The sequence below is a fragment of the Malus sylvestris genome, chromosome 4 (genome assembly GCF_916048215.2).
Source record: "Malus sylvestris chromosome 4, drMalSylv7.2, whole genome shotgun sequence".
Lineage (NCBI taxonomy): Eukaryota > Viridiplantae > Streptophyta > Magnoliopsida > Rosales > Rosaceae > Malus > Malus sylvestris.
Genome location: NC_062263.1, coordinates 19,911,684 through 20,033,579, shown reverse-complemented (window position 1 = coordinate 20,033,579; position 121,896 = coordinate 19,911,684). Strand labels below are relative to the sequence as shown.

Here is a 121,896-nt window from a genome sequence, read left to right as displayed (position 1 = left end):
TGCTGCTGCATCATGGTGGATCAGTATCGCCGCCCCCACTCCTCATCCCTTTGCTCTCAAGCGGCTCAATTGTTTGGGGAATGGTTTGGATTTGATTGAGAGAGTGAATGGGAGATAAAGAGAGGTTAAGGTGCGAAGAGAAGGTTTAGGAGTCTTGGGGTTTCCCCTTTTTTTTTTGTAGGTTGAATTCTGGTGTGGTAATATTGGGTGACTCTATATCTATATAGATAGAAGGAGTTTGTCTGTACAGGGGATTAAGAACAGCACTTGGAGTCTAGAGAGAGATAGCTGATGAGTGTTTGAGATTTGGATCTTTTCTATTTCTGGGTTTTTTTTGTGATTTTGCAGATTCACGGTGGAGGTGAAAAAATGAAAGAGAACCGACATAGTTTTTTGTGTCGATTCCCACAGACGGCGCCAAATGTTGATGCATAAAACCGGAGGGGTCTTCGAACAACGTAAATCCGACCGTGAATCTGCAAGAAATGTAAATAACACAAGATGTATCGTGGTTCACCCCACTGTTTGGGCTACGTCCATACTGATATTGTATTTCTAAGAGGATTCTGAGGGAGAGAGTGTGAGGATCCTCATGGCCTAGGAATTAGCCTCTCTCAATGAGGAGAGTGATGAGTCCTTTTATAGAATAAGGGCTCCTCACTTATTACATATTTTCCCCTTCCTTTATTACATAATTACACTTAAGTCCCTCGAGTATTTATACGAGATCTAAATACGGATGCCCTAAGTATGGTATAAACAAGGTTAATATTTGAACATTGGACTTGGATGAAGAAAAGCCCAAGGATGCCAAATTAAAGGGGACTTGCCCGAAGCCCAGCATCAAGCCCAGGAGCAAAGTGAAGCCTTCTCAGCCAAATAAAAGCCATGTGCTTACTATTGAAGTGACAAGTGATGAAGACTAACCTACTACTAGCCAAAGAACACTTTCTAGTGGCATTCCAAGTAAAAAGTTAATGACTCACTACCCTTTAAATGCTTTCAGGCAAGAGCAAAGTCGGGCTAATTGGTCTATAAAAGGAAGAAGAGGCCCCAGAGACAAGAACACTCAACCAATCAAACAAACAAACATACAAACTTTGCTTTCAAGCTAGATTTGCATCTAAAAGCTGTAATCAGCCAGATCTCAAATCATTTTAGCAACAAGCTATCTCTTGTTTAGATCTCCTTAGAAAGCCTATCTTTCTCTAGTTTAAAAGCTCTGCTACCTCCCTCAGTGGCGTAGTATCAATCCCCTTGTTTAAACCTGTTTACCATCTGATATAATCATAATTGCATACATTTTCATGCCATTTTAGTTTAGATTTTTGTTATCCTTTTGAGTGAATTTAGTTTGTTTCACTTAGTTTTATGTTTTTCTTAGATTTGAAGTGTGAAGATGAAGAAAGAAGAAAAAAAGAGCATTTTTAGCGATTGAAATGAGTTTGGCGTGCTGGAAGCAGAGGCTGTTTGTGCGGATCAGCCAACTTTACGGATTAAAATGTACTTCCTCAGAATGAACCAGCTGTTTAGTCTTATACCATTGGAAATATATGAAAGCTAGCTTTCAGAGGAATTTTACGGTTCGTGATTCCGAGTTTCCTAGAAGACGTTATAGTGGTTTTTGTACCGGACGTCTGCCAGCAAGGTTTTACTCGGGATTTGCAAAGAGATTTCAGATTTACAAAGTTTAATTAAAGGAAACAAGCAGAGAAAAAAAGAGAGGAAGCTTTTAGAAAAGTTAAGGACTATTCTAAACGGTGCATAGTTAATATATTTAATAGTTTAGTGTGCCACATCATCAATAAACTAATCCAAGTCAGAAGAGAAATTCAAGAGTCCCATTCAAGTAAGTATTCCAGCATTTTTATTCAGGAATAAAGGAGGGTAGACCCGGGGACTTTAGGAGTGGACAGAGAGAGTTTTTGGGTTTTCGAAGGTGCAGAGAAGAGGTCGCAGCAAGTAGTGAAACAGAGTCGCCGATCATCTAGGCAATCCATCACCATCGTGTGGAAGTATTTTATATTTTTCAGAATTTTAATTATGTTTTCAGATTTTATGAGTAACTAAACTCTTTTTCTAGGGTTAGGATGATGCCCTAGCATGGATGTTTATGGTTTTTAATGTTATTCATTGGATTTCCAGTTTCTTTTAGATGAATGCTTAATCACTGTTTGAATTGTTACTGTTTGTTTGAGTTCTTTGATTGATCACCTTAGGACTTTGCATCTAGTAAGATTGGAAGATGAATTTGAGGCTAAACTAGCAATATAATTCAATTAGCTTCTTGTGGTTAAGTGTGGTAAATTACATTATTGCTTGACAAAGAATAATGGTTTGCTTGGTTCCCTTGTTTTCTAGAGCGTAAATAGTCCTACTTGTTAAATTTATGCCTTAACTAGGATAGACTGCATGTTAGGATATACTGCATGTTAGGATATGCGACATCTGCCTGAACTAGGAAAGAATCATTCACTTAAGGAAAACTATGGTCTAATGTGCCTGACAAGGACTTAGATACGGGAATTATCATCTAAAGAATCGAAAGATCCATTGAATGCATTGCAACCTAAACTAGATTGCTTGTGGTTGATTCCGAATCCCTAGATTTTCATCACTTGCCTTAAAACACAACGTGTTCTTTTCTTTAATCTCAGTTTTTACTTAAGGTTCTGTTTTTGTTCGTTTATAAAATCATTACAACAAATTCTTCACATCCTTAATTGATTTATTAATTAAGATCGAGTCTAGTTCGTTGTTTGGGGTTGTGTGCCATTAATATTATTAGATTTGGTTTGGTTGATCAAATTGGAGATTTAATCAGAATCCTCGTGGGAACGATACTTGGACTTGCAACACGCTATATTACAACTATCTTGTGCACTTGCAAGTTTACACCACCATCCATCCCTTTCCAGCATACAAAGTACAAACCTCTGTAAACTCAAGGAGAAGTGGCTGCAAGAGGTTTAACCTTGACAGACAAGGTGAAATCTTGCCCGACTTCCTTGTGTTTGTACCTACATTTGTAGATCTATTACTTAATGCATTCTCTAGTATGTATTTAAGTTATTTCCATCAGTTTTCCTACTTCGAGAACGTCATTTGTAGTTGGATCTGGTTAGTTTAATGGATATGTCAGCGTTAAAACCAACCAAGAACCAAGTAAATGGCTTAAAGCGTTTTGAACTACCTTCATACAAACATACAAGACTATGAACTAAAAGTCCTTCGTCACAAGGCAAGAAAAAGAACTTAATGTGGATTTAACCCATCAACGACATCCTTTGATAACAAGAAGTCCAAATAACTTGGGGTGCAAGTAATTGACTAAAACACACTTGTTCTATATCTGTTATACTGAGATAGCAGTGACACGCCTAGCACTTAGTTAGTTTTGATTGCAAGTCTTAAGGCCTACACCTAAGGCCCCATAAAGGCACATTTCAGAACTAACTCTATCATCTTGTTGCAACACATCGACAAGTAAGAGCCCGACTATACATCCAAAGTGCCAAACCCTTGGGGAGCTGTGCAGAGGTTTGAGGATCCTTCTCTGGAGAAATCTTCGCCACGAAGAGAGGGTATATATGACATTTTCCACCCTGCTTAATTTAGGTTAAAGGGCTTAGTTTTCATTACAACGAATAAATTGTACACATAAAGTTCATATCATATAGTTTGGGATCTTATCAAATGAAAAGAAGACATATATATAGGTATTGTCTCAGCATGAACATATATTATCCAAAGCATCTATCGGATGAATCCGATGTAACACCTTTCCATAATTATATACACGATCCAAACTATATGCACACGTGGCAATAATCAATCCTTTTCAATTACTTACCTTGGATTCTCTTGTGGATGCTAATGTCATCAATTTTCATGTTTAATTACGCTCGTACTAATTAGGGTTTGCGGGAAAGTTCTATTATTATTCAATTACTCAAGGAGGTGATGAATCTTATGTAGTTATTCTCATCAATAATTTCATGCTTCAAAGTGTAGAGTAATATTTATTTGGCTCTGAAACTTACGTTCAATCTTATTTTTTCTGCTGACATTCAAATTTCGTCATTTAATCCTCTTGAAACTTGATTTTTTCTCCACTTTGATGAGAGTCTGTTTATGCTGTCAAACGTATAAGGGTTTGTAAATTCCTCTGGTTGGCATTGTAGACCACTAAGAGCATCTCAAACTGAGGCTTTAATTCCACGGTGGAAGCTCTAACGTTAGTTTTTTTTACAGCATATGCTTCCCAACCAATTTGTCAAAACTGAGGTGGAATTTGAGCGTCAAATGCTTCATTTTAATTTTTAAATATTTTTCACCACTTCAAAAGCAACTTGTTTATTTTTCATTCGTCTAAGTCTCACCAAAAAGTAAATATAACATATTTTATATATGTAGGGGGTCCTACTTAAATAGAAAAAAATTAGAAACTGACATTTCCATTGGAGAACGAAGATTTAAAATTATTATTTTAATGACAATTAAGCCATCAATACAAATTAAATACATATTTTTTGACACTCTATTAAAAATGCTCTAAATTTGAGAAGTGCCATGTGGTTTTCTTTCGTCCTCCCTGCTCAAAAAGCTCAGACTCTTTCTCTCTCTGTCTCTCTGTCTCTCCCCCCCCCTTTTTATTGATCAATCTCTCCCCCTCTCTCGGAGCTCACTGAAAGCTCAAGATTCCAAAAACCAAAGGTTATTAAAGTCTCTGATGGCGACGTCATGCTCTCTTGTTGGGCACCCCAAAGTACTCTCTTAAGACACCAATTGGTCAAAAACAAGTTTTCTCTCCGTGGTGAGAGCCCTCCGTTGTGAGCTCTATTCTCTCCTCTGTGAGAGTGTTCTTGTCGTTGCTTTTTGGGGGTCAGGCTCTCATTCAATGCGCCTTTACAACCGGAAGGTCGGAGGCTTGAAGGTCTGCCAGCAGAGGTTGGTGGCAGTTCAACTAAGAGCAGTTATTGCTCTGATAGTCTGTTTCTCAACCATGAGTGCAGTGGTTCGCATAGTGCCGTCTAACCTCAAATCAGTCAAAATAGCGGGGTTAACGAGCTCTCTAGCAAGCATTCACTATCTGGGTTTCAAAGAAGGAAGTACCAATTTCTCTGTCCTCTTTACCTTTACCCACACCCACAATATGAGTTCTATTTCTGAGGATGATCGAGTTCAGGTGCATTCGGCGATGGAGGATCTGGTCGTACACCTAGAGGAATCTTTGGAATTAACTCCGATGGAGCAAGGTGTGAAACTGGTGGGAGCAGTGTTAAACGCGAAGCAACTCAATAAGTGGGGGGTCAGAAACATTCTGCGGGCAGCTTGGAAGGAAATGGGAGAGATGCAAGTCAAATGGGTGAAAGATAATCTGTATATCATTATAGTTCCTGATGAGAACTCGGCTAGGCAAATTCTATCTCAGGTTCCCTGGGCTGTGATGAAATTTTTTTTTTCAGTTAAAAGTTGGTCCCAGGACTTAGCTTTGGAGGAAATTCAATGGGATTTGGTCCCCTTTTGGGTCCAAATCAGGGGCGTTCCGTTATGTCTCAGTTCGTCTTCAAACATCACGAGGTTAGCTACGGCTATTGGGCAGGTGGAGGAAGTGGAAGATCCGTCTATGGCACGTGGATTTCTGCGAGCGAAAGTGCTTGTTGATACTACTATGCCTCTCATCACGGGATGTTGGTTGCCCAGGAAACAGAAATAGGACACCTGGATTGAATTTAGCTATGAAAGACTTCAGGATTTTTGCTACAGGTGTGGAAGAATTGGGCATATGAATACGGATTGCCCATTTGAGCAACATCGGGGTGGTGGAAATGGTTATGGGGATTGGTTAAAAGCTGCCCCGATTCGGGAAATTATTGAACGTCCGAGACCAGCTCAAACCAATCTTAGCGGACGGAGAACGGCAGGTATGAAGAGATTGATAGAGATTGGAGGTGGAGGGCAGCGCGTAGGAGGCAGGGCAACCCGTCGAGTGAAGCTAATATGGCAAGCACGGAGGGCCCCACACACATTGAAGCGGCTCGCATTCCCAGTGAAATGCAGACCTGGAGACAGATTGGAGGGTTTAACATCGTGGATCTCAATAAGGGGTCTTGTCCGTGGGCTCTAGCTGAACACCTGCACGTGATCAATGGTCAGTTGGGTTGGGCTTCTGGCTTATTGGGCCCTCAATCTAGTAGAACTCTGGACTTTCACATCCCGCTGGATTTGAGCCCATCAGTAAGACTTGTTCACCTGGATGAGGGTTCGTATGGCGTTACTGGGCGGCCCACGGCTGGCTCGAGTCTGACGGAGGACACGGAAGCCCAAGACAAGATTCATCTTAACTCAACAACGGGTATGGAGAACCCAATGATGCACGTTATTCAGACACCTTTACTGGTTTCTCCTACACAAAGGACAGTCCTCCCCCGTAAAGGTTCCAAACAGAAGAGAATGCTAGAATTACAACATGCAGACTTGGCTTTCTCTGTCACGAAAAAGATAAAGAAGGGAGATGGTGGTATTCCGCGACAGGATAAAACGCGATTTCGGAATCTTTGTGTCTAGGCCAGGTACTTGGAGGGGGAGCGGGACTCATTGGTGCAGAAAGCTTTTCTAGAGTTTCATTCTAACAGCCCAGCCCATGGAGTTTTTTCGGAGGAAAGTGGAGACATGGAGCAGAGGTTTAGTACGGAGCAACATCAGGATGGTTCATCTCGTGGCGGTGACGGCTGGCCCCTAACAGCCGCAAGGCAGCCATGAATTACCTTTTTTGGAACTGCCGTGGTCTAGGGTCGGACCCAGTAGTTCGGGCCCTTCGTGGGCTGATCAGGAAACATAGACCCTTTATGATCTTTTTATCTGAGACGAAAATGAAAGATCATAGGATTGATGGTATTCGTAGGTGTATGGGGTACTCTTTTGGCTTCCATGTTTCGCCTATTGGTCGGGCAGGGGGATTAAGTTTATGGTGGCATGAGTCGATGAATGTTAATATCCTATTTTCTTCTACTCACATTATTGATGTGTGTTTCTGCATGGAGGATTGTCGCTCCTGGGTGCGTTGTACTTTTGTTTATGGTACGCCGTACAGAAGAGAAAATATGGATTTCTGGAATTGGATGACTACCTACTTTGGTTCGACGGATATTCCCTGGCTTTGTGGTGGGGATTTCAATGAGTTTGTGTGGGACCATGAGAAATCTGGGAGAGCTCGTGTTCTTTACAATAGACCTGGATACTTGAACAATTTCTTGAATGCGGCTGATTTGATGGATCTGGGGTTCATTGGTCCGAAGTTCACGTGGCGTGGTATGCGGTATGGTAATCTTGTTGAGGAAAGGTTAGACAGGGTGGCTGTTAACTTTCTTTGGCAAAATCTTTGGCCCCATACTTCAGTCATTCATGAGACGGTGATTGGCTCGGACCATTGCCCAATCGTGGTTCAATCCCAGCCCTCTGCGAGTAAGGGTAAACGGCTGTTCCGTTTTGAGGCTTTCTGGGCTAAGGAAGAGGATTGTAAGGATTTGGTGACAAAGTGTTGGAGCTCTCCAGGTAAGGGGCGGTGGCTCGATACGTGGCATCAGAAACTCTCAGTCTGTAAATCTCATTTAATCACTTGGAGTCGAAACAAGTTTAAGAAGCACGGTTTGGAGATCGAGGAGTTGGTGCATCATCTGGATTTGCTTCAGCTTCATTGGGAGGATAATGTTGAGGAGATACAGGTCGTCTCTAATCGCGTTGATCAGTTGCGTGAACAGGAGGAGCTATATTGGTTGCAGAGGTCTAGAGTCAACTGGTTACGTGATGGTGATGCCAATACTGCTTTCTTCCATCGCACGACTCTTCAAAGGAGACGGGTTAATTCAATTGTTAAGTTGAAAGATGTGGATGACCATTGGGTGGATGATGGTAGGAGGGTCTTCACCTTAGTGGAGGATCACTTTCAATCCCTTTATACTTCTGTGGGTAGTAGGGATTGGGGTAATATACTTAACTGTTTGGAGCCTATGGTTTCGGAGTTAATGAATGCTGATCTTATTAAGCCTGTTTCTGAGGAGGAGATTAAGGCTGCTGTTCATCAAATGGGGGGTTTGAAGGCACCGGGACTGGACGGGTTTCAAGGTATTTTTTATCACTCATTCTGGGACATTATTGTTGCTGAGGTGAATGGTTTGGTGATGGATTTCATGCAGGGTGTGGGTAACACTCGGAGCATTAACTTTACGTACTTAGTTTTGATTCCTAAAGTCCCTACTTCTGAACTAGTGTCCCAATAGCGTCCTATCAGTCTTTGCAATTTCTCTTTTAAGATTCTTTCCAAGGTGTTGGCAAATCGTTTGCAACCTTTGCTGCCTCTGTTAATCTCGCCTATGCAGAACGCTTTTATTGCGGATAGGCAAATTCAGGAGAACCTTGGGCTTGCCCATGAATTGTTCCATTTCTTGAAGCTGAGGAAAACTAAGCAGAAGTTTGAGATGTGTGTTAAATTGGACATGCAAAAGGCGTATGACCGAGTTGAATGGGACTTCTTGGAAGCGGTTTTGTTAAAGCTCGGTTTTAGTCGAGACTGGACCAATTTGGTCATGAACTGTGTGCGTACGGTGAAGTTTGCAATCTTACTGAATGGTTAGCCTGGGAAATGGTTTTCTCCCTCTCGTGGAATCCGTCAAGGAGACCCTCTCTCTCCGTATTTGTTTCTTATGGTTAGTGATGTTCTTTCCCGTATGATTCAGAGGGGAGTGGATGATGGGCGGCTTAACGGTATCCACATGAATCCTCGTGGTCCTTGTATCTCGCACCTGTTTTTCACGGATGATACTTTAATCTGCCTTCAGGCGACTCAGAGAAATGGTGAAAATATTATGCATATCCTCAACCAGTATTGTTTGGCCTCGGGTCAGATGATGAATTTTCAAAAGTGTAGTGTGTACTTTGGTCGGAACACTCCAGCTCAGGTGAGGTCGCAGCTTGGCTCCTTATTAGGTATGCCGTCGGTGTCCGACCCGGGGGTGTACCTTGGGCTGCCTGCCATTTGGGGAAGATCTAAGCGTAGTAGCCTTGCTTTTGTGAAAAGGAGAGTGTTCGGAAAGATTCAGGGCTGGAAGCAATCTGCTCTCTCTTTTGCGGGGAAGGAAGTTTTACTGAAGGCTGTTGTTCAAGCTATTCCTACCTACCCTATGAATTTGTTTAAATTCCCGGTTGCTGTTTGCAAAGACCTAGACTCTATGTCTGCGGGCTTTCTATGGGGTGACTGTGGTGGGCATAGGAGGATTCATTGGGTGAATTGGGATACTCTGGGTCGGCCTAAATATGAAGGGGGTTTGGGATTTCGGAATTTCCAGGACTTCAATGATGCGTTGTTAGTCAAACAATGTTGGCGTTTGATTCTTAATCCTAATTCGTTATGGGCTCAGACGCTAAAGGCACGGTACTTCCCTCACTCTTCTTTCTTGGATGCGAAGTTAGGAAGTCGTGCCTCTTGGGCTTGGGCTCGTGGGTCGTGACATTCTGAAAAATGGAGCTCACTGGCAGATTCTGAATGGCAGGGATACTCGACTTTGGGTTGATAGATGGCTACCCTCTCTTCCTCTTGGGCACCCTATTCCCAGTTCTCCCACTTCTGTCACTCTGAATACCAAGGTCTCATCCCTTATCTGCCCGAGTACCAAGTCGTGGGACATTGAATTTTTACGTCCGTTCATTTCTGAGGTGGAAATCAAAACTATTTATGATATTCCTTTGGGGAATTGTTCTCGCCGGGACCGATTGATCTGGACGTCGAGTAGGTCGGGTAATTATACGGTTCGGTCGGGTTATCACTAGATCCATTCCTCACGGGAGTTGACGAGGGCTCCTGCTTCTGTCGTCACAAGTACTTTGGGGACCTCGTTTTGGAAAGCTATTTGGCATGCTAAAGCCCCGCCGAAAATTCGTCATTTTTTATGGCGAGCTGTTAGTGAGGCTTTGGCCACTGTGGGGGGTTTGTTTAAGCGCAGGTCTGCTTCATCTCCCATGTGTCCTATTTGTAAGACTCAGGAGGAATCAGTGCTTTATTTGCTGCTGAGGTGTCCCTGGGTTGAGCCAATTTGGTTTGGTGGTCCGCTTGGTTTTCGGAGGGTTGGTGAAGGTGTGTCTTCTTTTCATCACTGGCTCAGTGTTTTGATCAACTAGACTCCTAATCTTCAGGACCGATCGAGGCTTCTCTCTGTCATTTCTTTCTCTTGCTAGTACATTTGGAAGGCTAGATGTAATTTTGTCTTTAAGGCTTCGGCCTTAGCTTCCTCCCAGGTGCTGCATTCTATCTCTTTCTCACTGGGTTCTTTTTTGGAGGTGCAGGTTCCTTTGTCCCGATCCCGACCTTCCCCCATTCTGGATCCTCGTTGGTCCCCCCCATCTGCTCCCTTCATTAAAGTTAATGTTGATGCTAGCTGGTGTCAGATGGATGGTATGGCTAGGTTGGCTGCGGTGCTGAGGGATCATAATGGGCTTTTTGTTGCGGCCCGCAAGTGGTCTATTGGTGTTCCGTCCGTGGTGTTCGCTGAAGCTTTGGCGATGCTAAAGGGCTGTGAGTTGGCGGCTGAATTGGGCTTTCGGTGGATTGTTGCTGAATCGGACTCGCTTGAGGTAGTCTCATCTTTGAAGGGTGATATTGCTCAGGGCAGCTGGGAAGTGTTCCCCATCCTGGAATCTATTTTATGGTTGGGGAGTTCTTTTCAGGGCTGTCACTGGTCTTGGGTTCCAAGACTGGCCAATCAGTCGGCGGACCATCTAACGTCGAGGTCTAATTTGAAGATGTGCGGCATCACTTGGGTCAGGCGACCCCCATCTTCTTTGGTTCACATTCTTAACAAAGATGGTCTTCCTTGCCCTCCATAAGTGGTTTTTGGTTTGGGTGTGTGTTGGGATGACGTCTCACCTTTGTGGTAGCGTCCTTGTTCTGTTGTTCTCCCTCACATAGCCCTTTGTTTGTTTTGCTGTGCTTGCCCTTGTGTGGGCTCTCTGTTTTTCTGTTGGCTTTTGGCCTGTGCTCTTATAGTATCTCTTTCCAAAAAAAAAAAAAAAAAGAAAAAAAAAAGACACCAATTGGTCCAATTTTCTCTCAATTTGTTCTTGTTTTTTGATCTTTGTCCAAAATCCTAATCCCCAATTATATTTCCCCTCGGGAACTTACAAAATTCTCCTTATACGTTGTCACATTTGATAGAATGAACAGAATCTCATCAAAGTGGAGTAAATGTTAAGTTTCAAAGTGCAAAGTGACTAAATTTGAGTTCTAAAGAGGAAGAAGTAAAATTAAAGTTGAGTTCGAGGACATTGCAGAAAATAAGCCTATTTGTATAAAGTTTCTCCTTGTATGAGATACTTTGGATGCGGTCCCTAATCCTTAACATTCTTTGATTAAAACCTTAATGGTATTCAAAGTTTGATCAAAGTCCATTGACTTTGTACACCTCATTATATTACTATTAATATTTATATTTTTATAGTTTTGACATTAATTGTTTGATATTTTATGAGATTTATAATCCTATAAATAAAAAATCCCTAATTATAATACTATTAGAAACGGTTACAATAAAAGAATTCAAACATTTTGATTGAATAAATGGATAAAAACTATGTAAAAATAATAAATAATAAATGGCAAAAGGATGTATCCATAGTGTTAAAAAAATTGGTACATTTCACATATGTACATTAATAAAGAAGAATGGGTACATTATAAATAAATTAGGGTACATATAAAAGATAATTATGAGTACAAATGAATTTTTACAAAATATAGGCCCTAAAAGAAATTAATACATGGGTACAAAATAAAACTAAAAAGAAAATACTACAAATTTTAAAAAAATGTTGCAAATTAAAAGTGGGTACAAACTAAAAATATAAATATATGATACAAAGTTTAGGCATAAAACATAAATATACCATATGTAATTTTTCTATCATTGATTAAATATACAATGTCACGTGACGGTATACACATGGGTACAAACATAAATAAAACTTTTAAAAATATGGGCACAAAAAGAAATTAATATATGAGTACAAATTAAAAATGCAAAGAAAATTGGTACAAATTAAAAAAAGGTTGTTTTATTAGCACCCCACATATTATTGAATACACCACACATACTTAAAACACCTCATACTTACTTTTTAAACTTAAAAATATCTTAATACACCCCACTTACTAACCAAAACTACCCTCACACCCCACACATTTCATACACCCCCACCAAAATCTACAAGTCTTCATCTTGTCCAAAAAATAAATTTAAACCCCTTGCCTTTAGCACACAAACAGTGTGCATGGTTCTACTGCTTCAAGATTTTTGTCAATTTAGGGGAATTAGGCTTTAGATGTGAATTTGATTTTAAACTCAGAAATGGCTACTTTGCTGGCTTTTCTGAAATAAAAAATCATGAAAGGACTAGTTGATTGTGCTATTGCTGTGTCCATGCAGATTCTCTGTTCTGCAAAATTGCACCACAAACCATCCTAAAAAAATAAACAGCAAACATACCTGAAAATTTTTAACAAAAGAAAAAACCATTACTACACTATCTCAAAGAAGATATGAATATTTCAGAGTACTTCATCTCTTATGTTGTAGAATCTTTAACATTATATATATATAAACATAATCACAAGATATTGTGAGTGCAGGTGTATGTAAAATTATATATAATTTACGGGTGGTTAGGATTTTTTAAATGATTTGAGGCGTAGGAAGAAAATAATTGTTTTTCTTTACTTTCTAAGGTTTAAATAGTCATTTTATATAAATCATTTAACAATAAATATTAAGTGGGGTGTATTCAACAATTAGTGGGGTGTTAATAAAAAAAACCCTTAAAAAATATTTGCAAATTAAAAATAGGTACAAACTAAAAATAAAAATATATGATAAAAAGTTTAGCCATAAATATAAACATACTAATTGTAACATTTTTAACACTAAAGGAATATATTTAAAAATAAAAATATTTTATTATTCAAATAATTAATGATATTATTAATACCCAAGGACCCTAATCAAAAATTAAAAATAAATAGGATTTTAATCAATGGAGTAATAAAAATAAGGATGTAAACCTAATTTCTCCTTGTATAAATTTTACCATCAATCTTTATCAAAGGAAGGATGACAAAGCAAACATATGTTTCCTTTTTTTCTCTTGATACTCGAGAATCTTATTATTTCCTAATCTATGATATACTTTGGATCTAGCTACTAGCATGTAGTTCAATAATGTTGAGTTGTTTTGTTCCCAAAACAACACAAAACAAATCAAAAGAGATCCCTTGCATTCTTCTTTCTCCACATATATGTATATGTATATGTATATATGTGTCATTAGCTTTCTTATTTGTTTATGATAATCATTGCTTATAAGTTATATATGATTTCTTAATCAAACCTAACCTAATCAGCACCTTTATTGCAGACACCTTTATTGATAAGTTTTTGTCTTTGAAAAGGCATCAATGCATGCGTGGAAAAATCATTGAAATTCAGTATATAATCTGTGTACATAGATCTTACGTGTGCATGTATAGAATATGTAAGCCTTGTTTAATAATTTATAAATTATTATTTTTTAGGGAGTATTAACGAAACTTCCGGTACTGTTCATTTTTAATAAAAAAAAATATTTTTATCTTTTCTTAGTATTATTCACTACACCTTTATTTGTTATTTTTCATTCAAACTAAACTTTTTTTTAGACTTTTCTTTAATTTTCCTTATTTTTTTATCTATGTTAAATTTGATAGAGTACTACATTGGTAACTCAGTTTTAAGATTGTCTAACATGATACCAAATTTCTCGTTGAAAGTTGAGATTGCACTCTAAAACATAAAATTGCCAGCGAAGTAAAGTACTACAGTACTACTAGCTAACCAACTTAATATATTTGATGAAATGTGAACACACATGAGAGTTTGTCCCTTTTGATTGAACCACAAGGTATGAAAAGTGAGGGTCTATTAATTCAAGCAAAGAACACGATTCATACAACGTGAAATAGCCAGCAAAGATCCTCAATTTGTTCAAATGGCTTCGTGGCACCACACTCGATCAGCTTTTTGTTCTCTACCTTTTGGAAGATTTGATCATTTGGGCTTGCATGCCAATTAGAGCAAATCAGTACTAGTATTATTTCCTAAAGAACAATAATTGTATTTAATTTGTTGAGTAAATTGTAGTTATGGTCCCTTAATTTTAACTCAATTGGAGCAATGGTCCCTCAACTAAAAATTCATTACCATTGGTCCCTCAACTCATCAAAACGTGTAGCTATGGTCCCTCAACTAAAAATTCATTACCATTGGTCCCTCAACTTTAATTCAACTGGAGAAATGATCCCTTAACTTTAACCCAATTGTAGTAATGGTTCTTCCAACATAACTCGTTTTGACAAAAAATTTGACGCAATTGATGAAAATGACCATAATTACACACTTTAATGAGTTGATGAACCCTAATTATATAAATGGTTATTCCAACATAACTTATTTTGACAAAATTTTGACGAAATTTATGAAAATGACTATAGCTACACATTTTGATAAGTTGAGGGACCAATAGTAATGAATTTTTAGTTGAGGGACTATTGCTCTAATTTGATTAAAGTTGAGGAACCATTGCTACAATTTACTCTAATTTGTTCACATAGCTAAAACCCTATTGGAATGTTATCTAATAATTGTTTCATTTTTTTTTCAAGATTACCATTATCCATTTCATTTTCATTGACCCTTTTTTTGAACAAAAAGTGCATGCGAAACTAGAGTCGACATATTTTGTTCAAGAATCTGGTAAAGAATGATATATATTGTTCAAAATGGGACGCTTGGTTTCTTGGTACGCATGATTGACGACCACTCATGACATATTTTGGTGGAGATTTCACAGATAAATAATGTTCATTACATGTAAATAGTTATTTCTTTTAACGTATTGTTAGAATTTGATACAAACATTTCATTAACACTGGATAACAAAATTTATGCCTACAGATCAAAATCTAGCTAGCTGGTTTGTCTACAAGGAAAAATAATTCCTTACATGTTAGAACGCCGCAAGTATTTTTTTCTCCCCTAGTTTGGTGTAGATTGTTGAATATTTGGGGGCCCAAAATGCAAGGTACATGGATCCTCCTAGCCTAGTGACGAAGGAACGAGATGATGCATGCAATGTGAAACTAGCAACTTATTTATACTTGTGGACATGAAACTCTAAAACCCCGTATCTGATTGACCATCCCATGGGCCACTTGCAAAGAAGGGAACAAGAAAGTAACTTAACAAAGGATTTATGTGAAGCACAACAAACATTAAAGCTTATGCACCATGCATCTCATATGCATCGTGATTCTCATCTCCCTCTTTCTCTAAAGTGCCAAACAAAAGGGTTCCACTCACATGCAGGCTTAAAAGAGAGTTTGTACTCTTTTGTTCTATACAGAAGCACCATCTTGAGAGTGATCAGATGGAGTAATAATTAATGGTACCTCAATTCAAACGTTTTGAGGGTGAGATAATGACATACAGAATGGCTTTATCTTTATTGTAGACTTTCGGTCTCATAATATAATAGTATTACATCATTGGACTAAAATATCACAGTTATGAACTCATTTTATGCAAATTGCTCACCCACGATCAAACGGTAGGAAAATTTACTCTCTTTAATCCTCGGGCTCCCTTAATTTTTAAGGTCTTGTCAAGAAAAACATGGAGGGCCATGCATTTTATGAGTATTATGAATTATTACTACTGGTTTGATATTAGTCCCGTTCTGCATGGTCCAAAATTGATTGTGATCATTAATTATCAAAGTTTACAGGTGCCACGGGTCAGGTTCAATGTGGAGTCGTAAATGAACAAAATTCACGATCCTATGTACAAGAATCTCGTGATATTCGTTTAATCAAACTTGGAAAATAAATGATTTATCCACGTGAAGTGTTTGGATTTTGGGTTCACTTTGGTTGGTACCATGGAAAAATGAATCGGCAGAGATGCAGATTAGGTCATATGATCCATCATTTTCTTTTGGAGAAATTAGGTTCTCGTCCTTCTTTTTACTACTCCATTAATTAAAATCTTATTCCTTTTTAATTTTTGATCAAGGTCTTTGGGTATTAATAATGTCACAGCCCATCCCCGAACTTATTGTATTATATTCTCAATAATGTGAATTGACGGAATTACCCCTGAGGGATGGATCGAGTCATTGGAATTGGGCAAAATATTCGATTTATTTTTATTGCCCTAGTTTATTTTGGTCAAGTTTAGACCTAGATATTTTATGGTTGGTGTTGTAAAATGTTGTTTGATGATGTGTTAGTGTGAGGATCACACACACACCCAAAAGATCTCTCCCTCTCTCCCGTGCCTTCCCTCTCTCTTCTCCTTCTTGGATTTTGCAGAAAATCCGTACAAACGTACGGACAAACCTCAAACCAACCCTTTTATGCATAGATCGAGCTCGTGATTAGTACCATCACTTTCATCTCGTCATTACGAACTCAACCATACCATTTTTTGGACTTGGAAGCTTCGGAAAACCTATGAAAAACCTACCCTGAAATTGGCATTGTTCATGCAAGTTCAAACGAAGAGTTTTTAGAGGATTTTAAGTTCACAGGGAGCTTTAGAAGGTCTTCACGAAGCTCGGGGTAGCTCGCTGGGTAGTTTTGGACGTCGGGATTGTGAATTTCAAGTTTGGCCGGTTTCTCTCGAATTTCTCAGGCGAGATCCCGTGATCTTAAGGACTTTAAACAGGTAAGGAAATGTTCTACAAGTTAAGAGCTTCAATTTGGTACTGGTTTCATGAAATTGGGATGAAAAATGACTGAGATATCAAGGTTTAAACATTTTCCAGTTTTCCGACGACAACGGTGGTCGGCGAGGTTCACTAGAGAAGACAGAAGAATATTCCGTCAAAGTTGATAGAATATTCTTAACGGAGAGTAACGGCGTCAGGTAATTTGGACGGAATATTCCTAACGGCAGTTAGGGTTTCCGTTAGGGTTCCCTACGCGTGGCCGCGCGTATTGCCATGCACTTGCCGGCGTGTGGGTGGTCGGAAAATTATTTTAAAAATATGGGGATGTTCGTGGAGTTGTGTAGATCACAATGGTATATTCAACATCCAATTTGAGTAATGTATGAGAAGTTATTAGCTAGTTAGCTAGTATTGGTAATGTACTTTAAATTAACTTTTTTATAGTTGTTTCGCATATAAGGGAGACTTATCCTGAGGACGAATGCAGTCAAGGGCGACTCGGAGGTTACGACCCTTCGACATACCAGTGAGTGGGCTTTTGGTTTTCAGTATATATTTCTATACTTGATATTTTCCTAGAAAATGCGTTTAAATGAAAGTATGCTTTAAAATGCCATGCATATGAAATTATATTCTGTATATGAATTAGTATATGATGCATAATATATAATTGTGGTGTTGTAGACGCTCAGGTAAGCCAGGTGAGTTATGAATTGTGAATGGGATTAATGTTTGTGATTAATTGAGAAGCTTAGAGCTCATAAACCTGCATCCCGGGTGATTGTGAATTACTAGAGATATAGTACATGCCTGTTTATGATGTCACCTCCCACATCATATGCTCACATTAGATCCAATTTAGGTGCACAATCTTGTCGTACAGACCATCATAGGTGGTTCCGACTCGTAGGTGACTAACGATTTATCACCCAACTATCATGAGAGCGTAGTATTAAGTATAATTATATTACACACAGTCTTGTCGTACAGACCCTTTTAGTGGTTCCGACTTGTGTGCAGTGTAGCGCCGTATAGGTCATTGTAGTGACTCCGACTAGATTAACTAATGAGCTATGAATTCAGCCGTACTGACTTCTACAGAGGTTCCAACTAATATGTTAATTTCCATGAATGTATTCTCACCTGAGTTACTTATTCTGTTTATATCTTCGCATGACATACTTGTAATTATGAATACGTGAAGCATGAATTGACAATTATATATATAGACACACACACACACACACACACACACATATTTATGTTTATATTCTATTTCTGGGAAATTATACATGTTTTACAGCAAGGGGTTAGAACTTTTGAGAAATGAAATGATTTTGAAAACATTTGTTTTTGCCCACTCACATATTCTGTTTTGTGCCCCTCCAAGTTTTAGGTAGACTTGCTGTTGGTGGCTCACGAGGATTGAACGGAGGTTCTGACAAACTATCACAATGTACGACATCCCTGGGTATCGTTTAATTAGTACTTATTTTCTGGACTGAACTTAGGCTATTTATGCTCTGATTATGTATTCACACGTTCTAGCACTTATCTTAGCTAGTACCCTTATGAATTGGTTTTTAATTATTCGTATTCTCTATTATCTTTATTGCTTATGCACTGTGCACATGGCTACGTCACCCTCACGTGATGGCCAGCACACCCTGACTCGGGTCAGGGTGTGTCAAATAACATCATTAATGATTATTTATATTTATGACTAAATTTTTTATCATATATTTTTAGTTTCAGTTTTAATTTGTACCCATTTATTAATTTCTTTTTGTGCCCATATTTTTTAAAGTTTATTTGTATTTGTACCCATATATATATTGCTAAATGTACCCATGCTAATTATATGTACCCATTCATGTAAAACCTTTTAATCTTAAAATGTACTCATTCTTAAATATACTAATTTGTTATATGTAAAATGTACCTCCTTTATATATATATATAAAATCTATTCAATTTTTTTCTAATCCATTTTTAAACTTATATGGGTACATTCTTTTTTCTTTGATTTTAAAATGTATCAATGTCAAGTTTAATCGAAGAAATTTACTAATGTATTAAGCCTAATGTCCTTTTTTTTTTTTGTGATTTTGAAGAATGTACCCATGTTTTGATACAATAAAATTTTTGGTTAATTTGGATGAATGTACCCATGTTTATATACACACAAACACACAATAGTATATTTATATTTTAATATTTTAATGCCACAAATTATGGTTTTTTTATTTAAAATCTCATTTATATAAACAACTAAAATTTCTAATTTTTACTTTAAAAAATATAGTAACGTACATAGAAATAAATTATTACATTAATTTCAGGGACCTCTATCAAAAATTAAAAACCAACAAGGTTTCAATCAAAGAATATTCATAATTAAGGACCACATCCAATGTCTCCATTCTCTTTTTAACCAGTATAGGATATAATAAAAGATTTTGAATGTATGAGTAAATATTCTTAACCATTTGAGCTTAATTACTTGAATTAACCAATTGGGGTCAAAATGAATGAAACTAACATGGTCTGTAATATGTGAAATATACAACTAAGTTTAAAATACCAACTAACTATTAGTTTCGTGATGTACTTATTTCTGATGTCGAAAGAATTCACTCAGTTCAGATCCTCCTTTTGCTTAATAAAACAAAAACGATGTATTCGTAATCAAATGCCAAATTACACTTTTGTTGCCCTTCATTACGTGACCTCACTTTAATTACCCGTACCCACAACGACAAAAACCAACACTTGCTCTCCCTCTCTATATATTGCTTAATTTTCCATGATTTCATAGTACACAGCGACTTGCTATTGTATAACACCATGGCTCCGGTGAATATAACTTCAATCAAAACGGCATCAAGTGGATTATGGCAAGGTGATAATCCTCTAGACTTCGCCTTCCCACTCTTAATCGTCCAAACCACCTTAATCATCGTCGTCAGCCGCTTCCTCGCCTTCCTTCTCAAACCCCTCCACCAACCCAAAGTTATCGCCGAGATTGCTGTAAGTCCTACTCTCCTGCTTTATTCGAATGTGAGACATTTTTCAATTTGTAGTGATAAAAATATTTTTGCACGTGTCTTAGTTATTCATATATAGTTAATTCTTGATATATAGTTCTTTTTTCTCATTAGTCTATTTGTATAGGGTGGAATTTTGCTTGGGCCGTCAGCCTTCGGAAGAAACAAGTATTACCTACACAAAATATTTCCCTCATGGAGCACTCCAATACTCGAAACCGTGGCAAGCATTGGTCTTCTCTTTTTCTTGTTCCTCGTAGGCATTGAGCTCGATTTAAGCTCAGTCCGACGTCGTAGTGGAAGAAGCGCTTTTGGCATAGCCCTCGCTGGCATATCGCTGCCTTTCCTATGTGGCATCGGCGTCGCTGTCGTCCTCCGGAGAACGATCGACGGATCTGACAAGGCCGGCTTCAGTCAGTTCGTTGTGTTCATGGGAGTGTCACTTTCCATCACGGCCTTTCCTGTTCTCGCCCGCATTTTAGCAGAGCTCAAGCTTTTAACTACTAGGGTTGGCGAGATTGCAATGGCTGCTGCCGCTCTGAACGACGTCGCTGCATGGATCTTGCTCGCTCTCGCGGTGGCCTTGGCCAGTGACGGTGATGATGGCCATAAGAAGAGCCCTTTGGTATCAATCTGGGTCCTCCTATCAGGTTTGTATGGTCCAGAGTTCCGACAATATCCTCGATATTTTCTCATATTTTTTTTCCTTTTCACAATTTTCATTTTTATTTTTCATTTCTTTTAATTGAACAATTCGTGTAATTGTACTCCTGATCTACTCCACCAAATTAGATATTTTAGGTACTAGTTTACTTAGAGCATCTCCACTAGTGCTCAAAATTTTGTCAGTATGTCCTCATGGATAGTATTTAGAAGGCTTCCAACTAAGTAGTACATCACGTGTTTTAATAGATGTGGTGGGAAATTTTATATTTTAAGTTATTAACTTTTTAGCACACATATCCCACAATTTGTATAGTAACACATGATGTATCATCTTGTGTACCGGTCAAACTGAAAAATCTTTCCTATAATAGAGGAACTCTCCGGAGACCTTAAGAAAATCCCCATCCCCAAACTGGTAGGCTTGCTCGCAGAGCAATTGCTACTGCAGCATCAGGCGCGGGCCTCACACTGCACTTGTGGCTTTTTTTCCCAACAGTCTAGATATCCTCTTGATTTTTTTTCTTGTTTTATCAACGATCATCATACTCTAACGAAATTAACAATTTTTTTTTTAATCTTTTAGTTCCTAAATTTAAGGATTCTACTATAAGGATTTCTTATTGAAGACAATATTTGTTTAAGGACCATAATATTCTCTTGAAGCCCCTAAAAGAGTTCTCAAGAGTGGTGGTAGAGATCCTAAAATAGACATGGTCATGTGCATGAAACTATTTCACTCACGTATATGTAACTTTTATTAATTTATCTTTCTTAGAAGTGAAACATACTAATTCAGTCGTACGCTTATATTCTAACACATTAAATAGTATAATGGTGATAAATTTTTATAGTACACATAAAACTTATTTCTCAACTTAAACTAAATAATTTAATATGTAATACAAAATCTCCCTTTACATTGGGTTTCCCATAAGTAAATCTCACTTTTATTAGAGATAGTATACAATGCGATCACTTATCATTTCTTTAGTATGTATATTTGTTTAATATTCTGTATATTTAGACCTTGGTAACATTGGCATTTACTGCCTTGTGAATATCAGGTGTTGCATTTGTTGCTTTCATGATGGTGGTGATCCGACCGGCCATGAACTGGGTAGCCCGCCTGAGCTCTCCAGAGCAAGATGCAATAGACGAAGCCTATATATGCTTAACCCTAGCCGGAGTCATGGTATCCGGATTCATTACTGACCTAATTGGTATCCATTCTATATTTGGAGCCTTCGTCTTTGGTCTAACAATTCCCAAAGGAGGACAGTTTGCGGAAAGATTGATAGAGAGGATTGAGGACTTTGTGTCCGGCTTGTTGCTTCCACTTTACTTTGCATCAAGTGGGTTGAAGACCGATGTAGCGAAAATACACGGAGGAGGGGCGTGGGGGCTGTTGGTGCTAGTTATATCGATCGCTTGTGCCGGGAAGATATTGGGGACGTTTGCGGTGGCAATGCTATTTATGATTCCGGCTAGAGAATCGTTGACGCTCGGTGTGCTCATGAACACCAAAGGGTTGGTGGAGCTCATTGTTCTCAACATTGGCAAGGAGAAAAAGGTCAGCTAATTATTATTGGTTTAATTTTTACCACAATATTTCAAATAAATATTGACTATGGCAGTGAAATTTAGTAGCCTCACAAAAGTTCCTTTTTCTTGTCCTGTCACACCTAATTTACAAATTAATAATAATGGAAAATGAAAACAAACAAAAATGTGAAGATTGTACTAATTGCCAGAAAGAGAAATTAAACAGTGAATATTAGCAAAAGCTGACCTCTCTTGCTTTCAAATTAAAACAAAGAGGATGTGTCATAGTCATTTAGTGTACCTCCTATAATATGACACTTGAAAAACCATAATTGATTTTTTAAATATAAAAACATAAAAGAGAAATTGTATATTGACGACGATATTTTTCTTGTTGTATTGTGAGTTTTGAACTTTGGACTCAACATCATGAATAAACGAGTTCTATTAATGTCACTATTCATAGTTATCGTGTATGTAAGAACAAATATTCTTAGACCAACTCCAATGGTTGGAGTTAAAACTTAAACTTTTAGTCCATGAAATATAAGTTTTAACTCAGAAACATTTTTTCTCCTCCAATAATTTTAGCCCGAACTGATTAAAGAATGATTTTAGCTAATTTTTTGGTAACTTTTTAAAAAAATAAAATCTATATAGATTATTCTAATATATTTTTATGAATATTTTAACATAAAAGTATTTAAATTCTGTTAAATAATGAAAAATCACTAAACCTATCTCATTCTTACATATATGTACCACATGAAAGAACATGGAAAGTCACACAACCTTCCCCATTCTTAAACACAAATACTTATGTGGGTAGAAAGAAAAAAAAGGAAGAATTGTTTGAAGAAAGTGGATTTTGTGTAGATGTTTGAACAAATACATAAGTATTTATAGAGTTTTTGGGTGAATTTTGATTTAGATAAAATTTTAAATTGTTTTAGCTGTTGGATTTAATTTTGAGTTGTTAGATCTTCTTTATACTGTTAGATTTACTCATATTCAATCTCAACCGTTAGAGTTTACATATTCATAAATTTGATTTAAAAAATTGAATCTGGAGTGTTGGTTTAACCACGTGGGATGTCTGATAATAAAAAATAGTCGTTGGTCTTTTTGTAAGTGGCTGACAACGTCAGCAACTGGGTCCCAACCACTAATCTTGGCTCATTTTCTGGTTAACTTTGGCCCAAAAATAAGTTTTAACCCAAAACCTTTTGTTAGCCCAATGATTAGACAAACTTTGGACTGAGTTTAAAACTTAAACTTTGAGTTTTAACTAAACCATTGAAGTTGATCTCATAGATACTAGTATATGCCCACACACAAAATGTATGTGAAATTTTTTTATTTTTGTTTTCAAATTGAAGGAGAGAGGCAGAGAGGAATGGAGAGAGAGAGAGAGAGAGTGAAAGGGGTTTATTTTTTAATTTCTTTAAGTTTTTCAAATTAGAGGTGTTAAAAATCACATGTAGGTGAGGTGTAAACACAAAATATTAAAATTTTGTTTTATAAGATTACGTTATTGCCCTTAATAGTTTTTTATTTTTTTTGTTATAGAAGATTAAATAATTTTTTCACCTTCTTTTGATTGACAAAGAGAGTTTTATTAATATGTAATTTAGATTAATAAACTTATTTAATCGTATCAGATTAATTAGCGTGGTAATTAAGGTAAGGGTGGCATAGGGTAGGGGGCCATGCTAGGGAATCATTTGAAAACAACAACTCAGCTTTTATCCTCCTCTCTTTGCGATGCGATCACTCGTTTACGTTTCAATTATCTGTTAATTTATTAATTAGATCAGGATCAACAACAACAACAGCATATTCAAAGGTAATGCAAGTGTGAAAACTTTATATCATCATTTCATTTCTTTGTTTTCCTCTTTTTTGAAGATTTGGTAAAAGCGTTTGACCAATACATGAATCCTTTGGTGCATTATAACAATTTCTACCCCGCATGATGGCACGCTTCGATAGTAAAATGTCGTTGAAAAAGATGAGTGACACACACTCAGACTCACACTCACGCACACACTTTTTTAAAAAAAAATTAGTATCCAGTCCCTAATTTTTACTGTTAATTGACTAAGACCTTATTAGTTCTTAAATTTTGATTCAACTCCCTAGCATTAATGTGATAATGAATTTACATGTTTATTATATAATTTTTAATATAAAAATTAGTAATTAATTTAGGGTTTAATACTCACACCTCTATTAAACTTCTAATTAATTTTCAATTCAAACATTTCCACAATAATAAAAAATTAAATTAAATTAAGTTTGTACCTATTAGTTTTTTTTTATATATATAAAAAGATTCTCAATTTTTTAATCTTAAATGTACCAATTCATATAATTTTTCAAAATTTTTAATCTTAAATGTACCTATTCTCAAATATATCAATTTGTTACATGCAAAATGTACCATTTTTTTAATATAAAATCCATTTAAATTTTTTAATCCATGTTTAAACTTATATGGGTACATTCTTTTTCGTTGATTTGAGAATGTATCCATGTTTTGATACAATAACTTTTTTTGTTAATTTTGGTTAATGTACCCATACATATATGTATATACACACACACACAATATAATAGAGAGTATAATTTATAATTTATTATTTTTAATCCCATAAATTATGGGTTTTATTTAAAATCTCATTAATATAAACAATTACAAATTTCAATTTTTAATTTTTAGTTAAAAAAATATAGTAACTTACATTATTACATTAATGTCAGGGACCTCAATTAAAAACTAAAAACTAACAAGATTTCAATCAAAGAATATTGATAGCTAGGGACCGCATCCAAAGTGTCCTTTTTTTTTTAAAGGATCAGTTGATGGTTTCGTCACTACAATCTATTCTTGCGGGAGTTGGGAAGACTCATAGAAGCATTTCAGCCTCCTCCTAACTACCATCGCGCGATTTACCACCGTTAGAAATCAAACTCAGGTCGTTCTGTGTGAAATACGGATTAAAATTTGTGACCAACTATTGAGCCATCCTTTAATTATTACACTCACACTCACACATGCCTTTTTTTAAATTATTTTTTTTATCACAAATTTACAGTCACTAAAGAATTGATTTAAGGAAGAGGATTCTCTCCGGATTCACTTTGTGGGGATTATAGGCATCCCTACATCTTAACTGTTTATCATATATTATGCGGTCAATTTTCGTCAAGTACTATTTGTGTTTAAGTTTAAATTTAAAAAGTTAAATAATTTTTAACCACACGATACACGATAAATTATTAAAATGTGAAAATTCCTATAATCCTCCTGATTTGGGTCCTTGATTTTAAAGTCTCTTTTGGAGACATTACACAGTTTTAGAAATGATTAAAAACATGAATATTGGGTATAGTTTGTCCCGTCTGCCTTGGCTTTTATTGTCAATCCACGAAAACAAAGTTGGGTTTGTATAATCAATTATTGGGCAATAACTTTCTATTTGAGGATGTTTTATACAGACAAGCATTGTCTGCCCTACCATTTTTCGTGCTCTCCTGTTTTATGTGGTTATGGTTAAGTCACGTCAATATTTTATATTATTTTTTTATAGAGATAATAAGACAAAAATGAATGGTAATATAAAATGTTGACGTAACTTAACCGTGACCACACAAACAAAAGAACACGGAAAGTGGAAGGGTAGACAATCCTTGCCCGTTTTATATACTTTATAGTAATTGTATGTAGCAGAGCCTTGTCCTTTAAGTTGGTGCATGACCTTTCCAGAAAATGAAAGCATCATTCTTAAAGGTTAAGGTTATTCTGGGAAGATGGGGTGATTTTCTCGGTTCGGATCGGGCTGAAATAAATATTTTAATGCTAATTCAAAAAAGTTCGAAATCAAATGTTAGTTTTATTTTTGTTTTTTTGGGTTATTGGAATTTATTTGTAATTTTTGAAGTCGGTTTTGCCTCGGACGTAATTCGGGTTTACTATAATATTTTGAAATCTTCAAACTTTGTGTCCGCCACTTATTATTTATTATTTCTAAATTTTTGTGATATTTGTTGGCCGTTACGTATGAGCATGACACAATATCATATTAAACAAAAGAAGACAGGATGTATGATTATGAATCAAAACTGTTGGTTGCATAATATATAATGCAACAACGTATATATTACTTTTTACTTTTGCAGTTTACTCTTAATAAATTGCTTTTTGAAAAAAAAAAAATAACCTAGCAGCGCTTCCTCTCCTTCTCTCTTGCGAACAACAAAAAGTCCATTTCGCCGCCGACCCCTTTCTTAGTTTGGATTTCGTTGCAACCTTTCTTCTTCACAATTTCCTTTTCCCCTTCCTTTCTAGAATTTTTCTTATTTCATTTTCCTTTCTAGAATCTCAGGCCATGCCCTTCGTGGATGGCTTGTTTTCTCGACATGCTTCACCATTATCCAGTCGTTCTTTGTCAAAATTTAAGTGTTTTTCACCGTATTTTGTCTTTTGTAGACTAATCCCTATCCTACAATTGCCATTCTTTAACCCCCAACACCCATCATCTTCCATCTCCTTCATAAGTTCCCCTTCCTCACACACCATTCCTCCCACAACCTTTGCTCAAAACTACAAGCGTTAACCTGATTTGGACACCAGATCTAAATCCTCCCCTCACTACCCCTTGCCCGACTCACATGCTAAATATTGAGCCGAGCATGCTGTGGCTTAGCCCAAAGCGAGGGTGGTTTAAATGGCCCATTAGCCCCATCTCCTTCTAAGTTGCATGTGTTTTTGGTTCTTCTTGCTGGCGTGGGGTCTGTGAAGGTGCTTTGAATTTCGTGGTACTCTTTTGATGCGGCGTTTTTGGTGGTAAAATTAGGTTGGGGCATCTTGTAAGATCCTACATCGACCAACGGAGAGGGGAGAGTGATGTGCCTTATATGTACATGCCCACCTCTATGTAGCACGAGGCATTTTGGGGACTCATTAGCTTCGGATTCCATCGGAACTCCGAAGTTAAACGAGTTCAGACGAGAGCAATCTTAGGATGGATGACCCACTGAGAAGTTATTGTCTGAGTTCTAAAAAAAAAAACATGAGGACGTGGTCGGGGTCCGGACAATATCGTGCTACGACGGAGTCGATCTGGGATGTGACACATCTTTTTTGTTACGGATTGAAATTTTTTGTGTTGCAATGCCTTCATCGAATCCAACATGGAGTTCAATTTCTTAGAGCAACTACCTTTGTGGTTGCTGGCAAGGTGGTAGTGGCGGCAGCGGGGCATTAGTTGCATTCTGCCTTTGCAGGATAAGGATTTGGGGTCTCATTTTTGTTTTTTGTCTTTTTGTTGAATGAGTTTTTGGCTATCCCCAATTTTTATTCGGTTGTTTGTTCATTGTTGTAAAGCGTATTGGGCCTTCCCTCATCCAATGAAATATGGGAACTTTAATTAAAAACTCCCGGTACTGTTCACTTTAACGAAAAAACACATTTTTACACTAAAAAATCAATTATGGTACTATTCACTTTACCCTTTATTTTGTCCTTATTGTTAAAGCTCAAAGTTTTCAAGCCATTTTCATTAGTTTTCTTATGAAATATTTGTTGTATTTGAAATAAAAAATAAGGACTTTTTTAATTTTAATCCTTCAAGAAGATTGAAATTTAAAATAAACCTGGTGTTAGATTACATATTGATTATAATCCCTTGATGTGTCCTTAATTCAAAATAATTAATGTGCATTTTATTTAATGTCTCCTATTAAATATTTTAATATATTAATATACAAATTTTAATTTATTTTTTTGACCAAAAAAGAGTTTTTTAATTTATTAATTTTATTTAACATTCTTCAAACTTGAAAGACTCAATTAATGTACCTATATGTTAGTACTGAAATGTGTGTACATAAATGTATTATATTGAACTAATGTATTTAAATGTTAGTATCGAAATGTATGCATCGAAATGTATTATATTAAATTAATGTACCTAAATGTGTGTACCGAAATGTATTATAATGAATTTAATGTACCTAAAATGAAGAAGATAAAGTACATCAAAATATATTGTATAACAAAAATTAGTTTATCTAAATGTTTACAACAAAATATATTAAAATAAATGAAATGAAAATGAAAATTATAATGAAATAAAATTAATACATTAAAAATTAGGAAGAAAAAGAGAAATAATTCAAAATATAACTAATAAATGAGGTTATTAATGTATCAAGAAACTAAAATTAGATTTTGATCTTACTTATGATTTTAATCTAAAAGTCATCTTTACCAAGAATTAAAATGACATTTTCTATAAAAACTTTTGCAACCTTCTGTTAATGAATTATTTTAAATTTAATCTCAGGTGCTTAATGATGAGACATTTGCTATTCTAGTCCTCATGGCACTCTTCACCACCTTTATCACAAGTCCACTAGTGATGGCCATTTACAAGCCTGCACGTGGCGTCTCAGTTCGCACTCATCGCAAGCTCCGTGATCTGTCGACCACTGTATCCTTCAAGGACGAACTTCGAGTCCTGGCGTGTGTCCATGGGCCTGCCAATGTGCCCTCACTCATTAGCCTCATTGAGTCCATCCGAAGTGCCAAGAAAGCGCAACTCAAACTCTTCCTCATGCACCTTGTGGAGCTCACTGAGCGATCTTCTTCCATCATCATGGTCCAACGGGCTCGAAAGAACGGCTTTCCCTTCTTTAATAGATTCGGCCGAGGTGCCTGGAGCGACGGCGTTGTTTCCGCCTTCCAGGCCTATAGCCAACTGGGGCGAGTCTCGGTCCGACCCACAACTGCAATATCACCCATGTCCACAATGTACGAGGATGTTTGCCATACGGCGGAAGACCAGAGGGTGGCGATGATCATCTTGCCATTCCACAAACAATGGAGGCGTGACGGCGGTAATCATGAAGCGACGGAGATTGTGAGCCAGGCCTGGCGAGGGGTCAACCAGAGGGTGCTTCAAACTGCACCGTGCTCAGTTGCAGTGCTCGTGGATCGTGGATTTGCTAACACCGGAACCCAGCGGATTTGCATTGTGTTTTTCGGTGGGCCCGATGATCGGGAGGCCTTGGAGTTAGGCGGTAGGATGGCCGAACACCCGACAATTAAAGTGACGGTTGTGAAATTTGTTGAGAAAGAGGGTTTGGAGAGTAATGGTCTCATGTTAAAGCCTTCTCCCTCCGAGTCTACCGAGAATAGCTATAGTTTCTCCACAGCTAAAATGGACCGAAAGAAAGAAAAGGTACGCATATTGCATGATGTTACCTCTCGTCAGTTCAATACCCTTTCTACGACGTGACATGTGAGATGGTAGTCTGAGCTCTGAGGGGTATCAAACAGTTGCAGAGATCTATTTGATTATTCACAAATGCACCCTTGTCGCATGGGTGTGATACACTAAATGATTAGTCAAATCAACACAAGTCCGTACAATTTACAAAACGGGGATCACACAACACACAAGTATAGTATGTTTATTCTATTTAAGTATGTATTAATCATTTGTAAATTTTGCTAATCAGGAACTGGATGAGGAAGCAGTGGCTGAGTTCAGAAGCAAGTGGGATGGGAAAACAGAGTGCGTAGAGAAGGTGGCAGCCAATAATATTGTGGAGGGGGTTTTGGTGATAGGAAGTAGTGGAGATCATGATCTGTTAATTGTAGGCAAAGGAAGATTCCCGTCACGCATGGTAGCAGAACTGGCTGACCGCCATGCAGAGCATGCAGAGTTAGGCCCCATTGGAGACATATTGGCTTCATCAGACCATGGTGTGGTCTCATCAGTGCTTGTGATTCAACAACATGACGTAGCTCATTCCGTGGAGGCTCCAGTGTCGAAGGTTGTGCATGGTGATTACGAAAGGTTCGTCGCAGATGAGTCCTCCAGTACTGTGCTTGAGATGTCTAAGGAATCTGTGTGACCTAATTCACTAATTAACAAGTACAAATAAGTGGTTACAAGTTTCCTTTTCTTTGTTTTTTGGTCGAATAAGTTTCCTTTTGAACGAGAGTGGGTTTCCTGAGATTTGTAGCCAAGAGAACTATCTTACGAGGATTTCTTCATTCTCTGAAATTCATCTGCAGGGCCACATAGTTAAGAATTAGTGTATGAAAGTATACAAAGCTACTTTGATATTCTCTTCGAACATGAGCAGGGTTGGTCCATAGATTTTTAAAATCTCAATTAATTTAGTGCATATTTGATCAAGCTCTTAATTTTTTTACTAAAAGAAATACAAAAAGATATAAATAGTTCATAAAATTGAAAATACCGCAGCATACTATAAATAAAGCAACAGTAGTAATTATAGTTTATAAAATTGGCATTTTGGGCAAAAAATTAAGCAACAACAGTTATTATAGTTCATAAAATTGAAAATATAGCGGTATACCATAACTAAGCAAAAAAAAATTCAAATTCAAACATATTGAGTAATTTTGTAGGAAATTTTTATTTCATTATTTAGTAAAGTATATATCCTTTAAAATAATTAGGATGTTGTGACACGACTGTGAACACGAATTTTTCCTGAAACAAACGAGACAAGAACAACGTGCACAAAATAATATTTGTATTTGATGATTTTGGGTTACAATCTCTCTCTAATTTGATCCTCTGATTCGATCTCCGTAAGGTGTTGATTTGTGGATGTGCGATTAATCCAAAGGGGCCGTTGGGCTTAATCTAAGGATGAACGTTCTTCAAGTGCCGTGGGCTTGATCTTGAAAGTGGTTTTGAGCGGATCTTCAAGGAGCCGTTGGGGCTTGATCTTGAGGATGAGCGTTTCTTCAAGGGCCGTTGAGGCTTGATCTTGAATAACAATGATGAACAGATCTTCAAGGGGCTTTTGGGCTTGATCTTGAAGAACAGTGATGAACGGATCTTCAAGGGCTTTTGGGCTTTGATGTTGAAGGACGGTTGGATGTGTGGATTTGTCGACGTTGTTGATCCAAAGGATCGTCGGGGCTTGATCTTGAATTGGTGGAAGTTCTTCAAGGGGCCGTCGGGGCTTGATCTTGAAGGTGGATGATTGTTGATCCAAGGGTCGTCGGGGCTTGATCTTGGAAGAACGATGAACAAATAGCGAAGAAGGCTTTCTTGATTCTTCGAGAACCTGGATACTTGAGAGCTTCGGAGTTTCAGAGCTTCAGAGCTTCAAGGTGTAATATGAATTGGTCCCCTAAATGAATGAAATTGGCTTCTATTTATAGAATTTTCCAAGGCCTAATTTTGAATATAATATTCCAGATGAAATAAGTCGTTTCTGCCAGGTGTTGACACGTGTCCTGTTTGATGACTTTTCCGATGATTCTCAATTTTTTATTTAGACACACGCTACGTGTAAAATTTATGTAATACATGAGCGTTGAAACTTTGATTTATCGGTCAACATTTATTTACCGAAATTTCGATGTCTACAAATGCCCCCACTTCAAGGCACGTCGTATACATGTGCTTGTCATGTGTAGGAGATGTGTTTTGAAGTCCCTTATTGTAGATGTCGATCCAAGGGCCGTTGGGGCTTGATCTTGAATTGGGCTGGAAATTTCTTCAAGGGCCGTTGAGGCTTGTTCTTGAACTTTGTTTGAAATTTCTTCAAGGGCCATCGAGGCTTGATCTTGAAGGTTGAAATTGGACCACAAGGAGCTTCATGTGGTAGATGATATTTGGCTTTGGTAGTGGATGAATCGGCAAGTATTTGTTTTTTTGCGCTTGTTGACTTTCCACAGCTTTGATCTTGAACTGGGTTGGAGGATTTTCTGGATTCCTCCAATTTGTTGATTTTCCACAGCTTATTCTTAAACTGGATTTGATTCAAATATGGTGGAAGCTTGATCTTGAATCGGACTTGTGATTTCCTCAAAGGCCGTCGAGGCTTGATCTTGAATTTGGCTGGAAGCTTCTTCAAGGGCTGTTAAGGCTTGATTCTTGAAGGTTGACTCGAACGTATGGCAAGCAGGCACGAGGTGAAGGTGACGACTTGTTGCTTTGTTCAATCTTTCTAATTCACACCTGAGCAGTTTGGTCAACGGTATGATCTTCAAGATTGATGGGCTCTTCTTCCAGTTGGTGACTTGATCTTTAAGGATTTGATTCAAGGGTGGTGAATTGGCATGTGCAGCCCACAACGCCTAGCGAGTCGACCCAAGAATTTGAGGGTCAAAACGAGTCCTCCACCCAGAGTGATTGCAACCCTGATGATATGAGATACTCTTGCTTCCGAATAAGTAGCGGATGAATCGGCACGTGCTTTGTTGTGCTTGTCTCCACATGCTTCAATGTATCATTTGCCTTATCTATTCTTCTGGCATAATGTGGCATCTTCTCGAGTTCCTCAGCTCAGACTCCTTCTTCTCTCTAATTCTTCAACTCGGACTCCTTCTGCTGAGTTGATTGTGTATGCCGTATTTCCTTATTTGTTCTCCAGGAAGATGTGGCATCTTCTCGAGTTCCTCAGCTCAGACTCCTTCTGCTGAGTTGACTGTGCAGGCTGCATTCTTCTCTACTTGTTCCTTCTGCACGTTGTCTCCACATGCTGCAAGGTATCATTTTCACTTGCCTTATCTGTTCTCCAGGCAGATATGACAGCTTCTTTGGAAGTACAGCAGCAGTGGAAGACCAGTGCTCGAGAGCAGTGCTAGGTAAGCAATCAGGGAAGGGTTCCAAGCAGTCGGTTCCTTACCTGAGTTTGAGTGGAGGTTCCGGCATATTGCTTTCTTTATCCTGTCTTTGCAGGTAAGAACAAGGATAAAGGAAAGGACAGGGAGAACGCATGATATGAGATACTCTTGCTTTCTACCCTGGTGATATGAGATATTTTTGCTTTGGTGTCATTTGTTTACAGAGGTACCCCAAGGAATAAGGAACACTAAGTGACTCGAGAGGCTTTGTTGGGAAGGCATTCTCGGAGATGAAGAAAGGTTTTGTATGTCTGCCTTGCTATGGAAGGTGAAGGTGGACAGTTATAGGAAGTTCTTTAATACCTGTAGAGGTACTATTCTTTCACTCGTGTCGGCAACCAATGCGTGATTGATCAGTATGGCTTCACATGCTTTCTTCTTTATCAGAAATCTTCGACAAATTGTCCGTAATTTCCACCAAGCTGAGTGTGCATGTGACAGGTGTTGACGAGGCTGAAAAAGACTGGCGCCTCTTCGATATCTAGGATCGGCGCTTCGACAAATTAACCCTTATTTTCGCAAAGCTGAGTTTGCGTGTGACGGGTGCTGACGCGTCTGGAAAAGCAAGATGCCTCTCCGATTTCTGAGCTTGCCTCTTCGATTTTTGAATTAGCCTCTTCGAATTCTGAGCTCGCCTCTTCGATCTCTGAAATCTCATCGAGTGCTGATTTTTATAGAGACACGCAGTTCGTTTCAAAGCATACTTGAATTTTCACTTGTAGAAACTCCCTTCTTGCACTTATAAGATCTTGATTTGTCCGACCTCTTCTTTCTTCAACACCTTTGAAAATGTCTGGACCCTCCGACCGTCGTTTTGATTTGAACCTTGGTGAAGAGGCAGTCCCGCCTTCTCCAGACAACATATGGCGCCTATCCTTCATATCCCCTACTGGTCCTCTTACCATTGGAGATTCAGTGATGAAGAATGATATGACCACTGCGGTGGTGGCCCGGAACCTTGTCACTCCTAAAGATAACAGACTGCTTTCCAAACGGTCTGATGAGTTGGCTGTTAAGGATTCTCTGGCTCTCAGTGTGCAATATGCAGGTTCTGTGTCTAATATGGCCCAACGTCTATTTGCTCGAACCCGTCAAGTTGAATCATTGGCAGCTGAAGTGATGAATCTCAAACAGAAGATTAGAGGGCTTAAGCATGAGAATAAACAGTTACACAGGCTCGCGCATAACTATGCTACAAACATGAAGAGGAAGATTGACCAGATGCAGGAATCTGATGGTTAGATTTTACTGTTGGAAATGTGCCCTAAAGCCAATCATGTGATGATACTTTACGGACATTTCACATGTTAAACTAATCTAGTTTTACATATAAAGGGCAAAGATTATTGTTTGAGCCGTCTCATATAAATGTTATATGCTTAAACGATAAAGTCCAAGGAATTTGTGATTGAGAGAATGTAATCTAATGAAGTTAGATTCTTGAGACCATTCTTTCGTAGACACATCCTAAACGTTCCTGATCATAGGATTGCCAATTGGGCATTGACAGTCCGTCAAGATCGGTACGTACTATGTCTTCTCTCATAGGATTGCCAATTTCATGATATAATTGGATTATATCAATCCCTAATAATAGACAATGGATGCTAGGAAGTTTCTCATATGATGATAAACTTCAATAAGAAGGACGATTCTAGTGAGACTAGCAAGTTGCCCTTCTCAAAGGGAACGTGCCCCTTTGACTCCCAAAGAAATAATGCGTAAATTGAATCCTTTATGCATACGCAGAAAGGTGATTTATGTATTTCATATTGTATGAAAAACATTGATATGAGTTGTACCTAGAACGGTACAAGATGATATCAGTGCAAGCCCAGGATCAGAACCATGGCAACTGTCAAGTGAGTCCTTAAGTATTTAAGAAATACTAAAGGATAAATTCCTCAAAGATCGAGGAAGAATCAAAGTAACGTAATGGAAGCGTAAATGTATTAGATTATGAATCTAATCCATCATTGGATGTTTCTTCATTATGAATGAAGAGATAAACAGATATCTCTTTATTATGACTAAAGAGATATTTGGATGGAAACATTAAAGTAATGACTTTAGTGTGTTCCATTATGAATGCAAGATATATTGCCATATAGAAGTTTACAACAATGTTGTTTGGATGGGAAAGTTCATTTATGAACTCTCTATTCGGTTCCAACCAGAAAGTGTATGACACTAATGGGGCGATAGCTCAAGCCTGGGAATCAAGGTCTCATCAAGATCCGAACACAAATGAGAGACTGAACCACATGATTGAGAATCATGTATAATGGTGACGTCGTTATTCTCAAGGTTGCTTCTATGGATAACACATATAGATATCCACTGCCTAGGCCTACTATTCAGCCATTTATGAAATGACTACAGAAGAGATATCATCATTGATAATCAAGCTGATTGGCTCTAGTGCAAGTGGGAGATTGTTGGAAATGTGCCCTAAAGCCAATCATGTGATGATACTTTACGGACATTTCACATGTTAAACTAATCTAGTTTTACATATAAAGGGCAAAGATTATTGTTTGAGCCGTCTCATATAAATGTTATATGCTTAAACGATAAAGTCCAAGGAATTTGTGATTGAGAGAATGTAATCTAATGAAGTTAGATTCTTGAGACCATTCTTTCGTAGACACATCCTAAACGTTCCTGATCATAGGATTGCCAATTGGGCATTGACAGTCCGTCAAGATCGGTACGTACTATGTCTTCTCTCAGGGAGAGTGATTAGTCTCGAATCATTGGTGTGTGTGACATCAAGACAAGTACGGTAGGTGCTCAATAGAGAATGAGTTCACTGAACGCGATCAACGAAGAGTTCTCATATTCCATGTCACATAAGAACTCATGGTTGGGATAATGCAAAGTAGTCCTTTGACCTGAGGCATCATAGTTGTCTTGTGGTTAAGACCTTGATCTTTGATTATGTCAAAGTCATCCCACCAGGAGGGTGTCCACGGCATCGTTGGGGTCAAGCCGCTTAGCTATGGAGACAAGTGAATGCGCAACAAGGGATCTCTAACCTTCAAACCGTTTGAGGGAGAATACTCTCTGATATGATTTGAATCTCTGGCCAGAGTATGAATGAGATTAGGGAATGCGTTCCGAATCACATTCAAGGTAATCATATAAGCACAAGACACACATTGGATAGTAGACATGAGAAAATAAACTATCAAACCAAACAATGTGGTCAAGAGTATTAGATTAGAGAAGGACCGTATTGCATTTGTAATCTCGAACTGAATAGGTTCTCTAACCTCTTCTGATTAGCTTGGGTAACCATGATATGCTGCTAGGTGTCACTCATGGTTTGTGGAAGCCCTAAACGTGTATAATCACTAAAGGGAGAATTGAAAATAGTTTCAATTCACAATCGATGTAAAATGGTTTTAATCGCCCACTACCTCGCTAAAAGGAACCTAATGGATCGCACACCGTGAAAGGTGGAGATTGGAGATTAAACGGAAATGAGTAAGAATGATTAAATGGTTTAATCATTTATTTATGGCAAGGATTAATTAATATGTTAATTAATCAAACGAATAAGTTCGTTAAAGACTTCGGGATAGTTTTGGACCTTAAGGCCCAATGGGCTTCGAACGTCAAGCCCATTAACTTAAGTTGTATGACAATTTAATGAATAAAGATTCATTAAAGCCCAAAAGCCCAAATCCCTTAGTAAGGCCGGCCATGAAGATGAATTAGGGTTTTTGGTTGTTTAGGTCACTTAAAGAAGTGACTATATAAATGACTTTATAGCCAAATATTCATTAAGTGAATTAAGTGAAAAATGGGTTTATTTTTGGGGAAAATAGGTGAGAATTGTCTCTCCATTTTCTCTCTAAAGAGGCCAACACCTTGGAGGGTACATCTAGCAATCCTACTACTCCAAGGTCACTCATTTCTTCTACAATCGAACCTTGGTGTCGAGAATTAGAGGTTCTCAATTTTGGGAACTTGGAGAACCTATTCTTCCATCCAAATCCATGGATCTAAGAAGCAAGGAATGAAGGCCCTTATCTCTTTGGGTGATTAGCCTTTGCTTATGCAAAGAGGAATCTACAAAGGTATTAATTTCAACTCACTTATGTTTTGAGTTGATTATTGGTTCACCAATCTACTAGGCTTTGAATTTCATGGGTAAATGTTTTGTTTTTGAGTGCATGTAAGCATGATTCCGCCTTTAATTGTTAATTGCATGTTATATGATGTTGCTCAAATGAACATGTTTTACAAAATAATCCCTTCAAGTGGTATCAGAGCCTAGGTCTAGTAGTTGGTGAATCCTTTTGTGTTTTGTAGTTCATAAGTTTGTGATCTAAAAGTTGTAATTGTTACAAGCTTTATTCTTGCTTCTTTGAAAGTAAATTTTGTTGGAAAATTTGCTATCTCAAATGTTGTAGATGTTGTTCATATGAGCATGAATATTGGAGCTAAAATTTGGTGCCATGCTTTTGGGAAAATTCGGCCAAAATCAAAGGGTGAATTTTTGGGTTCTTGTTTGACTTGTTAAAAGTGTTTTAATGTGTTCTTTGGAACCCCTAAGTACCCTAGTTTGGTTAGATGTTATTTCCCTTAAGTAAGAATGGTTTTGGAATGTTTTTGGGTGGAAAAAGTTCATGGAAAAATTTGGGTTTTTCATGGATGTTCTTCATTGTTCTTGATGTTCTTGCCAAGAACAAAAAGGTTTGGTGTTTTGATTCAAAGTTTTGAATTATTTCATAAAGTATATGTGATATGTTTTTAAATGATTTATTATGTATTTAAAGTGTTAGATATTTGTATAAATGATGATTGAAATAATTGTGATTGAATTATTTCATAAACTTATCTTACATACACTTGCATGTTTTTGACAAAACTCACTAATCAACACACACACCAACCTTATCCCTCCCCAAAACCAGCCACTCCCTCAAAGGGAGTACTTTTGGGGCTTTTATGCAATTACATAAAGTTTTGATACTTTTGTGTATTTGCACTTTGGCCCAAAAGTTTACGTTTTTACGTTTAGGTCCAAAAACGCTAAAGGACAAATTGTTTTGTTCCTTTAATGATGTTTTTGCATTATTAAAAGTTTGGGTTCTAGTTGTATTTACATGAAGTTGTGACTTTTGTGTATTATACAAAGTGACCCCAAAAGTTTTTGTATTTGCAATATGGCCCAAAAGTTGAGGTTAATTGCAAGATGGCCCAAATAGGATGAGAACAAAATTGTTTTGTCTCTTTAAATGAGAATTGGATTTTCATTTTGTTTAGCTCCATTTAAATCAATTTTATGGATACAAAAACCAAATGAAAATGTTGCATTCAATTAATTAGTTAAAGTGTTAATTAATTAAAGGGTGATTATGAACCTAAGCCTAATATAATTGAGCTATGTGAAAGGCGTTTCAAATTTGTTTGAACCATGGGAATGTGTAGATTAGATTTTGGTTGTAATTTGATTTGATCAAATGTTGTAAAAGGGCTTAAGCTCTTCTTTACTTTAAAGTAATTTGTTATATGCAAATGTTGTAATGAGCATAAGCTCACCTTTACTTTGAAGTACTTCTTTCTTGCTTTATATGATATGCATGAAAATGAAGTAGTTGGGTCCAACGCCCATAAGACAACACGCCTTAATGTGATTAAACGCGTAACTAAAATCAATCTTCATTCCTAGACTGAGGTTCAACACAAGGCTCGTGTTGAATCTAAACAAAGGTTCATAATCATCCTTAGGCCCTAAGACAACTATGTAGTCCATCAAATGAATGCAAAGTTTATGTTAGTAGTATCATATACTCTTGCTTTAAAAATCGTTTTAAAAGCATAGTGGGAGTATTATGTACAACTAAAACAATGAGATGGACCAATAGTTGTTATAGGACCAAAATAGTTTTAATAGAGATTAAAATGTATGTTTATATGTGATGAGACCTAAAACCCTCAACCAAACCAATATTAAGTTGATAAGCGAGAGATGTTTAGAATATCTCTTCGTGGCCTTCCACCGTGGTGGGATCCAATCGTTTATGACTTGTACACCGGCTTCACCCTATCATGGGGGAGTACACAGTGCATGCTTATACTCAGGAGGAATCCATATACATATGATGAGGTGAGTGTAGGCAACGAGGATAGCTATATATCGTATCATCGTGAGGCTATTCTTGAACCCCTTCACACACTAAGCATGGTGGGAAGAACTTAACTAAGTGCAATGGAACCAATATCATATCATTGTGAGGTTACATTCTCTAGAGGCCAAATAAGATGGGTACTTGCATGAGTTGCAAATGAGTAAGCGTACTCTCTCATTATTATTGTTGCTAGCCATATATCGTATCATCGTGAGGTGGGCTTGGTAATAGTGAGCCTCCCATAACCTACTAGGAGTTTCATCCAAAACTCTCGAATTCCTATGAGGGATATGGAATTTGCCAAAAATAGTGGGTGGTGCTATTTTGATTTAAAGACCCGAATCAAATGGCTTAAAATCAATCAATTTATATTCGTTATGTATTTGTTTACCAATATATTTGCAAACGCTATCCAACACTTGACAAAACCGAATGTTTTAGTTTCCGGACTTAGGTACCACAATCCCAAAGAATGTCTTAAAAGGATTGCATATGTATCTAAGTAGTCTCATCCTCACAATCTTCCTATTGATAATGTATCATTAGAAGAATATGTTAGAAAAGGTCTATCATAAAGAGGACAACACTTTTAATGTCATAATTCTTCAATTACAATTTGTTGTATGAAGAAATAGGAGTTGCTTTGAACAACTCTTAGTCAATGCAAACACTTAGTGCTTGTTTCTTTGTTAAATGAACAAAGAACTTGAGAAGAAAGCACAAAGGCATGAACACTTAAATGTGCCATGATTCTTCATTTACAATTGTTGTATGAAGAAATGAGAGTTGCCTTGTACAACTCTTGAAGTTTTGTAATTATGTTTAGAACATAATGGTTGGTTGACAAAAATAGTCCATTAACATGGACTTATGATGATTTTGAATCATTAAGTGTTGAAGTGATAAACCACTTAACGAGACGGAAACTAGGCAAGGACTTCACCTTTGTTTCCCTATCCTAATCGTTCACTAAGTTTATTGTAAACTATGTAGTGAACAAAAACCACATGCTCTCCAAAATTGTTTGATGTGTATAACACAATTGAAAAAGGTTTCAAGAGAGATAGTGGGAGTTTAGGGACAATGACTAATGTAGTCAAAGGTGAAAGTCAAATAAAGAAGATAAATAACTCCAAGGGAACAAACTTTCTTTATGAAAGGATGGACATTGGAAGGGGTATTTGCAAGAAATGTCTTGCAAGTGTCAAGGACACACCTTTCGAAGGTGTTGTAAATTGTTCTTGAATAGTTCAAAACAGTTGGTTCTTCTACTTGAATGCGTGATTCCGTATTAGTGACTATTTTTTACAATCGTTGTAAAAGTGTGGCTAATAAGAAGTAGAAGATTAATGAGAGAAGAGAAAGTGCTTCACATTCGGAAACGTGAATCAAATGTAGATCTCTGCGAAAGCAGATGGTACTTACTTCCTCATATGAACTACCAAAGAAATTGGAAAAACATAGATTGTCTTTGTATTCCAATTTTAAGGAACTAAATTCCGTCACTATGTGAAATGGATAAATGTTTTGTTTGACAAAACAATGTTCTTTATTAATCAATGATTAGATTATGGTAATCTAATTAATTGTCTCTATAGTAGAGATAATATGGTAGTGTTAATTGTTTAGAAAATAATGATGCTTAAAACCCAAAAGGTTGCAAGGAAGTGACTAATCCCAACTAAGTTGTGATTCCTCTAAAAACATAAATTACGAGTTGGTCATAAATGGACGCTTTGGATCGTTAGATCCGGATCCAATACCTTCTTGTTAAAATTGTATGGAGGCGAAATGTTCGAATCTTTATTCTTTTGGAAAGAAGAAAGAATCACAAAGTTGTTGAGGTTAATTCACTTAAATGTTAGTGGCACTTGTCCACAAACATAATACTACTCATGTTGAATAACATTCACCGAAGATCACTCTCGGTTGGACTATAGTTTATTTTGAATAAACACAAGTCCGAATACTTTGCAAAATGTTTCAAAGAATTCAAGTAATGTAAGTTGATGAGTAAGACATCTAAAGTATTTACCTCCTTAGATTTGATCCAAGGAAAGGTAACACTTTAGATAAGTTTCCTTGAAAGATATCAAGGAAAATAGCATCATAAGATAATGTATTTCTCCATTAGGAGAAGAACGAACTTGAATAAGATTTAGTTCGTTAGATGTTATCTATTACCCATATATAGGATATATACTTCTAAAAACAATATGATTGTCAATGAGAAGATCTTCCAATATTTTCATGACTCCATAAGATGTAGTTGGAAAGAAAGACAAATCTTAAGCATGTTAAAGATTTGGGGTTGTGTGCTAACAAGCAATATTTGTTTGATAACAATCTTGTAGGATATCCTTAAAATAACTTTTGGATATCGCTTCTATAAACCAACTAACAAATGTTGTTTTGTTGGGTAGTTCATTGTAATTCTACAATGAGATTTGCCTAAGAGCAAATGAACGAGAGATAGAACTCGAAGAATGGGTTCTTTGAGAGACAAGAAAGTAATCAACAAATATAGCAACCTAGTTCCTATACCACAAGCTCCAAGGTAGTCGATAAGGATTTATAAACCGTCTCAGTTGAATGGTTTTGAACTTTATGACTATGTCATAGAGTTACACCTCTTACTTCGAAAGAAATAAGAATGAAAATCCTTATGACTACATTGAGTGCATATACGATATATACTCAAGAAAATGGTAAAGTACCATTTGACTCGAAATAATGAAACCTTCAAAGCTAATTGGTAGCTTAAGGTGACTACAATCAAAGAGAATGGTTGACTTTAAAGGAACCATTTTTGACGTAGTCTTAGTTTCAATTAATTCGAAGATTGCTAGCTACAACTAAAATGGTGATTCAATGTTTTGACATAATATGGGTTTCCGAAACCATTATTAAGATAGTCTTGATAATATATGTCCAAAACTATAAATCACAAGACATGTAAGTTGTAGAGATCCATCCATCATGGATCTTAGCAAATTAGTGGGAGCTATTTGCATTTTATGAGAAAAAGGATCAAATCGTTTGATTTCTCATAAAGATAAATTTCATGATATAATTGGATTATATCAATCCCTAATAATAGACAATGGATGCTAGGAAGTTTCTCATATGATGATAAACTTCAATAAGAAGGACGATTCTAGTGAGACTAGCAAGTTGCCCTTCTCAAAGGGAACGTGCCCCTTTGACTCCCAAAGAAATAATGCGTAAATTGAATCCTTTATGCATACGCAGAAAGGTGATTTATGTATTTCATATTGTATGAAAAACATTGATATGAGTTGTACCTAGAACGGTACAAGATGATATCAGTGCAAGCCCAGGATCAGAACCATGGCAACTGTCAAGTGAGTCCTTAAGTATTTAAGAAATACTAAAGGATAAATTCCTCAAAGATCGAGGAAGAATCAAAGTAACGTAATGGAAGCGTAAATGTATTAGATTATGAATCTAATCCATCATTGGATGTTTCTTCATTATGAATGAAGAGATAAACAGATATCTCTTTATTATGACTAAAGAGATATTTGGATGGAAACATTAAAGTAATGACTTTAGTGTGTTCCATTATGAATGCAAGATATATTGCCATATAGAAGTTTACAACAATGTTGTTTGGATGGGAAAGTTCATTTATGAACTCTCTATTCGGTTCCAACCAGAAAGTGTATGACACTAATGGGGCGATAGCTCAAGCCTGGGAATCAAGGTCTCATCAAGATCCGAACACAAATGAGAGACTGAACCACATGATTGAGAATCATGTATAATGGTGACGTCGTTATTCTCAAGGTTGCTTCTATGGATAACACATATAGATATCCACTGCCTAGGCCTACTATTCAGCCATTTATGAAATGACTACAGAAGAGATATCATCATTGATAATCAAGCTGATTGGCTCTAGTGCAAGTGGGAGATTGTTGGAAATGTGCCCTAAAGCCAATCATGTGATGATACTTTACGGACATTTCACATGTTAAACTAATCTAGTTTTACATATAAAGGGCAAAGATTATTGTTTGAGCCGTCTCATATAAATGTTATATGCTTAAACGATAAAGTCCAAGGAATTTGTGATTGAGAGAATGTAATCTAATGAAGTTAGATTCTTGAGACCATTCTTTCGTAGACACATCCTAAACGTTCCTGATCATAGGATTGCCAATTGGGCATTGACAGTCCGTCAAGATCGGTACGTACTATGTCTTCTCTCAGGGAGAGTGATTAGTCTCGAATCATTGGTGTGTGTGACATCAAGACAAGTACGGTAGGTGCTCAATAGAGAATGAGTTCACTGAACGCGATCAACGAAGAGTTCTCATATTCCATGTCACATAAGAACTCATGGTTGGGATAATGCAAAGTAGTCCTTTGACCTGAGGCATCATAGTTGTCTTGTGGTTAAGACCTTGATCTTTGATTATGTCAAAGTCATCCCACCAGGAGGGTGTCCACGGCATCGTTGGGGTCAAGCCGCTTAGCTATGGAGACAAGTGAATGCGCAACAAGGGATCTCTAACCTTCAAACCGTTTGAGGGAGAATACTCTCTGATATGATTTGAATCTCTGGCCAGAGTATGAATGAGATTAGGGAATGCGTTCCGAATCACATTCAAGGTAATCATATAAGCACAAGACACACATTGGATAGTAGACATGAGAAAATAAACTATCAAACCAAACAATGTGGTCAAGAGTATTAGATTAGAGAAGGACCGTATTGCATTTGTAATCTCGAACTGAATAGGTTCTCTAACCTCTTCTGATTAGCTTGGGTAACCATGATATGCTGCTAGGTGTCACTCATGGTTTGTGGAAGCCCTAAACGTGTATAATCACTAAAGGGAGAATTGAAAATAGTTTCAATTCACAATCGATGTAAAATGGTTTTAATCGCCCACTACCTCGCTAAAAGGAACCTAATGGATCGCACACCGTGAAAGGTGGAGATTGGAGATTAAACGGAAATGAGTAAGAATGATTAAATGGTTTAATCATTTATTTATGGCAAGGATTAATTAATATGTTAATTAATCAAACGAATAAGTTCGTTAAAGACTTCGGGATAGTTTTGGACCTTAAGGCCCAATGGGCTTCGAACGTCAAGCCCATTAACTTAAGTTGTATGACAATTTAATGAATAAAGATTCATTAAAGCCCAAAAGCCCAAATCCCTTAGTAAGGCCGGCCATGAAGATGAATTAGGGTTTTTGGTTGTTTAGGTCACTTAAAGAAGTGACTATATAAATGACTTTATAGCCAAATATTCATTAAGTGAATTAAGTGAAAAATGGGTTTATTTTTGGGGAAAATAGGTGAGAATTGTCTCTCCATTTTCTCTCTAAAGAGGCCAACACCTTGGAGGGTACATCTAGCAATCCTACTACTCCAAGGTCACTCATTTCTTCTACAATCGAACCTTGGTGTCGAGAATTAGAGGTTCTCAATTTTGGGAACTTGGAGAACCTATTCTTCCATCCAAATCCATGGATCTAAGAAGCAAGGAATGAAGGCCCTTATCTCTTTGGGTGATTAGCCTTTGCTTATGCAAAGAGGAATCTACAAAGGTATTAATTTCAACTCACTTATGTTTTGAGTTGATTATTGGTTCACCAATCTACTAGGCTTTGAATTTCATGGGTAAATGTTTTGTTTTTGAGTGCATGTAAGCATGATTCCGCCTTTAATTGTTAATTGCATGTTATATGATGTTGCTCAAATGAACATGTTTTACAAAATAATCCCTTCATTTACTTGATCATCAAAGGTTTGTGGGTTTGTTCCAACAGCATTTGCCTTCGTCTTCTAGGGCTGTATCGCATAATGAAGCCCCAAATGATCAACCTTCGGTGCCTCCTCCTCCTGGGGTTCTGCTTAGTACTGAGGCTCTGAATAATCACCCTCTGGTGCCTCTCCGATCTGGGGCTCCGCCGAGTACTGAGGCGCCATCTGATCAACCTTGAAGATCCCCTCCTGTAAATTTGATTTGTCTTTTTTTTTCTTTTTTCTTTAATGGCATGTGGAATGCGAATTTATGTAAAATAAATAAAAGATGGGCTTTACTAAATGCTTTATATATATATATATATATATATATATATATATATATATATATATATATATATATTCATATGTTTCTCATGGTGCCAGATGCACCACCACTTCCTTTTTTTTTTCTTTTTTTCTTTTGTCACATGGTGCCAGATGCACCATCATCATTTTTTTATTTTTTATTTTTAATCATGCACCCACTATCCTTTTTTCATATGGTGCCAGACGCACCATGTTCCCTCATTATCATTTTTATTATTTTATTGTTTTATTTTATTTTATTTTATTTCTTTAATCATGGTGTAGTGTTCCACCATATATTTTTTTTTTTATTATTTTTTTGTATAAATTTGGATGACGGGATGGGGAATTTGCAGGGAGCGGAGCAAGGAGGCCGAGAAGATGGTGCTTCGAGCTTCACGACCGGCTAGTCGTTTGACGGAGGTCATTGAAGTTCTTTGCTATCATGGTGGCCATAGTGACGAGCTCGAGGGAGGCCAGGCGCTGCGGTGGAAGATGGGCAGAGAGGGCGGAATGGTCGAAGGCGAATACCGGTTTGGGATCGGCGATTTGCTTGGCTTATCTTGTTCTTGTTCACGGTAGTGAGAAGAAGCACCATTCCAAAGGATCTGTTGTTATCGTGACGAAGCATCTCAATCCCAAGCTCATCGCCAGCCACAAATCCCTGATGATCATGATCAGTACTCCGATGTCGCGGCGATGATATCCATCATCTAAGACAGCAAGCTAGCCGAGCCCTCTTGATTTCTCACCATTTCTCAATGAGTACATGTTTGTCGGGTTCTTGGCTTCAACAGGAAACCATACACAAATCCACAACGTCTTCTCGTGGAACTTCTCCTCCACTAGTCAAGCCTTTCTCTGGATACCGTCAATGGAATCGTGCGAGAGTAACATAATTGTGACTGGCAGAGGAAGTAGTGCAGTAAGCACCGAGCTTCGCGGTACTTTCTTAATCTTCACTGCTGTGGTGGTTAGTCTGTACTATAGCAGCATGCGCAAAACCACCGGAATATCAGACACTCCTGTTGTGTCGTCGGAGAAAACACAGAGATCGATAAGCGAAGCTAGATGAAGAACTCGGTGCTTTCAAATCTGAGCAGCTCCTTGGCCGATTCCAGAGCTCCTATGAACAAAAGCAAGACCTTCAGAGTGTCCTGAGGAAACTCTTCCTCGCTGCTGCTGCCTTTGGTCTCGAAGGAACCCACCACGGACCTGACGGGGGAACTCAGGGCCTAGTTGGAGTGGAAAGCCTTGCTGAGAGCTTGTAACTTGTTCCCAGGTTTGGCAACTCCACTATCTCCCCCAGCGTTCCCGCGTCCCTGCTCGTACTTGTTATACCCACCATTGAGGATGATGACGAGGACTGTGACAATGCTGACGACGAAAACGAATGCGACGGTGGCATGAGGTGGTTGTTGTTGCTGTGACTCGCTGTTTGTAGGCGGATTCACTGCTGGGGCATAATGGGAAGGCTCTGGCTAATGGTACTCACCGTGTCCATATGCTGCGGGCTGAGATGCTGCAGAAGGGTCTTCAACCCCCTGCTGCCCTCCATAACCTGTTTGGTAATAACCAGGATGTGCTTGACCTGTGCTGCTTGGATGAGTCCAATACCCAGCCTGAGGGTTGGCTGTTGGCTGGCTGTACGGAACTGGATAAGCAGCTGAAGGCTGGGTACTTTGAGAAGCAGTTGCATCCACACTGGATGGCACTGCAGGTGGTCCATATCCTGTAGTTGCATACTGTTGCTGGTAATCAGATACTGGAGCTTGGCCTCCATAACTTGGTGGCTGCTGAGCATATCCCTGATCATAACCATGGATGGCGACGGTGCCATGTAGAGAGAGTGAGAGGGCAATCAATCAGCGAACAACGATTCTTCCTTCCCCGTCGGAACCTTAGGTCGTCGGAGCAGTTGATCTGAGTCTTTACTTTTCCCGGCGGCAATCGATCGGCGTGGATTTTGAAGCCTTACGGTGTCGTTTTATGGGAAAGAGAGAGATGGTTCTGTTGGGGTTGAGATGTAGCAGGTCCAACGAAGAGGGGAATGACGGATTGGGCTTGGAGGCTGCCAATTGGGCCTGGATGGCCTCCTTTTGAGAGGCTTGTTGCTGATGGATATACATACATATATATATATATATATATATATATGTAAAAGAAATCCTTTTTTATTTTTATTTTTATTTATTTATTTTTATTTATTTTTTTATTTTTATTATTATATATATTTTTTTTTGTAAACAAGTAATAACGTATGTATTCCTTTTTTTTTCTTTTTAAATACATAAAACATATGTATTTTTTTTTCTAATAAAAAATTATTATTATTATTTTTATTTGATGTGACTGAACTTGAAATTGAATATTCAAGCTGCCTACGTACTCTTCCAAAGAGATCAAGTCAAAACGTAGTTTGAATAAGTGATGAATTTAACAGTGATTTTGATGATGATTTTGCCGTACACAGTTTATGCTCTTGCGGGCCAGGAGCTTTGGTGTTGCCTTTTATTCTCGTGCAAACCAGGAGCATTTGGTGCCGTGTTGCAGTTTCAACTCGTGCAGGCAATGAGCGTTTGGTGTTGCCTTTTATGCTCGTGCAGACCAGAAGCGTTGGTGTCCTGCAGTTTAGGCTCTTGTGGACAAGGAGCTGTGTGAATTGTCAAACGATCCTGGAGAGGCATTCCTTGCAATTTTCATAGCAAGGAGCTTTGACCGCGTGATTAAAGAAGTCTTCGGGCAAGAAGTCGCGCATCGTGATGGCAATGGACGATCTTTGTGTCGCAATTTCATCATCTTCAACACGTTCACGTTGCTTTGAAGGTTGACAAGAGATGCTTTGCCCCATTTCCGATTGGTGGGCTTGTGGTGGAGACGTATTCTTCTTGTGCAATTTCTTAGGAGTGACTTGAGTCCATCCTTCAACTTTGCTTGTCTTGGAGGATGCCCCCAGCGGTTGAGGGAAAACTTTGAGTCGGAAGAGCCAAAAGTGATGGTGGTATAGTTTGACTTCACCACATCGTCAAGATCTAGCTCGCTGATTCCTTTTTGAGCCAGTTTCATGATGAGATCTTTCAGCACAAAGCACTTTTCTGTCGGATGACTGATGAAGCGGTGGAATCTACAGTATCTTGGATTGTCGGTACGATTCATCTCTTCTGGCCGTCTGCACTCAGGCAAACCGATCACCTTCTTGTCCAACAGGTCATCCAGCATGGCAACCACATCAGAGTAGGGGAATGGATAAGTCTTCTCCTCAAGCTCCTTCAAAGTGCGTCTACGCATCTCTTGATCACGAAAAGCTTCGGTTTGAATCATCTTGCCTCGTGTGGAGATTTTAACGGGAGATGTGTTGACCGTCATCACTTCCTTGGTGGGTTTCCATGTAGCCTTATCCACCTTTGGCCCCAAAACTTTGTCGTTCTTGTAGTCGGCGATCGGTTCTTTCTTGCCATGATGGGCGATGCTTAACTCCATGTCATGGGCGCGGGTGGCTAGCTCTTCGAAGGTCCGTGGTTTGATGCCTTGAAGAATGTATTGCAAACCCCATTGCATGCCTTGGATACACATCTCGATTGAAGAGGTTTCCGAGAGCCTGTCTTTACAGTCGAGGCTTAGAGTGCGCCATCTGTTGATGTAGTCAATGATTGGCTCGTCCTTCCACTGCTTTATGCTTGTTAGCTCTACATGCTCACAGTGCGGCGAGTGCTGTAGAAGCGGTTGAGGAATTTCCGCTCCAATTGCTCCCAGCTGTTGATGGACTCAGGCTCTAGGTCCGTGTACCACTCAAAGGCGTTTCCTTTCAGAGAGCGCATAAACTGCTTGACGAGGTAGTTCCCTTCGGTCCCTGCGTTGTTGCAAGTTTCAACAAAGTGGGCAACATGTTGTTTCGGGTTTCCCTTTCCATCAAATTGCATGAACTTTGGCGGTTGATAACCCATCGGCATCCTTAAGGCGTCGATCTTCTTTGAATACGGCTTCGAGTACAACCCAGAGGTATTTGATGGTGTTGGTGATCATCTCTTGCAGCTGCTGGATAGAAAGAGATCCCATGAGTGCTGCTGCTTGGTCTGGCTCCGGCTTCACATCGATTCTCTTCACCGTAGGCTCATCTTTTGGGTTAGGGTTCTCGCCGTCCTGTGGCTCCAGTCGGCTGACGAGTGTAGCGATTTGCAAGTCTTTTTCTTCCACAGTTCGGGTTAGCCTTGCGATTGCTTCATTCATTTGAGCCAGCTGCTCATCGATTGAAGTTGCTCCAATGGTCATGACTTGCATGGCTGAACTGCCGCTCGAATCGGCATCGGAGAGCATGGATTCGGAGTATTTCCTTGGACTTTCGCCCCTTGGTGCCCTTGGTGAGGCTAAGGTGATCAAAGGCTTGTGCCTTGGGTGCTCTTGTTCCCTTGGCAGAGTTGATGCAGAGGTGAAAGAGGCGGCAGAAGTAGCTCTTGCCTTGCTTCGAGTCGTGATGCCTAAAGTGACACCACTTGTGACGAGGACGCTCTTGTTCTTTGTGCCAGTTGTGGGAACAGTTTGAGCCTTCCTTGATGCCATTAATTTTGGAAGTGTGCTTGAATTTCTTGAACAGAGAAAGAGATGAGAGGTAGAGATTGTCCCACTGGGCGTGCCAATTTGTGAACACGAATTTTTCCTGAAACAAACGAGACAAGAACAACGTGCACAAAATAATATTTGTATTTGATGATTTCGGGTTACAATCTCTCTCTAATTTGATCATCTGATTCGATCTCCGTAAGGTGTTGATTTGTGGATGTGCGATTGATCCAAAGGGGCAGTTGGGCTTAATCTAAGGATGAACGTTCTTCAAGGGTCGTGGGCTTGATCTTGAAAGTGGTTTTGAGCGGATCTTCAAGGAGCCGTTGGGGCTTGATCTTGAGGATGAGCGTTTCTTCAAGGGCCGTTGAGGCTTGATCTTGAATAACGGTGATGAACAGATCTTCAAGGGGCTTTTAGGCTTGATCTTGAAGAACAGTGATGAACGGATCTTCAAGGGCTTTTGGGCTTTGATGTTGAAGGACGGTTGGATGTGTGGATTTGTCGACATTGTTGATCCAAAGGACCATTGGGGCTTGATCTTAGGATGAACGGATGATGAACGATGAACACTTTCTTCAAGTACTGCGGGGCTTGATCTTGAATTGGTGGAAGTTCTTCAAGGGGCCGTCGGGGCTTGATCTTGGAAGAACGATAAACAAAGAACGAATAAGGCTTTCTTGATTCTTCGGGAACCTGGATGCTTGAGAGCTTCGGAGTTTCAAAGCTTCAGAGCTTCAAGGTGTAATATGAATTGGTCCCCTAAATGAATGAAATTGGCTTCTATTTATAGAATTTTCCAAGGCCTAATTTTGAATATAATATTCCAGATAAAATAAGTCGTTTCTGCCAGGTGTTGACACGTGTCCTGTTTGATGACTTTTCCGATGATTCTCGATTTTTTGTTTAGACACACGCTACGTGTAAAATTTATGTAATACATGAGCGTTGAAACTTTGATTTATCGGTCAACATTTATTTACCGAAATTTCGATGTCTACAACGACTCGTTAGAATAATAGGTTTGACACGAATACGACAAACACGGACCGTTTGCTAGAACTAATTCACGTATGCCTTACAAAAGTTGATGCAAGCCATTAGAAAACGTCTAGTCAAAGTAGCGTGATACCTCCAGAGAAAATAAAAGTTTCTGTATCCCTTGCCTATTTGCAAATCATAGCGAATAATTTCAACTGAAACGTGCCCAATTCCATTGCCCCACAGATCACATTCCCTTGCCTATTTGCAGATCATATTCCCTCTTATTTTGGGGGCACTACCACTACCGGAGGGTTCTTGCATTCCCTCTTTGGGATTAACTCAATAAACAAACAAATCTGGATTAACTAGTGGGAGAACCAATTATCATTTTTCTCAGCCAATTTTATTTATATGTAGTGATCAGGTGGTGGGTTTTACTTAAGACCACTTACTACTTTCTTATATTCTCTATAAAATCATAGCTGCTCATTTCACTTCACTTCACTTCAACATTGTCACACATTGACACCACCAAAATGGCACTCAATTTTACCAACATGAGAACTTCATCTGATGGAGCTTGGCAAGGTGATAATCCTCTTCACCATGCCTTTCCATTATTAATAGTTCAAACCCTTCTCATCCTCTTCGTTAGCCGCTTCCTCGCCTTCCTTCTCAAGCCACTCCGCCAACCTAAAGTCATTGCCGAGATATTAGTATGTTCATATCCTCGATCCTTTGGTTGTCGTGCATCCATCTGTGTTTATGTCTAAAACTACATCGTTTGTTTATTTGTATATAACCGAAATGAGTGTGCGCTATACTTTCAATTGGTTTGTGTATTTCAGGGTGGGATTTTGTTGGGACCATCAGCACTTGGCAGGAATAAAGATTTCTTGGAGATCTTATTCCCTTCATGGAGCACTCCCATACTCGAATCCGTTGCAAGCATTGGCCTTCTCTTTTACCTATTTCTCGTCGGCCTCGAGCTTGATCTGATCTCGATTCGCCGCAGTGGCAGAAGAGCCATCAGCATAGCACTCGCAGGCATGGTTTAACTTTTTCAATACTTTCTCATCTTACACACCCATATTTAATTATGTCAAACTGTTTTCGTTTGATTTATTCATTTTGATGACCATAAATAAAGAAAGATGTGTGAGAAGTTAAAAAAAAGTTTGTGTGTAAAACCAACACCAATATTTAGTACTTTAATCTCAGGCATTTCCCTCCCTTTCTTCTTCGGAGTTGGTCTCGCATTCTTTACCCGAAAAGTCATTCACGGAGAGAACAAGGTCGGTTACCCTCAGCTTCTCGTGTTCACAGGGGTAGCCCTCTCCATCACCGCTTTCCCTGTCCTCGCGCGCATCTTAGCGGAGCTCAAACTTCTCACAACTCGTGTCGGTGAAACTGCGATGGCAGCAGCAGCCTTCAACGATATAGCTGCATGGATCCTGCTGGCATTGGCGGTGGCCTTAGCCGGCGGGAGCAACAAAAGCCCCTTAGTGTCCATTTGGGTTCTCATTTCCGGCGTTGGTTTTGTTGCTTTTCAGCTAACTTTGGTCCGACCTTTCATGAACTGGGTTGCCAGACGGTGCTCATCCGATCATGACCTAGTGGATGAGGCTTACATCTGCTTAACCCTAGCCGGGGTACTGTTATCCGGGTTTATGACAGACATGATCGGCATCCATGCCATATTCGGCGCTTTTGTTTTCGGGTTAACGATTCCAAAGGGGGGAGAGTTTGCAGCCAGACTGACCAAAAGGATAGAGGATTTTGTGTCTGGCTTGCTTCTTCCTCTATATTTTGCTTCAAGTGGTTTAAAAACTGATGTTGCTAAAATTCAAGGGCTCAGGGCATGGGGGTTGGTGGCTTTGGTCATATCTGTGTCCTGCACTGGCAAGATTTTGGGTACTTTTCTGGTGGCCATGTTGTTTATGATACCAGTAAGAGAGTCATTAGCACTGGGAGTCCTCATGAATACTAAAGGCTTGGTGGAGCTCATTGTTCTCAACATTGGGAAGGAAAAAAAGGTAATTTTAAGTATGATTGTAACACCGTCACGTGATATTATTAATCTACAATTTATAACATCATCTCTAGAAATATCCATTCAAGTTGGAGGCTGTTTAGTAATCTTTATGTCCAGAACAAATCAACGATTATGGTAACAAGTAACATCCTCACGACAAACAGTTAATTTCTTCTATTCATATGAATGACTTAACAATATCCAAATCACAAGAATTCTTCTAGAAATAATCTTTAGATAATTGGTAAAAGTAGTAAATTATTCTAATTATAATATTTGTACAGTAAAATGATGTTACGATTGCGAGGAAGAAAGACTCCTCTTTAGAAAAAAAAAATATTATCCCTTCGTACAGATTTCAGGCATTTTGATAGACATGGAGTACTGGTGCACAGAATCTATACCAACCCACCATATATGATGCAAGAAGATCCACTTCCTAAGTGTGATTAACTGTTAATGAAAACTCCACTTTGGTGGATTTAACTTTTGGAAATTTTGCTTTGCAGATTCTAAACGATGAGATGTTTGCTATTTTGACCCTGATGGCAGTTTTTACCACCTTCATGACAACTCCAGCAGTGATGGCCATTTACAAACCCTCATGGGATGTCATTGCTTCTCAAACTCCCCGTCTCTTACAGGGACAACATTCTCCGACCAAACCCGCCCACAGACGAAAGGACCTTCGAATCCTTGCTTGCGTTCATGGACCTGGAAGCGTACCCTCCCTCGTCAACCTCATCGAGTCAGTCGCACCTGCCTCACAAGACTCATCGCCGCTCAAAGTTTACGTGATGCATCTTGTTGAGCTCACTGACCGTTCATCGTCCATTATGATGGTACATCGAGCTCGGAAAAATGGTTTTCCCTTCATCAACCGCTTATGTCGAGGGGTCTCACAGGACCAAATCCCTGCGGCGTTTGAGGCGTATGGTCAAGTCGGTCAAGTCACCACCCGCCACACAACGGCCATCTCCGCGTTGTCCACAATGCAAGAGGATATTCTCCATGTTGCAGAGGCGAAGACGGTTTCCCTCGTCATCTTGCCTTTTAACAAACAATGGAGAAGAGAGGAAGAGAAGGAAATGGAGGTTCTGGGGGATGACTGGAAAAGGGTCAATCAGAGGGTCTTAAGCACTGCAAATTGCTCAGTGGCATTGTTCGTGGATCGTGGATTTGGCAGCAGACGTGAGAGGGGTGCCGCCACTCCCAAGAGGGTGTGCATTTTGTTCTTGGGGGGACCTGATGACCGCGAGGCTCTGGAATTTGGTGGAAGATTGGCACATTCAACCGTTATGGTAACAGTTGTAAAATGCATTACGGACAGCTTGGAGCAAAATCATGAGAAGGAACTAGACGAGGCAGCAGTTGCAGAGTTGAGGAGGTGTAATGAATCAGTGGAATACATAGAGAAGGTGGTGACAGGCGGCATCGCGGGGACGGCGGTGAGTATAGGGCTGAGTAGGGAATACGACCTGGTTATCGTTGGGAAGGAGCAGCAGAATTCTGAATTGGCTTGCCATCGGCTGGAGCATGCTGAACTGGGACAAATTGGAGACACATTAGCATCGTCACCTGGGATATCGTGCTCTGTTCTTGTGATACAAACACCAAGAACCCGCACATGAGGGATGCTGTTGTACTGTGTAAAAGGCAGTTGGAAAACGGCGGGATTCAACGACCAAAAACGATGAATCAGCTATTTGGAAATAATAATCTGCGTTTTAGGGTGTTTAACTGTCGCTATGTAATTTAGTTTGTCATTAGCTTCGACTAAGTAGGGTTCAGGGTTGTAAATTCATGCGATAAGCAGTGTTCGCGTTAAATGGTTAAATAAGCGGTAGAATAGAACGAACAGAATCGAGCAGTGTGGGGATCCGCATGGTGCTTTTCATAGAGGTAAATTACTCGTGTAAACCAGACATGTATGGAGTGTGAGAATTTTACCCGACCAATAATTTAACCAGAAAATAAATATTGTTCAGATGATTGCTAATGACTGATATTTCAAACGGCGAGCACATATCAGAACACGAAAGAAGGATAACAAACAAAAACAGATGCAAATCAAATGGAAATTTTCATTCCTCAAATCTCACAAACAAATTTGAACCTCTTTTGAATCGGGCAATGACCCTCCTTGTTCATAGTTGTACATAGATAAACAACTTTTGGAAAACGACGAAAATCCCAAATAAGTTGCATAAAAATCTTTTCAAGATGAAAGAAAAAGAGAAGAAAACTTTTCTGCAAATATACTAACCTCAACAAGTGTCTTTTCCATGGAAATGGATCTAAATTCCAATATATCACCAATCAATCAGTCAGCACCAGCTGCTAACAATTTCCGCCTCCATCAAATTCCATATCCATCAGCTAGGTTCTAGGTATCACCCTTGGCATCCATCCGTTTGAGTTCTAATTTGTGTCCGACATGAGTCAACCAGTATTTGCTGAGACCATGTGAGATTCCTACTTGCATGATATACACAACGCAAAACAGGTATAAGAACTCCAAACTAAATTGGTACCTATCTCAGCCAAATTCAATTCAAGACACAAATAACACACCCCTTCTTATACTGGTGGAACATGGTAAAAAGGTAAGATATGGAAAAGGTTAGTCTTATAGATAACCAGAAAACAAGTTCCCCGTATTACACTAACCTTAGTTAAAGCCTCCCCCAGTCCACGCTGAATCAGATTTCCCATTGTGACCAGCCTTTGAGATAGATGCACTCTGGTAAGCATTATCATATCCATCATCTTTGCCATCATCCCAGCCAGCCCAACCATCAGTGCTGTTGGATCCCATTCCTTTAGTAGTCTCTTGCTTCCTTGTGTCTTTTTGGTCCCAATCATCCCAAGAACTAGAGCCATAAGAATTAAGATTCCCACTCGATGATTGCCCCCCTACGGAAGAAGAATTCCATTCTTTGTTCTCCTGTTTAAACTCTTGATAGTATCCATTCTGCTCACTATCATTTCGTTGCCAGTTATTCTCAGCTTTCCCGTTTGTTCCGTCTTTAGTGTACTCTTCAACCTTCTGTGATGCTAATGCCATGACCCCTTTCATAATCCCCCAAGTCCTTTGTCCAATCTCTGAAGTCTTTGCAGTGACAACATTAACAGTTTCATTCACCTTGTAATCATAGCCGCCTTCTTTCACCTGTTATAAAAGTTTGATCATATAACTTCTTTATCAAATTTCAGAAATTTAGCTAACCTTTAGGCCTATATAAATTATTACCAGTGATTGAAGAAATATAGCTTTCAGTCTATCTGTCTGTTGTAAAAATAATGGTCAATATTAATCTATGTGAAAATGTTGTGTACCACATAACACAAATGCAACTAGAACAATTTCATGGAAACTTTGATAAAACATGTCTGGAACGGAGCTTTTAAGTGATGTTTAGTGGTCACTCTCTTTCACACAAACTCTCTTTCTCTCACACACACACATGAAACTCTGAAAACTATCAAACCTTTCTTGAAACTCTGAAAACTCCCAAACCTTTCTTGAAACTCAAAGATATGTAAAAAGAAATCAAAGAAAGAGAAAAAAAGGAAATGCATAACTGCCCAGATGTGTCTTCCTTATGAAAGATGTTCTTTTCCCTCCAAAAATTCATTTTTTTCTTCATATTTTCAAACCTCAGGACATTTAGGGGTTGAACAATTACAATAGAAATAGGGATGGCCAATGGGAATCCATTTCGCCACTGTGAGTGTTGGCTATTTGTTAATTGGGGTGATGAATGGTGATGAGTGTGGTAGTGGTAGCGGCAGTGATGGTGATGAGTTAAGCTAGAGTTTCCTAACTCAAAAGTGATGTTTGCGCAAATTATATCACAGTTAAACAACAAAGCCCCAAGTGTCGGGTACACGAACCAAAACGAAGAATACCACTAAAAGCACACATTACAGTCAAGAATCATGAAGTTGTACAATATTGAATTGACAAAGCTACATTGAGAATTTTGAAAAGGAAAAAAACAAAACTAATAGAACAAAGGGTGCCAAACATATACCACCATAGCCAAAAGAAACACAGTACGCATACAAAGTGATGCCATTGACGGCATTCAAAGGAAGTATTAAACATGCTGTGCAGTACATGGCATTTCAATCATTTCCAAATATAAATGCCTGGCAGTAGCAGAGCGATCGTCCAGCATCTGACAAAATTAAGAATGAATAGAGAAATACCTTAGTAGTGATATCTTTAGTGCCTGCCTGTACTACACTTGCAGCCGACTGAGCCGCCGATGCAGCAACCAAAGATAACCTTCCAAAACCCTATTCAAATTAAATAAACCGAAAACTATCAGCATTTCCATCTACAATCACGAATCAACGATAAACATAATAATAAAAAATAAAAAATAAAAAATGCAACCTGAGATACAACAGACAACACATCGCCTTGCGCATTCACATTATGATTCTGCGAAGGGGCGGGGCTCGATCCAAACCCGACATACTTCCCGCCCTGTGAGGGCGGCAGCCCGTCAGGCCGCGAATCATTCTCTGCCATTTTCCTTGCGAAAAAGCTCTCCTTGTTCGCCGCCGAAGCCTCCAATTGTGATCTCGTGATGTCCTCCGTGGACCTCGACTTGGCTGGCATCCCACCTCCATATCCACCAGCACCACTACCACCATGAACACCACCGCCTCTAAAGTTACCGGTCGACTGATTCCTCCTCAAATCGGTCGACGATCTAAAACCGTCGTCATCCCAACTATCCCACCCACCATTGTTCCCAGAACCACCTCCCCTGCCACTTCCACCGCCGCCGCCTTGGGCCAAAGGCGGCTTCTTTTTCCCAAACCCTATGGTCTCCTGAACAACAGGTGGGTCCCTCCAGGGACGCCCCTCGGCTAGGGCTTGAATCCGATCCCGGTACACGCTGGCAGAGTTGGTATTGTACTTGGTGACGATATCCGTCTCCTTAGGAACGCCGTAGCTGGCTAGGAAGGCGTTGAGCTTCTCGTTGCCACCGGCCTCCATCTTCTTGATCTGGATCTCGGACCACGAGTCCATTGTCACGGATCGGACGAACGAGATGTGGACGCCGAGCCCGCGGTGCTTGCCGGAGCACTCTAAGCACATGAAGACACCGTAGGATACCGAGGCCCATTGCGGGTTCTTCTGGGAGCAGTCCACGCAGATCTTGTTCCCCGGCTGCGATTGCAGGTCCCGGAGCCGACGAGATGCCGCCATTTTTTCTCTAAGTCCGATCTAATCGGATTGTACGAAAAATCGGAACAAAAAATTGGGATGCCCTTTAAATCAGTCACACGTGATACGCACGTGATTGATTTGGATGGAAGTTTTAAGAGAGTTAACGTTACTTCACGTTTTTAGGGGATCTCACTCACAGCGTCACACATTTTTATGAGAGTCTTAATGAAATATTTTTGTTATTGTTTATTTTTAACATTAAAGATATTTTTACTTAAAAAAATATTTATAATACTATTCACTTACATTTTAATTTTATTATTTTCATTAGAACTTAAAATTTTTCGTTAGTTTCTTTTTATATTAGAAAGGCTGGATTAAAAACTGACAGACTCCACCGTTCCTGTCTCTCTGTGTGTTACAATTTCACGCACGGATCTCCTTCATATCGCAAAGGTGGCACGTGCGGTGAATTTGTTTTACTTTCTGTTTTTATTTTTTGTTTTATTTTTTATTTTTTAATGAATTCAGAAATAACGAACTTTACCAAATTTGTTTTCAACAACATAAAGTTACTGAATTGGTTTTTTGTTTTTGTCGAGTTACCTAATTGGTTGCTTAACGTACTTCGTGAGAGTTTGATTTTTTATTTTTCTTTCTTCTAATCCATGCTGCAAGTGAATGATTAAACCAGACCGTTCTTCAAATAATTCAAGGCAACTATCACTATTCAAAGAAATCATGATGAATCGGTGAACTTGATTTTCACCTAAGATTAATCAAACCGCTCTTCAAATAATTCAAAGCAATTATCACTATCCAAAGAAATCATGATGAACAGGTGAATTTGATTTTCACCTAAGGTAAATCGATGAAATAGTCATCATCATTTCATTCAACATTCAATTATTTTGTTGTCGAAATAAATGTAGCATCACATGTGTCTTATATGTATTACGATGATATTTTTATTTTTTAAGCAGAAAGCAAATTTCAACAACTATGATTTCATTTGGAAACTTTTACCGAAATTTTGACGAATCGAACAACTTGGTTCGTCATATAATCGCTGACCGAATGATTTTAGTTGGTTGTGTAACTGAATCAGAGCAATCAAGACCAATCCAATTTTTTTTAAGTTGTCAATTTGACTGAACCAAACCATACAAAATATACCAAATACCTTACAAAACAGTGTACTTTTGTTTTTTTTATTCATGAAATTTAGGGGAGGGGAGGCTACCCCATCCGATTGATAGGATAGACAACAAACCTCTTTGAGGACTTGCATAGGGGGTTTTAGCCTTTCTTTTATGGGAACTTTAACGAAAAGCTCCCGGTACTGTTCACTTTAACGAAAAACCACATTTTTACATTAAAAAGTCAATCCTGGTACTATTCATTTTACCCTTTATTTTGTCCTTATCATTAAAACTCAAAGTTTTCAAGCCCTTTTCATTAGTTTTCCTTTCTTTTATTTTTTTTACAGATTGTCCACTAAGATGGATTGCCGACAATGAAATTTGAACCTAAACTTTAATCTAGTAAAGAGAACAATTCTTACCAACTCAATTAACTCTCATTCCCTACAAAATGGTGTAGTATGTCATGGTGTTCTTTGAGATTGTGGTTCCAAACGACTGAACCAATTGTCTCTCTTGTGGTATAAAATATCGATGATATCGGAAATATCGGTAGTCCAAAAACACGGAAATTTCGATAGAAATATCGGGATATTATCGATATTGATAAAAATTGAATAAAAACCACGGAAATTATAAGAAAAACTTGGAAATTTTTATTGAAATTTTGTAGGATGTTTATTTAGTCAATTATCTATTAGTTTATCACAAAAAATTGGAAGGAAATGCATTGCATGATAGATATAACTGATTTAAGTTGATTATATAGCGAGCTGGCAAACATTGTGAGTGTAGAAAATATGTAGTAATTAATGAAAGAAATTTAAACACACCATAATCATTTATATATAATGAATTAGTATAATATTTTACACTTTATACATTGCATTGTAAGATACATGAGTGACTTAGCAAGGTCTAAAATATCAATGATATCGGAAATATCGGTAGTCCAAAAAAATATCGGTAGTTCAAAAACACGGAAATTTCGATGGAAATATCGGGATATTATGGATATTTTAGACCATACTTGTGATATAGTAATATAATAAAAATATTTAATACGTTCTCTTTTTTTTTTTTTGTAGGAAAAATATTTTATTCAGAAACTAGTTCATAGTACATATGATAGCACAAAAAGCTATCGTGACAACCAGAAACAAATATCGATATGCTCAGCATGCCACTACCACCTCAGATCCCCACAGACCTTGTTCAACGTCCTCTCCCACAGACCTGCCCAGCATGCCACTACCACCTTAGAGCCCCACCAACTAATATCGATATGCTCCATCTGCCATATTTACATCTCCGTCGTCAAGGTTATCGGAGAGACTTTCTTTCCAGTCTCTCCATCTTTTGCATCTTTATGATCATATGGATATGGCTAATCTCCCCGTTCTTGCCTATCGCAGGCACGCCACCAAAGTAAAGTTTCAGACTTTGGAAAAGCTTTCGGTAATAGCAGAAATACACTAACACGGGGCAGCTCGTGAAGCACATAAGGGAGAGTGGACATAAAATATGTATGCATTGGGCCTGATCGAGGCCCAGTCTTGTTATTATCAGTTAAACGCAATGGGTGTTTAATTTTACAGAAATGAACAGTGACAAGTTTAAGAAATTCAAAAGTACTTTACACGTGACATTTTGGGCAAACACCCTTTTAAACTGTGCAGTTAACCCAGTCAATTTAACAAAGGAAACGCCGCTTTCTGATGGCATTTCAGTGGTTTGAGACGATGAAAGCTCAATTTGCAATGTAAATTTTTATCTTCTATCAGTAATCACATCAACAATTGGAAGTAGGGTAATTTATTCTCGGAGTAAAAGGCTTTAACGGGAAAGAAGGGTTTGTTCTATATAAGATGGTAGAAAGTGCATAAGACAATGACACTCAATTCACAACATAAAGACACTTAAAAGGTTTGCAGCTTACCTTTTACAAATTCCTTTTGTAGTTCTACACCTTTATAATTGTATTTATGTTTTAAGTTCTGCTCCATTGCATGTAGTATCACATTCTTGTAAGAAAAATTTCATTCCAAAGCACTTGATCAGCTATTAGCGAAAACTTCCATGACTGACAAGAAAACTTGCTTGAATAGGTCTTAACTTGCCCAATATCTTGTATTTTGTATTTCTTTTTTGAGGTATACTTTGTTGTTGGATATTTAATGAGTATTTGATGTCATTTCCTTTTATGTCTTTTTTATTTTAATATAAACTATAGTTTGCCATGTATTATGTAATTACATAAAGAGTTGCAAACTGAGTTGAACCAAGGTCCAATTAGTTTGTGGTTATCATTTGGCATACGTAAAGAAAATATTTGAAGTCCTTTATAGAAAAAAGCATAGAAAAGAACTTAACGTATATTTTAACCCCATTCATGGCACAATCTTTTGATTAGAAGTTCAATTTACTTGTCGTACAAGTCTACAATCAAATACTAACATCATTCATTTTTTTGTTGGTATTAACCAATAATGGCACGCCTTACATAAACTAACAACTCATTTAAAAGGCCTTATGCCTTCTTAAGGTGTTGAAAGACACTTTAAACTGACAAGAGTTACAAACACTCGCATGGGAAATTTGTCACCAACAGAGAGGAGAATAGTATGGTTATATTGGGTTATATGGATTTCTTGACCAAGTTGATGAGCACATTGATGTTATTAGCTGACACACCCCGACCCGGAACGTCCACTAGGACTCCTAATCGAGTTGTGCTGGCCGACACCTGGAAGGTGACGAAGCCATAAAGTGTGATAGTGTGGGAAAATGTGAATAAATTTAAACATAAGAGTGCCTAAATACCAGAGTGCTCAGGTAAGTGGGAATGAACCCACTTCACACGTGACATTAGAGTATAAGTAAGTACAGTAGAGTGGATAATGATTATACCCTCAGAAGTAGCCACTTATCCTGAGATTTGCCAAGAATCCTCGTCGATACAAACTTTCAGCAATTAAAACCTGGAGGGGCGCAAAACAGAAAGTGTGAGTAGGCAAAAACAAAGCTTTTCAAAAACCATTTCAATTATCAAAGGTAGTAACCCCTCACCGTAAAACCTGTATAATTTCTCGGTCAAATAGAATATATACATAACTCAAAACCATGCTCATAAAAGCGATATTCATAAGTATGTCATGCCAAATATCTCAAAATAACAGAATAAGTGACTCAGGTGAAATAAACTCATGAGAAATAATATATCAGCTGGATCTACCTAAAGTGGCATGTACGACCGACCCTATATTCAACAAGTATACCTGCACACGAGTTGGAACCACCCATAGTGGTCTGTACGACAGGACTGGGTGTAAATAAATACACTCAAATGCTACGATCATGTGAAGACTGTGCGAATAATCGCGGGTCACCTACGAGTCGGAACCACCTATAGTGGTCTGTACGACATGACTGTGCACCTAACTTGGATCTAAGGTGAGTGTATGGTGCGGGAGGTGAACATCACGTGAAGGATTGTGCCCTAACCATGGGCGGGAGCACTAACACCGGGGTACAGGTTTATGAGCTCTGATTGCATCTCAAAATAATCATCAACTCACATTAATAATCTACAACTCACCTGACACTTACCTGAGCATCCATAACGTCGAACATAGATCTATGCAATTACTATACTAATTCATAATCTAAGTATAAATCGATAGGCATGGCATTTCAAAACATAATTTCATTTAAACACATTTTCTGGGAAAAATACCAAGTATATAAGTATATACTGAAAACCAAAAGCCCACTCACTAGTGTATAGCTAGGTCGTAGTCCCCAAGTCTTGCCTGGCTACGCTCGTCCTCCGGAAACGTCCCACCTATATATGTGAAACAACTAATTTAACGTTAATTCAATAGCACATATACAAAACCTAGGATCAATTTCTCATACGTCTCTCAATTGGGGTGTTTGAATATACCATCGTGACCTACTCAACCCCACGAGCATCCTCATATTTTTAGAATAATTTTTGGACTTAATCTAGTTTAAGTGTAAAACCCAACTTAAAACTAAATGGACTTAATCCATTTTGAACATAAGGCCTAAACCAATTAAATGGCTTAGGTCCAATTTGAAATGGTTTAAAGGTTGGGCTGGCCCAACAACTTTTTTTTTCCCCCTCTTCCTCCTTGCGAAAATCTGCACTTTTGCAGTTTGGAACGCAAGACTTCTAGAGCTCATTTCGAGCTCGATTATCAACCAAAATCCATAATTCAAAAGCCTAAGTAAAGTTAGGAATGCATGGAATAGATCTATATTTGGGGTCGTGAAATAGACAAGGTTTGCCGGAAAAGTGGTCTAAAAGTGGCCAAATGGTCACGGGTCCAAGAATTCCAGAAAACTGGAATTTTTCCCTAACTTTCCTAGCTAGTTTCTAGTTCGATACTAAACCAAACTTGATGATTCTAAAGCCATTTTGAATTTAAAAATGTATAGAAGAGAATCATACCCTTAAGAGACCCAACGGAGAACCGGAGTTGGTTGGAAATTTGGTCTGAAAATGGTCAAACGACCACTTTTTCCTTTCCACAAATCTGGGGAAATTCTTTCCCGAGATGAAATCTGTATTAAATCACCCACAAACCTTTTATTTAAGATTAAAAACATCACTAGGAGTTCAATGTGAGAAGGATTTGAGGTTGGAAATTCCAAACTTACCTTGGTCGAAAGGTTCAAGATTCTGACGAAGTTACCATACGAAAACTACACAATTCCAAAGGGTGAGAAAGGGTGAGTATGGGGTGTGAGGAAGAAAGAGAGAAATTTTGATTGTTGCAGTAGGTGCAAATATGTATGTGCGTGTGTGTGATGTCGGGGACGAGATCATCGAGAGGAGGAGAGGTGTGGGACAGTGAGGGAGAAAAGGAAATTTCTGGAATGAGGGGGAAAAAGGCACGGGTGGAGGGAGTAATAAGGCCCTTAATCGGGCCATTGAGTTAAGGCCCTAAAAATGGGTCCAAAGAATAAATAACCAACCCGAAATATAGAAAACCCATACTCGATATTAATTCATGTCGACATGCTTGTGACGTCGAGCACCATTTAATTTCGTGAGCGAGGGAATAATTTAAAACCATATATATCCATCCACGTCACTAAATCACGAGGGCATTATTGTCATTTTACATGCTCGGTGATAAAATATATACCTTGATTTAGGACGGGCTGTAACATTAGCAACATTTTGTTAGTTTTAATTTTTTTTTTTTTTACAAATGATAGAATAATTTATATTAAATTTATTTAAACTATGGAGAGAGAGATTTGAACATGGGATCTCGGATGCAAGGGCGAATGTTCTTAACGAATAGAGCTACAAGCCACTTGCATTTTGTTATTTTTAGTTGTTATGATACCTTTAGAAAATAGATGGAGATCCCATATCAACAAGTTTTTTTTTTTTTTTTTAAGTGTACCGAAATACTAGTCACTTGATGATTTGGTGGTGTTATTATTCCATTTAAATTATAACAAAAATATTTGTTTTTTTATTACTATATTCTAAAACGTTCTTAAAAAATATGTATTCCAAAAATTGAACCTATCAACCATGTTATTGACTCATATGATAAGATGTGAAATAATAACCCTACCACCAAAACATAAATATTATTTGAATCCAATCGATTTCCATTCTTTATATAATTATTGAGGGATAAAAAATAGAGAATTGTTATAGGCACTCCAAAATTCTCATTTTGCATTCTAAATTTTTTATATTTAGAAAAAAAAAATAGGAATAATTATTGAGGGATAACAAATAGGAAATTATTAGAGGCACTCCAAAATTCTTATTTTGTACACTAAATTTTTTATATTTAAAAAAAAAAATACTTGTAAGGGTTTAGGATGAAAATTTTTAGAATATACTAAAATGGGCCTTGATCAGGAGTGTCACCACGGGACAAGTAGATTATTTTAGGTCCTCTTATTTTCTTTAAGTATGAATGGGGTTAGGCCCAATAACAAAACTTCTTATTATTTTAAGGAAAACTAATGAAAATGGCTTGGAAACTTTGAGTTTTAATGATAAGGACAAAATAAAGGGTAAAGTGAATAGTATCAGGATTGACTTTTTAGTGTAAAAATGTGGTTTTTCGTTAAAGTGAACAGTAACAGGTGCTTCTCGTTAAAGTTTCCATTATTTTAACTACACAAAGCTCACACACTGTGTGTGAATACTTGAGATTAATATATATATATTGAAAAAAGATAAGTTTGAGAGAAATGTGAAAGAGAGAAGGAAGGAGAAGACGTGGAGTGGGACGTTTTTAATTTTAATTTTTTAAATTAGAGACATGCTTTGATGATAAGTGAGTGAGAGAAGAAAGAAAAAAAGGATTGTACGAAAATACTTTAATGACCATGATTTGTCATTTTTTGGATATTTTCTTTTAGTTATGCATAGAAGGGTATACTAGTATTTTCATGGTTTTGGGTTGACAAAAAATGTTCTATTAATAATTAGTATATATTTAAAAGGATATGAAAAATCTATTTACACCCAAAGATGTCTTTGAACACTCGTTTATCAAATTTTTTACATGAGTTCACAATTTTTCTCATATAATTTAATCGATTTCAAAATCTGAATCTTAATCAACAAAAATTTGTAAAATCTAAAAATTAAAATTAAAACTGAATTTTAATCGATTCCAGCCTTTTCGCCACCAACCAACTGATGGCATATAGCCAACATTATTGTCCCGCCCCAGACCCAGGATTGGTAAAGCCCCGAATTCGAAATTTCAAACTAATTCAATAAAATAAAAGGAAACTTAAAAAAAATGAAAATCAATTCCTCTAATAAACATAACCAAGTTACATGATACAAGAAATAATAAAAGTTCAAGCTTTCTAACTAATTTGACCTCTTTCGGCCTACCCTATTGAATATCCTAGTTTGTATACTTACAAAATTTAGTTAGCGTGAGCTTAATAAGCTCAGTAGAGACCTCATGCTTTCACATAGATAATGAACAAAATTTGATTATCAGAGAAAAAAAATTCGAAAGCACATATGAAATGATACGTGTGAATGCAATATGAAAAACCTTATTTATTCCCGTTAATTCATATAATGGAACAAACAAACATGCATGTCCGATGGTGGTCTGGAAGCTCTATTATATAAACTAATTAACACCCATATATAACTTGTCATTCCACGTTTTCCTTTTTGTTAGTCGTCTTGTCTAACTCTTTGTTGTCAGTCGTAAGTTACCTAATAAAAATCATGTGCACTTTAAACTGACCTGATGACTAGTACCTATCAAAAGTTGACTCAACTACACAAAAGTTTCTAAACACTACCATAATTCCCAAACTCCCCTTCTCAATAATCCAACACATTCTCACAACATATGTAACTATCAAATTTCCATTTCCTTTTCCATATAGCAATAAGAAATTCACATCCAATTCGAATTCGAACTCAGTAATCGTATGCCAAAACAATATTCAATCAACACAATAAAATATCAAACAGATGTATATAAGGAAGCAATATTCAACAAATAAATATAATTTGTTTTCAGAATCCTCTACAGTAATTTCAAAGTATAGCTCCATGTGACTTAGTTACGAGTACCACGAGTCACCAAATGGTTGTATAATACTTTTATTTCGGATTCAATTGTAGTTAAATACATCGAATACTTAAGGCTTAAGTTATAGAAAAGCATTTGTTCGACTGGTAGATATATTAGTTCCAACTTTAAATGCATACTTTACTGGATGGAACTATGTATCTAAAACTAGAAAATTTCTACCACTTACTATTACAATCTATTGGTATTCCTCTTCACATGTAAGTGAGAGGTCTTAAGTTCTATTCTCGTCAAAAAATGAGTTTGAACCACATTATTGCTAACCCATTATGAGGCTAAGATCATCTTCTCTCCCCTAGCGTAGAGATAATGAAACTACGAAATTTCTGTTAAAATTTTGAACTATTGTCCATAGACACCTTTTAGGTGTAAAAAGATTTTTTCCTGAAACTTGACGACTCTCTTAATCTTGATAATTGCTATTAAAACAGACTCAAAAGAAAAATCCAAATGGAGTCGTTGATTTAAACCCCATTAATGTACTCGTTGATTTCGGCAGAATGCTGATTTAAATACTTAATCAAAGCCTGACAACAGTAACAAGGGGCACCTTCCTTGCCCATAAAAACAGTTTTTTAATAGAAAGTTTCATACACACAAGCATGCTCTCAATATCTTTCTTCATTTAAGGTCTATTTAAAATAGAAGTACGTCGTTTAGTACTACAATTTAGTAATATTTATCTTCACTTGTAAGTGAAAGGTCTTAAGTTCAATTCTCGCCAAAAACGAATTTGAACCACATTATTGTTAACTCATTAATCAAAGCAATTCTTTATGATGATATGTGATAAGTTATATGACGTCATTGCTTTGATTTTTGGTGGTAGTAAAGATTTAGGGTTGTAACATTTCTTACAATTTTGTTTATTGTGGGTTGTATGAGTTGGATTTTAAGTCTCGAGCAAAAGTTCTGATGCGGGTAGTTTTTTCTTTTTGGGTAAATTACGTAGTAGCCCCTCAAATTTGAGGTTTATTGCAATCTTATACAACATCTTTAAAACATTTCACTTTCATACCTCAAGTACTATTTTATTTCAATTTCATACAACCGTTACATTTTCCATCCATGGATCTGTTAAATGCTGATGTGATATACAACATCTTTAAAACATTTCACTTTCATACCTCAAGTACTATTTTATTTCAATTTCATACAACCGTTACATTTTCCATCCATGGATCAGTTAAATGCTGATGTGACTACCACATATATGCCACGTGGCCAAATGTGTACCACGTGGCAAATAAAACAATTTTTTAATTTTTTAAAAAAAAACCTGTCTGCTACATTTTTTTTTTCTCTTTCTTCTTCTTCTTCTGGGTTCAGTTCTTCTTCTTCTTCTTCTGGGTTTGGTCCTTTTTTTTTTCCTCCTCCTCCTCCTCCTTCTTCTTCTTCCTCCTCCTCCTCTTCTTCTTCTCCTCCTCCTCCTCTTTCTTCTTCTTCCTCCTCCTCCTCCTCCTCCTCTTTCTTCTTCTCTTCCTCCTCCTTCTTCTTCTCTTCTTCTTCTTCCTCCTTCTTCTTCTGGGTTGCAAGGGGTTCGGTCCTTTTTTTTTTTCTTCTTCTTCTTCTTCTTCCTCCTCCTCCTCTTTCTTCTTCTCTTCTTCTTCTTCCTCCTTCTTCTGGGTTGCAGGGGTTTGGTCTTTTTTTTCTCTTTTTTTTCTTCTTCTTCTTCCAATTTCAGGTTTAAAAAAAAAAATTTAAAAATTATTTTATTTGCCATGTGGCAGACATTTGGCAGCCACATGGCATATATGTGGCAGTCACGTCAGAATTTAACAGATACATGGATGAAAAATGTAACGGTTGTATGAAATTGAAATAAAATAGTACTTGAGGTATGAAAGTGAAATGTTTTAAAGATGTTGTATAAGATTGCAATAGACCTCAAACCTGAGGGGCTACTATGTAATTTACCCTTTCTTTTTCTTTTAGGTTTATTACTTAGGGTATCTCCAATCTAAAAAATAACTAAGTCATATTTGACTTTAAATGTGGAGATGCAATTATACCAATCGAGAAGAGAAGTCAATATTTGGTGGTTGCAGTCGTTCATTGTGGTTTCCTATTGTGTTTGTGCGAATCCGACTTTTATTTTATTAAAATTCAAGTTTCAAGTTACATAACAAATAAATTTTTTGATAATAAAATTGCATTTGAAAATTCTTAAAAAAGAAAATAATGTTTTTTTTTTCTTTGTACAAATGATATATTTACATTAAAGAATGAATAAATAAATTAATTTCGAACTCTCTATCTACGAAATTCAATCCTAATACGATTTACTTACAAGTAAAAAAAAAAACACAAAATGAACCCTAATTAATTTTGATTTCCTATTGTGTTTGTGCGACATCCAAGTGCTTCTCCTCACCGTTTGGGTATGGCAGCCAATAGATACGAATTGTCAGTCATTCTCTATACATTTATAGCAGTCACTGTTGTTTACTCTGTCTTGCTGGGTCCATTCCCATGTGGACTTTTATTGACCCTGAAGGGACTGAAAGTGATTGTCAATGGTGGCATCTTATATGGTTTCCCCAAAAAAAAAAAAAAAAAAAATGAAGAAGAGGTGGCATCTTAAATGTGTACAGACAGCTATAGCAACTCTTGACAATGAATGTACCGTTCATTTCTTTTCGTCTTGCCCATCAAAGAATTTGATAAGTATGTAATGTTTATGCATGCATCAATTTTCGTCCATAAATTTAAATCCAGGACATTCCTTAATAAAACAGATACATTTTGCTATCGGAGTTTTGATCGGATTTATACTGCCTAGCAGATGATTTCGAATGTTGAGAGTACAACATCAAGTAATAAGGCACCTTGTTTGTGCTTATAAGTAGTAGGCTTATCCTTCATATTATCAATTGGTTGTATGATGAAATTTCAACTTTATTCACCTATGTCGTCATCATTCTTTATAAAAACAGATGGACTAAAAACAGATGGACGAATTCGGTAAAAGTATTATGAAATATCTATTTATTTGCTGAAGAATCTTAGTTTTAATTAGCTTTTTGCAGAGATGATTTTTACATAGTCATTCATAATATCAACGGTTTCAATTATAAATACGAAGTTACGTGAATAGGTCAAGAAGAGTAGCTCCATGTGACATAGTTACAAGTACACGAGTCACCAAACTAAGTATATGGTTGTATAATACTTATATTTTGGATTCAATTAAAAACATCGAATAGTTTAGGCTTAAGTTATAGAAAAGCATTTGTTCGACTGGTAGATATATTAGTTCCAACTTTAAACGCATACTTTATTGGATGAAACTATGTATCTAAAACTAGGAAATTTCTATCACTTAGTACTACGATCTATTGGTATTCCACTTCACGTGTAAGTGAGAGGTCTTAAGTTCGACGTCAAAGACAAGTTTGAACCATATTATTGCTAACCCATTATGAAGTTAAGCCCACCATCTCTCCCTAGCGTAAAGATAATAAAAATTAGGAATTTTGTGTTAAAATTTTGAATTATTGGTGTCCAGAGACACCTTTTAGGTGTAAAAAAACTTTTTCCTGGAACTTGACGTCTCTCTTAATCTCAATAATTGCTATTAAAACTGACACAAAAGAAAATTCCAAATGGAGTCGTTGATTTAAACCCGATTAATGTAGTCGTTGATTTAGATAGAATGCTGATTTAAATACTTAATCAAAGCCTGACAACAGTGACAAGGGGCAACTTCCTTGCTCATAAAAACAGTTTTTTAATAGAAAGTTTCATACAAACTAGCATGCTCTCAATATCTTTCTTCATTTAAGGTCTATTTAAAATAGACGTACGTCGTTTAGTACTACAGTCTAGTGATATTTATCTTCACTTGCAAGTGAAAGGTCTTAGGTTCAATTCTCGCCAAAAACGAATTTGAACCACATTATCGTTAACCCATTAATCAAAACAATTCTTTATGATGATATGTGATAAGTTCTATGACGTGGTTGCTTTCATTTTTGGTGGTAATAAAGATTTAGGGTTATAACATTTCTTACAATTTTGTTTATTGTGGGTTGTATGAGTTGGATTTTAAGTCTCGAGTAAAATTTCTGATGCGGGTAGTTTTTTTTTTTTCTTACTTAGGATATCTCGAATCTAAAAAATAACGAAGTTATATTTGACTTCAAATGTGGAGGTGCAATTATACCAATCGAGAAGAGAAGTCAATATTTGGTGGCTGCAGTCTTTCATTGTGGTTTCCTAATGTGTTTGTGCGAATCCAACTTTTATTTTATTAAAATTCAAGTTTCAAATTACATTGGATAATAAAACTGCATTTGAAAATTCATAGAAAAGAAAATAATGTTTTTTTTTCTTCGTACAAACGATATATTTATATTAAAGGGTGAATAAATAAATTAATTTCGAACTCTCTATCTAGGAAATTCAATCATAATACGATTTACTTACAAGTAAAGAAAAATACAAGAGATGAACCCTAATTAATGTTGGTTTCCTATTGTGTTTGTGTGACATCCAAGTGCTTCTCCTCACCGTTTGGGTATGGGCAGCTAATAGTGGCGAATTATTAGTCATTCTCTATACATTTAGGGTGTGTAGACTTACTTAAGGCACTAAGGTGGACTGGCTTAGACTAGACTAAGTTGGACTGATTTAGTGAAACGTTCGGTGTAGTGTCAGGACTAAGGAACAGACCAATAACAAATTCTAATATTATATTATTTAATTCATATTTATTAATATTTTATATTATTTAATAAATATTTAGTAATATTTTATTATTATCTATTTTCTCATTCTAGAAACCTCCTTCCTTACCTAATTGTTTTCCGTTCATCCCCTCTTTCTTCCTAAATTTTCTCCGCCCCTCTCCCTCTGTTTTCTTCCTAATTTTTCTTCGTCCCTCTCCCTCTTCATCTCCATCTTCTTCCTTTTGTTCTCCGTTCATCTCCCTTTTTTCTTCCTTTTGTTCTCCATTCATCTCCCTCTTTTCTTCCTAATTTTTCTAAGACCCAATTGGTGAATCAGAACTCGAATCAAAATTTCGGTCATCTGGGTATTCATGGGTTTGCTTCTCCAGCGTCAATGGCAAAGGTCTGCGATAAAGGAGTCAGGACTTGGTGCATGTGTGATTAGAGCACTGTTATGCATTTCATACGCACAATGATTTTGTAAATTTTCTTTTTTTTTTTTGCTTTTTTGTTTAGAATTTTGGATTTGGATATGATTTTGAAAATGGAAAGATTTCAAAATTTTGCCTTTTTTGTTTTGAATTTTGCTGGATATGGGTTGAAAAATGGTAGATGAAAGGGGCGAAGTTGGGAGTTGGTAGATGGGAGGGGCGAAGTACGGAGTTGGTAGATGGGAGGGGCGAAGTGAGGAGGGCAAAGCGGAGACGAGTGGGCTTAGCAGTTTGGCCGATTTCGGGGGGTTTTGCTAAGACCCCTTAACGAATAGCTTAGTCTAGTTTAGTTGGGGCGAGTCTCATTAAACTTTGTCCTGGCGTGTAACAAACACGGGACTACTTTGCCAGTTAATCCAGTCAAATCTAGTGAATGCTAGTGAGTGCAAACAAATGCACCCTTATAGCAGTCACTGTTGTTTACTCTATTTTGTAGGGTCCATTCCCATAGGTACCGTTTGGTACGTGGGACAGGACGGAACGGAGTGGGACAAGACGGAACGGAGTGGGACGAGGCGTTCCGTCCCACGTTTGGTGCGCCTAAAACAGGTGGAACGTGTTGTTCCATAGGACAAGTTTTGGGTGAATTTTTGTTCCACCTCACTCCCTGGAACGACTCGTTCCACATCCGTGGAACACAAATTTATAACCTCTCCATCTCCTTCTTCTTCCTCCTTGTTTCTATCCGAGGACATCTTTGCCCCCTTCCTCTCCGTTCCGTCCCGTCCCGTCTGCATACCAAACGATACCATATGGACTTTTACTGACCCTCAAAGGACTGAAAGTGAGTGTCAATGATGGCATCTTAAATGTGTACAGACAGCTATAGCAACGCTTGACAATGAATGTACCGTTCATTTCTTTTTGTCTTGCCCATCAAAGAATTTGATAAGTATGTAATGTTTATGCATGTATCAATTTTCGTCCATAAAATTTAAATTCAGGACCTTCTTTAATAAAACAGATACATTTTGCTATCGGAGTTTTGATCGGATCCATACTGCCTAGCAGATGATTTCGAATGTTGAGGGTACAACATCAGGTAATAAGATACCTTGTATGTGCTTATAAGTAGTAGGATTACCTTTCATATTGTCAATTGGTTGTATAGTGAAATCTCAACTTTATTCACCTATGTCATCATCATTCTTTATAAAAACAGATGGACGAATTCGGTAAAAGTATTATGAAACGTCTATTTATTTGCTACAATTGATTTGCTAAAGAATCTTAGTTTTAATTAGCTTTTTGCAGATATAATATTTACAGAGTCATTCATAATATAAACGGTTCCAATTATAAATACGAAGTTATGTGAATAGGTCAAGAAGTATTTTGAGGACTCAAGAATAGCTCCTCCTTAACCTTAAGGAGCAAAGCTCTTCTTGGTATACATACGCACACTTTTTTTAGCCTTTTATCCACCCTTGTTTAATTCTTACAATTCGTTTTGTTTGATTTATTTTTTTTGAACAAACGATATTATTTATAGAAAAAGAAGCAAGGGCTTTTTGTTTGATTTATTCTGGACAAAAATAAGAAAAACCGTGTGAGAAATTAAAAAGGTGAAAATCATTTTCTTTGATAACACTTTCGCCTCGTGAAGGAGGTGAGTAAGATGGGAGGGGTGACGGATGAATTAATGGTTAGAAGTACCTTCACATGCATCCTGCCTGTAGTTCTGCATCTTCCCGTGTACCAACACCACCCTACACCCTTCTCTATTTTTAATGAACGATGGAAATAACTGCACTTTGATGAATGGGTGACATGTGCTTTCATCTTTTCCAATAGCATGATCAAATTACAATCAAAAGTGTTCGGATAGACAGAAAGTGAGACTTGGTATGTACACTTAGCAGCTAAGGAAATGAGAAAAGCAAAGCAATCGAAAAATTTAGGATGTATTCAATTGAGATTTTAAGCGTATAAAAAAAATTGAGATTTTAAGGGATTTTAATATATTTATAAATTCATGGATTTTGATAGAGTTTAATTGATTTGAAAGGATTTCATGTAAAAAGTTGATTATATTCTCTCAAAATCTCAAGAGAAGAGATAAGATTTGTGAATGCTTAAAATACGGGGGATGTATTCAATTGAGAATGTGAGAGATTTTAATGGATTTTTATGAAGTTTAATTGATTTGTAGAGATTCCATATAAAATTTTGATTCAATTCCCTTGAAATCTCATGGGAAGATGTGAGATTTGTGGATGCTTAAAATACACTACGAAATCTCTCCAATTCCCTCTAATTCCTCAACTTTCTCAAATTCTTTAAAATCAATTTCTAATTGAATACACCTGAAATGTTATAAACTTCTTTAAAATCCTAATTGAATACATCCAGATTTCTAAGGATTTTAATAAACTATCTTAAAATTCTAATTGAATACATCTAGAATTTCAGAGAATCACTTGAAATCCTAATTGAATACCCCTAGATTCATTAAAAGAATTAAAATCCCTTAAAATCTCAATTGAATATACCCCCATACATTACAAATTTGTCAATTTCTCTCAACTCCCTCAACTTACTCAACTTTTGTGTATTCAATTGAAATTTTGAGGGATTTTAATGGGTTTATAAATTCATGGATTTTGATGGAGTTTATTGATATGTAAAGATTTCATGTAAAATTTTGATTCAATTATCTCGAAATATCAGGAGAAGAGTTGAGATTTGTGAATGCTTAAAATACATTCCAAAATCTCTTTGATTCCCTCAAATTTCTCAACGTTTTAAATTCTTTAAAACAAATTCTAATTGAATACATCTAGAATGTTATAAACTTTTTAAAATCCCAATTGAATACACCCAGATTTCTAAGGATTTTAATGAACTATCTTAAAATCTTGATTGAATACAAGTTCAATTGTAAGGATTTTACATTGTTGAGTGCTCTTGCACAAAACAATTTTTAAATGGACATGTTTCCTTGTTTGTCAAGTAATTGGTTCTCGTCAGAAAAGTGAAAAATTTTAGGCTCCTTAGGTCATTTGGGATTGTCAATTTGCAAGGAATGCTCTTATCTATTTTTGATATGAAATCATCTCAATCACATCTCTCAGGTTTTTACCATATGACGACCTTGTCATCACTTATGTTGACACCACTAAATCTGCGTATCTCCTAGTTGCACGTATGTATCATCCTATCACTTTGTGTTGATATTATATCTTTTTCTCCATCTTCACATCTAGGTATTACGGGGGTGTCATGTTGCCTTATGAGAGCACTAATTTTGGAGGAGTAGTTCTTCTTCTAGGACTTCGTGCTAAGTTGCATAACTTGTGCATTTATTTGGATGATTTGTGCTGACTTGTTTTTAGTCTAATTGTTACTAGACTTTGCTTGGGTGTACTCATATGATCTATTACTATTTGTTATCCGTTGTGCTTTTGCTATCCTTGCATTGTGTATTTGATGCAAATTTGGATCTTGTGTGCGATGTTCTACCTTGTCTTTGTCTTACCAGGAGAAAATGGGGTAGAAAAATTCTAGTTGTGTTACATACCTTACAAGCTTTTTACCCATGATAAATTTCACTTGTTCTTGTTAAGAGTTGTTGTTGTGCAGGATTTGTTCATTGGTTCTTCTCTTGAGTGTGGGTGAGTGAAATGAGTTTTAGACTTGGGGTATTTTGTCAAGGAAAGCCAAAGGGAGAGATTGTGAAGTCTAGAATTTTGTGTTTGGCTTTCCTTGTTAATATTGTAATTATACCACACATGCTCCAATTAGTTTTTAGAATATTTCCTTAAGGGCTTTTGTTGCTGGGAATAAGTGTTCAAACTGTGGCACATCACCTTAAAGGTTTGTTTATGCATATGCATTTCATGTTTAACTTACTAATGCACTTCAACTAGTGACCTTGTCTCGTCAAAATTTCTTGTTGTTGTCTAGCTAGCTGGGCAAGCAATTTAAGACAACCCACATAGGCTGACTGTCACCTTTTATACATGATTGAGCTTTTCACTATTGACCTGCTCGGATTGCTTTTACATTTGACAAGTGTCTTTTTGTAATTTGTATGCAGCAATCAAAGGTTTTCTTTTAATGGGGTTAGATGATTTCATTTTCTTCTTGGATAGAAAGTTTATAATTTCTTTAGAGGGTTTGTTTTTTTTCTCTCCATCTCAGATCTCCCTATCTCTGAAAATGTTTGTTTAAATCTTCTTATATGCTCAATTGTTTTAGCTAGGAAATTTTACATTTTCAAAGAGTGTTTTTAAAGCCTTGGGTTGCCTCTTGTGTTCCTCTGTTACAACCCGTTCTAAAAATAGATGCAAATTACAATTATACCCTTATGTTGGGTTTTGTAAATCCAACTCAAACCCGGCCCATTGTTTTCTCCCTCTTCCGTGACTACCCAATCTCTTGATAACTCACTCTCTCTCTCTCTCTCTCTCTCTCTCTCTCTCTCTCTCTCTCTCTCTCTCTCTCTCTCTCTCTCTCTCTTCTCTCTCACAACTCTCCCTTGCCATCTATGCAAAACACTTCCTTTAGCACCGAGAGCTTTAGCTTTCACCATTTCCCTTTTCCCCAACTAATCGAACCTCAAATTCATATATTCGAGTTCTCTGGGACGCGAGGAATCCACTGGTGGTTTTGCATGCATCATCGAGGCACCTTATGGTGCTTTGCCATTAACATCCGAGAACCTTGAGCTCTATCGTGAAAATAGTTTTTTCCGATGAACCCGATGGCTTGCGAGCCAATTTTTGACTATCTCTGACCACGTTCAGTTCCCAAATTGGTGCATCGGAAGTGATTCAGTCATCTCTAATTCGAGTGGCTCCCCAGAAGCGGAGTATTTGACATAGTGACGAGGAATACGACCCGAGCATCAAGGCATTTCCCTACTAGTAACTTTATGACCTTCCACTTGTGTATGATTCTTTATGATAATTGTAATTTGATTTCTTACCTTCACTCGCACTTCCGTGTAGTTGTGTGCTCTGGGCATATTTGTGCATCTTTTGTTTTGGATTTATGATCATTGGACCTTCTGTTGTACTCATGTTTAATATGGAATCTTATTATTGTCTCCTAGCATTTGTATATTCAGAATCATCGTTATTTGTTATATGACTTTTGAATTACATGTTCTCTTATATTCTTGCGTATTTGTATATTTATGGCTTTCGTCACTCTAGAGTGTCAGCCAGCACGTGTCATCCAGGTATCATTAGAATATCTAGGTTAGGGTGTGTCATCCTCATTAGAAACCCTAACCATAAAACCATGTTCATGCATTAAACACTTAATCATTGCATTATAGGGTTGCATAGTTCTTCATGGATTTGCATCAAATTTTTGGTCATGTTTCAAGTTTCAAATCTGCTTATTGACCAATTTTTTATTCTCATTAGTTTCTTCTTTCAACTGTTTGACTGAAGAAACATACTAGTCATTGAATCCAAATTGCACATTATCATCATTATCATATAATGTGCATTTGTTGGTGTTGGTCTCGGTGCCGCAAGGTGAAGATTTCAAGAGGAGCTGTCATCTTATGAAGACTAGAGGTGACTTCATTTCGGTGCCACAAGGTGAAGAGCTTAGGAGGAGCTGCCACTTTGTGAATACTAAAGGAATCCTCTTCTTGTATAAGGCAAGGTTGTACAAAGTTATAAGTTGCTCCGTAGATTAGGATATAGGAATTGAGATTGTGTCACTACTACAATATTAGCTTTAGGTGGCGGATATTAAAAACATCATGTCCGATAAATTATATCCGACCCATAATTTAATTAGTGGCGGATATTATAAAAATCATGTCGGTTATATCCGACATAAATTCCTGTCGGATATTTAATGGCGGATATAAAAAATATCATGTCGGTTATAACCGACAGTAATTTTTAATCCTTTTAAAAATATATTTTTGACAGCTTCTGCCAGTTTTTAAGTTAATTGTGGCGGTTATAACCAACATAAATTGACTATTTTATTATTTTACTTTCTGGCGCTTATTATTTTAGTATTCTGGCGGTTATAATCGACAGAAATAAAAATTTTATTATTTTAAAATGTTACATTGATTGAAAATAATAAATAAACACATTTTTTAAATATTTTTTTTTTCACTCATGACTCTAAAGTCTAATGAACCCAATTCCCACGAGCCATAAATTTTCTGAGAGAATAATAACAACATACTACAATATGAAGCTCTTTCATTTTTGTAATAAGGATTATGCTCCCTCATAGGCAAGCAATAAGATACAAAGAAATTCAAACAATTTTTTTCAAAGTGTCACAAAGCACATTGTCTGGCACATAAACATACATAAACATCTGGTGTACTCTATCATGTTTGATTTTATTATTTTAAAATGTTATGTTGATTAAAAATAAATAAATAAACACATGTTTTAAATATTTTTTTTTCACTCATTACGCTATCGGATATAACCGACACAAACAAAGCAAAATTTTGGACGGTTCTCTGAATGTTTTTTTTTTTTTGTGATTTTTTACAGATGCTATCTCGGAGTATATACAAACCTATTTGACTGTTGGATCGTTGAAACTAGTTTCGTAGAATGCATATCCTGTCAAATTGATAGATTTAACAAACATTTAAGAGTTAATGTTATAAGTATAAAATAAGATTTATCTACTAGTGTAAATATTTTAAATTGAAGATCGAATTCATTCATTTCATTCTTATAGGGTCGAGGAGTGTAACTGTAAAAAATCATCAAAATTGGAGCTAAAATAACCGTTAAATTGTGATTTTTCGTTTATAACCATCGAAAACTTTTGTTCCGTTACCTAATATCTGAATGTTTGTTTTTTGCGATTTTTTACGTATGTGATCTTGGAGTGTGTACAAACAAGTTTGACGGTTGGATCGTTGAAAAACGTTTCATAGCATACGTATCACATCAAAATGGTAGATTAAACAAACACTTAGAGTTAATGTTATACTTCCCCATCAAGTATAAAATAAGATTTTGTTTTATTCACTAGTTTAAATATTTTAAATTAAAGATCAAATTTATTCATTACATTCTTATAGGGTCGAGGAGTGTAGCTGTAAAAAATCATCAAAATCGGAGCTAAAATAGCTGTTAAATTATGATTTTTCGTTTCTAACCGTCGAAAGCTTATGTTCCGTTACGTAATCTCTGAATGCTTGTTTTTTACAATTTTTTACGTATGTAATCTAGGAGTGTGTACAAATAAGTTTGACGGTTGGATCGTTGAAAAAAGTTTCGTAGAATACATATTGTGTCAAAACGGTAGATTAAACAAACACTTAGAGTTAATAGTATACTTCTATTAAGTATAACTAGTGTAAATATTTTAAATTAAAGATCAAATTTATTCATTACATTCTTATAGGGTCGAGGAGTGTAGCTGTAAAAAATCATCAAAATCGGAGCTAAAATAACCGTTAAATTGGGATTTTTCGTTTATAACCGTTGAAAACTTTTGTTCCGTTAAGTAATATTTGAATGTTTGTTTTTTTACAATTTTTTACGTATGTAATCTCGGAGTGTGTACAAATAAGTTTGATGGTTGGATCATTGAAAAAAGTTTCGTAGAATGCAAATTGTGTCAAAAAGGTAGTGGATCGTTAAAACAAATTGGTACATTTTACGAAAAAAATTGGTACATTTGACAAACAAATTGGTACATTTCACATATAACAAAGTGGTACATTAATAAAGAAGAATGGGTACATTATAAATAAATTAGGGTACATATAAAAGATTAAAAATTATAAAGTACAAATGAATTTTTAAAATATAGGCACTCAAAGAAATTAATACATGGGTACAAAATAAAACTAAGAAGAAAATACTACAAATTAAAAAAAATGTTGCAAATTAAAAGTGGGTACAAACTAAAAATATAAATATATGATACAAGTTTAGGCATAAAACATAAATATACCATATGTAATTTTTCTATCATTGATTAAATATACAATGTCACGTGACGGTATACATATGGGTACAAAAATATGGGCACAAAAAGAAACTAATATATGGGTACAAATTAAAAATGAAAAGAAAATTCGTACAAATTAAAAAATATTTGCAAATTAAAAATAGGTACAAACTAAAAATAAAAATATATGATAAAAAATTTAGTCATAAATATAAATATACTAATTTTAACATTTTTAACACTAAAGGAATATATTTAAAAATAAAACTATTTTTTTATTCAAATAATTAATGATGTTATTAATTCCCAAGGACCTTAATCAAAAATTGAAAATAGGATTTGAATCAATGGAGTAACAAAAATAAGAACGTGAACCCAAATTTTCCCATTTATTTATTTATTAAACCAAACAATTATTATTTTATTTTTTTAAATCGTAACAAAACTTTGGGGGGGGGGGGTTTTAATTTTGGGAGGGAGGGGGGATTAAAATTTTGGGAGGGAATTTAAAATTTTGGAAGGGAATTTTGGGGGCATTTTGGCGGCCATATTTTTTTTTCTGTCGATTATAAACAATAGTAGGTGAAAATTTTCTGTCGATTTGTATTTTAAAAATGTTTCTGTCGGTTTTAACCGACAATAATGAACATTCTCCAAAATAAAACCTATGAAGTAGAAGAAAAAAGAAACGGAAGCTGAGCCATCCAGAAGCTGAGCCCTTTCTCTGATTGCATCAACACCATTTCCTCCACCACCACCTTAGCCAATGCCTCCTTTTCGCAATACTCATCCTCCTCTACCATCAAGCTCAAATGCCAGAATCCCAAGCTCGCCTCTGTCATCGATTACCTCCTCTCCACTTTAGACCCTAAGCCCTCGGTAGTTTCGCCTTTGATAACCTCCACTCATCCTCGCCCTCATCCTGTCTTGTCCTCCGCTTCTGGTAATTTCTCTACTCCCTTTAGATTTCTCCGTTTCTCACCTTGGGTTCGGGTGTGATTTCTGCTTCGTTTTGGTTTTAATTTCAATTTGGGAATCTAGGGTTTCTGGTTTTAATTTGGCTTGGAATTTGTCTATTTCAATCCTTAATCTTACCTTAAATCCATTGATATTAGTTGAAATGTGTTGCTCTGTGTTTGCATTTGAGTGCGTATTTTGAATGTTGTGTTTGCATTTGGGAACTTTAACGAAGTACTGTTCAATTTCATCAGATGGTCGGTTTGTGGAAGTCGCAGAACCTGCATATTTTGTGCATATATATAACACAGAGGCAGATTACAAAGTGCGGCAAGAGATTGATTTCTTTGGGGAGATATCCGGTGTATTGATGAGTCCCGATGATGAGTCTCTTTATATAGGAATCTGGGACTGAACCATTTGGAGAGAAAAATCGACGACGAGTCAAGATGAGGAAGAAGGTTTCTGTTTTTAAGGTTGATTTTTGTTCTGTTTTCCTTTGTTTTTGTCCATTGTATGAGAGGTTTATGTTTTCTCTGTTGTTTTTTCTGGGATGTATTGTTGTGTTTTGTGTTGGGAAGAAGGTTGGCTTTTCTCTTCTGTGTTTCTGCAGATTCTGATTTCGAGTAGAAGGGGAGAAGAATGGTCAACGAGAAGAAGGGTTCTGCTCTAATGTCCTATTTATTTATTTTATTATTAATATATTTGATGTCGGTTTTAATCGACAGAACAATGCTTTAGTAATTTTTTATTAATATTTACTGTCGATTATAACCGACACAAGTTCTGTCAGTTTTATATATTTTATGTCGGTTGTATCCGACAGAAAATGCTCTTATTTATTCTTTATTAATAAACTTTATGTCAGTTATATCCGACACAAGTTCTGTCGGTTTTAGAGTATTTTCTGTCGGAAAATTCATTTCCTGACGCTGGCAATTTTGTCGCTTATTATATCCGCCACTGCATGCATTTTCTGCGGATTTTGCATAATATTCGACAGTAATTTATGTTTCTTGTCAGTTTTTGGATTGCCAGAAATAGACAATTTTGTAGTAGTGTGTGGATACTTTGTATGAATCTTGTTTACACTAGTGGATTAGACTCAGTGTAGAGTATCCGGTTTAGGTGGGTCTTTCCGGCCAAAAACTTTTTGTGTTCTTTGTCTCTTAAACTTGTTCACATATCTTATTTACTAACATATGTTTCAGGCATCCCATGAGTTGTTATTTGATATGTGTTTGCGACTAAGTTTACTTTATGAGCAATAAATTGAAATATTGTTGACTAGGATAACTTGTAGTAAACTAATTTTGATTCGTAGATTTGCGTTTAATTAACTAACGATTTTGTACTTAGTTGATTGATGAATTTGAATAGTCAATCCAACATACTTTACTTCATAATTGCTTTGTCATTGTTGTTTGCATAATGATATGTGAATGTGTTCAAGTTTGAGATTTGTTGTTGATATGGGTAGACACTGAATAGTTGGCCATACTAGTCAATTAGAATTTGTTCTTGCAACTGCACTTTCTATCATTGATAAGCTGTAACTAGTTGACTAGCTCAATTGACTAGTATACTGTGCAAAGTTAAATTTTTATATGTAGATATTTCATCTGGTACCAATTTCATACATCACATGGGAAGGAAAAATACATATCGAGCAGGACGATGAGCAACCTCTTTGGCGTTGTGACGCGCGGGGGCAGCAGTTGCTCCAGTGATCTCATGAAGCAAAGCCTTCGTGTCTTCCCCAATCTGACCAATAAAGGACGAATCGGGAGAACTCGACTGCAAGGCAATTGCGATATGGAGGGAATCACTCCCAAGTATCAAATTTTGAAGTCCCAAATGCGAAGCCAACAATAACTCTTCGCGAGCTACAAGAGCTTCAATGTGAATGGGCGACGAGACATGCTTAAATGACATGGAGAAGGCAAAAACAAAACACCCATCCGTGTCCTGGATAATAACCCTACCCCCCAACTCTGTGAGATTCACGCCAAGCCCCATCCATGTTAATCTTGAGGAAACCCATCGACGATTCTGAACCATTTGGAGACAGCCCCATATTACTGGGCATGAGGGACTGCGATACAGATAGACTGGAAGTTTTGCCACCAGCTAATGGCGCGGGCAACGATGATATCAGGCCTTTCAGATGAGATGGATTATGGGTGATGACAGCAGCGGCATTTTATTCCGGGTCCATTAATGAGTTTTTCCTTACCCACTTTTTTACTTGATCCCTGGAAACCAAAGTTCTTCTCTAAATTAGGACTTCTAAGTTGGTTTTTAAATAACTGCTGGTATAAAAACAAATTAAATCAGGTTGTAGACTTTGATGTTACTAGGAAGATTTGCAGCATCCCTATTCTTTTACAGAGAACTCAAGACATATTTGTCAACGGTATGTTCTCAGTTAAGTCCACAACCTAGATCCAGCATGATATTTAGCAAAATTTAGTAAGACATAATAAGGTACGCAAACTACCATTCCTCCTAAAGTTAAAATGTTTAATTGGCTTTTAATTAAAAGCAGACTTCAAACAAGAAAATGTTTTAAGTAGATTCATGAAGGATATAGATAACAAGTGTCCTTTCTGTGGTGTGAGTGTGATTGAAGAAGAGCAAAATCATTTCCTTAGTTGCAAGTATGCCAAAGATGTCTGGTGCCTAGCTCCTGATAATCCTTTTAATGATACTTCAAGTTCGTATATTTATATTCTAGATTGGATGAAAACTTTACAGAATTCAAAGTCTGTTGAGGTCTGTGCGGTGAATAAAGCTCTGTTAAATTGTTGGCAAATCTAGAATGATAGAAATGCTATTATGTTTAGAAACTTCCCATCTAATCATGCTCGTGCATTACACTCGTTGCTACAGAAGGTCGATCATATTATAAAGCTAATGCTAAAAATAATAAACAGAGGTTTTTGAAGCCTTCTAAACTGATTAAATGGATCCCTCCGGACTCTCCTTTTATCAAAATTAACTTTGATGATTATGGGGTCGAAAACAAAGCGGCATTGGGGTTTGTTATAAGGAATGACAATGGTCAACCCATTATTGCTGGAGCGATGAATCTGGAGGAGACAACTATCCGGGGGTAGACAAGCTATGACATTGAGGAAAGCTTTGAAATGTGCAAGACAAAGGGGATTTGCTCGAACTTTAGTGCAGGGAGATTCAAAATTAGTGATCAATGTTGTTCAAGGTCTGAGTGGAGTTTTGGAAATTAAATTTAATCATTGAAGACATCCAAAGGATGGCTTCTTCTTTTGAGGTTATCCAATGATCTCACATTTTTAGGGAAGCAAATTCCGTAACAGATCCTTTAGCTAGTCTTGGTCTCTATTTGAAAAATTTACATATTTAGAAGTGTTGTAATCCCAGATAAGGCTTACGATGCATTTTGTCTGATTGTTTAGAAGTATTGTTTCGATTAGTTTTATTCATTCTACCCATATAAATGTTTTGAATTCTCTTTCTATGGTTAATAAATTATCTTATAAATTTTTTGGTCATTAAAGAAATTTTTTGAAAGATAAATTATTTTATAGTCTAACTGATAGAAAACATTTTCTAACAATTGAGCAGCGCTGTGAGTTTTTGGTGGAATGAAGGGCACTGTTGGAATAGTAAGAACCAAATGAGGGTAATTGGTAAAAGAAATCCATTCCTAATTTCTCATATGTGTCGGAATTCAAATACCTCCCTCATAGGCCTCATCTAGGGGGTTCAATTTTTACAAAATGAGGAGTTGGATTCCTAGATTGGTGTGAATCCAAAGTTAAGTAAACAAAGAAGTATCTCATAGTCAGAATCCAACTCTGTAAATTGATTTCAATTATGAACACGTAAACACTTCATTAGTCTTCAACAATTGTGTTATAGAAATCAAACTCAACATTAAATATAAAAATATGAAACTCGCCTGAAGCATTGTAGAAGACCTTATGCATCAATAAACATGGGAAATGTAAAAATTAAAATACCTCAATTTCACCTCATACTAATTCTTGGTAAGTAAACGTATCCTTATCAATACGAAAAGTAATGACCACTACAAAGTCTCATTTCAATTCTGTGGGTGCAAATTTCTTCCTCCTTGATCTTGGACAAAATTGCACTTACAAAACAATTAACACATTTGGTTAAGGCCAAAAACCTCACGTGCCCACGATGAAGAGGGGGGCTTTGGCCGAAGAACCTCCGATGCCAAATTTAGAATTTAGAGAGAAAAGTGTTTAGAGATTTTTTGGAGTTTTGCAAGAGTGTGGACCTAGTCTTTCAAAGAAAATGGAGTCCTATTTATAGGACATGGCCGGCCCTCTTTGAAAGAGAGAGTGGCCGGCCCTTGAATGTTTTTTGGGGTGTAATGGTTATTAATTTGGTAATTAATGGATTAATTAGCCTAATTAATTTAATTTATATGGAAGGTTTTGAAGGTTATGGAATTATTTCCTTGTAGAGGATATGGAGTAAATATGGATGAGATAAATTTGAACTTGTTACCTATTTTGGGCACTCTTGACTCGGTTGATGGATGATTCTCCGCTGCTCGCGTGTAGGAAACCCGGTGTGTCTTAAGGGTAATTTTGTCATTTTCACCTAAAAATTCACATGTCGCCTCTTGATTATTTTTTGGCTCCACAAATGCCCCACACTTGCTGGGCTGCTCGTAAGAAAGGGCAGCAGGTGTAGAGATCTTCTTGCTCTAGGAAACTTAGGACTGCTTCCTATTTTGATGTAGATTCCCTATTTAATATGAAATTAGATCATTCTAGGAAAGGGAAATAAATTTCTCTCAAAGTCTATTTAAGTCCACCTTAAGTGGGTTGTTAAATCAACTTTGGAGAGTGATTTATTCTAACCTACAAGAGAGAGAAAGCTTAGAGGATATTTGTTCCCCCTCCCCTAGCAATCTTCTACACTTGCCCGTGCAAAGGACCGTCTTTCATTGCTTTCTTCGTCTTCTCCATGCTGCACTGATGTAAGAAAAACTTAATTCTTCTTGTCTTCTTCTTGGGAGGTGCTGCCACGGAGCAGTCGTCGGGGTGGTGCGGCACGTCGGTTGGTAAGGGCCAGAAGTTGGCTTGTCATGGGCTAAGGAGGCGATGTGGCAGGGGCCATTGCTTGTGCTGTTCGGCTTGATTAAAGCCAAGGATTAGTTCGGCATGGGCCAAGGAAGTGGTGTGACATGGGCAACGATTTGGGCTGCCATGTTTGGGCTACTTGCCAAAAATAAGGAAACTGCTTGAGTTTGTTTTCTCAGCTGCCGTAGATGGAGCTATCAAGGATAAAGTTGCCAAGATCGGAGCTGCTGAAGATGAAGTGTTGAATGAGTGAACTGTTAAGTGAAAAAGTGGTTGCTGCCCCCTGACCATTTGCTGCTTAGTTGATTTTCAAGCATTCGATCTTTTAAGCTATATGGCATTCTCGCACTGGAGAGCTTACCCAGATAGGTGTCGGGGAATTAATTTACCCTCTCGCACTGGAGAGCAATTAGTTTACCCTCTTGCACTGGAGAGCAATTAGTTTACTCTCTCGCACTGGAGAGCAATTAGTTTATCCTCTCGTACTGGAAAGTAGACCCATATGGGTGTCGGGAAATTGGTTTACCCTGTTGCACTAGAGAGCAATTAGTTTATCTTCTCGCACTAGAGAGTAAACCCATATGGGTGTCGGGGAATTAGTTTACCCTCTCGCACTAGAGAGCAATTGTTTATCCTCTCGCACTGGAGAGCAAACCCATATGGGTGTTGGGGAATTAGTTTCCCCTCTCGCACTGAAAAGCAATTAGTTTATCCTTTCACACTGGAGAGCAAACCTAGAAAGGGTTTTGAGCAGTTGAGCTAGACTTATAAGTAACTTCTTGAGTCTTCATTGAGAATAAAGAAATAAATCAACTGTGCTAGAAGGTAGAAACTGCATAACAAACTGGATAATCTTTGGCTTGCGAGGCCTTGTTCGTTGAGCTGCTTGAGACTTCGAACTTATTTGGAAAAGCCTAAACGGGGTTCAAGGGGTGATGAAGACTTCCCTTGCTTGTGTAGGCTATTTCGTTGACCTGTCAAGATACTCATTGTATCGACCCTCATTTGTTAGCTTCTCAAGGTACTACTTCCATTTTAAGCAGCCGTTGGTATTGTGGCCTGGTCTTTGATGGAATGCGTAATACTTTGTATGATCTAGCCTGGTAAGATCTCCTTTCATGGGTGGTGGCAGTTCGAACCAAGGTTCGTTCTTGAACTTGCGGAGAATTTGGCCAATTGGAATTGTGAACTTGGTGAATGTTTCAGGCCCTGAGTCTTCTTTGGTCGAGGAATGTTCCATGTGCTTCTTTTCCGACTCGTTTTTGTTAAACTGCTTAGCCTCGTCCCATAATGCATGCTTTTCTGCCAAAGCATACGAAGTTGCTAGGGTTAGTTCTTCTCCTATGATTAGTTTTCCGAATAAAGGATGTTCGGTAGGAAACCCATTTCTGAATGCTGTCGTTGCTATGTCCTCATTGCAGCCAACAATCTTGGTTTTCTCAGCTTTGAACCTCTTGACATAGTCGCGAATTGTTTCCCTAGGGTCTTTTACGATGCTGAAGAAATGGTCTGATGTCCTTTTGATTGAGCGGTTAGACGAATACTCCTTAATGAAAACAAAGGAAAGTTCGTTGAAACTTTGGATTAACTGCGGTGGTAGAGTATGAAACTAATCTTGCGCCTCGCCTTATAGAGTTGTGGCAAAAAATTTGCACATAAGTGCGTTATTACTCCTGTAGAGGATCATGGTACTACGGCAGTGTTTAAGATGTCGATCCGGATCTTCGTCTCCCTTGTACGGAGTGAAGTGAGGCATAGTGAACCTGCGAGGTGGATTTGTCCGCTCGATCTCATTTGTGAATGGTGACATGCTTATGTTTGTCATGTCTCGTCGAAGTGCATCGTCAGCAGGCTCGTTACGTTGGAAATTACGCAATCATTCAGTTAAGAGCCTCTCAACTTCTTTTTAAATTTTCCTCTACTGGGGTAGTGGAATTTTCGGCTGCCCCGGTCATGACCTATAGGTTTGGGCCACTCTTCCTTATGATCGACTCATTTATGTCGTGGTTGTGGTGTATGTTGCATGTTCATGGCAGGCAAATAGGCTACTCGCAGGCTGTCGGTTAAACTTGAGTCGGATTAAGTGACTGCTTCTCTCCGTCTACCATGCTATCTACTCCAATGTGAGGTGGAGAATACTCTTTGCGAGCCTAGTTGTGAATAAACATTTTGCCTGAAAGGTTATCCATATTGATAATCAGAGTGTGACTTCAACCGTGAACGTATGCTCATCCATGGGCTTGATCAGGAATGCATGCTCCTCCATCCGCTAAGACGAGAGTATACGCTATCCCAAGGACCCAGGTGGGAGCGTAAACTGTCGGAACTCTCAGATCGTGGCTGGTTGATGGGCTGGTTGATGGGCTGCTTGTCGGGACGCTGGTGGAGAGGTTCATCTGCCCTTGTCCTACTTCAGGACACCTAGTCCGAGGCACGTTGGATTTCGATGCGTTGTAAGAGTTGATTCACCAAGGTTGTCTGTTGTGTAAAGACGCTCGTCAACTCTATGACTTGTCGAGATAAGTGTTGTTTGCCATTTAGATTGGAAAAGCTTGGAAAGAATGTGCCTCATTGAGCAGTGGAAGTGTGGTAGGTTCCGGGCGTGAGATTTAAGTTAGGAAATGTCAAATCCATGAAGAAATATGGTGAAAATGCCCTCGACTTGATGGTAAGTCCGGATGGTTGAGATAGTCTTGGGCCGACTTGGGTTGCTTGGGAGGCCACGGGGGCAGGCTAGGCCACGGGAGTAGGCTGGACCACGGAAGTGGGTTGCTCGGTACGTTATGCATGCGAGTGCGAGGCTTGGGCTTGGCTTGGCAACGCATTGGGCTCTCGTTAGGCTTGCTTTGGTGGCACGGCTCGGGTCGTGGTAGTGGTGACACCATGGACCTCGCCATGGGTGGCTATCATGGTAGCCACTGCGGTGGTTCTTGTGGTGGAACCTTGTGGTGGTGGTGCCGCTCCCCCTAAGATCACATTTAGTCTCTTGGATCACCGCGGTCCCATTTCTTGAATATTGGAATTTTCATTTGTGGAATTTTTTAAATTTCTAGCCAATTTATTTCTCTTTGACGTTTTATCAAACAATCTTTGCAAATAAAAAATTCTAATAATAAGAACGTACGAAAAAATGCAAGTAGACTAGAAAATAGAGAAAAACCTTTTTATGCGAGAGTCTTCTACGAGTGTGTGACTCTTCTCTCAATAAAAGCACCAATTTGTGGATGCAAATTTCTTCTTCCTTGATCTTGGACAAAATTGCACCTATAAAACAATTAACACATTTGGTTAAGGCCAAAAGCCTCACGCGCCCACGATGAATTTGGGGGGGGGGTTTTGGCCGAAGAACCTCTGATGCCAAAGTTAGAATTTAGAGAGAAAAGTGTTTAGAGAGTTTTTGGAGTTTTGCAAGAGTGTGGACCTAGTCTTTCAAAGAAAATGGAGTCCTATTTATAGAGCATGGCCGGCCCTCTTTGGAAGAGAGAGTGGCCGGCCCTTGGATGTTTTTTGGGGTGTAATGGTGATTAATTTGGTGATTAATGGATTAATTAGCCTAATTAATTTAATTTATATGGAAGGTTTTGAAGGTTATGGATTGATTTCCTTGTAGAGGATATGGAGTAAAGATGGATGAGATAAATTTGAACTTATTACCTATTTTGGGCACTCTTGACTCGGTTGATGGATGATTCTCCGTTGCTCGGGTGTAGGAAATCCGGTGTGTCTCGAGGGTAATTTTGTCCTCTTCACCTAAAAATCCACGTGTTACCTCATGATTATTTTTTGGATCCACAAATTCGGCCACTAAATGTAACCTTAAGGGACACATTACGAGAGCTAGACCCACATAGAATATTGCTCTCATCCCCATTATTGATAGACATTTTAGTAGATATGTTCTTTCAAGGGTACAATACAACTAACAAATGGTTGAAAGGGGCTTTGGTATGGTAGGGAAACTATCAACAGTGACGTGCAAATTTCATTTTTTTCTTTAGGAGGAAAAATTTATGGATAAGTCACCCGTCTATGCAACAATTATAATAAGGAGTACAACTTATTGTGACAAGAGGTGCTATGTACATTTGTTTAATCGTCGTGTATAATAATTATATTTGTTGTTAAATAAGGACTTTTTGATTGTTTGTTTGAAAGTGTTTTTAAAATAATTTGGATGTTGGATGCTGGGTTTCCATCCATACATTTCGGGTTTGAAACTTCATCATCCATAAATTATTGTAATAGTTTCGACCCCTTTCTATTCCCTTTAGTACTAATAATTTTTGAAAAAAAAAAAACTAAGAAAACACTTTTAGATTATTCAAAATATTTCTGGTAATTTAGAATAAAAAGTTAAAAGTGCTTAAAGATTCAAATAAATAGTTGAAGTGCTTTCAAGAAGAATCACTTGCTATGTGCCTTCTAGAAACTGAAGCACTAGCATTTCAAGTATTTTTTCTAGACACAAGCACTTGTATTTTTATTAAAAATTTCGATGGGAACCTAACATAAGTGTTGCTAGTGAGCAAATTGCTTTTTAAAAAAGTATTTCCAAACGGATAGATTATTCCAAAAAGTTCTTACCACAAAAAAAAAAAATAATAAATAAAAAAAATAAAAACTTTTTAATTTTTTTTGTCAAACATAATCAAATTGATATTTAACTATTTCAAAAATAGTGCCAAACATGCTATAATCTAAAATATACCTACTTCCCTTTGTTTCCATCCTTTGCCAAGGAAAATAATGGAGGGGTGGTCCTTGCATCGATCTAAGCAAAAAATTATCGCCTAGATGTTAGATGGCTAGTCATCATCTTAATTAATCTCTAGCCTAGGGCATCTAGGCTTACTTAGGCGCCTGCCTAACCCGCATAGACTTACTTAGACACATACTTAGGTCGCGACTCTCACTCAAAAAGAAAACGCATAACTTTTATTTTGTAATTTATTTTTTTAATAAATTGTAAAAAATTTGTTGAATACTTGGATGATCACCCATTATATTATGGTTGCTCATGTTTTCAATTTATTCTAATACTTTCTAATATATATGTCATCATTTTTTCAATTTAGGTATTTTTATACAACTATAAGAGATTTGTTGAATACTTTGACGAATACTTATTAATTATATTCTAGTTACCCATGTTTTCAATATGTTCTAATACTTTTTAATATATGTGTCATCCTTTTTTCAATTTATATGTCCCAATACAAATATGTATTTTTTAAGTATAAACACACTTATTTACACGATATATAGTTTAATAGTTTACTTAATCCACCTAGTCCGCTTAGGCACTTATGTTGATGCACAAAATCAATGAGGACTTTGGTACAACAGAAAGTGTTAAATTTGTGACATTTGCTAGATTGCTCCGGTCACTAGTGTGGATAAGTATGTAAATGGATAGGGACATGGAAGCAAACACAAGATGTACATGGTTCACCCAGATTGGCTACGTCCACGGAGTAGAGGAGTTCTCATTAATTGTGAAGGGTTTACACAAGTACATAGGTTCAAGCTCTCCTTTAGTGAGTATTAGTGAATGATTTAGTACAAATGACATTAGAAAATATTGTGAGAGAAAGATCTCTATTTATAGAAGAGAGTTTCATTCTGACATTGACACATGTCATGTTGTGATTGGCTTCTGCTGTTGACACGTGTCGCGCTATGATTGGCTTCTGATGTCAACACGTGTCGCGCTGTGATTGGCCTCTTGGTTGGAGGGAAACTCTTTTGGATCCTTGACGGTATAACGTTGACCGGTGCTTAGTAGTTTTGGGATTGGTCAAGTATGGTACAAACAGTGCTCCCATAAGTTCCCGAGTGAGGGAAGCTCCTCGGTTGGGGACTTGCAAGATCCAAGCCATTGAGTAATCATGAAACTTCTAAGTACCGAAGTATGGTATCATTTTCACTTGCCTTATTTGTCTCATATGTAGATGTGACATCTTCTCTGGAAGTACTTTTCCTCCATCCAGGGGTGGTATCTTTAACCGATGAAGATGCACAAGGTAATGTATCAATTTCACTTGAAGCTTACTTGTAGTTTCGGGCTTAGTCAACTGCGATACAAACCCTATAGTAGGAGTCCCCCAAGTCTCCGAGCTAGGAGATTTGCCGAATGAGGTAACATATAAGGTAAGCAATCAGACTTCCAAGCAAGCAACCTGGATCGAAGGTTCGACTTCGGTTTCCGATTGATTGTTCTCCTTCTCCTTGTGTCGTAAACAGTAACAAGGATAAAGAGAAGCAAATGGAGAAGAGATGATATTAGATACTTTTGCTTTTGAAGAAGTAACTTTCCACAGGCTTATTCTTGAACTAGGCTGAAGGGTTTTCTGGTTTCCTCCAGAGTATAAGGCTGACTCAAGAATTTGAGGGTTAAAACAAGTCCATCAAATCTAGAGTACGTTCGACCCTGATGATATGGGATACTTTTACTGATGATAACGTAGTGGATGTATCAGCACGTGTTCTGTTACGCTTGTCTCCACATGCTTCCTAGTATCCTTCTCACTTGCCCTATCTGTTCCTCAGACAGATGTGGTATCTTATATGGAAGCATAAGATGTTGAAGATGAGTACTCGAAAGCAATGCCAAGCAAGTAATCAGGCAAGGGGTTCTAGGCAGTCAGTTCCTAACTGGAAGCTTGATTCCAAGTGCTGACTAATTACTCTCTTTCTCCTTGTCTTGTAGGTAAGAACAAGGCTAAAGGAAAAGACAGGAAAAAAGCATGATATGGGATACTCTTACTTTTAACCCTGATGATATGAGATACCCTTTCTCTGGTGTGGCTTGTTTGCAGAGGTATTATCAGGAGGAAAAGAAGCTAAGTATTTCGAGAGACTCTGCTGAGAGTGCCATCTCGGATGCGAAGAAAAGTTGAGCATTTTTTTTTATTTGCAGGTCTGCCTGGCTGTGGAGGATGGAGGTCGACATATATAGGAGTCTCCCTAAAAACAAGTAGTAGTGCTATTCCTTTACCCTTCTTGGTCATAGCAATGTAGTGGGAGCTGCAAGCTTCACGTGTTTTAAGAAAGCAATCCAAGGAAATCTGGCTCTCGAAGTTCGGAGAGCGATGCCTCTTCAGTTTTTGAACAAGCAATCTTGTCGGGGATCTGGCTCTCGAGATTCAGAGAATTGTGCCTCTTCGATTTTTGAAAAAGCAATCTTATTGGAAGTCTGACTCTTGAGATTCGGAGAGCAGTGTCTCTTCAATTTTTGAGAAAGTAATCATGTTGGGAGTCTGGCTCTCGAGATTTGGAGGGCGGTGCCTCTTCGATTTTTGAGCAGTAATCCTGTTGGGAGTCTGGCTCTTGAGATTCAAAGAGCGGTGCCTCTTCGATTTTTAAGAAAGCAATCTTGTTGGGAGTCTGACTCTTGAGATTCAAATAGCAGTGTCTCTTCGATTTTTGAGAAAGTAATCCTGTTGGGAGTCTGGCTCTCGAGATTTGGAGGGCGGTGCCTTTTCGATTTTTGAGCACGTAATCCTATTGGGAGTCTGGCTCTCGAGATTCGGAGAGCGGTGCCTTTTCGATTTTTGAGCAAGCAATCTTGTTGGGAGTGTTTTCTCGAATGTGAGTAAAGGTTGGGTATTTTTACCAGTCTGCCTTGCCACGGAACACGGAGGTTGACACACATTTGGACTTTCTAGTTATCAAGTAGTGGTGCTGTTCTTTTACCTTTATGGGTAATAGTAGGGTAGCTGGACCTTCAAAATTTATGTGTCTAACCTTTGTCAGAGATCTTTGGCAAAGTTATCTGTGGTACCCGAGGAGCTGATGTTACGTGTGGAAAGTCGTGCCTCTTCATAATCCGGAGAGTGGTGCTTCTTCGATTTTTGAACCAACGGCCCTGTTGCCCTTTCTTTTATAAGGGCACCAATTGTGTGCAAGAAGTACATTCAGAGAGTTATTGCTTGTAGGAATTTTCCCCTTACTTCAGAGATTTATTGCACCTCATTTCTCCTTTATCATTTCTGAGAATGTCTGGCCCATCCGACCGTCGTTTTGACTTGAACTTTGGTGAAGAGGCAGCCATGCCTTCTCAAGACAACATATGGCGCCCATCCTTCTTATCCCCTACTGGTCCTCTTACCGTTAGGGACTCTGTGATGAAGAATGGTATGACCGCTGCGGTTGTGGCCATGAACCTTCTCACTCCCAAAGATAATAGACTACTTTCCAAATGGGCTGATGAGTTGGTTGTTAAGGATTTTCTGGCTCTCAGTGTTCAGTGTGCAGGTTATGTGTCTAATATGGCCCAACACCTATTTGCTCGAACCCGCCAAGTTGAATCATTAACGGTTGAAGTGATAAGTCTCAAATAGGAGATCAGAGGGCTCAAGCATGAGAATAAACAGTTGCAAAGACTCGTACATGACTATGCTACAAACATGAAAAGGAAGATCGACCAGCTGCAGGAATCTGATGGTCAGATTTTACTTGATCATCATAGGTTTGTGGGTTTGTTCCAAAGGCATTTATTGCCTTCATCTTCTGGGGCTGTACCGCGTAATGAAGCTCCAAATGATCAACCTTCGGTGCCTCCTCCTTCTGGGGTTCTGCCTAGTACTGAGGCTCCGAATAATCACCCTCTGGTGCCTCCTCTTTCCGGGGCTCTGCCGACTGTTGAGACTTTTCCTGAGCAACCTTTGTGAAGACCCCCTCTTGTTTGTTTATTTTGATTCATGTATATGTACATATTTGTAACTTATTGGAGATATCAATAAACAAGCTTTGCTTCATTTCAACGTATTGTGTTACATACACCAATGCCTTCTTCACTAAGTTCTTTGAATTTTTCCTTTTGTTGAAGCTTGTATGTTGAAGCTTTGTGAGTGAAGCATGTAGGTTGAGGTAGTGCTCCCTTAATTTCCCAAGTGAGGAAAACTTCTCGTTTGGAAACTTGAAAAATCCAAGTCAATGAGTGATCGTGAGACTTCTGAATATCAAGGTGCAGTAGCATATGGTAGGAGTCCCCCAGGTCTTCGGTCGAGGGAGTTAACGAATGAGGCATTTCCTTTCTAAGTGGTAGCCCAAAACTTCTTCTTCATATATATTTGTTATGAAAGTTGTTAGGTCCAAAGAAGAGGAGGCCTAGGCAATTTTGTTTTTTGAATTTTTTTTTTTCGAAATTTTTTTTTTCGAATTTTTGAATTTTCAAATTTCCGGAAAAAAAAAATATATATATATTGTGAAGCTTTGTAGGTGAAGCTTTGGTGTTGAAACTTTGTAGGTGAAGCTTTGGTGTTGAAACTTTGTAGGTGAAGCTTTGGTGTTGAAGCTTTGTAGGTGAAGCTTTGAGGTTGAAGCTTTGTTGGGTACCATGAATTGATTTTGCTTCACATTATCTTGATCAAGATAGTGTGAAGCTTTTGTGTTGAAGCTTTGTAGGTGAAACTTTTGTGTTGAAGCTTTGTAGGTGAAGTTTTTGTGGGTGAAGCTTTTGTGGTGGGGAAGCTTTTGTGGTGGGGAAGCTTTTGTGGGTGAAGCTTTTTTGTGGTGGGGAAGCTTTTGTGGGTGAAGCTTTTGTGGTGGGGGAAGCTTTTGTGGGTGAAGCTGTTGGTGAAGCTTTTATGGGTTTTTTAGGCGAAGCTTTTGTGGTGGGGAAACTTTTGTGGGTGAAGCTTTTGTGGTTGGGGAAGCTTTTGTGGGTGGAGCTTTTGTTGGTGAAGCTTTTGTAGGTGAAGCTTTTGTGGTGGGTGAAGCTTTTGTGGGTGAAGCTTTTGTGGTGGGTGAAGCTTTTGTGGGTGAAGCTTTTGTTGGTGAAGCTTTTGTTGGTGAAGCTTTTATGGGTGAAGCTTTGGAGTTGAAGCTTTGTAGGTGAAGCTTTGGAGTTGAAGCTTTTGTTGGGTACCATGAATTGATTTTGCTTCACACTATCTTGATCAAGATAGTGTGAAGCTTTTGAGAATTTGTAGTTGTCCTCCATTGATGAAACTTTTGTTGGTGAAGCTTTGGAGTTGAAGCTTTTGTTGGATACCATGAATTGATTTTGCTTCACACTATCTTGATCAAGATAGTGTGAAGCTTTTGAGAATTTGTAGTTGTCCTCCATTGATGAAGCTTTTGTTGGGTACCACGAATTGATTTTACTTCACACTATCTTGATCAAGATAGTGTGAAGCTTTTGAGAATTTGTAGTTGTCCTCCCTTAATGAAGCTTTGTTGAATTTCCCATTTTTTTTTTTTTTGGGAAACTAGAAATTTGAAAATGTGGGAGAGATAAAAATTTTGCTTCTACACTGTTGAGCAAGAGATTGTGATGCAAGTCACACCTTGTAGTAGTCGAAGGATTGGATGAACCATATAAATTGAATTTGCTTCGAACAATCTTGAATTTGGTTCGAAGGTTTGAGAATTGTAGTTGCTCTCTATTGATGAAGCTTTTGTTGGCACCATAAATTAGTTTTGCTCCACACTATCTTGATCAAGAGTGTGTGAAGCTTTTGAGAATTGTGGTTGAACTCCTTTGATGAAGCGTTTGTTGGCACCATAAATTGGTTTTGCTTCACACTGTCTTGATCAAGAGTGTGTGAAGCTTTTGAGAATTGTGGTTGAACTCCTTTGATAAAGCTTTGTTGACACTATAAATTGGTTTTGCTTCAAACTGTCTTGATCAAGAGTGTGTGAAGCTTTTGAGAATTGTGGTTGCCCTCTATTGATGAAGCTCTTGTTTGCACCATAAATTGGTTTTGCTTCACACTATCTTGATCAAGAGTGTGTGAAACTTTCTACGAGTTGTAGTGTTTGCATTGTTACAGAGGAGAAATGTCTGAAGCAAATGCAAGAGGGCTGAATAGCTTGATCTTCTTATGCTATGCACTGAAGTCGTTGTTGGCTTGCAATAAGACTTTGTTGGTGACTATAACTCTTGTTGGGCATAAGTGCTCCCCTAGTTGAGTTGTCAAGCTTGAGGGTTTTTTATTATTTGTGAATGTTAGGAGTTCACGTGTACAAGTTGTACCACTCGTCTTCTGGTAGATGGAATGAATGGTGAGTTGCTTTCATCACTTGGTTGGTGGTACGAAGATGAGTTCCTTCTTCACCTGGTTGGTGACATGAGTAACAAGTTGCCAAATGATATTAGAGTATGGGTTGTACATTTCATCACCTGGTTGGTGGCATGAAGGAGAGTACGGGTTGTACATTTCATCACCTGGTTTGTGGCATGAAGATGAGTTCCTTCTTCACTTAATTGGTGGCATGAGTGGCAAGTTACCAAATGATATTACAGTACGGGTTGTACATTTCATCACCTGGTTTGTGGCATGAAGGAGAGTACGGGTTGTACATTTCATCACTTTGTTGGTGGTATGAAGATGAGTTTCTTCTTCACATTTCATCACCTAGTTGGTGAGAATAAGGGCAAGGTGTCGAAGCACATTGTAGCAAGTGTCGAAGACACAAAGTATGTTAAACCTTTTCGAAGCACAGTTGGCTTATGTATGGATGTGTTGGAACGTATGATGTTTATGTATGAATGTATTGGAACGTATAATGTTTATGTATGAATGTGTTGGAATGTATGATGTTTATGTTGATTGATATGAGTAATGCTTATGAATGTTTTGCTATGCATGAAGGGATCCATGCTGTTGATATGTGAACCATGTTGGTTGTAACACTTAGTATCACATACTTTGTGTCAAAGTATGCATGTTGAAGCTCTGAGTTGGAGTATAAGCGTAGGTCAGCGTAGACCAAGTGTTCCAGTACTAGGAACGCAAAAGACTCAGAAGAAGTTGTCTGAATTCTCTCTTCTTTAAATATTTGCCGAATGGCTTGTGTGACAAAAGATCTCAAGCGGTTGAGAGTCAAAACATTTGTAATGTGTATGCCTTCTTATAATAGCATTTCCTTCAGTACCTAGTCCTCCACTTTGAAAAAGTGAGGCTTGGCCCCATAGTCATAATAGTCGATGGTACGTTTACCCCTGGTTGTCTTGATGCGAACTTTTATCCCTCTTGTTGTAATGGGCTTGCTGAGAGTAAAAATCATTCCTCTTACCAAGAGACAGATACGTTTGGTGACTTAGCGAGTAGCTAAATGAGGCAGGAGATGATGCAATGGGTGTCTGAATGACCAAGATCTCCTCACTTGGTAGAACTTGACTTCTACTTCCCACTTGTTGATAAGGGTTAACCACCCTTGGTATGTTCTTGCTTCGGCGGAGGCGTGGTTGTAAGCCTGTGCCATCACCTCAGAGTAAGTCTTCCAAATGTTGGCACTGATCATGTACTTGAAGAAACAATCACGTAGGCCTGCCATGAAGGCATTGAGGGCGGTCTTGTCATCTGCCTCAGCTCAACGAGAATACTCATGGCTGAAGTGACCGGTATACTCTCGTAGTGACTCGTCCGGCTTCTGGCGAATAGTGTACAAATCATCTGTAGAATGCAAGTGATCGGTCTGGAAGATGTGTTGAGAAACAAACAGTTTCCTCAGTTCCTTAAATGAGTCTACTGTCTCAGGTGGAAAACGGCAATACCAGTTTAAAGCTCCGCCAGAGAGGGTGGAGGGGAAGAGAAGACATCGCTATTCGTCGGTGTGCATCCGATATGTCATGGTGGACTTAAAGAGGTTAAAGTGTTCAATTGGGTCCTACTTTCCAGTATATAGTTGTAAACCAAGCTTTTGTTTTGTCTATGCTTGAAGGGGGGTGTCGAGGATCCTCTTTGTGAGAAGGTCAGGCTTGGGTTGGTTCCAGTCAGGTATCTCGACCTGACGTTTGGCCTTCAACTTGTTTACTTCTTCACTGAGCTGTAAGACAAGGGGGTCCTGAGTGGAGCCATGTACCACTGGAATTTTATTTCGTAAGTCTCCATCACCTCTTGGAAGTAGGAAAGTTTGAGTAAGGGCGTGTGGTTTTTTCTTGGACTCGCCGTACTGACTTCTAGGACGAGTCTGTCGGAATACCTGAGAGTCCCTTGTACCTTCATGTTCTTCTGGGACCTGTTGTTCCTTCCTTAGATTGGTAGCTGGCCTAGGTCGTGGGAGGGGACCGAGTCTTTCAGAAACCCTTGGGTTATTGATCTTCAAGCATATATGGAGGGGATTTTCTCAACGTTGCTTTAGGAAGTCTCGGTAATCACGATAAACGGCTTTTGATCATTCCAACCCTTCTGTAAGGAGGTGTCTTCCTCCACTTCTCCTGCTTCGGGTCGAAGCATCTGGGTTGAAAGAAGTCTCATGTTGATCAATGTTTTGATGATTAGCTCGCTCCTCATCAGGGATACCCTTGTCAAATGGAGGTGACCCTCTGTGTTGGGGGGTACCCAGATGATGGTTGATGTCCACAAGGGCAACGAGCTCACGTGTTTAAGTACACCTAGTTTCATGAAGCATCTTAAAGAGCTTATCATACTGCTCTTGGAGGACCTCATTCTTCATTATTATCTTGTTGTTGTGAGCTTCTAGCTCATCGACTTTAACTTGAAGAGCAACTCTTTTTCCTTCATTCTTTCGTTGCTTCGCACTAGGTGCAAGAGGGGTGTCATTCTGTGTGCTATGGCTTCCTTCGCTCCCCATGTTGGAGATGGATGTCTGGTCAAAAGAAAGTGTACGAATAGTGGAAACCAGCTTGTCAAAGCTGAAGAGAGTGGGAATAAGTGTCGTTCCCACAGACGGCGCCAAATGTTGATGCACAAAATCAGTGAGGACTTTGGTACAACAGAAAGTGTTAAGTTTGTGACCTTTACTAGATTGCTCCGGTCACTAGTGTGGATAAGTATGTAAATGGATAGGGACAGGGAAGCAAACACAAGATGTACGTGGTTTACCCAGATTGGCTACGTCTACGGAGTAGATGAGTTCTCATTAATTGTGAAAGGTTTACACAAGTACATAGGTTCGAGCTCTCATTTAGTGAGTACTAGTGAATGATTTAGTACAAATGACATTAGGAAATATTGTGAGAGAATGATATCTATTTATAGAAGAGAGTTTCTAGTTTCATTTTGACATTGACACGTGTCGTGTTGTGATTGGCTTTTGCTATTGACACGTGTCGCGCTGTGATCGGCCTCCTGGTTGGAGGGAAACTCTTCTGGGTCTTTGACGGTATAACGTTGACCGGTGCTCAGTAGTTTCGGGATTGGTCAAGTATGGTACAAACAACTTAAATTATAATATTGCAATGTCATACCTCCGTTAAATTTTATGTCAATTTGGCTATTAAATGATGACGTGGCAGGAACGAACTCCTTTTACACATCATCATTTAACAGCCAAATTATTATTATTTTTTTTATAAATTGTTAATTTTTTTATTAATAAACTTGTTTAAGTAAACTCATCACTTTAACCAATATTATAATTTAGGGTAAAAGACTGTTTACTACCTTCATATTTCGTGGTTTTCAACATTTAGTACATCAAGTTTTTTTCGTCTCAGATTCATACCTAAAGTGTAAATTTTGGGACAGTCTTATACATCTGTTAGTCAAACTGTTAAATCTGCCGTTAATTGTGATGTGGCACCTATGTGGACAATGACTGGGCGCCATGTGTCATCCACGTTTTTTTTTTGTTCTTCTTTCTTCTTCTTCTTCCTTCTTCTTCTTCTTCTTCCTCTGACTGCAACTTTTTTTTTTCCTTCCTCCTTCTCCTTCTTCCTTCCTCCTTCCTTCCCCTTCTTCTCCTTCTTCCTTCTTCTTCCTTCTCCTTCTCCTTTTTCTTCTTCTTCCTCCGAATCCAAGGAAGTTTTTTTTTTTTTTTCCTTCCTCCTCCTTCCTCTTTCTTCCTTCTCCTTCCTCTTCTTCTTCCTCTGAATCTGGATTGCAGATTTGGTTTTTTTTTTCTTCCTTCTTCCTTCTTCTTCCTCCGACTACAACCTTTTTTTTTTGTTTTTTCTTCTTTCTTCTTCTTCCTCCTTCTTCCTCCTTCTTCTTCATTCTTCTTCTCCTTCTTCTTCTCCTTCTTCTTCTCCTTCTTCTTCTCCTTCTTCCTTCCTCCTTCTTCCTTCCCCCTTCTTCTTCATCTTACTCAAAAAAAAAAAAAAAAACCTTCATCTTCTCCAGATTCAGAGGAAGAAGAAGGAAGAAAAAGGAAGAAGGAGAAGAAGGGGAGAGAAGAAGGAGGAAGGAAGCAGGACAAGGAGGAAGAAAAAAAAAAGTTGCAGAAGAAGGAAGAGGAAGAAGAAGATGGAAGGAGAAGGAGGAAGAAGAAGAAAAAAAAAACCGAATCTGCAACCCAGATTCGGAGGAAGAAGAAGAACGAGAAGGAGAAGGAAGAAGGAGGAAGGAAGAAGGAGGAGGAAGAAAAAAAAGAGAAAAAAAAACGTGGATGACATGTGGCGCTCAGTCATTGTCCATATGGGCGCCACGTCACAATTAACGGCAGATTTAACAGTTTGACTAACGGATATAAGAGATTGTCCTAAAATTTATACTTTAAGTATGAATCTGAGACGAAAAAAACTTAATGTACTAAATGTTGAAAACCATGAAACATGAGGGTAGTAAACATTCTTTTACCCTATAATTTAATAGTAATAAATTAAAACTTCTATACTACAAATGGTTCCTACCTTTATTCACTTGAAAGTTTTGAAGGCTAAAAGCCTAGAAAACATAGTATAAATTTATTACTTCAAATTATTACTTTCAGGTTTATTATTATATAACTTTATGTACGCAACAAAAGATTAAAACTATTTAGCTCACTCACTGAATAATTCCTTGCTACGCCATTGCGCCTAAGCCCCCGTCTAACTGTCTAGGCGTTAGGCCCCAGTCCACCGCCAACTAGTATCTAGCGCCTTATAGAACCTTGAGTAATAGCAATGAAAGAAAAAAAAAATTATCCCCATTGAAAGTTGATGATGTTTTATCTTTCCAAGCTGGGACCAGCTTGGATCAAGATCATTCCACAGTTATAGCAATGGTGGGCATTGCTGGGTAGTTTGGGGTTCATACCCATATCACACAATGTGACTACTCACTTTCCTTCTTCATTGTCCATGCCCCCACGACTTTCCCACTTGGAAGTAGGACGGCACACCAAACTGAAAATTTAGTCATCAAGTGTTCAAAAGAGTTATGGTTGAATCACAAGAAAAACCAATTGACCTAATTGATGAATTTGCGGTTTCCAAAATATCCAAAGAGCATCAGAAATAGTAAAAGTTAAAGAAAGCAAATTGTTGAGGCGTTGAGGGGTTGTTGGGAATATTAATATTTGTTACCCACATTCAACCTTCCACGCTGATATTTATTCCCCATGCATTTCCTTCCTTTTTTCATCCCACCCTCTGAGCAGCCACCCTTGTTATCTGGCCCTCCCCATTGCTTTGTTTCCATATAAAGAACCACAGACCCCTTTAGTTTTTTCTCACAGATTCTGGTCTGGGACGAAAGAGCTCTGTGCTTTTGTGTGAGTTTCTGATTGGTTGTTTTCTGGGATTTTAGGAAATGGGCATCTTTTCGTTGGTGACAGGAAGGCCAGGGCCTAGTGGATTTGGATCAGCTTCCACTGCTGAGCAGGTTACTGAAGGAGTTGATGCAACCAACCTGACTGCTATTGTGACTGGTCAGTCTATCTGCAGTTTCCTCTTTCAATTATGTTTTTCTCTGGGGAGTTTTTATTTGCACTTTGGATGCAACGATAGTATTTCAAGTCAATCACGTCTGCAAAGATAATATATGGTGCATATTCATGTGTGTATGGTAGAATGTGCTAATTGACTTTGAAATGTTTTTATTGTGTAAGTAAATTTTGGTGGTATTCTAGGAAGGAGTATGATTATCTCCCCTCATATTCTCATTCCTTTCTCTCCACTCCTCTCACAAATTGTTTTTTGTTTTCTTTTGGTTATTCAAAAATTAACATAAACTTGACGTGATTTAACCGTAACAATTCAAATAGAAGAAAAGGAAAAGGAAGGGAGATTAGGAGAGGAGATAATCCTACTCCAGGAATTGCAATGTTTATCTCCTATCACTATTAGAGAGTCATTAGCACAGTAAATCTTAGACAGCTATACGAGTCTATTTATTTGGTCAGTGTTTTTGTCCTTATGTTCACAGGAAGTTGATCTGTTGGTCTCTTTTGGAGAATTTTCTTATATGGGATTCAATTTCGATATTTCAAATGAAATGAATCATGCATTTATAATCAAGTAAATTAAGAATATCGTTATTGTGACATTCCAGGTGTAGACAAATTTCTCCCTAATTTGAGAGTAATAGTCTAAGCACACATGGTTGGTTTCAGATGCATTCAGTAATTATTAGCATACTAAATCTAGTTAGATAGTCATGTCTAGAGATAAATTGCATTAAAATTTTATCATTAGCAACAAGAAAAATATGTCATATCATCGACTGTATACGAGTATCTATCTATTTCGTCCCTTTGTAGTTCTCTTACATAAAACTTTACTATGCACCATGTATTTTAGGTGGGAACAAAATTACATGGCACAATAAACATGAAATTAACTATGATAATGTGTTAGGCCCGGTTGGCTAAGACACTCTGGCCAAGTTTTTGCACCCAAGTTTCAATCCTCTCCTCGTAGATACAAGAAGTTTAAGAATATCTTGTAAAGGAATGAAATTATTAACTGTGGTAATATGTATATAAAGAGCTATCGAAATGCCTCTTTCTTGGATTATGCAGGAGGGGCAAGTGGGATTGGATTTGAGGCTGCAAGGGTGTTGGCACTTCGCAGAGCCCGTGTCATCATTGCTGCTAGAAACCTTGAGGCTGCAAACGAAGCTAAACAACTTATTCTCAAAGAAAATAATACTGCTCGAGTGGATGTTCTCAAACTTGACCTCTGCTCTATCAAGTCTGTTAGAGCATTCGTCGATAGCTTCAGCGCTCTTGATCTCCCGCTCAACCTCTTAATGTGATCATCTCGTCCTCTCTTTGATCATTAAAATAGTCTCCGTATCAGAAAAAAATATACACAAATAGAACCGGTTACAAAATTTTCTCCAAAAAGAACTGAAGGGACACCATGGCGTTTTGCATAACTAGTTCCATTTCTGCATCTTTTTCACTTTCATGAAATTTGGTTCATGTTATGATGCAGAAACAATGCTGGTGTTATGTTCTGCCCACACCAGCTTTCGGAAGATGGAATTGAGATGCAATTTGCAACCAACCATCTTGGTAATTACTATGATTCATATTTTTATTGAGATCTAGCAGATTTCATTGATGATTACTTGTAAAAATCTTTTTAGTTATTGCATTCTAGTTGAGCCAAGTACCTATTTTACAGGTCATTTTCTCTTAACAAACCTTCTCCTTGAGAAAATGAAGCATACAGCTAGAACTACTGGTGTAGAAGGAAGGATTGTGAACTTGTCATCAATTGCTCATATACACTCTTATGAAGGTGGGATTCGATTCAAAGAGATCAATGATCGAAGCAGGTAAGTAACGATCTGAGTAATCCACTGTGATCATTTATAAACCAGCTAGATCACAATAGATAAAGTTCTTGTTTTGTGTTATTAGTTACTCAGACAAAAGGGCATATGGGCAATCCAAATTAGCAAACATACTTCATGCCAATGAGCTCTCTCGTCGATTGCAGGTGATTTTGTTACCAACATAATGCACATTACCCCTTGTTATTTTTTTAAGGAAAACTAATGAAAATAACTTGAAAACTTTGAGTTTTATCGAAAATAACAAAATAAAATGTAAAGTGAATAGTACTATGATTGACTTTTTAGTGTAAAAATATGATTTTTCGTTAAAATGAATAATAACAGAAACTTTTTGTTAAAGTTCAATTTTTCTTAATCACGAGATGTTGTTACGTTAATTTTCACTCTACAAAAGGGTCCTTGCACTTATTACACATGTACAAACAGGATCATTTGTAACTGCATACATACGGTTATGTAATGAGTCTCACTTGATATATATATATATATATATATATACTGTTACATAACGAGTCTCACGTCACACTATTTTACCAGTTTAATATACTTACATTATAAAATGTGTATTGCTCAATAACACATCAACCTTTATCATTTTAATATATTATAACACGTGAACCGTCACGTCAAATTTTTATCATTAAATAGCCTTGTCGTTTTCATTTTGCCTCAAAAAAAGCGTGCCCTGCCCATGGCGTTGAGGTGACAACCTACAAGAGTAGATCCAAAGAGATTCGTACCTTTAAATTAAGAGCCTTCAAAGTTTTGCAGTCTGTAGGTAAAAAAAAAAAGGTCAAATAGATTAAAAAAAAAATTAAAAATTAAAAGTCAAATAAATACTGGACTAGAGAGGGTCCATAACAAAGTTTAAAAGGGTAATAAAATTAAATTTTAGGGTCCCATGGACTCATACCCCCATATTCAAAAGTATGATCATTATGGGAAAAGCATCCTTACGTATCCTTTTCTTAAAAATTTTGTGATCTTATTCATTCGTCGTACATCGTAGGGTTAGAAATTATTTTAAAATTTAAAATTTAAAATTAAATATAAATAGTACTTAATAAAAAATGACCATACCATATACGATGACTGAGTGAAATCACGAGATCTCTAAAATCTCTAAAAAAAAATGGATCTGCGTGTACTTTTAAACAATTATTTTGTATGTTACGTTATTTTACTATTAATTAAACGTGTATGTCGATATAGTTGTAAACAAAATTTTAACAGATTGCTTGGAGTATTGTGTAGGGAGAAGGTGTGAACATAACTGTCAACTCGGTCCACCCAGGAATCATAATGACACCCCTCATGAGGCATTCTACACTTTTGATGAGTATGCATGCTAACGTCCCTATATTCCCTTGCACTATACACTTATATATATATACTAGAAGATGAGCACATATTATCTGCGTGTAAACAATTTTATTTTATTTTTATTAAGGAGTATAATTAGTTTTTAAAATTAAAAAAAGAGTATAAGACAATGATGATAAGGTTTATCTTAATAAGGGCATATTTTTTTGTCATAGGAAAAATAGGTATATGATTGTCATTTTCTAAAAAAATGAGGGTAAAATAGAAAAATAGGGATATAATTGACAAAATTAAAGCCTTTTCAACCACTCATCTCCTCCCACGTTCTCTTCAAGCGCAACTGCTTCAGTTCATTCAAACTATCTAAAAAACATCCTGATTTCACTTACCTGTATGAAAAAAAAAATGGTGGGAAAATTTCTCTTAATAAGTGCACATTTCTTTTTATTAAAAGTGAGGGTAAAATAGGGAAACTAGTGATATGATTGTCATTTTCTCAAAAGATACAAAATTACTATTTTGCCATTCTTATATAAATGTTGTGTATCAAAAGCGAGGGCAAAATAGAAAAAAATGGGCAAAAAGTTCAAAAGATACAAAATTATTATTTTGCCCTTCTTATGTCAATATTGTGTATCAAAAGTGAGGGCAAAATAGGAAAAAAGTGCCAAAATTTTGACAAGGAGGGTTCTCTTAATAATAGTATAGATATATATATATATATATGTATAGTGCATTTTTCTAAGTGATTTTTTTTTCTTTATATTTTTATATGTTTAGAGTGTACGATTATATTTTTAAAGTACCAATAACAAAATCTAGTTTATACATGATATTCTCATGCAAAATGAATTATGCCTTTAATTAATTTCTGCCATCTTTTTTTACGCAGAAACGTTAAAGTTGTTCACCTTTTGGATGTGGAAGAATGTACATCAGGTAATTAACTAATTACTCTTTGCTTTAACAGAGGGGTTAAACCGTTAAAAGGCAGTTAATTGCAGTAGTGGAGCTACAATGTGGGCATTAAGTGTCCATAATCCTAACAACTCAATGTAATTCCCTTTGTTAATGTGGCTTGACCCCTGCAACAAGTTCATTAAAAGCAATTTTTGTAGGTGATTTTCAGTGTTTTTTGGCCAACATACTCTACTTCAAGCTCACCTTATCTCGGTCATTCTCTCTTTTGTAGCACAACAACTATGTACTTCTATATTTTCTTCTGTCTACTCTCTCTCTTCTTCTCGAACTTGATTTAAACCTCAAATTAAACACACTATCCGAGCTAATTCTTATGATTTATCTTAGCTTGAACTCAATCTCCTTTGAACCTTGTAAGAACTATGAAAGAACATACAACTTGCTACACTTTTATTAAGGCATATGTTAAAATCACTCTTTACTTTTGACAAAAGATTTCCACCGTCCTTCTTTATTGTGTGTTCTCATAGCTAGTCTTCTTTTTGGCTCTATATTAGTAATTTTATCCTATTTGTCTCTTGGTGTATATGACATTTTTAAAATATGAGAATACATCATTGACAATTATAACTAACAATATGATAAATTTTTGAGAGCTTATATTATGACGCTAGTATTATAAGACTATGGCTCCTGACTATATATTTTGCATGCTGCATTTTCTGAATGGTACGCGCTTTTCACTTTGTCACTTTGTCAGGGAGCAGCCACAACATTGTATGTTGCTCTGCATCCAAAACTGAAAGGTGTGACCGGAAAATACTACGTCGACTGCAACGAGATGAAACCCAGCTCATATGCTAGAGATGAAAAGTTGGCCAATAAACTTTGGGACTTCAGCAACAAACTGATTGATGGAGCTTCCGTTCCAAAAGCTGAATGAGAAACTTCATGTGATTTCTGCTAATATATTGCTTCTGGTGTCATATAGTGATTGTTGTTCGTCATTTGTCGATATATACTTTATTTTTTAACTTATCCCTTGTTACGTACTTCTATCATGGTAATGTGAATGAGAATAATTAACACGTGGATTATTTTTTTCTTGAGGACAAATATGCATATATTAATCAAAGTTTATTATTATTTTTTTGTGCCAAACAATCAAGTTAATTATTTAAGGATACCAATTAATGATTTAGTGTAAAAATTGTTGGAATATATGATCATGATAACATGATTTTCACAATATGTGTAATTATATGCGAAGGTACACTATAACATTGGTGTACTAATATACATATGATTGTAGTGAAATAAGTTAATTAATTAACAAAGAAAATAATATAATTAATTAATTAATTCTAAAAGGATATGAATAGTTGTATTTCAACTTAAAAAGTTATAACTTCCCTTGAAAAATACAACTCCTCTAGAAAGGTTATTTTCATCTCTATATATTTGTCAAATCCCTTTATGTTAGATTCATTCAATTCCCTTCTCATTCTCTGTTCATATCCTTCACACCATATTGTGATCAATAGTCTAAACAAGATCCATTTCTAATCCTATGAACTACCCAATTTCTGTCATTGGCCTTAGAGCCAGGTTTTCACGAATTAAAACAATTTGCCCAGTTTTCATCTGAGGACGTCTCGAACTACAGTTCAGACTTCCTCTTCGTCAAGTAACAAATCCAACAATGTTCTTACTAAGTTTCAACTTGAGAAGAAATTAGGGAAGAGGACGTTGGTGGATAAGGAAAATATTCAACCGATTTTGATTGAAAGTTTAGAATCGTCATCTAAGAATTTTCTTGCTGAACCCGAAACCCACAAAGATACCTAAACATTCAAACATTATAGCTTGTTTGAAATCCCATCCTACAACCTGTTTGAACCCAAACTTGAATTAACCCACCAATTCAAACTATATTCCCCCACACCATTTTATTCGGTAGAGAACAAAACTCAATTTGCAATTGAACCATTTCAACGTTCAAATTCACTAAGTTCACTCCCTGACTATAATTACCATTATCAAAATTTGAACAAATCAGATCCAGAAGGTTTATTCAGTCCTATTAGAACCTCAAAAAAATTGTAGTGGGCATCGTTGGCTACAAAAACCAAACCTGCACAGAAACCCGAAAACCTGCAGCGTCCTATTGAACCATATTTTCTTAACCTTTTCTTGAAATTTGGTCACAAAACCTAAAAGTCTTACCTGCATTGATAGGGATTTTACTACTCATGTGAACGAGCTTAAATCTCCTATTTTACTTGCAAGAATCACAAGGTTATTGTAGTATAAACGGATCTCGCAAGGTTGTCTCCACAGGGACTATTAAATAATTCGAAACTAATCAGATTCCATTTAATTATTGTAAAGTAGAAGTTTAGGTGATTGATTTTATAACCTAATTAAAATAAAAACGAAATTAATGAATTAAAATAAACAATCTGCAATATTAGAGCTAGAGAGAAAAGAAAACAGTTTTGGAAGAATCAAATAAAGAAAGCACTAGGGTTCCACCATCACCTAGCAATCCTATGAATTTTTACCAATTACTTATGATCTACACATGCCACTTTGAAGGTTAGATTTTCCTAATTCATATTCTACTTGGAACCTCCAACATAGAACGTATATCTAACATGCAACCCGTCCGGACGTTCGGATCAAATCTGAACATGAAAGACTCATTATGCTTTATGAAAATCCTTTGAAAAACCATGCAATTCTTAAGACGTGATATTCATCCTAAGTGAAATTACAATTATTAATCACAAGAAGCCAGCGTCAATTTCAGGGAATCTTCTGACCAAAATTGCATCAAATTACTTTTCTAAATATCCTAATGGTGATCAGGCATTAAGACAATTAGATAGTTTTTATCCCGGTGATTAACAATTCAAAGTATGCATGCAATCAATCATAAGCAATTAAATAAAAATCACATATTCATGCTAAGGCTCAAGGCTTCGCCCTAGCAAAAGAAATTAGTTACACTTATTCATAATTGAAATCATAGAAAATATTCTTAAGAAAAGGATTGAAAGCACCTTCAAGTAGAAAATCTCTAAAACCCTAGCAATTCTCTCTGTCTGCAAAGTTGCATAAAATAAAGCGTAATATAAAACTGTAGACGACCAAGCAATATATTTGCTAAACCCCCACAAAAACCCTAGATTAAATGGTAAAATTCGTCTAAAATCTGAACAGCCACGTTTTGGACCCATAAACTGCTCCAAAACTGGCCCAATATAGCTGGATTTAATGTTTGGAATATTCTGAACACTTTTCCAGAAGGCCGCGAACCCATCTTAGGTCATCTTGGGCTCCAAAAACGCAATTTAAGCCCAAAAATGTCATTTTCCAGCACTGCACATTGCTTCTTTATTTTATCGCCAGAAAATAACTGCTTGGTGGAAAAATCCCAAATTTTGATATGATCAAGCTAAGTGACTCACGAACGTCCTCCAACTAGAATTACTCAAAAATTCATCCATTTGGTCCTGTTTTTCTCTAGAGGAAGTCGAAAGTCCTATATTGAAAATACAATTCAAAGTATCAAAATTCTTCCAATATATTAACCAAAATATACTACGATTAGGGTAAAATATATAATATAAAATCTACTCATCAAATACCCCCAAACTTAGCTTTTTGCTTGTTCTCAAGCAAAACAAAAATAAAAAATAAAAAAAAACAACAATTAAACAATAGACCTTCCATAAATTAGCCTCAAAGCAATCTAGAGACGGTCACCAAACTTAAGAGAATTAAACATTTTTCAAAATAAAATTAACCAAACCTTACACAACATTCTCAAACGTAATGAGTGACATACCCAATATCAATACAACTTACTCAACCCGGATAGGTATATGCAAACCAAAGCTTCCACTTCAAATCCTCTACCATGAATATCACTCACTCAAAAAATCACACATTAAAGGGCAAAGTGTTTCACTCAATCATGATAAGCAATATAAAACCCCATAAGCTTGCTCTTCATATCAACTCTCCACTAATGTAAATCAATGCAACACCAAAGATCAAAGGTCTTTATAAAGGTTGTAACATTAGGCTAGGGTATGGGCTATCAAAGAAAGGATAGGGAAAAACTAAAACTTAAGAAATACCAAGATATCTTCATAATATAATTCGGTCGGCCCTCTTTTGAAACTTGAATCTTCTATTATTGGTGTCCAGGACTCATGTCATTAAGATGGAACAATTTTGAACTCTTCTTTTCTAATTCTTAATTCTTTTTTTTTTTGTTTTTTTTACAGAAGAATAAAAATAATACTCGACATGGTACCTCGGTACACGCCACTTCTTATTTTAGAACCCAACCTTTATCTTCCTTGATGTCCACTTGGTATCCCTTAAGTTATAGGGTATGGCTAAAATAGGTTAAATGTGTAGGGATGAATGTGGGTGATGAAAGAAAAGGCTAAGTGTTTGGCTTCAAAAGGGTAACTAGGGAAAATGAAACATAAAAAAGGTGGTTAGAAAGGCTCAAACAATCCAAACATGGCCTTTATCATCTCTCTAATGTTGCATGACTTAGGATTTCGCCTCGAGAGATATTGAAGCAAGTTCTAGTGAATGATAATGCTATCATGAAACTCACAAGAAAGAATATGCAAGAGGCTCAAAATCTCACAAGGGTTCAATAAGTTTTCACCTTAAATCCACATATAATTCTCTAAGTAAGAGATAATCATACTGACATTGGTTATTGGTATAAAATAAACTTGAGAATGATCATGTAAGAATCGGATTAACCATATAAAACAATTGAATTTTCACAAAAGAAGAACCAAGTCAAATAAGTTTGTTGACCTAGAAGAAAGCGAATTACTATCATTGACTTATGGAAGGTCTAACTAAACGACTCAAGAAAAAGAAAATCTTTTTGGATTTTTGACATTTTTCAATTTTTTTTTTCAATAAGGACCATGAAAAACTTTTTTTTTTCAATAAAGACCATGAAAAACTAAGATTTACTTTCCCACCCCCAAACTTATTTCACACTTTGTCCTCAAGGTGTGGAAACAAAAAGAAAAACTAAAAGAACAATAAAATAAAACACAAAAAACCTATCACTAAAAAGAACCGAGAAAACTAAAAGAAGAAAATAAAATGAAAATATAAAATAAAAAGAAAATAAAAGTGAGAAAAACACCTGGCTTTTGATTGGAAACCAGCATGGCATGTCAACGTTGGGCCTTGACAAACGACCCATGTGGCCGAGTGGCCGTTGGGTTTGAACCCAACCTGCAAAGCAACACGCTAGGAGAACATTGGATTCCCCAGGAAAGTGATTTACAGCTGGCATGCAGATGTTTTAAAAAAATGTCAGTCATGGTGCCCACGTAAAAGACTGCACCAGTCCATTTCATTGGAAACCCCGGAATACACATGCACGGGCTAGATAAGCAGGTAGGGAAGACACTGGATTCCCTGCAAACCCCGATTACCGAGCCGAACGGCTCTTCTCTTTTCACCTAGTCTAGAGCCAAACGGCTCCATTTCTGAGTCATTTCAAAACCCCCATTTCAAAACAGCTGTCTCGGACAGACAAGAAAGGCTCCAGATTTGTACACGTGTCATGCATCCGGTAGTTAGTTCCTTAGGATTCCCACTGAAAAGCTCCATTATTTTCCATTTCTCTCTAAAATGAAAAGACCTCTCTTTCTCTCATATCTTTCTAAATCCTCGCAGCCCTCTCATCATTTCAAACCTCCTCATTCACAACAGCTTTTTCTTCCTCCCTAAGCGCTGCATCCATAGACTTCCATAACCCAGCAACAAACACACCTCCGTGAATACCTAGCCTTGGTGGGAAATCTGAAAAGATGCAATGTGAAAGGTAAATCATTCTTAAATCTTTTGATTTCTTGTTCAGATTTATTTATTGGAGGAAAATGTAACAAGATCTAACACATGCATGTGGTGTTATCTGTGTGAGGACCCCCAATAAATTCAAAGCCAAGACAACAACACAAGAAAAACACCCTGAGTTGCCATCTCTTCTTAACCAAATCATATGTCTCCCAAGCTTCAAGCCATCACGGATTCGAGTGCCATTCATGTAGATCGAGACCACTTCGCACATGCAACGGTAATCATCTCCCACTTAGCTCAAGATACATGTCTCTTAGCTTGCGAAAAATCTTTGCAAGTTATATTTTCCTGATGAGTCTCTGTAGAAGCTTACACTGATGTTCTTCTGTATTAGGTACCTGAGATTCATAAAGAGACTTGAGCTTCCGGTCCAGTAGGCCCTGAAGGCAACATAAATGACAAATGTCTTGGCCTCTGCAAATAAGGAAGGTAATGATCTTGTATTATGTTCATGATTGGTTCCATTCCGTGAGACCGTTGCTTCATTATGCTTGCATGTAATTAGACTGGTGTGGTATTCTGTGCAGAACAAGCGGATCTATGAAAGATCTGAAAGAAGGAATGCTCAAACTGGATATCCACCAGACAAAAGGCAGGACACATTGCAAAAGCCATGACTTATCAACTTTGAAGGTATAAACACTCATCCCTGCAGAATCTATGACTTTCACAATATTGTGTGTTTGAAAAAAAAAAGTTTTATGTCTCTGTGTCTCTACATAGTTTTATATTGGTGTGCTCTGTGCAATATAGGCGGATCATTGATAGATCCGAGGGAAAAAAGAGGGTGGACAAATATCAGCTTCAATAGACAAAAACGGCACAAGCTTCCAAGAGCCCAGATCGGTGCATCTGGGAGGTAAAATTTCATATCCTTGCAAGTTGAATTGTTGTAGATCTGGTAATAATATCTGTACTCAGTTCTATGGTGTATGGATCTATGATTTAACTATGCTTATCCTCCATGCATCGCAAAACTGAGCTGCATAAAATTAACTGCTCAAAATTATGTCTCTATGCTGGATCTGCAACAATTTCCCCCAAACTTGCATCTGTGAATGACTTTTTATGTTAAGTGCTTTAAATTTCCAGCATAGTGTAGATGTGGTTAATGTGAAGGTAGACTTGCTGCTGGGTGCAGGATTCCAACATAGGACGCGCTTTATTTTTCACGTTCGCAACCTGCAATTAACCAATATGCGTTAAAAAAATAAAAATAAAATAAACTGGGTAAATAAAATCAACTTGCAATCTTCCATTTTTGAATTTTTCGTTTATTTTTTTTATTTTTTATGTTTTATTATTTTTATTATATATATATATATATATATATATATTTTTTCCTTGTGGTTTTTATTTATTTTTTAGTGAAAATAAGATGGAATTTAAAATTAGGAAAGAGTTTAGAAAAATTGGGTTGCCTCCCAATAAGCGCTTTATTTTAAGTTTGTAGCTAGACGTTGCGGAAGTCCGGTGGCTAGATCATTGGTTCCTTCAGAGTCAAAGACTCGTATGCAGTATCAAAGGGTGACTCCACGTATGGTTTCAGCCTGTGACCATTCACCTTGAATGCGTTGCCTTGAGCCTCATTAGTTATTTCAACTGCCCCATGAGAATAGATTTTAGTAACCAAATATGGCCCAGTCCAGCGAGATTTCAATTTCCCTGGAAACAGCTTTAGCCGTGAATTGAATAGCAGAACCTTTTGCCCTGGTTGAAATTCTTTTCGTAAAATTTGACTATCATGAAACGCTTTAGTTCTTTCCTTGTAAATGCAAGAACTTTCATAAGCAGTTTGACGAATTTCCTCCAGCTCATTGAGCTGCAATTTACGTTGTTCCCCAGCTGAGTCATATGAAAAATTTAACTCTTTAATTACCCAGTAAGCCTTATGTTCAAGCTCCATAGGTAGATGACATGCTTTCCCATAAACGAGTCGAAATGGTGATATCCCAATAGGAGTCTTATAAGCTGTCCTGTAGGCCCACAATGCATCATTTAATTTTAAACTCCAATCTTTACGTGTTGAACCAACTGTTTTCTCCAAAATGCGTTTTAATTCTCTGTTTGAAACTTCCACTTGACCAGATGTCTGTGGATGATAAGGTGTAGCCACACGATGATTAATCCCATATTTTGCCAACAAATTAGCAAATGGTTTATTAATAAAATGCTTCCCCCCATCACTAAGAATAATGCGTGGAATTCCAAAACGCGGAAATATAACCCCTTGGAGGAACTTCAGGACCACTGATCCCTGATTAGTTGGTGCTGCAATGGCCTCGACCCACTTAGAAACATATTCCACAACAACTAAAATATAGTGGTTTCCATGGGAAGATGGAAATGGTCCCATGAAATCAATACCCCAAACATCAAATAAGTCAACAATTAAAATACTTTGCTGGGGCATCTCATTCCTTTTGGACTGGTTGCCGACTCTTTGACATCTATCACAAGCCTTGCACCAATTATGTGCATCTTTAAAAAGTGTAGGCCAAAATAACCCACTCTGCATAATTTTTTCTGCCTAAAATGTCCCCCACATGCAAAATGGTGAGCAAATTTTAAAACACTTTCCTGTTCGGCTTCAGGAATACACCTGCGAATAATCTGGTCTGGGCAATACTTAAATAGGTATGGCTCATCCCAGAAATAATGCTTGACATCAGATAAAAACTTCTTTTTCTGCTGAAATGTTAAATCTGGATGCACTACACCTTTAACTAAATAATTAACAATATCAACAAACCACGGTGTACGGAATTGGACTGCAAATAGCTGTTCATCTGGAAAACTCTCCCTTAATGGTAGGGAATCCTCTTCGGAAGCTGTGGGAATAATTAATCTAGATAAATGGTCAGCCACCACATTTTCACTACCCTTTTTATCTCTGATTTCTAAGTCAAACTCTTGCAATAAAAGAATCCAACGAATCAATCGAGGCTTAGCATCTTTTTTAGACAACAAATATTTCAAAGCTACATGATCTGTATAACAATCACTTTAGCCCCAACTAAATACGAACGAAATTTTTCCATTGCAAAAACAACTGCCAACAATTCTTTCTCTGTGGTTGCATAGTTTTGTTGTGCATCATTGAGGGTTCGACTAGCATAATAAATAACTTGGGGAAGCCTATCTTTCCGCTTTCCAAGAACTGCTCCCACTGCATAATCTGATGTGTCACACATCAATTCAAAAGGTATACTCCAATTAGGGGTTGCAATAATAGGTGCTGTAGTGAGCAGTGTCTTTAACTTCCTGAAGGCCTCCAAACAAGCCTCATAAAAAACAAAAGGTGCATTCTTAGCCAATAAATTACACAATGGTCGGCTAATCTTGGAGAAATCTTTAATGAGCCGTCTATAAAACCCAGCATGGCTAAGAAAAGATCAAACATTCTTAACAGTTGTTGGGGGTGGCAACTTTTCAATTGCATCAATTTTAGCCTTATCAACTTCAATACCCCTGTTAGAAATCAAGTGGCCTAGGACAATTCCCTGCTTAACCATGAAATGACACTTTTCCCAATTTAAAACCAGGTTGGTTTTAATGCACATTTCAAGAACTAGAGATAAATTCTGCAAACATTGGTCAAAATAATCCCCAAAAACAGAAAAGTCATCCATAAATACCTCAACTATATGTTCAACTAACCCGGTAAATATGCTCATCATGCAACACTGAAATGTGGCAGGCGCATTGCACAATCCAAAAGGCATTCTTCTATATGCGAAAGTCCCAAAAGGACAAGTAAAGGTTGTCTTTTCTTGATCCTTAGGGGCAACTGGAATCTGGTTATACCTTGAATAACCATCCAAGAAACAATAGAAAGCACGACCAGCCAACCTTTCCAACATTTGATCAATGAATGGCAATGGAAAATGATCTTTCCTAGTACCTGCATTGATCTTTCTATAATTAACACACATACGCCACCCAGTAGTCAAACGAGTAGGTACAAGTTCATTATTATCATTTTTCACAACTGTAATACCAGAACGCTTTGGCACCACTTGAGTTGGACTACTCCACTTACTATTTGAAATATGATGGATCATCCCAGCATCTAAAAGCTTCATAACTTTATTACGAACAACTTCTTTCATAATTGGATTCAAACGACGTTGAGTGTCAATGGCAGGCTTTAGTCCATCTTCCATCAAAATTTTGTGCATACAAATTGTAGGGCTGATCCCTTTAATGTCAGCTATAGTCCAGCCAATTGCATCTTGATAACTTCTTAAAATGTGCAACAGTTTATCTTCTTCTGTTGATGATAAATCAGCAGCAATAATAACTGGCAGCGAAGAATCTGCACCCAAATAAGCATATTTCAAGTGTTCTGGAAGCACTTTTAACTCCATTTTAGGCGACTGTACCTTAGAAGGCTGCAACAGCTTTTTGGGTTCCCCCAAACTCTCAAAAACGTGCCTCCAATGTGGGGGTTGAAAAGGAACACTTTCCAAAGCTGAAACATACTCAAAAACCTCTTCATCTTCTGTGTTTTTATTCTCAAACCCATGCAACACATTTAACAATGGATCAGATGTCAAATGTGGTATAATTTCAGCATGCAATACGTTGTCAAGCACATCAACACGCATACAATCTTGCACATCACATGGCCTTTTAGTAGCTTCAAATAAACTGAACACAACAGATTGATCTTGCACTCTAAGTGTAAGTGTTCCAGCCTCTACATCAATTAACGTTCTAGCAGTTGCCATAAAGGGACGTCCCAAAATAATCGGTGTTTGCATATCTTCATCCATATCCAAAATCACAAAATCTGCAGGAAGATTGAGATTATCCACTTTAATAATTAGGTCTTTAATAATTCCCCTAGGATAAGCAACTGAACGGTTCGCTAGTTGTAGAATAACTAATGTAGGCTTAATTTCTCCTTGTCCTAGTCTTTGGAAAAACAGAAAAGGCATTAAATTAATACTAGCACCTAAATCAATTAAAGCACGTTTAAAGTGAGAATTTCCAATTGTGCATGAAATTGTAAAACTCCCTGGATCTTGTTTCTTTGGGGGCAACTTGTGTAATAGAACAGCGCTGCATTGTTCTGTAAGAATCACTTTCTCAAAATCAACGAGATTCTTTTTCTTTGTGCAAACATCCTTAAAAAACTTGGCATAAGATGGAATGTTCTTGATGGCATCAATTAACGGTAGATTAATCTGAACCTTAGACAAAGTCTTCATAAAATCTGTCAATTGTTGATATTTGACTTTGGGCTTCAACCGTTCAGGATAAGGCATAGGTGGCTCATATACACGATCCACAACAATATCTGCACCATTTTCGGAACTGTTCAAATGCTGTTTAGAATATTTCAAATTGGCTGAATTTTCAACATTTCCCGAATCTGTTTTTGGCTGTGAAGCCACCAGCGAATTTCGAACACAATTTTCAACTCTATTATCAAAACTTTTGCCAGAACGTAGAACTCTAACTGCCTTGCAATCTACACCTCCCCTAGGATTTGGTTCGGTTTGGCTGGGAAATGTACCCGGTGCCCTTTTTGAAACCTGCAAAGCAATCTGCCCCAATTGTTTTTCCATGTTTTTCACTGCTGCCTGTAGATTTTGAATTTCTTAAGTGGTTGTATTTGCCAATTTTTCAATTGCAACCTCCCAAGCAGCCTTAGGTGTAGCAGGTTGCTGTACCTGCTGTTGAAATTGAGGCCTAGAGTGCTGATCTTCGTCCCACTTTAAATTAGGATGATCCCTCCAACCTAGGTTGTAGAAATTCGAATACGGGTCATATCTGGGATGCTGGAAATTGTTAAATGCATTAACCTGCTCTGCTGTAAAATCTGGACAACCATCCTTATGTGGGCAGCTCATAAAATCATGAGTTATCATGATGCAAATGCTGCAGGCAGCTTGTAAAGGCTGATGTACAGCAACCTGTGAACCTGATAGTCTCTGTAATAACAAGTCAAATTTTGCATTAAACCGTTTCTCCATTTTTTCAATTTGTGCTGTAACATATGGTGAGCCGTTAGACATCTCAAAAACTGACCTAGATTGTGGCTGCTCAACTACCCACTATTGTGTATCTGCTGCCATTTTTTCAAATAACAAACAAGCATCTTGTGCATTTTTATCTTTGTATGAACCTCCGCATGAAGTGTTGACAAGAATTTTTGTAGTCATATTCAACCATCTGAAAAATATATGCATATGATCAGTACTGTTAATACCCGAATGTGGGCATTTTCTGATCAACTCCTTGAACTGCTTCCACGCCTCATGAAACTCTTCATTTGGTTTTTGGGCAAAAGATAAAATCTGAGTTCTCATGTCAAGAGTCTTAGAAGCCGGATAATACTTGTTTAAAATTTTTTCACTAAGTTGGGCCCAAGTACTAATGCTTCCAGATGAGAGTGTGAGGAGCCATCTCCTTGCTTGATCTTTCAGAGTGTAAGGAAATAAACGGAGCTTAATAGATTCGGCTGAAAATCCCCTCACCAAAATATTTTTGCACCCCATTAAAAATTCTGCAATATGCATGTTAGGATCATCAGATGATAACCCATGAAATGTAGGTAGAATATTCAACATGTGCTGCTTTATTTCAAATGTAGACCCTTCCTCCACTGCCAGATAAGTAATGCAACTTGGTATATTTGTGGTATGGGCTGTCAGTGAATCACCCAGGGGCAGACCAGCCTCTGGAATTACAAATGCCATTTTTTCTTTGCTGTGCAGGTCTCCAGAATTTAAAGACTGTAGAAAAGTTCCCTGCAGAGGACGAACCCTCTGCAAAGTTTGCTCCCTGCGTTTCCTCCGTAAATTTTGCTCAAGTTCTGGATCAAGTGGAATCAATTTCTGCTCTGTTGAACGGGTGCTGACCATGCACAGATTTCTGAAATCTGCACCGCTGTACTGTTGTAATCTATAAAAATAAAATAAAAATGAAAATTAATTTTTTTTTTTTGTTTTTTTTATATGTATAAACAGCAATAACTAGTTGAAAATCTGATTAGTAGGGATTATTTTAAATAATCCCCGGCAACGCCGCCATTTTCTTGATAGGGATTTTACTACTCATGTGAACGGGCTTAAATCTCCTGTTTTACTTGCAAGAATCACAAGGTTATTGTAGTATAAACGGATCTCGCAAGGTCGTCTCCACATGGACTATTAAATAATTCGAAACTAATCAGATTCCTTTTAATTATTGTAAAGTAGAAGTTTAGGTGATTGATTTTATAACCTAATTAAAATAAAAACGAAATTAATGAATTAAAATAAACAATCTGCAATATTAGAGCTAGAGAGAAAAGAAAACAGTTTTGGAAGAATCAAATAAAGAAAGCACTAGGGTTCCACCATCACCTAGCAATCCTATAAATTTTTACCAATTACTTATGATATACACATGTCACTTTGAAGGTTAGATTTTCCTAATTCGTATTCTACTTGGAACCTCCAACATAGAACTATATCTAACATGCAACCTGTCTGGACGTTCGGATCAAATCTGGACATGAAAGACTCATTATGCTTTATGAAAATCCTTTGAAAAACCATGCAATTCTTAAGACGTGATATTCATCCTAAGTGAAATTACAATTATTAATCACAAGAAGCCAGCGTCAATTTTAGGGAACCTTCCGACCAAAATTGCATCAAATTACTTTTCTAAAGATCCTAATGGTGATCAGACATTAAGACAATGAGATAAGTTTTATCCCGGTGATTAACAATTCAAAGTATGCATGCAATCAATCATAAGCAATTAAATAAAAATCACATATTCATGCTAAGGCTCAAGGATTCGCCTTAGCAAAAGAAATTAGTTACACATATTCATAATTGAAATTATAGAAAATATTCTTAAGAAAATGATTGAAAGCACCTTCAAGTAGAAAATCTGTAAAACCCTAGCAATTCTCTCTGTCTCCAAAGTTGCATAAAATAAAGCGTAATATAAAACTGTAGACGGCCAAGCAATATATTTGCTAAACCCCCACAAAAACCCTAGATTAAATGGTAAAATTCGTCTAAAATCTGAACAGCCATGTTTTGGACTCATAAGCTGCTCCAAAACTGGCCCAATATAGCTGAATCTAATGTTTGGAATATTCTGAACACTTTTCCAAAAGGCTACGAACCCATCCGAGGTCATCTTGGGCTCCAAAAACGCAATTTAAGCCAAAAACGTCATTTTCAGCACTGCGCACTGCTTCTTTATTTTATCGCCAGAAAATAACCGCTTGGTGGAAAAATCCCAAATTTTGATACGATCAAGATAACTAACTCACGAACGTTCTCCAACTGGAATTACTCTAAAAGTCGTCCATTTGGTCCTATTTTGCTCCAGAGGAATTCGAAAGTCCTATATTGAAAATACAATTTAAAGTATCAAAATTCTTTCAATATATTAACCAAAATATACTAAAATTTGGGTAAAATATATAATATAAAATCTTTTCTTGAAATTTGGTCACAAAACCTAAGAGTCTTACCTGCATCATCGTGATTGATTCATAGTCATTTGCCGACTACTGCAAATTCGAGACTGAACTGGCAATTTTCTCGCCTTCCTTTGCCGTGGACTCACTGTAGCACCCTATTGACCCATAGCAAGTAGTAGCATGTTCGTGTTCATCCAACTGTGGTCTCGTCTTCTCGTGGTAATACACAACACCGATGACACTGATTTCCTCCACGACAAATTATTTTCCCCATTCGTGATTACCCATTGGGCCACGGGATGAATTTTCTTCAAAAGGGGGAACAATCGCATCTTTTTCAGAAGGAGAAGCGTGATTCACAAAGTCAAAATCAAGGAAGGAACTCCTCCATTTTTCAAGATTCCTTGGTTTAAAGAAATAGGGGATTTTGTTTTAGTACTGAGCACTATGATAGTGCACGTGAAGGACCAGGAGACAATAATAGAGATTATTGTCCATCAGATATTCAAATTCACAAGTCATTTAAGGTGGGCTCCCTTCAATTCAAACTTAGGTGATATTAATTTTGTTTACCCCAATAATTTCACTCATAAGGTTGACTTGTGGAATGCTTTGAATAATAGTCACAAAGATCAAAAATAGAAGCAAAGGTTTAATTTTCGGAATTCTAGAATCAAAGTGCTTAATTATTTGGATCAATATAGTACTCGTTATGGTTTTATATATCCTGATTTGGCACAAAGAGAAATTTCAACTGCAAGAAATTTAAGGGGACCAAGACCACTGAGAATTGAAAGAGAATCCAGTAGACGAGGGGAGACTGCTTTTGTGCATGAAAATAGAGGAAGAATTGATCACACCTGGCCAAGTAGACAAGCAAGAAATATACGAGTCTTCTATCAACGTGATCGGCTAAACAAGTACTCATCTTTCACTGATTGGACAAAGCCTTTCTGAGTGTGTGTGGTATTTGCTACTAAAAATAAATAAGTTTCTATCTTTTATTTTTATTTTTTAGTCTTTAATTTAATAAGAACATTTAGTATTTGTGGCTTGTAATAATTAAAAGTACACTAGTAGTATTTGTATTTGTATTCGTATTTAAGTTTGTATTAAGTATTGTGTTTGTTTTGTAATTTTCTGAGATATGGCAACTAAATCTTCCAAATATGAAGTTTTTAAAATAGAGACGTTGAACAATGTTAAT

General features: G+C 37.3%; 5 protein-coding genes, 2 long non-coding RNA genes and 1 other non-coding gene across 13 annotated transcripts; 7 read left to right on the top strand and 1 right to left on the bottom strand.

Moving 5' to 3' along the window:
* The first annotated feature begins 6,761 nt into the window (after nucleotides 1-6,761).
* Nucleotides 6,762-10,881, top strand: LOC126618179 (uncharacterized). Its single transcript, XM_050286263.1, has 5 exons — nucleotides 6,762-8,168; nucleotides 8,316-8,597; nucleotides 8,739-9,433; nucleotides 9,552-9,645; nucleotides 10,342-10,881. The coding sequence occupies exons 1-5, from the start codon at nucleotides 6,762-6,764 to the stop codon at nucleotides 10,879-10,881; spliced, it is 3,018 nt and encodes a 1,005-aa protein (XP_050142220.1).
* A 5,500-nt stretch (nucleotides 10,882-16,381) lies between these two features.
* On the top strand, nucleotides 16,382-18,662 carry LOC126620231 (uncharacterized). 4 transcript variants are annotated; one of them, XR_007622300.1, is made up of 4 exons: nucleotides 16,382-16,805; nucleotides 16,906-17,162; nucleotides 17,270-17,335; nucleotides 18,206-18,662. It is a non-coding gene; the product is annotated as an uncharacterized LOC126620231 (long non-coding RNA). The 4 variants fall into 4 exon arrangements; XR_007622298.1 differs by having other exon boundaries at nucleotides 18,200-18,662; XR_007622299.1 differs by having other exon boundaries at nucleotides 17,254-17,335.
* Nucleotides 18,663-19,483: 821 nt separating this feature from the next.
* Nucleotides 19,484-30,215, top strand: LOC126620230 (cation/H(+) antiporter 20-like). Its single transcript, XM_050288742.1, has 5 exons — nucleotides 19,484-19,839; nucleotides 19,984-20,506; nucleotides 21,587-22,092; nucleotides 28,415-29,311; nucleotides 29,592-30,215. The coding sequence occupies exons 1-5, from the start codon at nucleotides 19,657-19,659 to the stop codon at nucleotides 29,988-29,990; spliced, it is 2,508 nt and encodes an 835-aa protein (XP_050144699.1). The 5' UTR covers nucleotides 19,484-19,656; the 3' UTR covers nucleotides 29,991-30,215.
* Nucleotides 30,216-50,900: 20,685 nt separating this feature from the next.
* LOC126620228 (cation/H(+) antiporter 20-like) lies at nucleotides 50,901-54,562 on the top strand. 2 transcript variants are annotated; one of them, XM_050288738.1, is made up of 4 exons: nucleotides 50,901-51,244; nucleotides 51,377-51,575; nucleotides 51,855-52,564; nucleotides 53,073-54,562. In XM_050288738.1, the coding sequence occupies exons 1-4, from the start codon at nucleotides 51,065-51,067 to the stop codon at nucleotides 54,192-54,194; spliced, it is 2,211 nt and encodes a 736-aa protein (XP_050144695.1). In that variant the 5' UTR covers nucleotides 50,901-51,064; the 3' UTR covers nucleotides 54,195-54,562. The 2 variants fall into 2 exon arrangements, with proteins under 2 accessions (XP_050144695.1, XP_050144694.1); XM_050288737.1 differs by having other exon boundaries at nucleotides 50,902-51,244; nucleotides 51,750-52,564.
* A 65-nt stretch (nucleotides 54,563-54,627) lies between these two features.
* On the bottom strand, nucleotides 54,628-57,839 carry LOC126620229 (probable ADP-ribosylation factor GTPase-activating protein AGD6). 2 transcript variants are annotated; one of them, XM_050288741.1, is made up of 4 exons: nucleotides 56,969-57,839; nucleotides 56,779-56,868; nucleotides 55,234-55,735; nucleotides 54,628-55,041 (listed from the first exon to the last, which is right to left on the bottom strand). In XM_050288741.1, exons 1-3 carry the CDS (start codon nucleotides 57,791-57,793, stop codon nucleotides 55,235-55,237), a joined length of 1,416 nt encoding a protein of 471 aa, XP_050144698.1. In that variant the 5' UTR covers nucleotides 57,794-57,839; the 3' UTR covers nucleotides 54,628-55,041; nucleotide 55,234. The 2 variants fall into 2 exon arrangements, with proteins under 2 accessions (XP_050144698.1, XP_050144696.1); XM_050288739.1 differs by having other exon boundaries at nucleotides 54,628-55,038; nucleotides 56,969-57,838.
* A 22,453-nt stretch (nucleotides 57,840-80,292) lies between these two features.
* On the top strand, nucleotides 80,293-82,895 carry LOC126620227 (uncharacterized). Its single transcript, XR_007622296.1, has 2 exons — nucleotides 80,293-80,545; nucleotides 80,814-82,895. It is a non-coding gene; the product is annotated as an uncharacterized LOC126620227 (long non-coding RNA).
* An 18,883-nt stretch (nucleotides 82,896-101,778) lies between these two features.
* Nucleotides 101,779-107,476, top strand: LOC126620224 (short-chain dehydrogenase TIC 32 B, chloroplastic-like). Its single transcript, XM_050288736.1, has 8 exons — nucleotides 101,779-102,209; nucleotides 103,302-103,533; nucleotides 103,720-103,799; nucleotides 103,912-104,065; nucleotides 104,151-104,229; nucleotides 105,341-105,425; nucleotides 106,302-106,348; nucleotides 107,091-107,476. The coding sequence occupies exons 1-8, from the start codon at nucleotides 102,092-102,094 to the stop codon at nucleotides 107,271-107,273; spliced, it is 978 nt and encodes a 325-aa protein (XP_050144693.1). The 5' UTR covers nucleotides 101,779-102,091; the 3' UTR covers nucleotides 107,274-107,476.
* Nucleotides 107,477-118,467: 10,991 nt separating this feature from the next.
* LOC126620541 (small nucleolar RNA R71) lies at nucleotides 118,468-118,572 on the top strand. Its single transcript, XR_007622561.1, has one exon. It is a non-coding gene; the product is annotated as a small nucleolar RNA R71 (small nucleolar RNA).
* The last annotated feature ends 3,324 nt before the right edge of the window (nucleotides 118,573-121,896 follow it).

Bases quoted from the DNA above. Each gene is read 5' to 3' on its own strand.
- LOC126618179 (XM_050286263.1), top strand. From the start codon at position 6,762: ATGAATTACCTTTTTTGGAACTGCCGTGGTCTAGGGTCGGACCCAGTA. The intron at 8,598-8,738 runs GTGCGTACGGTG...CGTATGATTCAG, and splicing joins CCAATTTGGTCATGAACTGT to AGGGGAGTGGATGATGGGCG. The intron at 9,646-10,341 runs GTCTCATCCCTT...TTGGAGGTGCAG, and splicing joins CTGTCACTCTGAATACCAAG to GTTCCTTTGTCCCGATCCCG.
- LOC126620230 (XM_050288742.1), top strand. From the start codon at position 19,657: ATGGCTCCGGTGAATATAACTTCAATCAAAACGGCATCAAGTGGATTA. The intron at 20,507-21,586 runs GTTTGTATGGTC...TGTGAATATCAG, and splicing joins AATCTGGGTCCTCCTATCAG to GTGTTGCATTTGTTGCTTTC. The intron at 22,093-28,414 runs GTCAGCTAATTA...ATTTAATCTCAG, and splicing joins ACATTGGCAAGGAGAAAAAG to GTGCTTAATGATGAGACATT.
- LOC126620228 (XM_050288737.1), top strand. From the start codon at position 51,065: ATGGCACTCAATTTTACCAACATGAGAACTTCATCTGATGGAGCTTGG. The intron at 51,245-51,376 runs GTATGTTCATAT...TGTGTATTTCAG, and splicing joins AAGTCATTGCCGAGATATTA to GGTGGGATTTTGTTGGGACC. The intron at 51,576-51,749 runs GCATGGTTTAAC...CTTTAATCTCAG, and splicing joins CATCAGCATAGCACTCGCAG to GCATTTCCCTCCCTTTCTTC.
- LOC126620229 (XM_050288741.1), bottom strand. From the start codon at position 57,793: ATGGCGGCATCTCGTCGGCTCCGGGACCTGCAATCGCAGCCGGGGAAC. The intron at 56,869-56,968 runs GTTGCATTTTTT...TAATTTGAATAG, and splicing joins TGTTGTCTGTTGTATCTCAG to GGTTTTGGAAGGTTATCTTT. The intron at 55,736-56,778 runs GTATTTCTCTAT...CTTTTATAACAG, and splicing joins CTAAAGATATCACTACTAAG to GTGAAAGAAGGCGGCTATGA.
- LOC126620224 (XM_050288736.1), top strand. From the start codon at position 102,092: ATGGGCATCTTTTCGTTGGTGACAGGAAGGCCAGGGCCTAGTGGATTT. The intron at 104,230-105,340 runs GTGATTTTGTTA...AGTATTGTGTAG, and splicing joins AGCTCTCTCGTCGATTGCAG to GGAGAAGGTGTGAACATAAC. The intron at 106,349-107,090 runs GTAATTAACTAA...TCACTTTGTCAG, and splicing joins TGTGGAAGAATGTACATCAG to GGAGCAGCCACAACATTGTA.